The sequence below is a fragment of the Trichosurus vulpecula genome, chromosome 5 (assembly GCF_011100635.1).
Source record: "Trichosurus vulpecula isolate mTriVul1 chromosome 5, mTriVul1.pri, whole genome shotgun sequence".
Classification (NCBI taxonomy): domain Eukaryota; kingdom Metazoa; phylum Chordata; class Mammalia; order Diprotodontia; family Phalangeridae; genus Trichosurus; species Trichosurus vulpecula.
Window position 1 is genome coordinate 300329258 of NC_050577.1, and position 142327 is coordinate 300471584.

The following is a 142327-nucleotide window of genomic DNA, read 5'->3' on the forward strand; positions in this document are numbered from 1 at the left end:
ACGGTCCTTTAGCAGCAGAGCCTGGGTCTTCAGACCTCCTCTGTCATTCTCCCTGGGGCAGCAGGGTTCTTCTCTTCCTCTGGTGCTCCACGATGCAAACCATTAACACAGCCCTGGGAATGCATTAGGTTTTTTGACCATGTCACTGCTGCCGGATTGTCAAGCCACATGGACACCAAGGCTCAACATTCTTGAAAAGTGGCTCCTGGTCCTTCTGGGTCAGAGGTGTCAGATACAGGGCCCGCTCCCAGAACTTAATTAAAATGCAATCAGGTGGGATAGCTAGGTGGCGCAGCGAGTAGAGCAATGGCCCTGGAGTCGGAAGGACCTGAGTTCAAATTCGGCCTCAGACACCTGACACACTTATTAGCTGTGTGACCTTGGGCAAGTCACTTAACCCCAATTGCCCTGCCTTCCTCCCTCCAAAAAAAATATGCAATCGGGAAATATTTAAAACAAAAATATAATAAAACATCGATGAACATTACATTTAAAAACAAAATCGACAGGGATCTATGGCTTAGTGGCCTGTCTCTTGGACTCTGCTGCCACAGCTTCGGGGTGCATCACTCTCACCCTGCTTTGTTAGGGACTCCAGCCTCGGGGAGATATGTGCAGTCAACTGAAATCAATGCTGAGGCTAAGCCCCGAAGCTTCATCTTTCGATATTACACCAAGCTGTCCAATGAACCCAGTCCAATTCAGAGAGGTTTTCATTTGTATACCTGCAATGTGCATCTGAATGTGACCCTTGGCCTGAAACCTGCTAGAAGCACCTTCCCTTCAAAGCCAAGCCAAAAGGAGAAGCTGACGATTTGGTTGCTGTTCCCATTAAAAAAAAAAATTATCTGCCATTTGCAACCTTAAATTGATGGCCAGACAAGGATAACCCATTTATAATTGCTTATTAGCATTGCATAATAGTCCTCCCAGTATTTTTGTTCTCATTAATTTTTAAAAATCCATTAACATTGTGTTATTTTCTTATAACCTCTAAAATTAATGTTGATTGGAAATATGTGCTTGGCCACCTGGAATTTCAATGTGCTGGTGGTGGTGCTCTGCTGAATTTCCTCCCCCCTCACACAGACTCTGCATCCTGTCCTAGCAGATGCACCGAAGCCCCAAAAGAGGCTCGAATTCCCTCTGGGGTCTGACACCCCACAAGGAAGACGGCCCTGCGGATTAATGCACAGTGAGGAGGGCAGCTCTGGAAGGCCAAAGAGAACAGAGATGAAAGCGTGCACTGATTTCAAACAACCCTGGTTAGGCGGTCTAACTAGAGACACTGGGGGAGATGGGACCAGAGACTACCTGGGGAGCCCCTTCCCCAGCTTTATAAGTCTGTACCGTCATGCCCCACCTCTGCCCATGTTACAGCAGAGGAAACCAATTACTCAAGGGAGATGCCTTAGGGCTCCTCTCATGACAGACCCCAGCTGAGACCGGGCCGGATCAGGAGAAGCATCTCTGCTCCCGAGCGGCAGCAGTACCAGCCTGAACCAGGTCAAGGCCCGTTTGTGTGGCAGGGGAATACGGGAGGAGGGGGAGAGACGCACTGTTTTCATGAAACCAAAAGACAGCAAGGTTAAAATGAAGTTTATTAGTTTTTTTGGTGGTTTTTTCTTTTTTTAAATAAAACTGTTTGTGAAACAGCTATTTTAATCCCCATGGCAGAGTGACCCCTGAAAGATGCACTAACCCCTTCTTAAGGCCTTAACAAGAATTTTTTTGTAGGTTTTTTCTTTTTTTAAAACTCATGTTGAAAAATGATACGATTTACAAAACCAAATCAAAACCAACAGAAAGAATCAGAGTACGGGGCCATTACACTGATGCCCCCCACCTCCCTTTATAAAAACCAAAGAAAAGAAAGAAAATACGGGTTAACTGGGTTTTTCCTGGTCAGCTTAACCCCCACTGATTCCACAAGCATGGAACCTCCCTGTCCCAGCAGGCAGAGAAATCAATGCCTTCCACTCTCTTCTGCTCAGCTTCTCGGAATGTCACTGTCTTCGAGGCAGGCAGGGGCTCCCCTTCCCCCTCCTCCTAGGCGGGCCTGCCCCTGTGGAGACCGGACCACCTGCGAGCAGTGGCTCCCTCTGGTCTTACCAATCTGATGAATGACCCAACCTGAGGGGCTGCTGTAGGCTTTGGGGCTTCTACTGTTAACTTGTCCCCCAAAATAAAAAAAAATTAAAAAAATATAAATAAATAGTGTTTCTTGTAATGAAAAAAAATTTATTTTTTCTTGCATGTGTGTGTTTTAACATCATCCCCCACTCTGGAAAACATGAACTTTCCCTGACCTCCCCGTTCCCCCCCAAACCCTCCCACTTGGAGACAAATTCATCACAAAAAGAATGGATTTGGTGTGGTTGGCTTGCTTTTTAATCTTGGGCGTAGTGTTCGTGAGACTGGTGAGACAAGTCTGAGCTTCCCTCCTTGCCCTCCTCCTAAGGACAGAGCTCTTGGTTTGGGGCCTTTATTCAATTTCACATTTAAATTTCACTGTCCTGGTGACAAAATTTGGAATTCTGGATAATTTTAAAATAGAACCAAGTGGATAAAAAGGGATAGCGCACCTTTCATTTAAACAAAGTCTTTCCAGACTAAAAATAGATTTATATATATATATTTTTTTATCCCTCCCTTTTAATTCCCCCCACCCTACTCCCTTCCCCCCCCCTTGCCCACCCCCCCCACCCTCCCCACATTGTCACTATGAAGACTGCGTCCATGGAAACAGCCATTCGGACTCCTTGGGCATTTCCTGTGGCGTCACCAGTCACGTGGGATGTACGAATTGATGAAGGGGGTGCTGGCATTGGCAGGCACATCGGGGGTGGGGGTGGGGGTGGGTCGTGGCTGCACAGTGGGACAGATTCCATTCCGTCACGAGCGTCCACCACCTTCTTATCTCAACAGCCTAACCTGCAAGGCAAGAGAGATGAGGTGTGAGAACGCTCCACGTCTGTTACCCTCCTGTGACTTGGGAGGGAAGATTCTCCTGGACCAGAATCATGAGGAGTGTCACACAGGAGGGACCTTAGAGATAACAAAGCCCAGCCCCCATCTACAGCCCACAGTGCCCTTCACACTGCCACGGTCATGCAGCTACTTGTTCCATCAAAATGATTCCTCTCCTGGAGGCACACCCCAGGATGTGCCCTCCCTGCCATGGCCCGGGCTCCCAATAACCCAACAGCCTGAAGCGTGCTTCAGGATGCCCAAAGGAGCTGACCCAGCCATCTCTTGGGCCTGGGTCTCCAAGGGCTCCCCGGCCAAGCAGACAGGGGAGGCTCTTTCATTTGCACTGACTCGCCCATCCCCAGCCAATGGCTCGAGGGACAGGGACGTGTTCTTCTCACTGGACATCACGCCCTGCACGGGCAGGTAAATTCAGTCTCCATGACTGTGCCTGACACCCCCATCCTTACAGAAAATACTTGACCCTCATCATCAGCGTACATAAGGAAAAGCTTTCTGGGACCTACTGGTTGCATTGGCCATGGGGAAACCTCCACAGAGTTTTACTGTTATGTGCAGTCACCCAGCAAATTCCGCGGCATTCCCCTCACCTTCAGTTTGGGAGCCGGAAACATTGCCCAGGTTCCAGATTTGAAGTGACAAGAGCTGACAATTCTCTGTCCCTGCTGAGAAGTCTGTCTTTCCAACCTCAAACCACTGTGCCACTATGCCCCCCAAAGGCCTGCACCTCAGAGAGAACACCACAAACAGTGGCTGAGCACAGCACAGGGCTCGCCAAGCAGAACCACCTCTCCTGGCTCCCACCTCTGCCGCCCTCCCTCCTGGACAGGGTTGGGGTCCAGCCTGCCCAGCTGGAAGGGGGAGCCCTGGGGCAGGCAGGGTTCTCCTGCAGAGCCTCAAAGTCATTCACAGACAAAGTGCTCAAAGGAGCCGCGGGCACCCCCCCAAACTGGCAAGTTCTTGTTACCGCAGCACCTCCAGACTTCCCAACAGTGGAGGGTAAAAACCAGACCGAACAGCACCCGAAGCCCACGCACGCTCTCATCTCATCCCTTCCCTCACCTGGCCAGGTTCTGGATTGATACTGAGGCCAAGAAAGTTAGGGACCTGCCCAAGGTCACACAGCTAGTCAGTGTCAAGAGGCAGGATTCAAACACAGGACTTCCTGACTCTGGGCCCCTCCTCTGGACACTGGGCCCCCAGTTGCCTACAAAACAGATGAGCTCAGGAAATGGGCCATAAGCCTAGCACAAAATACCAGTGATGGGGATGATGACGAATGGGACTCCTATTCCGATCTAATGCCCGCTCACATGGGACCCGGGTCCAGGAGTCCCTTGGCTAGCCACATTTACAGGCATCCATGTTCAGGCTCCTGTGTGGCCATTCGTGGGCCCACGATTGGAGGCTGGACATTAGTGGCCTCTAGACTGACAAGTTCAGTGGTCCTCATCTGGAAAAGGGGATGGCTGATGTGAATCCAGTCAGGACAATCAACTTCCCGAGGGCAGGGAAGAAAATGCCTTTTTACCTTAAAAGAGCTAAAGAAACCTGGACTATTATCACCTTGACTTTTCTGGGAGCTGGGCTCAGGCACCACAGCCCAGGGAGGCTTCAGGCTTCTGCTGATTCAGGGGGCATTTTGGCATCTTGGGCAGAACAGTGGCAAGCTGGAGCAAAATGTTTGGGAGACCAAAGATGGATGCACAGACCACTAGGTATGGTCTGGGCAGGTCACACCCCAACGAGGGAGGGGATTGGACTGCCTGCCCCACCCTGCCACCGGCCGAGTGTGCCTTGGATACCCCAGCGCTCTCCACTTTCTCTACAGCACTCTGAGGATGTCGTTGCCCACAAAGCCCCCTTGAACTCAAACACCCCTTTGGACAGATGACAAACTCCTCAAGAGTAGGCAATGTTTTCCTTTTCTGCATCTGCACACCAGCACAGAGCCGGGCTCATTGCTGGAGTTTATTAAAAACAACACAAAACCCAAGAAAACTGTCAACCTAAAGAGAGAGGTATATAGCCTAGAGGAGTAAATGAACAAAGGAAAACAGGACATGAGAAAAGCCCAATGCCAGGGCCCTGGGAGCAAGACGCGCTACTCTGCTGGCCGGCCGGGCCCAAGGGGCTCTCGAGATGACCGACGTGAAGACTGCCCGGGGGGCTGTCTCCAACAGAAGCTCCTGCCCGGCCTGAACAGGGCCTGTCCAATGGGACAAGAACGTGACCGACCTTTATGAAGCATCTGCTGTATGTAAAGCGTGACACTGCTGGGGCCTCTGACCAGATGTGAGCTTAGAGCCTGGTCAGAAAATAAGAGGCATCAGCAGATAGCCTCAGAGAACCTGCCTCAGTTTCCTTCTCAAGTGAAGAAACCAAAGTGCACTTTAGCTTGGGTTCCATAATCCTCTGGGCCTTGAGGTACCTGGGTACATGGTACATCTGCAGCAGAGAGCAGCCAAGAGCACCCTGAGAGGCCCCAGGGATACTGGCATATGAACCATGTGCCTGGACAGAGGGCGGCACTTCCCTCCCATCATCTTTGACCTGCTGCTTTAAGACAGAAAACGTAAAAGGACAGCCAGTCATCAGACCGACTCAAAGCCAGTGCCCCAGTGAGTAGCCACCACATGGCCCTGGCCAGACCAGCAGCTTGTGCAGCTCCCCCCATCCCAGCCTCCTCCTGGCGCTTTTCTGGACTAGAAAAGTGAATTCAGTGACATGAAATCATTTCCATCTCTCAAATTCAGGCAAGAACAGGCCCATCACTTCACAGAATTCCAGATCCAGAGCAATCACCAACCCGATGAGGATGAGGACAATGAGCCTTGTAAACACTGACGGTCCTGCTGAGCCAGACTCCCGACTGTTAGGAGCCTCAGAGATGACCCTTTGGAGGCTCGGCGCCGTGAGAGTGAGCGTGGCCTCTCCCCAGCTTTTCTGATGCTGGAGGGCACATCATGGTCACCCTCCTTGACCTGGAGACGCTAGAATCAGCCTAAGAGCCCAAGGTAAAGTGGCAGCTTCTCTCTAGCCCTCACAAAATCCAACTCTGCTCTTCCACTTCAGAAAACACGGTAGGGGAGCACCAGACCAACCCCTCCAGGTCACAGACCGAGAAGCCCTGGGGCCCCTGGCGGGGGGGATCGTTCAGGGTGTCAATAAGTCACCTCCTGCCCCCCGTGGCCTCCAAAACAGGGCTCTTCTTTGCTCCACAGATTCGGGCTCTAAGAGGCTGAGGTGGGAGGGTTCTCCTCCGTTCCCTTCTGTTTGCATTGGCAGGGGCTGTGACCCAGGGACCCCAGGGGCGAGGCAGAGGAAGACGGGTCTTTCTTATGCATCCTCCAAAGCCTCTCTATTGTCTTCCCTCCACTCTCCTTCACTGGGTGGCCAGCTTAACCTTCCTGAGCAGCTCTGACCACTCTCTAAGACCCTGTAGAAGTTCCATCTTTGCCCTAGCATTCAGGGCCCTCCCTCAATCTGACGCTGCTCTCTCCTCATTAACCACACTCTCTAGCAAACCTGGACTGCTCACTGTCCCCCATGCTTTGTCACAGCTGTCCCCGATGCCCTGGGATGCCCCCCCCCACTGCCCCCGACCATGTGAACACTCCTCCTGGGGGCACTTCTCAAACTAGAATGGAGGACTGTTTGTGACGAGTCTTCCTGGTCAGAGCCACAGGCACTGAACATTATTAAAACCCCCTAATTCTTAAGGTTCTGCTGCAGCACAGATGGGCCAGTGAGCAGACAATGCCCCCAAACCAACAGCATCTGACACCAGCAGCATAAGGCTCTCCCTACGGGGATGTGCGAGGGCAGAGATGACCTGTCACCTGGAGGACCATGGGAACTGCTGGCTGCCCCCCTCAGTGGAGCCATGCCTCGGTGTAAACCTCGGGCTGGCCTTTTCTTTTTATCTCCATAAGCTCTTAATGCCTCCCTGAATATTTCTCAAGTCAACTCAGCCCAATGCCATGCCTGTCACAGCACATTGTACTGGTTACTATGTTATTCCTGGCAAGGCTTCTGTTTTAACCCAGAGTCGGCTTATCAGGGTCCCTCAACAATCTGGGGGTGCTGGGGAGAGGAAGCCCAGCAGTAAAGATGGTGCTCCCCGAATCCTGTTTGGAGCAACAGGCAGAGGCAGCGCCAGCCCAGGCCTGGCACGCCCCCATCAGTTGCTGTAGAGTGGGGAAGCCAGAGAAAGTGTGAGCCTCTGCAGGGAGGCTGGGGAGTCAGATGGTCATTGGTGGTGGCCAACCAGGCCTGCTGGGTGTGCCCTGGGATGCCTGCCTTCCCTGGAAGCTGAGTAGCACACCTGTCTGACCTCAGGGGAAGTCCCGGCTCTCCCTGGTTGAGCCTGGCAAGGGCAGCCCATGTGCTCAGACCCATACGGCCTTCACCATTGTTCAGTGACAGAAGCACCAAAGGCCTTCCACTCTACCTCTGCCTGGGAAGGCCCAGTTTGAGAAACAACCAACTCGAATCCCAAATGTTCAAGCAACAATCTTTCCTTACCTACCCTGCAAGGGGATGGGCCAGATGCCCAGGCCTTCCCACCAAGCTGCTGTGAGGGCAGGCTGGGGGAGGGTCTACAGGAAGGGAGCCTGTCAATGTGTCAGCCCCGGGGGTCACGACAGATACATAGAAAGGAAAGGTGGCGTCAGGAGGGCCAGAAGAAGCCCCCCCCACAGGCAGCCCCTTGGTGCCAGGAATAGGGAGCTGGCTGGGGGATAGGACGGTGCCCCCGACTCACCTGTGCTTCTTTAATTTCCATTCCCACGGGCACAGTGCCCCCCTCACCCCCGCTCCGACTGCTCTGTGCTGAGGCTGCCTTTCACCATCTTGTTCTGCAAGGGGGGGAGAGAGCAGGGCAGGGGAGGCTGACGCCGGCAAGCCGAGAGGAGATGGAGAGAGGAGCAGGAGGCAGACAGGAGGAAAGGACACATGAAAGAGGAGAGAAAAAGAGAGTCAGTGCCAGAGGGACCCCCAGGGGCTTCTCACACAGGACAGAGAAGGGTGGCCTGGGCACCCAGGGAGCCCCCCACTCACTCCACCAGGAGTCAGCATCACCACAGAGGGGCAAGGGGCTGGGGGTTCAGCGGCCCCTTCCTCTCCCCATCCCTGACAGGACTGGGCAGCTGGCCACTTGCCCCCAGCATATCCCTATACCAGGGAGAGCAGAGAAGTGCCTTCCTTGGAGAGAGGCCAAGGGGAAGGCTCCGGACCAGGACCAACCTCATTCTGGACACCAGAAAGGAGAACCAGCACTAGAACCTCACAACTCTTTGAGTACCAGCCCCCCAAACCCCAAAGACAGCACAATAAAAACACTCTGGACTTATTTGTCAGCTGACTCCCTTGGGCCAAAGGAACACAAATTCGGCTACAAGGAATGACCTGGGGCAGCCCAGAGCCGCAAAGGAGCACAGAACTAGCCATCTGTGGGCTAGATGAAGGGAGTCAGGTGGTCCCCTCCCCCCGAGGCTACACAGAATGGTCCACAGTCCTTCCTGGAGGTTCCCCCAAGGCAGGCAGCCAAGGACACACCGCAGCCTCAGGAATCCGAGCTCCAGGCAAGGTCCAGGCCCACAGCAGGCTGGTTTGTCAAGAATTTGGGCAGGAATTGGAGGAGGGGGGCAGATCTTACCTTGTGCTTGGGGCACCTCACTGAGAAGTTCTCTTCATTTAGTAAACAATCTGGAATGCAGAAGTGAAATGTCAGACGTGCAAAGCCCCTGCCTGTGCCCTCCCACTGATGGCTGCCAGCCTCGCTGGGGTCAAAGGATGTGTGGAATGGAGCTTGCCGGGAGGCCCTGGGAGCAAGGCAAAGAGGGCCCGTGGGTGGGTGGGCCCGCTGGCCGCCTCCCTGCATGCTCCCACGCCCCATCTCCTTTTCTCCTCTGGAGCACAGAGCATAGGACACTCCCACTTTCCAAGACAGAGGGGAGGGGCCTGGCTGGCCCTGAGTGCCACCACTGGTTGGCTAGCAGGCCAGTGAGAGAAGCTAGATCTGAACCCTGGGGCTCCTGGAACAACACAGTCAGTCCTAGACTGATGTGATGCCAAATGTGCCCAAGCCAGAGTGTAGATCCCTATGTCCTCCTCCTGAGGAACTTGTCCTATGAGAACAGAAAGGCTGTCAGGAAAGAGGGGGAGCCCAGTGCTGCTAGGCCTCAGCATGCCAGCTGGGCATCATGAGCCCCACATCTCAGTACCCAATGCCACCCAGGCTGTGAAGCTAGGGGAAATCCCACTGGGGTCCTTCTTAGAGACAGTCCTTGAAGGGCAAGTGGCAAATGCTTGCCTCTGCCTCCAGCCTGCTGGGGTTCAAGGTTCAGGGGGACTGAGCAAGGCAAGGCCATGAACACAGGCAGGATCTGCTGGGGGTGTGGGTGTGATATTTGCCACCCCCTCCCCAATCTGCCCAATATCCAAGGCTGATGAGGTCACTGCTTCTCCAAAGCCTTCTGGAGGCTCTGCTGATGGGATTAAAGAGGGGCCTATCCTCCCTGCCACAGTTTCTCAGCCCACACTGCCTTCAGAGCCCTTTCCATAACCTCCAGCATCCATGCATTTATGAGGCTGTCTTTGCCCCCAGGCCCCCTACTCTGTCACCAATTACAAGCATCCTTGGCATTCAAGGCTCCCTTCCCAAGGCCATTCTGACTCTTGTGTCCCTCAGCCCACTTGGCATTACGCTTGTCCGTGGAGGTGCCATGCCCACACAGGGACTCCTGGTCTCTGTATCCCAGGAGCCTTGCACTGGTGCCTTGTGTGTGTGTGAACTGAAGGGACAGAACACAGAGGACAAGGCCCTGGCCCTTCCACAGGAGGCAGTCCAGCTCGTGGTCATAGTGGTCCAGGCGATGCTGCCCACGGTCCACGATGTGGGCATGGAACAGGAAGGAGCTCAAGGTGCCGCCCCGGTGCTGACTCAGGGAATGTTGGTGCCAGAGCTCAGAGACTGTCTCTCAAGAGGAGGCAGGTGCAGGTGTGCCCGGGTCAGGAAGACCCAAGTTCAAATGCTGCCTCAGTCACTGCCTGGTGTGTGCAACCCGCTCTGCTTCTATTTGCCTCAGCTTTCTCAGCTCTAAAATGGGAATAACAGCACCTGCTATCTTTGTAAAGCGCCTAGGACAGTGCGAGGAACATCGCAGACTGATGAGTCCTTGTTCTTTCTTCCAGCCTTGGGAACAGAGGCCAGAAGGGTGCACAAGCAGCCCTGGGCATGGGAGGCCAGGGGAGAGAACCCCCAAACAAAGGGGCACGGACTCAGCAGGCGACACCAGCCCACGTCTCTCCTCCTGCCCCGTGGGCCCACGAAGGCAGGGCACTGCTCCCTGGGAGCTCCTCCTCTGCCCCCTCCAGGATCCCAGAAGGCCGGGTCATGCTGGGTGCTGTTAACACTCACGGCTGCCATGGCGCAGCGGGCTGACACTTCTTAAGGCCCATTGTTCTCACCTGTTGAGATATTTTTGGATCCCGTTTCTTCCATCTATTGTATTTGTACCGTCCCCAGCTTCGGGTCATTTAGTCACAGCACGCTAAGACAATGGGGCCAAGGGCAGATTCCAGCAACACCTTGGGCCAGCAGGGAGTGGCCAGTGATCCAGGTCTAGACCTAACTGCCCCACCAGTTCACATCTTGCTTCTGTTCCCAAGAACACCAGAAGTGGCTGGTCTACGGAATTTCATGGGGACTAAAAAACATGACCACTTACAGCTGAAAGGCACTGAGGCAACCATGGGGCATTTCCCAACAACCCTCTCAAAGACAAAGTGGGCTAGCCACACTCACTGAGTGATGGTGGCTCTGGAAAGGATTCCCAGGCCTCTGAGAGACGCTGGCTCAAGCAGGATCTTGGGCCTGGGTGGCTTCACAAGGAGCAGCTGCAGCGGTGACAGAGACGCTCAGTTCTCCCTACTGTGTCTTCTCTCTCCCCCGCTCAGGGCTCTCCCCAGGAGCGCACGGCCAGCCTGTCTTCAGGCTTCAGAACTTAGAGAGTCATTTTGAGTCATTTCTACCTTGCAGCCCCCTCCCCCCACTGGCAAATAGCATGGCAGTAAATAACGTGTTAATTTAAAACCCACAAGCACACAGCGTGACCAAGGTTCCCTGCTGCTCCAATCTGCCAGAAGAGCTTAGAGAACAGCGGGAGACAGACAGCCCGAGCCCAGGGGAAGCCTTCCAGCTCTACCTGGGCCTCGGCGACACTCTTCGGGGGCCAGCTACAGGAGGTGGTCAGAGCCGAGGCAAGACCAAGCTTCTGCCACCGGATGTCTCCTGGACCAGAACCGGAAGGCTGGAGAGGAGACTTAGGGCAGAGGGAGTGCCTCCTCGTTAGAGGGCTATCCCCTCAGCTTCTCTGGGCCTCAGTGTCCATATCTGTAAGAGGTACTGCCTCATCAGGTTGTTGTGAAGCAAGGACTTTGTGTACGCCCTGAGATGCCAGAGAAAAAGGAGGGGCCAGGAGGAGATGGTTGCTGTGGTTCCTTCAGGATCAAATATTCTATGATCCTAAATTAGGAAAATATTCTTATTCAATTAGTCTTCCAACAAATGAGAGAAAGAGGAGGAGGAGGAGGAGGGAGGGAGGGAAGGAGGGAAAAGGGAGGAGCAGGGAGCGAGAGAGGAAGGGTGGAGGAGGGAGACAGAATGTTTTTACCAAACCCTTCCTCTGGCAGTCAGGAATCCGGGGCAGCCAAACTCTCTCCTCCTTATCTGACCGCAGCCACAGGCCTCTTCCTAGAGGGCCCACACAGAGCCTGGGAGTCGGGGAGGGAGATCTCCTCCAGCCCATTCCACTGTTCAGCCCCATCTTCTAAAGCCCTCCCAGCACAGGAAAGGCCAGGCTTCCCCCCACCTCGAGCTCTTCTGTGACCTGTGCTCAGTCACTGCCACGGCTGCCCTGGTGCTCCAGATCTTGCCATATTTGAGGCAAGCATCCTCTGGACTCTCAGGGCCCAGGAGGGACCTTTCTGGCCTTGCTTGCCCTTTTCTTGGCGGTCCCTGCCAAGGCATGCAGCCCTACCACTTCCCTTGGTAAAGAAAGCCTTCGGGGTAGGGACGACACGCTACCTTCTTCTGGTGTGGCTGACTCACCCATAATGGTGTGCCTCAAAAATGTTTCCAAAAAAAAAATTGAGGAAGAGTGGAAAGTAATTCCAGGGAGAAAAGGGAGGGGAAGAGATTGGGTTTAATCCTGCCTGGGTCACATGCTGTCTCTACTCTCAGTGGGAGGGCTCAGTGGTAGGCAAAGGGGACAGGAAGGAGATGAGCAGGGGCCACTGGGAGGAGGGCCCAGCCCCTGGTCAAGCTTCTGAGGCTGGGTCGTGAGATCAAAGGCTGTGGCCAAAAGAGACACTTTCATATCTTCTTGGAAAGGTGGCTGGGCCCCTCCGATGCCTTCCTTCAAGGGGGACAAAGACAAAACTCCTTCAGGCAAGACTCCTCACTCTGGTAGAATGATGAGTAAGTCACCTTCCTTCTGGACTGACTGCTCCCAAGAGCTCATGTTCCAACTTTGATGGGAACTAGCTGGGATGCTGGAGACCCAGGTCCAGCTCCAGGCTGGGGGAAAAGCCTGGGAACCAACACATCTTCCCAACCAAAAGCCGTTTCCATGGAGATGTCGGAGGAATCTAAGTTTTCCCTGAGACATTAACTTCTCTTTACGGGCTGGGGCAGGAGACACCTCAACAGAGATGAAACCTTCCCTATACTTGGTGCTATGGAGAGACTGGTCCCACGTGCAATCTTCCCAATGTGATTCCTATTCTAATAAGACTTCATCCATGGGTGCCTCGTCTGAGTGTAAAATGCCAAAAGGAATGATGCTGAATGTGACCCGAGCAAGCCTCGGAGCCAGTGTCACAAAGAATAACAGCCTGAAGGACCGTCCTCTCCACCAGCTGCTCCCCTGGTGCTGAGCATCTGGGGCTCCATGGAGAGCCAGGCAGCAGCCCCCCTCGGACCAGGACTGGGCCCTGGGAACCACCCTAAGTAACAGCCGCTCTTCCGTGTGCCACCTGGATTGGACACTTTAGGCCCACCTCTTCTTAGGGAATGGAGAAAAGCCCAACAGGATCTCTGCTCAGCTCCCCTCTCTGAAATACAGGGGCAGCCCCCAAGAGCTGAGAGTAGGACCATGACACTAACCCAGGGAACCCCCGTCTCAGAGCTGAAAGGGACTATCCAGGCAGACCACCATGAGCCCATGAAGAATACCCTTGGTGGCAGCTCTTGTCCCTGCTGCTACGGCATAGACTGAATCTGCCTCTCTCACACCTCTAGAACTGGTCTCCAGGGCCAGGCAGGCCAAGTCCCATCACCTTCCACAAAGGCCTGCCTCCTCTCTGGGCTCTTCAGCCCCTTACTCCTTCTGGGCTTGCTCTTGTGGGGGACAGTCCAGAGGGCCCTTCATCTGAGTGGAGACTAGTAACAAGACCCATTTCCCTTTGCTCTGGATGTGACCAGACCTCGGGGCCCAAATCAAGTTGGCTTTTCTGCTACTGTACACGCTGAGGATTATGGGCCACCATGCCTTCCCTGCTTGGGGCCTGGGCTGGTACCAGGTGGACCTCGTATGTGGACAGCATGGCCATACATGGACATGTACAACGTAGATCCAAAACGAAAATGAGTTGCCTTTAGTTTGGAGGAAGAGGTGCCAGCAGCTTGAGTGGGGATCAGGAAAGGCTTCTTAGGCAGGGAGCCTGGAGAGAAGCAGGGGATCCTAAGATGAGGAGGTGAGGTGGGAGCACAGGCCAGGTGTACATGCGCGTGGACACACATGTTTAGGCCCGGCCACAGGTACATGTAGCCAGAACGCCAGTCTGGCCAGCGAAGGTGGAAAGGTGGTCTGAGAGCACCTAGTGAAGGGACAGGCACTTCTGTTGGATCCCAGAGGCCAGAGGAAACTCCTAGTGTTTGAAGGGTGGTGGTGGGGTGGGATGGTTTGTTGGCCTATGGAGGACTGACCAATGACGAGGCCACGAGAAAGGGCCAAGACCAGCCATGATGGGAAGAGGACCTGAATGAGGCAAGAATGGAAAGGTCTGGCTGCTGCTTGGGCAATGCTAGGCCAGGTGCCTGACCCAGGCCCTCTCAGGTATTTCTGCTCACCACACCTTGTCCCGTGTCTTTTCCCTGCACCGTGAGGTCAGGGCAACAGGCCAGATTTCTAAAGTCTGCCCAAAGTGGGCACTCTAAGCCTGCTGATCATGTTCCCTTTGATTTGCCTGAAAAGGAGGAGGTGAGAAGAGCATCTCTTCTCCAATTTCCTGGCTCTGTGGGGGACCCCCCCCCCTTTCCACAGCTCCAAATGGCCATGTTTTCCCCTTTTTGATCTGGGCTTCGTGCCTGGAGCTCCTGCCGGCATCATGTCAGGGGCTTTCCTGTGGGTGCTCTGGCTTCGGCTCATTTTAATCTACGACGGTCTTTTCCTCCTGTCAGAATGTGCGCTCACTTTGGTGACAGCTTTATTTGGAGGGTGACTGGCCGTCTTGTTTCACTGCTGCTTGGCCTGGCCAGCCCTCCCACTCCTTCCAGGACACTTCCTTGCTTTCTCTACATGTAGAACATGAACTGAGTCCTTGTCCACCATGTGGCAGCACAGCACAGTGGGGACCAGGTGGGACCAGGGCTGGAAGCTACCTCCTGCTCCTGGCCCTTCCTCGCAGAGTTGCTCCACTCGGAAAAGGCCTTTCTCCAGAAAGGTCAGCAAATTCAATCAGCAAACACAGACAACACAGAGATAAACAGTGGACTGTCCCTTGAGCCCTGTTTGAGTGGATGCCCTTGCGGCCCCCAGGGAAAAGACAAGGTCATGCTCTGCCTGTAGATGGCTCGGTGAACACGAGGAATTTAGAGGGGCCTCTGCTGGATGCCCCAGGGCTCATCAAAACCTGGCTCTGACACTTTGTGCCTGTGACAGAAGGGCCTTCACTTTGCTGGGTCTGTTCTTCATCTGTAAAATGGGGGTGTTGGGCAGGATGGACCCTCTAGATTTCTGATGCAACGACCTCTGGACATGGGAGGATTTGTATGAAGAAAGCAGAGTCAAGAGACCACAATGACCACGATAACAGCAATCAGAACAAACCTAAGAGACCCAGAGTTCAGATCAAATGCGACAACCAGCTTCGGTACAGGAGCCGCCACTGCCTTCTCTCAGCAGAGAAGCAACTGCCCCGCTGGGGTGCCAACCACTGGGGCCGCACGGCTCAGTATTAACAAGTGACAATAGCACAACAGGACCCGACCCAACGAGGAGGTGAAAGTGGGGTACACATAAGGGGGCACCAGGTTCACATAGAGATCTTTTGGGACCCACATCCATATCCTCCCTCACTGTTTCTGTTCTTTCTACTCCAGGGCGCCACTGGACAAACGGGAAAGAAGAGGAGGTGAGAACAACAGGGCAAGGCAGGAGCTCTCCGGCCCGGACCCCCAAAGCTCTGCATCCCGCCTGCGCTTACCTGCATCGATGGCACACGGATAATGGTACCGGTAGGAGCAGCCTTTGTTGTAGCAGCCTAAGGTGGCGCCTGGCTCCTGGCAGTGGGAACATTTCTGAAAGGAATGAAGAGATGAGAGGGGTCAGTTACCCACATGAATGTGCTCTCATCCACCTCACTTCTCCCCAACATCAGCTTGAATGGCGTTACTGCAGTCACCTCCAGACCATGATGCACTGGGCCACATAGTCCCAAAGGCTGGTAGGCCCCCATTCTAAACCGATCCTTGACAGACCCCAGCCACCAGGCCAAGAGGCTAGGGCAGAGGTTACTGGCTTTGGCCAATGGGGAGAGTCTCCTCGTGGAGGCTGCCGAGGCTCAAATTCCATCAGGACCCTTTTAAGTCCTGTTCACAGAGCTGTCATGAAGACCAAATGAGAGAAAGCCCTTTGCTACAGATATGTTACCTCTTATTAATTACTATTACTACTCCCCCATCCTTCCTCCTCCTTCCAGAATCAGAGAATGGTCCAAATGAGCAAGAACTTGGAGAGCATGGAGGCCAATCCGGACCTCAGCCAAAACCTGCTCTTCGCAGCACCCTGTCATCCACTTGGCCTTCCCAAGAGTTCCCACTATTAACAAGTTCATGTTGAAAGCTTTCTCAGTTATTTCTGATGCACAAGAACCAAAGGGAATGGTCAGTCAAACAATAAGCAGAATTAAGTGCCTATTATGTGCAGGGATACAGAGAGAGGCAAAGCACAGACCATGCTCCCAAGGAGCTCACTGTCTCAAGAGGGAAACAGGCAAATATCTATGCACAAACAAAACACAGGCACGATAAATTGGAAATAATCGATAAAGAGGTGGCACTAAGACCAAGAGCTGGGAAAGGAAGGCAGAAGTAGAGATGAGGGGGGCGCCATACCTGGCATGGAGGCCAGGAGTGACCAGGAAGCTGTTGTCACTGGGGAGAAGGGATTGATTGAGTGGAAAGGTGGGAGGGAGCCAGGTTGGGTAAGGTTCTATTTGACAAATACTGGATTTATTTTTGATCCTAGTGGTAGGTAATGGGGAGGAACTGGTACATTGTGCTTCTTCTTAAAAGTTAAAAATAGAATTTTATTTTTAATTCTATTTTTGATTGGCCAAGTTTGGAAGCTGATTTTTCAGCTACTTATCCCCAGTCTCTAAAATCTCTGCCAGCTCTAAGTCCTAAGAAACCCTGGTGCCTTGGTTTCCACACCTGTAAAATGGAAAAGAACAGCTGCACTCGCTCCCTGCAGGGTTATAGTGAGGATTCAAACTAGATTCATAAGCCATAGAGCACCCAACACACACACACACACACACACACACACACACACACACACACACACACACCAGCTGTCTTCCTAATGGAAGGCTTCTCGGCATCAAACTGGATTTCCATACATATAAACGCACCTGGGAACAAAGGATTGAAAGGAATCTCACCCTCAAAGATGGCATGATGCAAATCCTCCCCCTCCCCCACAGGTTCTGTACATGCAGATTTTCACAGTCAGGTTTTCTTCAAGGGAAGCAAGGAAGCCCCAGAGAGATGGGAAGGCTAGGAACACTGACTATTCCTCCAACGAGAAGAGAATGATATTCAGATACAATTCAGCAGATGATACAATGAACTTATGAAGAAAGTTGAGTTCTAACATTTTAAGGTCTACACAAAAAAGAGAAGCCATCAGCTGTCAACAGCTGGTTTCAAGCCTATGCCTTAGGCATAATCATGAGAATGACAAGAAAAATACGTAATCAAGAGAAGGAAATTAGACCTCAGGAATAAGAGTTCTTTGGATAAAAGTGTAGCAGCTAATTGAATTCCCACTCATCTGACACCAACCCCCTCCACCGCCCTAGTAGAAATCTCAGGCAAGCCCTGGGCTTTGCAAACAGCTTGGTCTTCTGGAGGTCCAGTGGTAAGGAGCCAACCTGGGAACTAGCCCAAGCCCTTCTAGTCTTTCCAGAGGGGAGTCCAGTTGAAAAGCCCCACCTAGAGTAAGGCAGTTTCCTTTCCAGACTCCAAAGCCCTTTTCTAGTATTTACTGGCAGATCAGGTCATAAAGATTTACAGTTTGCCTTCAGAACCATTAGCAGGTTGCCAGCTATGACTCTGAATTTATTGGTCTGCCAAGAAGGAAGGGACTCATGCTCATGAGGTCTTCAGCAGACACTCGTTGTGAAGGCCCTCGTGCAGACATCTCCTCCTCCTCCTCCTCCCCCCTGCCCCAGGAGGGCCTGGGCATGTGGAGGAGACGCTCAGGTTTGCTCAGCCTGGCCCACCTCACAACGTATGTACGTGGGCTCCTCTCAAGGGCACAGTGATTAAAAGGCTTCGCACACTGACGACCGAAGGCAGGCCTAAGTCTGAGAGAGTGGACAAAACCCTAGCTTTAGGGTCTGAAGAACCAAACATGAATCCTGCTTCTGCGCTCTGTGTGGCTCTGGGCCTCCATTCCCTATTCTAAGACGAGGAGGTTGAGCTAAAGGATCTCTAAGCTTCCTTCAAGCTCCAGACCCTGTAATCCTGTGACCAAACTCCCGGGGCTCCCGGAAGCCTAGCCCCAGAAGAGGGAATGGTGACAAAGACTTGACCAAAGCTGCTATCACCGAAGTCACCATGGTTACTACTTCATCAGAGATTTGAGCCACCTCCTCTGGGAAGAACTGGAGCCAGTTTTCAGGGTGAGCATTTCTAGCTTGCGAAGAGGCAAAGGCTAAAAGCTGGGGCTTGATCTCGTTTGGCTGAGTCTACATGATGCAGATGAAACCTAGAGGTGTGCTGTATCTTCATCCACCTGCACACTGAGACGCTCCTGTTCCTAATCTATCACGAGAAGCTTCTCTCCTCCAGAAAATCCTGCCATTTCAGCAAGCACCTACTATGTGCCAGGCGCTGTGCTAAGTGCTGGGGATGTGGTTCCCGTACTCCAGGAGCTCACAGCATGATGAGGGAAACAACATATAAACAACCATGTGCAAATGAGATCTAAACAGGATACACTGAAGGGTGTCTGAGAGGGAGCCCGCCAACAGGAAGGAGGATGGGGAAAGGCATCTGGCAGAAGACAGGACTCTGGCTGAGACAGGAAGGAAGCCAAGAGGTGGAGAGAAGGCATGAGGGGAGGCCAGGGAAAATGCCTGGAGTCCGGAGATGAATTATGTTGTGACAGGCGCAGCCAGGAGGCATCATTTCTGAGTCACTGCTTACACTGTCACAGAATTCCAGAAACTGAGGTCGGACAGGCCCTTGGCAGACATCAAATTGGCCATACATGGAGAGACCACGGCTGGTCATCCAGTTTTTGCTTGAAGACCTCTGAGAGGGGAGCCCATGGTACCTGGGAGCAACTTGACCTCTTTGCTCCTCACGACCTAATCCCCCCTCTGTGTGACAGCCCTTCAAATATATGAACATAACCAACCCACTCCCCAGGCTCATCTTGACTGGCCAAGCCCCTTGACCATTGTGACTACCCGCCTGCCTCTGGAGACCCTCCAGCTCAAAGAGTCACATCCAGAACCAAACACTTTTCCCCTGATGGGGCAGAAGCCACTCCCAGCTGATGCAGCCCAAGATCTTACATACCCTTTTCGGCCTGCTGGCTCACACTGGCCTTGTCAGCCAGACCCTGGGTCCTGGGCCAGGACCGCTGCTGTCTATCCACGCTCCACACAACCCGCCCAATCTTTGTGGAACTGATTTATTTGTACTCAAGTACAAGACTTTACATGTGTCCCTCCCGAACATCATCTAATTGGATTCAGGGCAATTGCTCTCCCTCGCACCTTCAAGCTGCCTGCCAACATGATGGATGAGCCTACCATCTTTGTCTTCACCCAGGTCACTAAGAACCACATCCCAGGGCCAAGCAGAGGTCCCTGGGGTGCTTATTCCCCGCTAGAGACTTGAACCACTTACAAGCCCTCTGGGTCTGGCCATCCATGCCTCTCCCTCCATCTTCACCATGGCTGCTGAGACTCGGGAGCACTTGCATTCCCCTCGACGCCCCTCGTCACCTGGCTTCGTCGTCTGGCATGATCTGCTCTCGATGACGGCAGGCTGTCTTTCCACATGTTTGCCAACCATCTCTTTAACCATCCATTTGGGAATTTCTCCAGGAATCAAAGTCAAGCTTACTGACCTCGCAGGCAGACTCAAACAGGGACATTGGCCTTTCTTGGGGGCTTCTCCATTTCCTATGACCACCCAAATATCACTGGTTCCCGCTCAGCACCCCCATCTGCCAGCTCTGTCAGGATGGGGCCCGAGGATGTGGTCATTCACCTGGGTTCAGCCAGCCCATTCTCTTTGGCAGCCTTGCCTTCCCTCAGTCATTGGCTGTCACTAGGTCCGACCTCCTCTTGCTCCTGGAAGCATTTTTACTCTATGGGGGCCTCTTCCCTGTCTTTTCTGCTTTCCCGAAAAGTCAGGTGCACATCAGATGGTACTGACTTTTCTTTTCCTTTATCATAAGCCATAGGAAGGCGCAGTCATTTGTCTGCAAGGTTTCCAGATTAAGCACCTGCTAGCTGTGGGGCCAACGATGGCTGAGCTGCACCTGATGGGGTGTCTGCACTAGGTCTGGCACCAGTCAGGGAGCCCTATAATGGGAGTGTGGAGCCCCGACTGGAAATGGAGCAGGTCCCAGCTCCGAGCCTAGGATGCTGCACCTCAGCCTGGCCAAGAGAGGAGGACCCAGCCTCAGAAAAGGTCAGGAGCTCCTCAGCTTCTGGTAGAGCGAGAGAGCAGGAGTTCTCCATCACCACAAAATCGTGACTCACTGCTGCTGAGTTCTTCCTTCTGTCCAGGCAGTCCGTAATATATCTAATGGTCAAATGATTTTTCTCCGGTAATTTCATCCTGTAACGCATCAGCCTGCTATTCCTACAACCACAGCTCCCAGGAGGGCCCCTGAAGTAGACCCTCCTCACCCTCCTCACAAAGACTGGACTCAGAGAATCACGACTCAAGTCCTGGGAGAAACACTTAATTAATCAATCAGTAAGTATTTGCTAAATGCCTGCTCTGTGCCAGGCACCGTGCTAAGCGTTGGGGACACAAGAACAAGAGAGAAAAAAGCAATCCCAATTCCCTATGGGGTGGCATGTGTGCTTTCACAAGTAGATGCAGAATAAATCCTAGGTGGTTAGCAGTGTGGGAGGCAGCTGGGTGGCTCAGTAGGTAGCATGCTGAGCCTGGAGTCATGGAGACCTGAGTTCAAATCCAGCCTCAGACACGTCCATTTCACCCTGTTTGCCTCAGCTTCCTCTTCTGTAAAATGAGGTGCCAATATTTTATGAACATACACTGCTCCCACTCACTATCACAAAAGGCCCATGCACCACCACATTCCTGCCACATAAAGGAATTCTCTGAGTTTTCGTGGTCTTTCATCCCTCCCCTCAGCACAGAGGAGAGATGGGCCAGAAGACTGGGCACCTGCCATCTAAGGTCCTGATCACTGGTGCTTCTTTCAGATGGAAAGCTCGGAGAGGGGAGGCCAGCACCAGCCACTTCTGAGCTCGGGTTAAATGGACTTTGATTGAGGTAGATTCCTCAAAAACTGCTGAGTGTTCAACACCACAATTCCCTTTCATTACTGCCCCATATCTAATGACCTTTTTTTCAGGGAGACAGATGAGGGCCTACACTTCTTCTGCTTGATGCTAGGGGCAAGAGCTAGGACCCACAGGGAGATGGACTGTGACCAGTGGGAGAAATGTGCGACCTGTGCCATCGTGGACGATGCCACCTTCTCGGGGAGGTGGAAGGAGGTTGGAGGGCCTCTGGCTGCCCGATGGGATCTGACATTCTTCAGTGACAAAGACCTCATGTCCTCCTGTGATGTTTACCTGAAGCCCTGCATCCGAAGCTGCTGGGATTTTCAAGGTGTGTAAGCAATGGAAAGTGGCCTAGTGTCCACACCAATGGTTTCAACAAAGACTTACTAATTGCCAGGCAGACAGAAGAGAAGGAAAGGTGTTCAGTGATTCAAGACTGGGATAGACAGATTTCCTTTCCCTCTTGGAGTGGATGATAAGGGGGATTTCATAGCCCTCTTCATTCTTGATAAGGCCTTTCCATGAAGCCCCAAAGGGATCTACTTCCTTGCCCATTTCTGCTTTGGTTAAGTCTCCATAAAAGCAAAGGCCTCTATATCCCAAGAACTTCTTAACCTCAATAAATGTTTCATAGAAACTGAGTTGGGCAGGTCCTCAGAGGGCATCCAGTCTAACCTACACTTCAGTAGGAACCCTGTGTCCCAATTCCTCAACTGGTAGTCATCTGGCCTCAACCTGAAGACTCTAGGATGGAGAACTCATAAAGGTGCCAATCTCAAGTCCAGAAGGGCAGACTGAAGACTTTCTACTATTGAGCTTGAATGAGTCCACCCCAACGCCAGGCTGATGAAGGGGCAGGGGTGGGGGCAAGCTATGTGATCACAGCTCTAGCCACTTAAGAGAGCTGATTCTGATGCCAGCACTATCGGCTCTTAAGTGACAAGGGAAACAGGCTGAAGAGTTAGGCTGGGGCCCCACTTAAGGCATTCACTGTCAATTCTGGGCCAGAAGAATGACTTGGAAGAAAGGAGGATTTCTGGCTAAAAGAGCCACAGAGACAGTCCAAAGAGGAGGAGCCTGGAGCAGACCAAGAGAGGGCATGTAACTTGTCTTGGTGGAGGGAGCTGTCTCTGGACACTATGGATGAACTCTGTCACCCTCCAGCTCCCAAGGTTCCTACAACTCAGGTGACCTCCCTTGTTATCAAATGCCCTTTCTCGTTTGGCCTGAGGAAAGAGCTGGCAAGAGCTTCTTTCAGATGGAAATCCCAACCATGGTGACCTATCCCTCTGAGTTCCCCAAAGGCTCCTATAATATGGAACTACCGTGAAAGGACATGAGAGAACAGGATTGAGCTTTACAGCCTGGCCAGCAATCTGCTTTGGAGAGAATCTAAGCAAGATAGATAGGCTTGGCCATGTTGTAGGGCCTTGCTCCCCCAGATTCAGACACTCGGCTTATGTTCCCTCACGAGAACTGGAGATCAGCTGGTGTTTTTTCTGCTTATGGCTTATCTATTATACACCGGGGAGCTGCTTTAGGCAGAGTGCCTCTGGAATTTCCTGAGCAACATGGCCCTGGAGAGCACCAAAAAGCCCAGCTATGTTTTCGAACTGGGTCAATCCAGCCAAGATGAGGCATGTGTGCTAGGGGATGAGACAAGGGGACAGCCAATCATTGTTACACCAACTTAATTAATGCTGCTGGAAATTCTGTGGCTTCTTTGTTTGGTGGTATTTAAAAAAAAAATCAAACTTGTACTCTGGAGATGTTTTGGCAAAAAAGGAACAACTTGGCTACATTAACAAGTAAACATGTTAATACCTGACAGTACCATGAATCTTTTGACGGGGGTGGTGGTGGTGAGGTTTGAATTTATGGTCTTTATGTTCTCTCAAAGCTTTCAATGGGAGGTCCAGTGCTAAGGTCTAGGCTGGATAGTCATGACACCAGTGCAATTCACTGACTAATGCTCGGTTGTGTGCGCGCGCGTGCATGCTAAGTCAGGCACCCATGTTTACGTGACTCACTGAAACATCTACACCGAGACTCAAGGTACCATCGTCCAGCCAATGAGAGACTCCCGGGATCCTACTGCTGTTGTCTATGGCAGGGCCGTCCAACCTTAGGTTTTTATTGGAACAATAGACAATATATTTCGATTTGCCATCTTAGTGAGAGCTCTGCAGTAGCTGGGCTTCGTTTACTAAAGCATTTCTGTAAATTTCCATGCTTGTAGGCGGGCCCGAGGGCCACATTTTGGAGAGCCCTGGTCTATCGGGCACTGGGGTTGTCATCTTAAGATTAACCACAGATCCCATGACAACCAGCTCCTCTGACATTCTTCAGCTGTCTTGAATTTTCTGTGCTAATATTCCTTGAAAAAACTTGGGCAAGGCCCAGAAACCTTGCTCTACAGCTATTTTTGCTGTATTCATTTATTTGAACAGCACCAGACTTCTAAGGGTGCCAGAGGGACCTTCGGGGGTCACCTCGTCCAACACCCTCTTTTGACATGGATGGACACATTTGGCAATGAGCTCGGCTGCTGCCAGCAAGCTTTCTGCAGCAAGGGCTGGATCACTTTGGCATCTGCATCCCTGGGGCCTGCACCCAGCACAATACATGCTGAATTTCTGAAGCTCATGGGTCAGTTCCCAAGCTCAACTCTATTTCTTCTCTCTGTCTTAATCCTTGTCTAGTTGGGCTGCCCCCTCTCCAGCTGGGGAGGAGGGCCGGCAGGGACTCTGTTCAGTCTCCACCCCAGAGCTGGGGACTCAACCAGCCAAAAGCTAAGGGAGGTTTTCTTGCCAAGTAGTCCCATGAGCACAGGACCATGTGGCCCCCACAGGGCCCCTCCCCCTCCTCCAGGCCCTGCTGATCAGCTGCTCATATAAAAGTAAGGAATGGGCTTGGGAGGAGCCTTGGAGTCAAAAGGCCTGGGCTTGATGACAGTTTGGTCAGCTGTCCCCCAATAAGGCTACGTGGGCTCCTGGGGAGCCTGCCTTTGTTAGCCTAGTGCTCAGCACGGCCTGACACTTGGTAGGTGCTTAAAACACGCTGCTGCTTCCCACTCCCAGGACGACTCTGACCTCTACTGTCTCTTCTGGTTCTTAGATACATGATCCTACCATCAAGAGGAAATGACTGGCCCAGGACCACACAGAGCTGGGACCATAGTCTAAGTGCCCGGCTTCTATCTAGTTCTGTACTTTCCCACTAAGCCTTCTCTAGGTAGAAGGCTCAGGCACAGTCTCAGCCACCCTGAGGAGCCCCAACCCCTCCAGGTTCCCTGAGTGCCTCTTCTCCACTTACTCCCCCCCAGAAGGCCTTGTCTCTAGCTGATTCTCACAGGTAACTCCTGTCCTTCCTCCTGAGGGGAGGAACCAGATGGTTCCCCGCTCTCTGCCCCCAGGTCCCCGCACAACCCATGGGTGTCAGACATACAGCAGAAGCTCAATCAATACCTACTGAATTAATTTCCTTTCCGATGAGGCTTTACTTTCCAATCAAGGAAAATGTTAATGTTTGCCCAGAACCTGGACAAAATCCCAAACTAGAGTAATGTCTGAAGAAAATCTTCCTGCTCTCCCCAAGCCAGAGGCAGAAGGTGACAACCTGGTCAAGGCCAGTCCTGAGGGCATCCTCTGCCTGCAGGACACCAGGGGCTGCCAGTCTGGGGACAAGCCCAGAATTGGGTTCCCCCATGAGGAAGCTGCCAAGTCCTTGGAAGCATCTGGAGCTCTTCAGAGGAAAGAGGCTGAATAAGTAGAACCCAAGGCCACAGCCCCATGCAAATGAGAAACTAGCAGGAGTTCGGAAGAGTTCCAAATCCCCCAACAGTCTAAGCAGGATGAAAAAGAATCTGTGCAGGCGCACAGATCGCATCTCGAAGATGTGAGCGGCTTCCCTTGGCCCGACACACAAACGTCTCATTATCGGCGTTCCACCAGGGTCCCCGCTGCACAGCCCCCTCCTGGCCCAGGCCCCCCTAACGCTGCCATCTCACTCGCTCCACTCAGAAATCTTCGGCTGCTGTTGTGGGATCCCCTGCTGCCAAGCGAGTCTGAACCCTGGCAGATGCTGCTGCTTTCCCACCATCACTGAGAGCCTAATGGGCCATCCTCCCTGCCTCCTGGGACATAGTCATCTCTTTCCCATCAGAGGAATAAGAATGCGCACAACCCACCCCCCCCAGGGGCCTCTCCAGCCTCCTTCTCTCTGACCCCCAGATGAGCAGGCCAGGGGGAGAGGCCAACCCCAAGCACTCCCCACGGCGGACCTTGTGGCCAGACCTTTAGCAGCCTTACTTTCTCAGGAAGGCGTTTCAAATCCTGACAGAGAATCCCGTGACGGACGGCAGCTAAATGGCCTTAGCATGCCTGCCTCCAAATGTCCCCAGGGCAGGGAGCCAGCCAGCAGCCCAACTCTTCTTCCTGTCATCTCTCAACAACAGAAAAATGACTCATTCACAGAGGAGTGAAGCTGATCTGGCCCGGCGATGATCCACAAGGAATCTCCTGCCCTCAGTTGCCCTCCTGCAACAGCATTCTGCCAGCAGATGGTAGCAGCCGGCCTGGAGCTTCCAGCAGTTAGGGAGCTCTGAACCCACGTGGCAGGACAGCCGTCCAAACAAGGCCAGGAGGCACTTGGGAGGACTGGGGCGGGGAGGAGAGAGGACTTTTAGAAATGTTGGGAGTCAATCTGGTTTGGATATTTCTTCCATTTCTGAATATGCTCCTCTCCCCTACTACCCCCAGGTATCCCTCCTAATAACAAACAGAGGGGAAAAGTCAAACCACCACCAACAGAACACTAACCCACACACCAACAGAGGGCAGCAGAATATGCAGGGCTCCACACCCACAGCTCCCCACCTTTGTGAGAAGAGAAGGAGCCCCCTTTTCTGCTCTTTTCTTCCAGGACAAGCTTGGTCATTCTAACCCAGAACATTCTGCTTCAGTCCTGGCTCCTTCCCACTTCCACTGTGACTGCCATTGGGGTCAGCTGTTTGCCTGATTTGCTGCCTTCACTTTGCATGCACCTGTCTACATTCCCCCCACATTTCTCTGATTTCGTTTTTGAGAGCACACCAGAGCCTTCTCTGGGCCCCCACTTTATGCCCAGACCTTTGCTACCACAGAAAGTGCTACTGTGAGGATTTGATGTCTATGGGACCTTCTCTTGTCTCGGGTCTCTTTGGAGTATGTGCCAGCAGTGAGACGGCTTGGTCAGATGGCATGGACACTCATTCTTTGGACAAGAAGCTGGGCCATAAGCTGGAACCTGTGAGGACTGGTCACCCCTTGTTTCAGCTGATGGTGAGTCCCAATCCTTAACTAAGTGCCTACAGTGAGTGAGGAGGCCCATGGAGGAAGGAGAGATGAGGAAGCCTCAGGCCTTGCCCTCAAGGGGCATCCAAGTGGAGTGGGGACCAAATGGTGGGTAAAGCAATGCATTTTAATGCCACAAAAGGAAGCTGTTCTCAAGGACACTGCCAGTGAGTACTCACATGCTCACTTCTCTTCTGCCACTCCATCTGTAAAGATGTGATTTGTGGTGTCAGGATCACTGGGTCACAGGATGTCAGCAAAGTTAAAAAGGAGGAGCCCCCAATTAATGCCAACCTTCCCTTCCCCAGGCTTGTCACCTAAGTACAGAGAGTAAGTCCTTCTACTGGAAATGGGTGTAAAGAAAGTGACCCAGCCTCCGTGGGTTTTCTCTCACCATAGTTGGGTACAAGCAGGGTGGCCCTGCCCCTGTGGTTCTAGACAGAAAGGGCAGAAATTCAGAATGTGGCCAGTGCCTGGGGACTTGGTTGGCTTCTTTTTCTGACAAAGCCTCTCTGGGCCTTGGTTTCCTTAATGGTCAAACGGAAGTACTGGCCTTGATAACCTGAAGTCCTTTTCAGCATCATGTGGTGCCAAGGTCCCATAAATGCCCCCCTTCCGTGTCCCTCTTCTCCCAGACCTCCAGTTTCTAGAGATACTAATGTCTGTTTCTTAGCAGGCAGAGCCCCCAGTCCCACCTCGAGTCCCCCTTGGGCCAGGCCAGTCTAAAGACTGCTCAGCTCGTCCCCAGCTATGGCAGGTGACAGCAGTCTGGGCAATCAGGCCTAACACTGGGGCCAGATTTGGTTTCTTGCCTTTTTTCTATTTTGTTTCATTTACTCCCTTGGGCCTGGGGAGAGACCTTGAGTCTTAGGTATTAGGAGGGCTTTGGAACAAGGCAATGGGCAGTGTAGAAACAGGAGTGAGGAAGACCTGGGTTTTAATTTGGCCTCAGTTTTAAAAGGGGCTGTCACGAGGCTCCAATGAGATCATCTATACTATCTGGGCTGATCTGCACTGGACAGCATTAGACTCCTCCTCAGGAAGCAGTGACCCCTTGTTCCCCACTGAGTCCACACAGGAGGGAGGGGAGGCCTGATTCCAAAGCTGTGATTCCTGGGCTACTGCCACCTGTCAAGGCTGGGGGCGAGTGGAGTTGTCTTTACACTGGCCCTGGCCCCAACGGTACATGGAGATGCGACCTGCCAAGAGGCAGAAAACTGTCTTTGAAGAACAAAGAGTACTGGAACCAGAGGAAGGGGGGAGCGGGCAGTGGGAGGCACGGGGAGCCTTCTTGGGACCTTATCTCCACTCAGAGCTCAAAAGACCTCAGGAGACGTAGGCCATCAAGAAAACGGAGCCCCAGAGAGGTGCGGGGCAGGAAGCCTGGCTCCAACATCCTAAAGGCCTGGGCTTCCCAGCCTTGCCCGGCTGTCACTGCCTCTCTCGGGGCATCGGCTTCCTTATTTATAAAATGAGGCAGCCTTCCTTCCAGCTCTGAATCAAGGAGCCTGGGACCCCTCCCCATTGGCTCTCCGTGTCATGGCTGGAACCCCAGGATTAACAGGGGGTCCTCTGCTCGACGTGACGACCTTTGTCTTTCTTCATATCCTCCAGTGCTCAGTCCAGTGCCCGGCATTTAGTAGGTACACACTAACTTGGACAAGAACCCAGACCATATGTAACAATGGAAGCAGCCCCACCAGATCAAAGACTGCCGATGGATGTGCAGAAGAGGAAGGGCCTTTGGGGACCATGCAGGGTTACCCACGGGTGGGCCTCACCAGTGAGGACGGTTTCTTGCTTTGTGTTCCACAGCTTCACAATGCACCCAAACACAATTACCAAGGACAGCCAGCCTGGATCCAGCCCCAGCTCCAAGAACCCCAAGGGGGTCAGTCCATAGCCCCTTTTTGGCTCCAACATTCGAGGCCCCATCAGGTGCCAAGCTGCCAAGTCCAGTGACAGAAGGCTTTCATGCCCACCCTTGGCCCTGGCATACGACATAGCTCCATGTCGCACACCCAATGGCTGGGAGTAAGAGTTCAACTATGGGGGCAAAGCTGGTTTGGATACGGAATCACTGCAAAGCCTCCATCAGCCAGATTCTGCTCTGTGACCCGAGCTACCCTGCACTTAGCTAGGGCTCTCCTCCTCTCCCTCAGTGCTCAAACCCTTGTGGCCTAACATGGCTCCATTCTCTTTCCCTTCTGGGTCCTCCATGGACATCGAGGAGAAGGCCGACCTTGAAGTCAGGAAGCTGCTGACCGTCACTCGGCTCAGCCTCGGACCTTCTGCCCCTCTACAGCCTGTGTCCTGGGGCTGAGGCCCTGCCAAGGTCACAGGCTTCTGCCTGCTCCACACCACCTGTCTTTCCTGATCCACAACCTCCCTGCTCTTTAGAAATCTTTAAAATTATAAACAAATGTTGCTCAGCCCTTTTTCAGCTGTCTGGCTTGTGTCTGGTGGTGGAAGGAAAGCTGAGGGGGTTATGACAACGGATGGTTCTCTTCAACAAATCCCACCCCCCCACCTCCCCACCCCCACCAGAGGTTCTGCTGCTAATCAGAAAGAAACCCAAAGCAAACAAACCCTTTCCATGGAAAGATGAATATGAGGAAATCAGAGGACCCTGGGAAGATGAATGTGAACTGATACAGGATAAAGAGAGTGCAGCAGGCAGACGCTCCAAGGGGAGCACCTAATCCAGGGTCTAGACAACACCAGAATGAAGCTAAATGCCACGAGGCAGAGGAGTCTGGGCACAGGCTGACAGAAGTCGCTGTCCTGCACAGTGCTTGGCATGGCTCTGGGGAAAGTCACTGGGGAGCGGGGGCGCCACACCCGGAGATGATGGTCAAATGAAAGGCATCCAAAACCCCAATGGAGTGCTCCTTTCCATCTGTCACCCTGAGAGAGCCAGGAGACACTTCTGCCACTGGCATTCTAGGCCCCAGGCTGCTCATGGGGATTTGGGCAAAGTAGGCGGGCTCCCTTCTGGGCAGCAAGGCCATTTCCCCAAGGCATTCACCGATCTGAAGGCAGCTCTCCTCGGGGAGGAGCCGAGTGCAGCACCTTCCTGGACTCTAAGCCTTGCCTGGCAGATTCCAGGGGCCACTTTATGAGGTGAGAGCTCACTGAAGTCACTTCTACAGGACAAGAAAGAGGAGGAGGAAAGCCCGTAACTGGGTTCAAGTCATCAGGGAAACCCAAGCAAAGCCGCCCACAACCTCAGCTTATATTTGAATGACTGGTTCAAAGAGGCACTCTGCGTGAATCGGTATTTATACGGGCACATCTCCCTCCCCAAAAAACCGGTGTTCACTTCTGTATTTGCGTCCCCAGCACCACAAGCAAGTACTTAATACATACAGATCACTGGAGATCTTTGAATGAGCTGCATGTCCCTACTCGTGTGTGTGCATTTTGTGTGTGTGTGTGTGTGTGCATGTATGTGTGTGTATATACAGAGAGAGTGACAAATCAAGAGAGAGGGGGAGAGAGCTCGCAGCTGGGTGGTGAAGTGAATAGAGTGTAGGATTTGGAGAAAGGAAGACTCATCTTCCTGACTTCAAATCTGACCTCAGACTATTACTAGCCATGTGGCCCTGGACAAGTCATTGAACCCTTTTTGCCTCAGTTTCCTCTTCTGTAAAATGAGCTAGAGAAGGAAATGACAAACCACTCCAGTGTCTGTGCCAAGAAAGCTCCAACTGAGTAACAATTCAGAACCAGGCGGCCTCCCACAAGGGGCACCCCAACTCTGAGTTCTGTGACCATTCAACCCTCTTGTTGGACACATGAGGAACCTGAGGAAGAGCCCAAGAAGCTTCTAGCTCACGGACTGTTTGTTCCACTGTACCACATAATGGGAGTGTTCCTTCTCATGGACCATCTACCTCTCCTAGCCTGTCAGCGGCAGATGGGCAAGGAAGGGCCATGTCCTCAGCAGTCCTGGCCCGCAGCACCCTGCTCCTCCCCAAATCTCACTCACTCTCCTTTCCAGCCTCTCGGGAATCCTTCCCCTTCTTCCTGGACAGACCCTGCTCACCTCTCTCCTGCCTACAGCGATGGCCCCGTTTGACCGGTCTGGGCAGGTGGGTGGTGCAGCGAGCCTGGAGCCAGGAAGACTGGGGCTGAAATCCAGCCTTTGACCTTTACTAGCTGCGTGACCTTGGACAAGTCATTTAACCGTTTGCCTCAGGCTCCTCCACTGTGAAATGAGGGTGATAATTGCACCTCCCTCTCAGAGCTGCTGTGAGGACCCAATGATGTCATCGTTGTAATAGTTTATTAATAAATTCATATTTCATTGTTGATATTAACCTTGTCAAAGTAATATAAAGTAACACTCTGTGCAGTGCCTGGTGCCAGCCTTCTGCCTCCAGTCTCCAATCCATCTGCATTAAAGCCGACCACCCAGCTGTTATCTCAAAGTGTTTCCCTCAGATCAGAACCGGACAGCAGCTCCTGCAGGCCCAAAGGTGAGCTCTTGTCTGCCCTCCGCCACCCCTTTGTGCAGGCTACCTCCCCATGCCAGGAATGCCCTCCCTCCTCCTCTCTGCGTTTGAGGCTCCTCCGGGCTCCTTCAGCGCTTACTGATGATGCCATGAGTCCCCCAAAGGTGATCCTGCACTGGCCTTACTCTGTATAGATTATACACACCCACACAGCTCCTGACATGCAGTAGACACTTTCTCTACACACAGGCATACAGTAGGCACTTAATGCTTGACTGATGTTTGGTTACACCCCTAAATCCAGGGCTGTTCACTTCACTCAGCTATTGTAAAGCATTACAAGAGGCCTTGTGACCTTAACTAGGAATATTAGTTCCAAGGTCACCCCTGCCCCTGCCAGCTGCTCTTAAGATCTCATGGCTCCTGGGTTTCCGGGAAGCTACCAGCACAATCTGGCCTTGAACAAGGTGTCCAGAATACCCACGTGTTCCGCTCCCTAAGACCCTACTTTCTCTGGACCAGTGTGATCCTACAGACACCAGAGGCTGAGCTGACCGTGGCCCTGGGGTGCTGCTAAATGCTGAAAGAAAGCCTTCTTTCACTGGCTATGGTCTGGGAACTTGGTGCTCCAGTCTCTGAGGGCTGAGAAACACAGTCACTGTATTTGATGAGGTGCCCTTCTCCAAAGCGGGGGCAGGGAGGAGAGTCTGGGGTAATGAGAATCCTTCCCAATGACAGTGATTTCTCTAAGCATCTGCAACCATGGGAAACCTTTCAGGAAGGGGGAATTAAGCAGAGGCTGGAAATCACCAGAGCAGCCATCATGGCTACAATGAAATGGAAAGAACCGAACTGGCACTGACTGCTATACGGCTGGGATGCCCAAACTGTCAAGGCCTGCCTCTGGCATCTGGAGAGGCAGGGGCTGGCCAACGGTTGGCATGTCATGTCCCCCAGGGGAATCAAATTTCCTTAAGAGCAGGCCCTATTTTTACTTTTGTCTTTTGTGTCTCCAGAGCTTGGCTCAGGGCCCCACATTCAGGAAGCACTTAATAAATGCATGTTGCCACATACAGCATCACACTTTCTGAAATGGTTCATTTTGTAGAATCTCTTTTTCCTCTTAAAATTAGTTTTTTTTTTTTTTTAAATAATGGGTGGCTCTCTAGGAAGGAGGTGAGAGATATCAACAGTCTATTTTTTGAAAAGACAAAGCACCTCCAACCACATACACAGCTGTCCCATACCATACACTCTCTCCATATTTGGCCTCTATTATCAGGAAAGATCAGTTGGCTAGCCTGGCACAAGACAGTCCTGGTAAAAACTTTCTCTGATCCAAAGTGAGCGTGTGTGAGTGTGTGCGTATGCACTCATGTGTGCCAGCTGAATCCTACAAATGTTTACAAGGTATCTTGAGGCTCCTGACACCTGGCACATCGGAATGCGCTTCTCTCCTCCATATGGGGGTCAGCTGAGAGAACTCAAGTACTGGAAATCACCTCCTTCTGTTGGGCAAGGAGCACACTAACAGCAGACATCATGGGGAGCAGATGTCTTTGGGGGACACGTGTCAAGAAATGATAAAATCTCTATAGCTGGCACTCTTGCTGACGGGACAACTGGAAAAATCACTGGACTTGGATTCAGGGCCCCTGGGCTCTGATCCCAAGCAGCCCACCCCTTTCTTACCTGGTTGAACACTACGGATACTCTCCATTCCAAAGGAAAAACATTCAGGGGCCCTCAGAAAGCACCACAGGAATACAGCTGTTCACGTAGCTGCAAACCTGCCCTTCTGAAGAAATCCCCAAGATCCCCTTTGCAGGGGGTGGGGCATGAGATCTGCTCCCAACCTGCGGCAGGACAAACCGGTCCTTGTGATCTGGCTACCCAGCGGCTTCTGCCTCCATTTCCAATACTGTGGCAGGGAGAAACACCTGGCTTTACTGTTGCTAACTTTCATTAGAAACATTATTCTTGAGGGGATCCAGCCAGCCCAGAGAAGCCATGACACAGAAAAAGGCCAAGAACCTGAGCCTCAGAATCAGACCAACAGAAGCCACACAGTGGGAGAACAATCTGCTCTCTACCCCTTGTTCACATAGGAAAAAAAATCAGATTATAGGCTATAAAGTTGGGAGGGCATGCCAGTGATCTAGTCCAGATGAGAAAATGGAGGTCCAGGGAAGGAAAGCAACCTGTAAGAAGTCTTCGAGGTAGAGGGGGTAGGGGAACAAGGGATGGGGGAGGGGGAAGCACCTCACAAAGATGAGCTTGTTCGCCTATCACAACAACCCTGATAGTTAGTAGGCCCAGGTCTTCTAAGCACTTTTTCCGACAGTGCCAAGCTGACAAATCTTTTAAAGTCTTCAAATTTCTTTGTTTTCAAAGTCTGTTTTCTCCTTTTTTCTGATGGGAAGACCTGCTCCTTCATACTCTTGGGTTAAGGTGATTAGTTGTGTGAGCTGAGGTGGGGGAGTGCTCCCAGCGGTCGGAGGCCCTAGGCTCACAGGATATCTATCACTGGCCTTCCTGAATGTCTTCTCTACAAGCCAGGATTGCCATCGGGGCAGCACCTGTCCAAACTAAAACTGGCCTCCCTCACTGGCATAGCTCACTCACAGTTCCAGGTGGGGCTGGTGTACCTGTAAAGTTTCCTGGAAGGACCACGCCCAGAAACGTTTCCTTATATTAAGAAACATGGTTTGTGCTTAGCAGAAGATGCTTTGCTGGACAAGGGACACTGATGTATCCCCAGGTAGGGTAATGTGAACACGAGACAATCTCACATCGTACATGTATGTGACTGAGTCATCACTGCCCCCACCCCCCACCCCAGCTGTTTCTCCCCGGGGTGAAAGCCTTTCTCTGACTCATGGTCACTGGGCTCGGTGCTGCCACCATAAAGCTGTTGGTTACGTAGATGCTCAGGGAGAAAGGTCACAGCTTGGGGGTTTCTTCCTTTAAGCTCTGGGCAGCAGAATTCAGATCTGCCCCGACGACTTAGACATCGGGATTTTCAGAGGTGGGACCCTGAACAAGCGAGCTAAACTGTCTGCCAGCTCCTACCCCGGGCACTCTCCATTCCTCATACATCCAAAGCATTTGGCTATGATGGTGTCATTGCTCATTTCTGTGTCAGAGGTGCTGGATGTCAAGGTTATTCAGTGAACAAGTCTGAATCCTCTGGAACCAATCTCTGAGCCCCTTCTAGTGCTAAAATCTGAACTCTTCCCCCGAGCTGCCGGCCTTTCGTTTTTAGGTATGAGAATGACAAGTAGCACCTTTACAGCTTAGCGTCTGGGAGTTAGAAGGGGCTCCAGCTCCTGCTTGCCTCTAGATACCACAAGGAGGCATTCAGGCCACACCTGCAGGCCTCCTGGCCGGCTCAGCTGGAGTCAAAGGCTATCATCATTTCTGCTTTACAGATGAGGAACCCGAGCCTCGGCGACATGCCCAAGGTCACTGAGCTAGGAGACAGAAGAGAGAGTTGGGCCTGAGGCTTTCTGTCTCTGATGCTGGGCCCTTTCCCATCAAATCGATGCTTCGTTCTGGAGATGCTAGCTCCACTCAAAGGCAAAGGGCAGACACACCCAAGGGGACTTTTGTAGATGGAAGGGGGCCTCCACATAAAGACTGGCCTCCTAATAATGAGAGCTGTTGCCAACTCCGGAGATGCAGACAGGCCTCCAGTCGTCCCTTTTGGCAGCTGTGTTCTGAACTGGATGGCCTCGGAGGTCTTGTCCATTTCTGAGATGAAAGATACTTTTACAAATCCACTAGGAAGCGCAGACTCACATCTGGTCTCAGACATTTACTAACTCTGTGACTTCACCTCTGCCTCAGTTTTCAGATCTGTAAAATGGGGCTAATAATAATAGTCTCTACCTCCCAAGGTCACTGTGAGGATGAAATGGGATGTTTATAAAGCACTGGCACACAGAAGGCGCTTAATAAATGCTTATTTATACATCCATCTAAGAGGACTGAGAGTTAGAAAGAACCCTAAATCTGTTCTGCTTAAATGACTTATCTCAGGTCACACGGAGTTAATCAGCTGAGTGGGGGAGAGATGGGGAGGGAAAGGAAGCGGGACATTCGCACCCAAATCCTCTGCCTCCAAATCTGTTCTAAGGTCTTACATGAACAACTCTTCTTCCTGGAGTCATCTGATCTTTGCCAATTTTGGTGAAGAATGAGTCTTTAGGGCTCCTTTCTGTGCTGCTGATGCCACAGACAGGGTGGGCATCAGAGCTGCCTGACAACAGGTTTCCTCAAAGCTGTAGAGTGGCAGCCGCATCACAGAGTTACTGGAGAGGAGCCCCTGGGCCCCGGCGCCAGAGAACAAACAGGGTCAGGTAATTATGGGACGGCACTGGGGGTGGGCCAGGCAATGGATGTATGGAGGTGAGCCAGAAGAGGCCAACCAAGTAGGATGCTGCAGGGCTTCCGACTTTTGACTCATCTTCAGTACTTTAACAAACATTTTTAGAAAAACAAAATACTCCTCAGTTTGAGTGAAGACTGCTGGAGTTGGGGAGTCGAGAGAGGTGGGTTCAAATCCTACCTCGGACACTGACTAGTAGTAAGATTATGGGTAAATCACCATCTCTTAGGGCCAAAATCTCCTCATCTTTAGAACGAGGATCATACTCTGTATTAATCCTACCATCCTCACAGAGTCATCTTGAAAATCAACCTTCAAGTACTACAGATGTGAATATGGGCTAAAGGCTATGGTGGGGAATCCAAGATAAACAAGTGATTCTGGGGTCCCTGGTCTCTGAGGATCTACGATGGGGGAGAAATGGGGACAAATCTGCTCAACTCGACAATCAGCTAAGCTTTCTAAAATGCTCTCCCACTCGAAGTCTATTTACCCAAAGGCTGACGACAAGGGGCCCAAGAAAAGCAAAGGGGTGTATGACAGGTCTAAGGAAGGAGAACTGCTTCTGACTCAGGAAGGAGGAAGAACAGAGAAGATTTCAGGAGGAAACATGTGAGTGCAGTCTGAAAAGGATTTCAACAGGCAGCAGATGGGAAGTGGGGAATATTCTAAAGAAACTGGGAAATCAGATGCTGAGAAGCCCAGGATGGGACAATTCAGAAGAGCGAGTCATTGACCGTGATCGGGAATTGCAGGTATTTATGTTCATTTTCCAACAGGGTGGATAAAAATCAACAGCTTAAAGATCACGTTAGAAAAAAATTAAACAACAGTTTTTGAAGTCAAAGGACTTTGACATAGGCGTTAATCTGAGATACAGTAAAGCTCTCACTAGTGAAGAGGGACTATGACTTTTAATTATTTAATACTGGAGTACTTGAATCACATAATCTCTTTAGAAAAGCTTCACACATGAAGAAGGGGATGGTTTCAGAAAAGCCTGGAAGACAACTATAAACTGATTAAAGGGAAGTGAGCAGAACCAGGAGAATACTGTACACAGTATAGCAACATTGTCATCATTACCAGGATCAATACAATGATCCACCGCAATTCCAAACAACCCATGATGAAACCTGCTATACGCTTCCAGAGAGAGAACTGACGGACTGGGTGCAGCCTGAAGCTTATTTTTATTTTTCACTACCACTACGACTTCTTCTTGCAACACAGCTAATATGGAAATATGTTTTGCATGACTTCATATGTATAGTGGGCATCATATTTTTTTGCCTTCTTAATGGGAGAGGGAAAGAAAGAATTTGGAAAACTAAATTTCAAAGTTCCACCAATAGGTTATAAGAGACTCCTACATTATTTCTGGCTCATTTTATTACACGCTGTGTCTATGCTTGGTAAATGGAAGTAGGCAAATGGCTCTTCTTTCATTGACTCTCAGGGCTGGTGCTGGGCCTCTCCACATGCTCTATCTCTGCTAAATTCTTATAAGTTTCATTTGCAAAAGTTACATGAGAAAATAATACAACTCTACTCTGAAATGAAAATATATTTCTCCTGATTGTGTGTACCCTTCCCCTAGGGGAGCCAAGGGGGGCTACCCAGGTTGAATTAAAGTATCCGAATGAAATTAACTTTGCAAGTTCATAGACATAAGAGCTATAAAGGACCTCAGAGGCCACAGTCCAGCTCCTTCATGTGACAGATGAGTAAACAGAGGCTGGGGAACTGCCCAAAGTCACACAGGTGGTCAGTAAACTCCAACCCGGGTGCTTCAAGTCCAGGGCTCCTTCTATGGCACCAAACTGCCTAGTAAAATGACTAGGTAACTCCAGTTTCTGACAAAATTTCGTTTAGTTTTAAGAACCAAACTATTCTGTAGCAGACCGCTCCTCTGTGCCAATTCCTGTAGGTGACCTTTGCATTCTGGCGGTTGTGAGCAGGAGCCCAGGGGTGGAAGCCCATCTGTCACCTGCAGACAGGACTGGGGAGTGGGTGTATCTGGAGCTGGCCATCAGGAACAGTTTCAAAAGCACAGAGACTGGCAGAGTTAGGGTCTGTGTCAGGAAGGGAAGGCCCACACAAAGGATTTTGGAAGTTTATTTAGCAGATGATTTCTAAAAGGTGATCTATGATCAAGGGAAAAACCTTGATCTATGATCAAGAAAGAAAACCACAGGAGAGGGATTGGTCCAAACATCTTCCTAGACTAAACCTTGCCCATTCATGTGCTACGTTGTTTAAGTCTAACCCGCCCAGCTTTGCTAAGGGTCAGGTTGGGGGTATTGCCTGCTTCTTCTTCCATTCTGTCAAGTAGAAGCTGCTCTAGAAGCCTGGAGCCCCAGCAAGGCCCTCCAGAGACCCACACAAACATTACTAGAAAGGCTCCACTGGGCAAATTATTGTGGCATGCATGCAAGCGAGGAAACATCTCCAAACAGGGAGCAATGTCAGGAGTAGCTCTGGGGCCATAGATTTCAGGATGGGTTTCTATACTCTCTAGCTGAGCCAGAAGCTTGTTCCTGTTGACCCTGCAGTCTACATTGGTTCATGAGGGCCTGGGGAGTTACTTTTCCATCAGACCATGACTTGATGGCAGAGTGCTGCCCAAACAGCACTGATAAGGCAGGACTTTCAGATGGAGGTAGCCAAAAATGCTCTGGTGTTGCTCATTTGGAAACCCCTAAATGTCTTTTAGCTGTGTTCTCTGCCACTCGCTGCTCCTACCACACTCACAAAAGAGGTTAAACTTTGTGATTTCTAAGGTCTCTTCCTACCCTAAAGCCACTGGGCTTTGGGGGTGGCTAGAATTAAGTTAGAAAAGCCCCTAGGAGCCAGCCTATTTTGTGAACTTTCCCTTCCCCTTCTTCCTCTTTTAAAAATTCCTTTATTCTAAGGGATAACTGTTTTTTTGGAGGGAGGGGTGAGCCAGGATTATCAATAAAATTTAAGCAAGCAGGACTTCTCAGCTATTCGCAGGTTGCAAAACAGTGTTAAAGAAGAAGGAACAGTATTTACTACTTAGCATTCCTTTTGGTAGAACAGTGCTCTCAAAGGCTAGAGAAGTACTAGAATGCTGCTGTCCAAGGTCCAGTTTACCTATGTTTGGAGGGAGCCATTACTAGGCTGACCCTTGAAAGAACTGGAGAGGCGATCTGTGTAGCAGTGAAGGGGCCATCCACATTGATGAATCACGAATCCTTGAAGTGCTTCAGTGAGTCGTTCATAATGACAGCTGACATTTAATATGGCATTCAACTGTTTTAGAGTGCTTTAGAGAGTTCCTCGCTTGATAAAAATGGAAAACTTAGCACACAAACTCAAAACCCACCCTGAAATGATGCTCCCAATTGACGCTGCTTAGCTTCAGTGAACTCTTCCCTTAGAGTCAGAAATCTCCCCTTCACTAATGTTTTCAGATTTTAGCTTGTGCGCAATTCTATTGAATTCAGTAATATATTGCACCTCATGCTTATAGTTTACTTTGCATCTTGTAAGGCAACCTACTTTAAGAAAAATGAAGAGATTTGTCACCAATCACCCAACTAGTAAGTACCACCGTGGGAAGTGAACGCGGGCCTGGAGGCCGACACCTTTCCAGGACACCAAGTTGCTTCTAAATGACAGCGTTTTTCCAAAGATGTAAAACATCTTCAATTTTGCCTATTCAAATTAAAAATTTAAGGTGGAAAAAGTATCAGAAGAATCTCATTTGTTATGAAATACTGACATAAAAATATCAATTGAGTGCTCCCACTAGCAGCAATTTAAATAGAGACCGATCCCTGGGGGTTACACACTGACTTAGAAAACCACGACTTCACATTCTCTTTACTGTGTTTTTATTTAGTTTGTTAAATATCTCCCAATGACATTTTAGTTTGGTTGGGGCAGCACTGGCATTCGGGAACAGGCAGCTTGGCCCGCATGCCTTTTCTACTTGTCCACGATTCTTCCTCAGTTCACAGGCAGCACCTGGCCAGTGTGCTGGATGGGGCCAGATGCTGGCTACACTGGGCAACCTGATCCAGAATATTCCTCTTTCCTGCAGGATCCCCACGTGCTGCTGCACTGATAGCGGCAGGATGGTAGAAGAGGGGATGGACTGTGCTGACAATCGAACAGGTTGTTTTTAGATGGTCTGAAAACATTAAGTCTGCTTTCACCAGAAACACAAATAAATGGTAACGTTTGAACATCAGGTCGCCCTCTCTTTTGGAGAAGGATCGGAGACAAGAAATACCTGGGTTCAAATCTCATTCCTGACAGCTACCCTCAAGTAGGAGTGACTTCAGGTGAATCCCCTAACCTCTCTTTGCCTCAGTATTTCATCTATAAAATGGAGATAATACCAGACTGTCATGAGATAATAATGTCTGTAAAGCATATTACAAACTTTAAAATACTCTGTATCAGTTATAATAATCAAGATGAACACCATTTAGTGTCCCAGCACTCAGCACAGTGCCTGGCACATAGCAGGCACTTAATTAATGCTTATTGATTACTGATTCATAGTGCTGAAATACTGAAGCAAGAATATGAAATAAAATATTAGTAAGAATGTATAGATATATTAAAAAAGTAATTCACTATGACCACGCTGAAGTTACACGAGATGTACAAGAATAATTAAACATTAGGAAAATTAAATCACACTAATAACAAAAAGTAAGAATTGTGCAGTTCTGTCAACGGATGTAGAAAAGACCTTTGACAAGGTGCAACACTCTTTTAAACGTTCAAATCATTCTAATAAAAGGGTTTTGGCTCAGTAAGATCAAAAACATCCATCTAAAACTAAGAGTGAGCATTATCTGTGACAGCGGAAGCCTTCCTGGTAAGAACACAGGTAAAGCAAGGATGCCTGTTGGCTTGGGTCTTAGTTCCCATAGTGTCACAAATGCCAGCTCTAACGCAGTAAGAATAAGAAACAGAGAGAATAAGCACAAGCAGACAGGCGAAGTCGTCTATTTGCAGACGATACGATGGTTTACTTAGAGAACCCCAGAGAATCAATGATAATATTTATCAAGATAATTAACAGCTTCTGTAAAGTAGCAGGTTAGTAAATAAATCTACAAAACCCAGCAGCCTTTCTATACAATACTAACAAAACCCAGGAGGAAGAGCCGGGAAGAAAAATTACATGCAGGATCACAACAAAACACCATAACTATCTGAGAGTTAACCCACCAACACACCACAGTACTTATATAAATACAAGTATAAAACAATGTTTACAGATATAAAATACATCTATCTGTAAATATAAAACTATCGAAGAGCTATTCAAGTTCATGCCTGGGCCAGGTCAGTACAGTAAACATGAGAATACTTTCCAAAATAGTTTACGGATTAGTTTCATGCTCTTGTAATACCAAACAAAATAGTAAAATTGATTTAAAGGAACGATAGCCCGTTAAGGGATGTGATGGAGAAAAGTAGGAAAGCTGGGAGGTGGGGGTGGGGGAGGAAGGAGGGTGATGCTACCAGAGCTGAAACCATACCATAAATCAGTAATTATCACAATTTATGGTACAAGATCAAAAAAAAAATCAGCAAACTAGACCAAACAAAAAAGATCTAGAAATAAATACAAACAGGCTAGTATTAAATAAACCTCAAAATATAAAATGACTAAGGAAAGGAACTATTCTTTCAATAAAAACTACTGGTAAAACTAGAAAGTATTTTGGTAAAAATTCAAGGTTACAGCTTTCATAATGAGGGAAATTCCTAACCAGAAAAGGCAAGGCAGCTTATAGAAGACAAATCAGATTTATTATATAAAATTCCAAGATATCAGATGTTATATGGTGCTGACTGATATTAAGAATCAAGAGCTATTCCCCAATAGACAAATGGCCAAAGGATATTTCTCTTCAAAAACAAAACAAAACAAAAAACAAAACAAAACAAAAAACTACAAAAAACCTACCTGAACAAAGTTCAGAGTCACTAACCAGATAAATGCAAATTAAAAGAACCCTGAGGTGACTCTCACCAAACTAGCAAAGATGCTAAAAGAGAAGAAAACATCATTAAAGGTGCTGCAGGGGGACAGAACACGAATTCTCCACCAACACCAACATGAACTTGTTCAACCATTCTGTGAATCTATTTGGAATCACAGAAAAATGCCTAAATTCTTCATATCCTTTGAGCGGAGGACCCCATTCCTGGGGCTCTATATCCCAAGGAGGCTGACTGCAAGAAAAGACCCCAAAGAACCGGAGAGGTCATAGCTGCTTCCTTTGTGAAAACAACAGGCTATGAACCAGCCATGCGCCAGCCCAATCAATGAGGGGAGGCTAGACGATTTACTGGACAGGATTTAACATTTCTTCACTAAAAGGGATCCTGAATAAGAATTCAAATAAACACGTAGAAATTTAAATGAAGTGATAAGAGTAAGGGAGCAGAACCAAAGAAACATTCACACTCACTGCCAAGAAGTCCAATCAAAAAGGGATCGAGCTTGTGCCCACCACATCTGCCCAGGTCCTGCTCCCAAAGGTCAAGGTGATGCTCTTTTCTGTTGGTCATTTCAAGGGGGTCAGAAAGTGTCTTGTGCCAAAACAAGGAACATCCATCAAGTTGCTAACATCAAGAGGACCGAGACCCACACTCCCACATGGGCAAGTCTCTTCTGTCTGGGAGCCTAGACCAGGTGATCATCTCCAAGTCATACCAGATTACTACAGCCCCAACTTATACTGAATAAAACCAAGGTAGTACAAGGCCGTGTGCAAGCAACGGTCACCAAAGACCAAATATTCTCCAGGTATCCTGACCCCAAGTCCAGGCTTCTCATGACTAACAATGCAAAGTGCTACTTAAATGAGAATTGTTAAATATGACTACACTTGTGATCACAACCATGACCTCGCCATGGTGCCATTCAGGGCGCTTCTGTTCCTGGGCCTTACTGTGTTAGACAGATGTTAAATATCAGGTAACAGACAAACCTTTCCAGGACACGCGAACCCACAATAGAAAACTTCTGTGACTGACTCAGACAGAGTTACCCTTAGAAAGTGCTCTGTTGACTGGTCCTCTTCCACACTTTCACGGTTTACGTGATTAGGGTCTAGTGAGAGCCTCAGTGCTTGGCCCTTCAGAGCAGTAACTTACTCCCATTCCCACAGTACCTGAGGCTTGGGGGATGTGCAGCCCCTACCTTCTGGGGACTTCTGATTTCCCTGCTGCAGAAGGAATACAGACACTGGGGTGCAGGAAAATACCCTGTCCTAGATTCTCCAAAGTCACACATGCCAAATTAGGCACCAGCCTTGACAATATTGAAGATATTTGTTTTAAAATGTCCCTAAGTGTAATTGCGGAAAAAATTAAGTATATAAATAAAATAAAATGTCCTTAAATCATCAGATGATAGACATATCCAGGAGGAATGGCAGGTGTACTTTGTTTTATACAAAGTTAGCATAGAAAGCGAATACAATCTTGTGGAGGTGCCCACCCAATTCCACCCGCCTAATTCCTACTCACTCTTCAAGGCCTGGCTCAAATGCTACCTCCTCCATAAACCTTTCCCTGTGATCCCCTTTCTTTTCCAATCCCAAAGCAATCAACCTAATTAGGAAGCTGCTTGTTACAGTGGAAAGAACACCAGCTTTGACTTCAAAGATCAGGCCTTGGCTCCAACCCCATGCTTGCTCCCTGTATGACTCTGGATAAATCTCTGCATCTTTGGGGGCCTTATGGAACAACACTCCATTGTACAGATCATTTCTGAGTTCAGACCCCCACCTCTTCTAGGCCAGATCATGGCAGCCGCCTAAGTGGATTTAGTCCCTCTCCAATCAAGTCCTTCCCACTAATGCCCAGGCCTAATCAGAGTCAGTGCCTACCAAGTAAAGCATGCCCTTTGATGCTGGCCTTTCTGACCATAGCTCTGCAATGTAGGAGAAAACAAACACCGTGGGCCTGTCCCAATGGACCTTTTCCCCTTCCTGTGCTGCCATGCCTCTCTATCCCTCTTTCTTCCCATGCTCGCAGTACCATCTGGACCTTAAAAGGACCTTTTCCTGACCCCAGTCTCAATTCCCTCTCTAATACTCAACTTAGGGCCAATCTTTCCCTGAAACACTCCCCTGACTATCCTATAGGTGAAAACAAGCTTTCTCATCTCAAGTTTCTCGAAGCACTTAATTAAGCTATAAGAGAAAGTAAAGTACAAAGAAAGGGATTAAATAATTTCCCTGTTTCAGACTGTAAGTTTGTGAGCTGAGTGTGTACGGTGCCTCCCTAGCTCGCCTCAAAGACAGCGTCTTGCAAACCTAGCCTGCACACAAGGGGCACTGCATGTTTGCCAGATGAAACAAGACTACTAAAATGCCAATGTCAGATGTCAAATGAAGACGCCTCTTTATTACATGCGCTCCATGAGGGCAGGGGCCCCTGTCCGCCACAATGCCTTTTATGTTGCAGTAGGGATAGAAATGTTCATGAAAGAAACATAAAATGAACTTCTATTCTGAAACGATCCCACCCCAAAGGCCTTTGGGTTTTTTTTTGGTAGCAGAGCCTGACTCCTCCTCGTTTAAGTGACTGCTTCCCTCGGACTGCTTCCCTCGGTTCAGATTTCTCCAGGCCAGGGCTCTGTAAACTGAGAACGGTTATGGAGTCTTCCTAAATCAGTCCTTCTCCAATGCTTGTGGCTTGAGCAAATCAGAAAACACATGAGCTGCTTAGCGTGATGCCTGGCTAAGTCAGGAAAATCAGATTTGATCCAGATGAATTTGCATTCTTTCTTCTCCCTCCTCCATCCCCCCAGCCCTGTTGTGTTATAACTCAACAGGGAAATGGCCAGGCCTGCAGGGGATACAGGAGAAACAATCCCCAGAGGATTTTTGCTGCTGGGGAGGGGCTTGGAGATTATCTAAAGCAAGGAGGGGCTTGGTGAACTTGGGTTAAAAAACAAAACAACAAAACCACAATAACTATTTTAACATAATTGCTTTCCTTTGCAATTCTAGGGTATTTACCTTACTTCTTTAGAAACGCGATTCTGAGGAGAGATACTTCCAAAGGGGCCCAGGCCACATCTCTCCATTCCACTGCCACACATGAAGAAACAAACCCCCAGAGATGACAGGACTTGGCCAGGTCAGTTCACTCCGCCTCTCCTCCTCCTCATAGCACACACAATACAGCAGACACATCAGTTATGAGCTAGGGAATGGGGACCAAATACACAGAATAGCTGAAATATCCCCAACCATACTCAAGAGGCCCAACTTCCATAAGCCCATGCCTGAACTCTGGCTTTGAATTCGTGAAGTGATAGAGGCCCTTTCCCTCAATGCTCTGGCTAGGGATTCTGGGTCCAAGCTTGCTCACCAGAGCCAAGCACAGTCAGGAAGATGGGCCCCAAAGGAGAGAGTACAAGAGAGGTGAGTCAGAGCCCAGGACACCCCTCCACTGAGGGTGGCAATGTGACCATTCTCGGGTTGAGGCTTAGGGGCATACAGAAGGGAGGAAACCTCAGGACCAGGGAAAAGAAGGCCTAGAAGAGAAGAAACGGTGGAGATGAGGCTGTCACAAAAACGTCGGGAAAAGGAACCCCGAAGGATGTGTGAGCTGCGCCCGACAACAACGGACACGTGTTCCCTTAAAGGACAGACAACAACGGACACGTGTTCCCTTAAAGGACAGAGGACGGAGCCTGTCTCTCGTCCCTCAGCAGATACGGCCAATGAGCTGCCTTGTTTTGGCCGACGAGGAAGGGTGAGGGGCGCCAGACTTCACAAAGGAGCTCAAGTCTGGCCTCGGAAAGGCCCTAGCTGGGGGACTCTGAGCAAGGCACTTCACTGCTGCCTGCCTCAGTTTTTCCAACTGTAAAATGAAGATAAGAGCAACTCTCTCCCAGGGTTGTTAATGTGGAGGAAACGAGACAATTTTTGTAAAAACCTCATGAGGGGGAATGACTGGGAAGTAACACGGAAAAAAGAGAAAGGCCCCAATAACGTGTCTTTAAGAAGCATCGGCCTCCCCTCCCCACTTCAAAAATAACATGAAAATTTGATGAAGTCAAAGGTACTTCGTATTCCTAAAGAAAATGACGTCGTAGCCAGAAAGAACGGACCCTGTGTGCTGAGCTCTAGAAACACTTCTTCTTCCCTCCCTTCTTTCCTGCCTCTCACCAAAAGCCTCGGGTTCTAAAAACGGCATGTCACCTCACCACCCAATGCTACTACGTTGTTACTTGGGAAACTCAAACTCTCCATCCCCAAGTGGAAGCCTATAAAGGGCTTCTCTGTATCATCCCGCCCTTGGTGGTGCCCAAAAGGATGAACAGTAACAGCGACAGCTAGGGCGAGAGCTGGCGGCGCCTGGGAAGCCACAGGTGCCCTCTGGAAGAGAAAAGTGGAGGCACCTGACCAAGCGAGGGGACCGCTGCCAGCCTAGCCCTCTGTGATTCACTGCTTGGGAAGTGAATGAACTGGGCTGAAGCAGGCCTGCTAGAGGAGAAGGAAAGCTGCCTCGAAAAGAGGAAGACTTGGGTCTGATTCTGCCTCTGCCATGAACTGGGTGACTTGGGGAGGCACCTCTGCCTCAGCTGCCACCGCCCACAACGACTTCCACTGAGAATTTGGACAGCCAAGGATGGGGTCTCTCCCAGAGTTCCACTGAGGCTGGTACTCTCTTAGGAAGGCAGGAGGATGAAGGGCTGGTCTGGGAGGCAGGGCCCACAATCCCCACCTCTAATCAGTCTTCTCTTTCCAGATACTAAACCAGAGTGGGGAACTTGAGGCCTAGAGGCCTAAGAGTGTGGCCTTCTATGAAGGAGATTTGTTCTATAAAGGTGGGATTCAGTCAAAGGGCCCCACTTGAAGACCTAGAGGCCACAGGGTCCCCAGCCCTGTCCTAGACTCTAGGCATACACTGGCTCACAGTCTCATCACTTCCCCGAAGCTGCCCCCTCCCAAACCATCCATGGCCAAATCCAGTCGGTCCTTTCCCGATTCTCATTCTGCTTGAGCTCTCTGCAGCCTTCCTCTCATCTTTCCAGGTTTGGGGGACACGCCTCTCCTCACTCTTTTTCTAGGTGTCCTTCAAGGCTCCATCCTAGGCCCTCAACTTCCATCCCCACACACTCTCTTCTTGGATGATCTCATCACATCCCGTGGGTTCAGAGACTGACCCCGTGTACATGATTCTCAGATTTAGATATCCAGCCCTGGCTGCTCAGTCAGTCTACCACATCTATAAAGTGCTTACTACATGCCAGGCACTGGGATACAAAGAAAGGCAAGACAGCCCCTGCCCTCAAAGAACTCAGAGTCAAACAAGAGAGACAACAAATAAACATGTGCCCAAAAGCTACATACAGGATAAATAGGAAATAACCATCAGAGGGATCGCTGGAATTAAGAGGGGTTGGGAAAGGCCTCCTGGAAAAGACCTAAAGGAACCCAGGGAGGCCGGGAGGTAGAAAGAGGAAGGGGAACATTCCAGGCACAGGAGACAGCTGAAGAAATGTGCCCAGAACCAAGAATGGAGACATCCAGGCAGCCAGTGTCATTGGATCAGAGAGTACATGCTGGGGGGCAAGGGGCCTGGAAACGTAGTGGGATCAGTTGGCGAAGGGCTTGGAGCACCCAAACAGGGCATTCTGCCTTCGGTCCTGGAAGCGACAGGCGAGACACAGTCAGACCTGGGCTTTAGGAAGTGGGGAGAGACTCGAGGCAGGCAGACCCACCCACAGATGGCCTGTACCAGAGTGGGGGCTGAGAGACACAGTGGAGGGGAAATCACAGACCTAGAGGGATCAACTGTCTATCGGACACCTTGAACTCATCATGTCCGAAAAGAAAATTCATTCTATTTCCTTCCCAAACTGTTCCCTACTCCACAGTTCCCCATCATTGTCCATAGCAGCCTCGGGGCCAACCTGGACTCCTTCCTCTCACTTATCCACACGTGAAATCTGTCACCAAATCTTGTGGCTGCGGCCCTCCCAACATCTCTAACACGTCTCCTCCCTCCTGTGACACTACTAGCTCCCTGCTATGGACCCTCATCACCTGAGGCCTGGACTATTACAAAAGCCTGCTAGGGGTCTCCTGGCCCTCAGTCCACCTCCCACACAGCTACGAGGATGATGTTCCTACTTAACAAAACTCTGGATCTCTAGGATATCTAGGATTAAACAGAAAACCCTCAGCTTGGCTCCTAGAGCCCTTTCCTGCCCATCCAGGCATCTCGCACCCTCTTGGATGGACCCAGTGGCACCATCCTCTATGTCATTTCTCACACATGACCCTCCATCTCTGGACTTTGGGTTTTTCACTAGCTGTCCCCCATGTCTGCCATGTTTAGCTTCCTGGCATCTCTTCGGCTGCAGGCCTTCCCTGGTCTCTCCACCCTCCTGCTTTGCCCCCAGATAATCTTTCCCTTACACGGTCTATGCCTTGTACGTGCACAGTGATTTGTGCGTTGTCTCGCTCATGAGAACGTGAGCTTTTTGAAGGCAGCTTTTTGCCTTCTTTGTATCTCTGGTTCTTGGCAGAGTGGTGGGCACACTGATCACTTGACAAATGCTGGCTGAATGACTGATTTCTGAGTCTCAGTTTTCTTCTCCGTAAAATGGAGACTATATGTTGCCTTCTCCCAGTGTTCACAGGATCCCAGACTAGGAAGTGGGAGGGCTTTAAAGGCTGCCGAGTCCAACGCCTTCATTCCACGGAGAAGGAAACAGGCCCAGACAAGTGAGGAGACGTGCCCAGAGAGATGAAGCTACTCAGTATCTGAAGTGAATCTGCACTCGGGTCTTCCTGACCCCCACTTCGGCACTGAGATTATGGATGGAAAGTGCTCTGTCAGTCAGCATTAAGATCCTAAACTGTCTCGGCTGTGAAGGTAACTCTGGGCCAAAGGCTGAATGAAGCAAGCTCATTTTCCTGAGGCTCTGTCTCTTGCCTCCACAGGAAAGGCAGCCTTTGGAGCAAGGCCAATACACCCCCAGCCCCCCCAGCTCTCCAGCGGCCTGGGCCAGGGCCCAAATCTAACCACACCGCAGAAGGAACTCAAAAAAGCTTCTTCAGATACAAGCCAGATCGTGGGTTCACTGAATCTAACCATGCCTTCCCTCTGGCATAGGGTGGGTAAGGTCTGGAGAGGCCCTCTTCTCTTCAGAGTCCTTAGAAGGCAGGCTTCCTCCCCCAAGCAGTCAGTAAGAGGGCCTCGAGCCCCTGGGCCTGCTGGCTCGGGCCAAGGAGATGCTCACCCCCTCGAAGACGTCATATTGCTTTATGCTTGAACATCATGCTTGTCAAAACACCTGATAAATACACAGGCAGAAATGGATCTCTAATGAAATTTATGTGGCCCTATCCTGGGTGATAGAATTGAGAACAAGTTCATTAAGTAGATGAAAATAAATTGTATGTGCCTGCTAACACCTTGGAAGAAAAAGCGTAATTCAAAGTGACCTTGACAAATGGTGTCTCCCCAACAAGGTGAGGTTGGGCAGAGAAAGGACAGGACAGCGCTTTCATTCAACACACCAGAGATGGGAAGCTGGAAAAGATCTCAGGTCATGGCCACCCAGCCCAGCCCCGTCCTCTGACGCAAGAATAAATAGCCCAACTTCGATAAATTCTCACTGGGTGCATGATGCTTAGAGGGAGACCGAGCCGCAGAGGCCCAAGGGACACCTGCCCCCACAGACAAGAGCAAAAGGCACATTCAGCTCTACTGCTCTTTGGAGAATTAAAGGAGGAGTGAGCTGCAGCCCTTGCCCCATGAACACCCAGATTCATACAGGAATTCTTTTACTGTCTGACTGTGAAGAGTATTCGAAAGGGTTCCTTTTATTTGAGGCTTGAGTTTAGAAGTAAAAAACCAACTGCCACCGCCCCAGCAGACCCCCAAGTGAACCAGGCAGCAGCTCGAAATCTATCATTCCAGGGAGGCCTGCACCTCTCAGGGTGGGCACGCATTCCCCTGTACCTGTGCAGCCTGCAAACACCCTCTTACCTGCAAAGATCGGAGGCCTGGGGAAATGGAGGGAGAAGCGGATTTTTAAGATCACCATTCCTTTCTATCAGTGTTTTTCATGAAACACCCAAGTAAGAGCAGCTTTGCAGTGAGCGTATCCTCACAGGACACGAGAGAGCAGCAGGCACTCAGGGCCACCAGGGGGGTCACTGGGCTTTGGACTCCTAAAGGCTTCAGTGTCAGACTGAAAAGCCTAACAGCTCGGGAGAGGCCTCGTTATGCCCATTCTGTAGATGATGGGCACACAGCATGGAAGCTCATGTGCCTGGGCCACACTCGCCCTGGAGAACACTGCCAGGCCTAACTCTTTCCTGATCCCAAGCTCACTATGCTTTGCACCATATGCCCCAATTCTCCTGCAAATGAATGAAATGGGCTGAGTAATCACTTGGGCCAAACATAAGATCTCCTCTATTATTGAAAGAACATGGAGAAGCCAAGAAATAGAAACGCTCATCCCAACTGTACCCATCTTAATTAAGGCTTAGTTGCACTGTGCCTCAGTTTCTTCCACAGTGAAATCATGTCATTATTATCTTTCCAGACAAAGAGCCATGGCGTGAGCACCGAGAAGACCTTACAGCAGCTACAGAGGTGTGTGGAAGAAGGGGAGCAAGAGCCTGGGAGACAGAGCAGGTCTGGAAGGTCCGGACGAGGCCCGAGTCGAGAGCCTGGGGGTCAGAGCCAGGGTGAGGACCAGGCCCACAGCCTGCCCCACACACACATCGTGAAGGTGTTCCTCTACAGAGGAGCCGCAGGAGAGAACTTACGCCACGTGCACAGTGACCAGAGTGAAGGGTGCCGCACATTCTCAAGCGCAGGACACACGGCAGGGTTGGGTTTGCTCAGTTTGGGAAGACCTTCCCAACTGGGGAAATAGTCTCAGTGGGTCCTCAGAGGCCACCCCCAGAGGAGGGAGCGCAGGCAGGTGGGCTGCCAGCCTGTGAGTGTCTGGGTCAGAGAAGCAGAGACGTCCTCAACGGCACTGAACCCAAAAAGTCTACGCAAGCCTTCTAGGAGAGGTCATTGGAGTAGGAACAGGGAACTCCTACGGAGGGAATAGCTTGGACCGAGGAAGAGCCACACCTTCCTAGAACCTCAGAGGCCTATTGATGAAAAACCAATCAAGCATTTATAAAGTGCCAACTGTGTGCCAAGCACCGCGCCATGCACCAGGAACCCAAAGACCAAGGAGCTCACTTTTGAACTAGAGAAACAACACGCAGACAACACGAGGGTAATTTGAGTGAAGACCTAAAGAGACCGAGACAAGCCTTGGGTCAAAGGTGACCTATGCAGGAGGCGGAGGGGAGGAGGTGAGCATTCAAGGCTCGGGGGGCATGGTGCACAGGGGCTATTTGAGGGACAAGCACAAGAATAAAGAGCCAAGTGACAACTGCGGGGGAAGGGGATGACGTGACTCCGAGGCCGGTCTCGTCCAGGCAGAGCCGGAGGGGTCCACCTGACACCCGGGCTCTCAAGTTAAATCACGAAGACGGTGCCGTGGCACTCAGCTCAGGACAGAGATGCGGGAGGCCGCATCGAGCCGATGAGGTCGCAGAAAAGAAAATCATTAAGGCGGGGGAGGTGACTGTAAATCAAAGATTGTTTTCATGCACAGACATTTTCAGCAAATCTCCGGGAAGGAATCCGCTGCACTATGTGGCAGAGGTGCTGGTGGGGAGGGGGCACCCCTTCACTCAAGCCTGCCAGTGCCCTCCCCGACAGCAAAGGAGGCACCTGGGCAAGGTCCGGAGCCGCGGAGCCCGCTCGGATTCTCCTACTCACCATTTCTCTGGCTATCTCCAAGGCTTCCCGGAGCCCGTAGAGCCTGCCACAGACCAGGTAGATGCCGTTGGCCCAGAGCACGCAGCCCTCGTGGACCCAGAGTTCGTTACTGTCAAGAGGTAGCTCGGGAATGTGCAGCTCCGGCTCGGGGCCTGGGCCTTCCGGCGCGGGCCCCGCGGGCTTCCAGTCCGAAGGAGTCTTTTCACCGCCGCCTCCGCCTCCACCGCCGCTGCCCTCTGTGGTGGCCTTTTTACAAGGGAGCCCCCGGGAAAGGGAGCGAGGGGTGCTGCCGCAGTCCTCAGAGCGGTGTCGCCTTTTAAACCTGGGGTGGGCGGCCAGGCTCCGCTGCTCTTTCTGCTCCTTTGGCTGCTGCTGCTGGGGCTGCTGCTGCTCTTCCTCCTCCTCCTCCTCCTCCTCTTCCTCCTCCGTGTCCGTCTTGGAACAACCATTGGAAGCGCTTTTGTGCCGTACCTTCACTTTGTTCTGCATTTCTGTGGCTCTCTTGGGAGGCGGATTCTTGGGGAGAGTGGCTGCATAATCTTGAGGGTAAAAGGGACCGAAGAGGTCGCCCATATTCCGATAGCTGGCCCACTTGCCACAGAGGCAGCAGACCAGGTGCCCCAAGACCGAGGACTCAGTCACCACGGGGCCCTGAAGAACAAAGGAGGACGAGGGAAGCGCCTTGCTCTCGGTGCTGCTGGGCGGAGGGGTCAGTGACCGCTGGCCCTTCCGCCCTTTCACGAGCTTGCTCTGCTCCTCTTCCTCGGCATTGATGATTGTGCAAACTGCCCCGATCTCACACTTGTTCACTACGTGAATGTAAGGGAAAAAGGATTTATTCTTGGCATCGGTTTTATCCAGTGGCTGGGTGGCATACTTTAACTTAATTTCTGGTTCCTGGGGCTCCACGATGGGAACAGCCTGCTTGGCTTTCCGTTTTCTGGGCTGGGCCCCAGGTTTCCTCCTCTCCCTCCTCTGCCTCTGCTTTTTGGGCTTGGGTTCTCCATCCCCAGAACCCTCTGTAGCCTGCATTGGTGGTGGGGGTGGGGGTGGGGGCTGCTGCTTCTTTTGTTTGTTCACACTTCCAATGGGTCTCCCCTTTTTCTTTCCCGATGGGAAATAGCCTTTTGGAGGGAAACACTCTTGCTTGGGTGAAACAGTTACTGTTTCTGCCTCTTTTTCTTCAGACTTGGTATTTGGTTCAGGAGCTGAGATGCCGGCGGGTGAGACGCTTTGGGAGTCAGGGAAGCTTAAAGGCCCGCTTCCCGCCAGAGACCCATCTGGCCTTCCTTGGCTACCGACGGACTTCTGTGAGGCTGGGGGGGCCATGGCCCCAGGGGCATCTTTCCCAGCAGTTCCAGGTTCTGGAAGGGTCTCCTTCTTCACTTTGTCCTCCCCACTACTACGCCAGTCTTCAGAGGAGCGAGGGAGAGGGGCTTCACTGTTCAAATCCTGGCTCACTGGGCCGCCTGAGTCAGACACTGCCACTTCTCCTTTTCTTTTCTCTGCGTCGGCTTCGTGACCGGTGGTGCTCCCGCCATCTTGCGGGCCGCTCTTCAAGGCCAAGATGTCATCTAGGGTGACTGCGTCTCCTCCAGCTTCTGTGCTGCTGGAGGGGGCACTCCTCCTGATATTGGGGGAGGTGATCTTCTGAACAATAGCTTCCAGTTTCAGCCCCCGTCCCTTTCGGGGTGGAAGTATTTTGGTCTTGGTTGGGCTTGTGAGGCTAACGGCTGGGCAGCTTCTGTTGTCGGGGCTCGGAAGATCCTTGGAGGACTCTCTTTTGGGAAGAGATTTCACATCCTGGTTATGAGACATGTGGGCATAGGAATTGAATGCTTTATCAGTTCCCTCTTTCGATGGCGGAAGCAATCGTCCTTTATCGTCGGTGCTACTGTTCTTCACATCCTGAGACTGCCTTTTACTCGGGATGGGAGAAATGAAGGAGCGAACTCGCCGCCGCATGATTAAAGGGTTTTGGGGTGACTGATCCTCTTGGCCTGGGAGTCTCAGCATCACATTACCCGGTTTGGATGACTGTGCAGACTCAGCTAGCCCGTGTCCGTCTGTCTCATGGGGAGGACCATACCTTTTTTGGTTGGATAGTCCTGGGGGGCCACTACTCTTGGCTGGAGAGGTCTGTCGGGAGAGGTCCCAACAAGATTCCTGCTGAAGTTTCTGGCTGCTGTGTTTCAGATCGATGCCTTTGTTAGAAGGAATGCCATCATTTGCCACGAGGCATCGGCTGGATTCCTGATTCCCGGGATCGTGGTAAGAAGTGGGGGGGCCATACATCATGCCATCTTTGTCATTTTTCAAAGGGCTCCTTACTCTGTCAAGAAACTGCTGCTGCCTTGGGCTCTTCCGTGGTCCCTCTGGTCTGTGCTGAGCTGCAGCAATCACCCCCTGGGTGGAGCTGCCACTCCAATCTTTGTAGTCCTCTTGTTGCTGGTACAGCTGCCTTTTGTAATGGAGCTGAGAGTTCAAGCCTGGGTTAGGGTCCCCATAAGCATGAGGTCTGGTATTGGGGTGATAGCTAGAAGACAGACTTTCAGAGTTTGGGGGAAAGGGAGCATGCAAAGAGCTCCTGTTGGTCCTCTCGAATGCCATATGTGGGTTAATGTGATGGGGATCTCCCCCAGGCCCTCGACTGCGACCAGGAGACATCTTCAGTTTCTCTGCCAGATCATGATACTGAGAAGGCGAGCGGCCCCTCATGCCCTCCCTGCCTCCCATCCTGCCGGGCACTCGCCTCATCTGGGTGGGCCTGCTGTCCTGCTGGGAGCCATACTCCGAGAGAGAGTCATGGCCCACGGCTCCTGGACTAGCATTGCTGCGGTAGGATTCGTGCTTGATGCCAGCAGGATGGCAGTGGTCACCAGATTTCTTGCTGTTGAGGCTGGCTTGGGATTTGGACTGTTCAAAATCTTCCTCTTTTATCTGCCCACTCTGAGATTTCAGTTTAGTTTCCATGGACACCAAACCACCTGGAAGAATGACTGACTGGCTTAAACTTGGATTGAGACGTTCATTCCTCCCCATTCTGGCCTCAGCACCCATGTGTCCCAAGGTGTGAGTCCCTGGGTCCCGGACCAGCTGCCGTAATGGTGATATATCACAGATCACTGACCTCCGTTCTGAAAGGCCTCCCCCGGGCTCATGGGCTGATGACTGGGATTCCATTTCAAACTTTCTGGGGATTGGATAATCGGCCAGATTGATCTGCTTCATATCAGGGGCGGAGCTGCTTGATTTCCTCTCCCAAGGGCCCCAGTGGGGGTTCTCCAGGAGAGACCCTATGCTTTTATTTAGGAGGCCTCTGCTAGCTAATTCATTTGTCTGGCTGATCAAGACATTGGGCCTCATGGCTCCTTCAAGGCCTCCAGCCATTCCCTGATGGTCCTGGGCATTCCTGGAATACCTCCTATCAGGATGGTGGTGGTATCCCTGAAGGACTTCTTGCAGGAGGCTGGGAAATTTCTCATTTCGACCCTTTCGTTCCCCATGTCCAGTGAAATCCCCTTTGTCTTGTCCTGAAGGATACTGAGGAAAGCTGCCAGCATTTCTCTGCATGGCAGACCCTAAGCTGTCTTTGTAACTATACCGCAGGCTTCCAGGAGACTTGCTAGGTTCTGTTCTGTTGGTGAACCCCGAGCCCAAAGAATGGCCCGTCTGGCCATTTCCTTCTCCATTGTGGTTGGTGCTGCCATCTGCGCTCTTGGTGCCTTTGTTCCCTCCTTGGGACTCTGGCTGGGGCAGTGGGCCGTGGCCAGTGTCCTTTGTCCCACTGGTACTTGGCGGTGCTTGGGTAATGGCAGGATCTTCATCCTGGGAGCCTTTCTCCTGGCCACCTGTCTTTTCTCCTCTACCCGACATAGCTTCCCGGGAGACAATCACCCCTATTGCCTTCTCATTTACTTTTGGGTTGGCATCTGTTGATAACAAAGTTTCTTTATCATCTGGTGAGGTGGTGTCATCCCTCACTGTGGGACTGGCACTGAGTTTAGGGGGATCGTTCTGGGAGGCTTGTGGAGGTGAAGGGTTGGCTTTTTCTGAGGGGCCGCCCTTGTAGGTTGTATCTGAGCTTGTGCTCTGACCACTCAGCTGCCTCACCCTCTCCCCAGGATCCTCTGAACTACTGGAGCAGCCTCCGTCCAGCGATTCAGCCATTGGGGACTTCAGCTGCTCCTCAGGCTGAGAAGAGCCTTCTGAGTTGGTGCAGCTGTCGGCTTTCTTGGAAGACGATGAAGACCTCTTTGAGTTCTTCTTCTGAGGGGCCAGGGCATCAGAAAGCAGCATGTGCTGAACCGTATTGGGCAGGTTGGCCACCTGGGTGCTCAGGGCACTCAGACTGCTCAGCCCGGGGTCTGTGAGCCGTTTCTCAGGCATCCCTTCCACCCCAAAGCCTTTGAAGCCTGCAGTGTGAGAGTTAGGACTGGGCATCATGGAGGGAGTGGGGCTAAGCTGAGGCATCATTTGCAGAATTCGGTTTCTGGAGCCCATTGTCATATTGGCCTGCCCGCACTGGAGGTTCTCACCACTCTGCATGAGGGGAGAAGGAGTGGAGCTGCAGCTCGGAGACTGAACCACGGAGGCAGCAGGGGACGGGTTGGAGATAGGGCTGAAATTCTGGTGGAACTGCATGGGTGACCGCACTGGAACTTCGGGCTGGTTGTACTGGCCCACCTGGCTCTGCATGGAGAGTTTGGGGGCCGTGTTTCCGTAGGGCATCGCATGTTGGGGTGCAGGGTGCTGCTGCTGGCCTCCCTGGGGGAGCTTTGACTGCTCAAAGTTTTTCATAGAGGGAGCCTGGTAATTATAGTTCGATTGCGTTCCATAAGCCTGGGCCCCGGAGCCCACGGCATGCCCTTCGTACTGGGAGCCGGCATTCACGCTGTAGCTGCTGTCATAGTTCTGTCCAGACTGGCTAAAGCGCTGAGGGGAGGGGAAAGAGGAGGAGGAGGCAGCTGCAGAGGCCTGGTAGTGCTGGCCAAACTGGCCCACCCGGAGCTGGTAGCCAGCGCCAGAGGAGGGCAGGGCGGATGGCCGCTGCATGGGCTGAAGGTGGGAGGAGCTGGAGGCTGGCTGGCCCGCAGCCTGGGGCAGGGGCTGATGAGACTGGTAGAGCTGCTGCCTGAGCTGCTGTACCTGCTGCTGCTGCTGGCTAGAGGCCTGCTGCTGGTACTGGGTGCTCCCTGGAGAAAAGGGGCCGCTATAGTCCTGCTGATAATGAGACACCCCTCCAAGGGCCGAGTGCTGAGCCTGAAACTGGCTGACGTGGCCCTCGCCCCCGTACTGGCTCCCGAAACTGCTTCCTTGCGGTGGTCCGTAGCTCTGCACTGGCCCCGAGGGCCTGCGCTGTGGGGGCTGCTGGTTGCCTGAGGTCACAGGGTCTTTGTTGGCAGCCATATAGTAAAATTCCCCAGCTTCTTTCCTGAAGCCCTGATAGCTCTGATGGCCAGAGCCCTCACCAGCCATCGCTGCCGCCGCCGCCGCTCCACGTCGCCCGCCGCCTCCGCTGCCACCCCCACTGCTGCCGCCCCCACCTCCTCCTCCTCCCCCTGCAAAGTTCTGGAACATCTGGGCTTGCTGCCGGGGGCTGAACTCTTCTAGCCGGGATGAAGCGTGCACCTCCTGGGGGTAGCTCTGCTGGTTTCCGTGGTAACTGCTTTGCTCCCGAAAGGACTGCATACTGCTCAGCAGTGGAGCGGCAGGCCAAGAGCCCTCCTGGAAGGGAAAGAACAGAAAAAGAAAAGTCAGGGAAAAACTGTACCAATGGCAGCCAAATCTCAACCAAAGGGAATACGGATAACTGAAATTCACAGATCAAAACCCCTTTTAATAAAATGTCTAGTCAGCTGACAAATGCACTGATTTGAGTTTTAGCTCATTTAATTGCCTTGTCCACTATCTTCTGGAAAAGCTAACCAGCAAAGAGGGTGTTTGTGTGTGTGCTCGCGTGTGTGCACAACTCCATCTTCAGGGTGGGAAAAAAGGAAACCCAAGAGGATGAGTTGAGGGTGTGGCACCTGCATCTTCCATGTCCCCTCCTAGACTTGGCTCTTTAACTGACATCACTGAATACTGTTCAGAAAATCAAGACTGTATTCAGAAGCTCCTTGCCCTCCTTCTCCATTCAATTCCCAGCCTCTCTCCTGAAAAAGCTGCTTTCGGGTATCTCTGAAATGAAGAAATCTCCCCGAATGCTCCGCATTCCTGTAAAGCACTTAGGTCAGATTAAGGAATCCCCAAGGCCCAGGCTTTCACCAGCTGGGAGCTCTCCCCACCGAGCCTGAGAGTGTTGCCCGGGCACCTTCCCAAGGTCACAAAGCTAGGCTATCTCAAGAATGGGCGGTATAGGGGTATGAATGTGGGTCCCAGGTCTCTCTGACTCCAAAGATAGCCCTCTCTCCTCAACAGCACACAGCCTCATATTCCCAGCATGGAGAAGTTATATGACTCCAAAGGAGGGCATTTCTGAATGGCTCTTCATCTACAAATGCCCCATCCCCCCAAGTGGCCAAAGTGCTATTTCTCTTATCATGCTCTGTGACTGGAGAAAGTTGGACAATTTTCTGTTATGCTGAAAATAAGTTTGATTTCCCACTTTCAAAAGCTACCCTTAATGATTTGCCAACACAAATCTTTTAAGAAATGGAACCAAGATCTCCTCTTTTGAAACAATTCACCTTTTCTCCTATTTCAAAGGATCTCCACAAGACCTTACTGCCTGAAGATGAAAGCAGTTAGAGCAGGGCACAAAAGTCTACGTTTATTCACTCCCATTATCCTAATCTGAGTTCAGAATTAATTTGGTTTTCCTAACAGCACTTGGCACATGCCTTGGCACAGAGTAGCACTTAATAAGTGTCCAAGTTAAGTAACCACTGACACCCCTTACTCTGGGATGAAAATAGGCTAAAATGTGAGCAAGCAGATAATCAGGTCTTCAGAAGGAATCCAATGCTCTTTTCTTGGTGCACACCTGCGCTAAAGGTTGTCTTCCTCCAAAGTTTGTTGGTTTTTGTTCTTTTTTTTACTGATTCCATTGTAAAAAAAAAAAAAACCAATGGAAATAAAGGTCTTTGGAGAGTCAACAACGGTTTTGAAATGTAATCTCTCTGCAAATAAAGCCAACATCTCGCTCCCTCACCTCCCACTCCAGCCAGGCCCCAGGTGTCAAAGTGATTTGCTTTCAGCCCAAATCTGACCCTGTCATTCCTTCTGCTCAACAGACTCCAGTGACCAGCTACTGCTTCTAGGAGAAAATGCTCAAGGTCTGTCTAGCTTTGAAAGTCCTTCCCATTCTGATCCCAGCCCAGCTTTCCAGTCTCACTGCCAATGACTCTGTGATGTGCTACTATTTCCTACCTTCCCATCTCTGTGGCTCTGCGGGAGGGCCGGCCCTCCTCCGAGGGTCAGTGTCTGAAGCTGCCCAGCGGCTGGTGCCCTCTCCTTCCCCAAATACCTGGTAGGGAACTAGACCTCTTGTATTATGCAGAATGATCTTGGGGTAGACTTATTTGTGTATTCATCTGCCTCGTTAGAATGTGAGCTCCCAGAGAGGAGGGATGATTCTGTTCTCTGCCTGCCTAACGTAGCACCAAGCACTGTTCAGAGCTCATCTGATTTTTCTGGGCTTTACTCCTTTTACAAATGAAACCAAGTTTTCTGTGTATGAGTCTCTCTCTAAGGCACTCTGCTTTCCCAAGAAGGGTCCACAGACAGGCAAACGGCTGATTTAGACCACAGGATCTGGAAGTCTGCGCACATACTGACCCAGTTTACAAGATAAAGTTCACTGGAAAAGAGGGACCTGGTTTTTGCATGTTCCCATTTATGGATTCCAAGACCAGCAAAACTGGCAACTCCGGTTGATAGATCCTTGTTCCCTCCCCCCACCTGCTGAAGACCAGCTCCACTGGGGATGCTGGGTGGTGGTGAAAGTGGAAGACCCTGAGCCCTCCTCAGAAGGTATGAAGGAACGTAGAGAGGAGACACAACATGCTTCCAGTAGAGAGCGAGTTAGAGCTTGCCTTCACCCTTGCTCTGAGGTCATCTCAAGAGGAACATGAGCATTTCTCCTATGAAATCCCAACCAGCAAACATACTTTCAAGTTTAATCCCTATTTTGAATCTAATACTACAATTCCAAGAAACTCATCAGAGACAACTTACTAGGAAGTCAACAGGAACAGTAACTCCTAAGACCCGACTGGTCAAAGCAATGGCTCTCAGTAACTGTAGCAGGCAGACGGGCTGGGTGGCAGAGGGCACCAATGGTCAGACCTGGCCAACGGGGGCAGGTGGGGGGCTTTATTCTGCTTGATCACACTTGCTTGTTACGAGCCAAAGTAGCAGGGAACAGATAGGTAACGACGGTGATGAAGAAAAAAGGGGGAACAAAGCATCCCAAGGCCACAGAAGGAAGCTGAGGAGGCGTCAGAGACAAGCACGGCAGCTGTGCCACTGCTGTGTTAAATTTGACATACGACTGAAAACATGCTGAAATCCGAGAGCACGGTTTCATGTAGAATGCCCTTTTCCTATTCTCTGTATGATGAAATGTTCATATTTGGGGGGTGTTTGTTAAATAAAGAATAAAAAAGAAAATGGACCTTTTTTTTTTTTAAAAAGTGAAGATTCTGAAGAACAGATAACATACCTACTCCCTTAAGGCAGAGAGGGGGAGACCTACTGGACTAAAATGCTATAGACTCTGTCAGATGTTCTTACTAAATTGCTTTTCTTTAGGGTTAGAGTTAACTAACCCTCACCCCAGGAGGGGTTCAACCTGTGGCACCAAGCTGGGAAATAACGAAATTATAAAGACAAAAGGAGTCACCATCATTGTAAAAAGGCCTTCAGAATGAGAGGAAAATGGGATGGCTGAAAAGGGGTTAATAATTACAAGGGATCAGGTGCCCTCTCGAAAAGAAAGTGAAAAGTAATCTGGGTGGTCCAAAGCTGAAGCAATTATGTGACAGAAACAAGTCTGGCCTCACCCAAGCGCCCCTTCCCGACTGCCCTCCGGCTGTCAAAGACTCACTATCCTGGCCAGTAGGCATGAACTCTTCCTCCCCCCCAGTGACAGCCACAGCTGGCTTCCTTCCTCTGAAGCAGGCCTCAGATTCACCCCTCCATTGACACTGCATCCTGACTAGACTATCCAGCTGTTCACCCTAACATTTACCCCCAATAAGAGTTGGAGCTTTTTTCACCAACACTCTGAGACAGGGAGCAAGAAATCTCATTATGAGCCTGAGAATGACCAAGTGCACGTTATCAATGCCCTAGTGCCCGGATTATTGCAAACCCTCCAACCTGTCTCTTCCCACCAATTCTCGCTTCCCTGTCCCCTTTCAATAATCCTATACAAGAACGTTAGATTCATCTTTCCAAACCTGCTTTCATCCTCCTCCTCTTGAGTCCCTTCCAAATTCCCTGGGAAGCCTGTGCCCATTCCAATCGAGGCAGCTTTGGTGGTGCTCTGTCCCCCAGGCTGCCTCAGCCTTGTTCTGTTTGTGTTAATGAGTCATCACCACACAGGTCTAGGCTTATTTATGTGACCTGAAAAATGGTCTGTTGCCTCAGAGAGGTCTAGGCTGTGAATTGTGCTTCTACCTTCAGATTCAGAGGGCCTGGAGACCAGCCTGCCTCAGCACCTCACTTGACAACTAGAAGGAAACCCAGAAGGAATTCCTCACTCTCTCAGAGGGATGGTGGGGCACTCAAGGCCCTTGCAGAAAAGTTCATCGCTTCTCCTCCCAACTAAGCATCCCGCGCCCCCCCATATCAACTACAAAGTGCAGTGTCTATTTTTGTTTCTATATGCAGCCCTTTCTTTAGGAAAGGTCCTTTGCCATTTTTTTTTCAATCCCCAAAAGCACAAATTACCCAAGGTTTGACAGATCACCAGCTAGACATCCAAAAGGGCCTTAAGAGAAGGTGACCAAGGCTCCTTCTCCATTAAAGCCGAAATGTCCTTTAGCACATGGAGGCCAGGCAGGGGTAATGACTCCCCTCTCTTTCAGGAACAGGCAGATGGCCCAGATGACACCCTGCCCCCAAGGCCCTCACCTTCCAAAGTCCCACTTCCACTTCTACCTCTCACAGCCAATCACCCGCTAGAGACAGGCCTTTTATCTCAAATCTCTCATTCATCCTCCTTTCAGTTCTCAGGCCAGCTGGGTCATGCCCTCAATCAGTGTCTTGGGGTGACCTCCCCACCTCCAATCTATTCCCTCCTTTCACCTCCCCCTACAGGCCAGTTTAATTTTTCTCAGTTGGACTCCTTTGCTCAGACCTCTAATGCACCCCCACTGTCTACTGGGCAAGGTCAGTCAATCAACAGGCATTTATGAAGCCACTACAATGTGCCAGAGTCCAAACAAGTCAGCTCAGCAGTTCGTAGCCCTCCACAATCTCCTTTCCAGGGCTAAATCTATGGCTCGATTTTGGCATTTTATCTCATTTTCTGCCAGCAGATCACCTCAACTGAGGCTTCAACTCTATCTATAGCTGGGAGCCAGGGAATGGGAAGGAGAGGTGTGGGAGCTCAGTTTGCCCACCTGTAAAAAGTGTGATAAACCTCCCTCCTGTCCCAAGACTGTCAACATCAACGTGCTAGCTAATAGATCAATTATCTTGGGGCAGCTCTAGTCCCAAAATTCTATGACATCGGATTTCCATGTTCTAGCTGGAGCCTCTTCCAATCCATCCCATGAAAACAATACTCTCCAAAGTATATTAGTGCTTCCTTCTGGGTAGCTTTGAAAGACCTGGCTCAGACAGCCCCAAACCTCCGCCTCCTAACTCCCCCTGAGGACAGCTCTACCTCCCATTCAGAGGGGCTTCCCAGACCTCCAAGGGCAGCAGCTGCTTCATCGTGGGCCTTCTCGCCTTCCCACCTCTGGAGCCACATTCAACCTCTCTGCAAACCCAGCTTGCTGGCCACATCCTGTCTCCCACAGAGTCAACAAACCCTCTCCCAAGTTTGCTTACCTATCACTCGCATTCACTCAATTCAGTATTTACTCCTCCCGATCCCTATTCCCCCAAACATTTATCTTTGACCAAAATCTGTTGTAGAGAAATTGAAAAACTACTACTTTTAGACAAGGTCCATCACATTCCAATACACCCCCCTCTGCTTACCAAAGTGTTCAACTGGGCACATCTATCTCCCGAGGCTTAAACAAATCCGGAAAAAAAAAGGCCCATGTCAGCTGGAGGGCCAAGGCCTGGGCATGACTACTCTAGCCCAGGCCCATTCCTCTACTACCCACCAAAGTGTCCCCTGCACACCAGTTGAGCTTCATGACTAACCTCTACCTAGCTACAGTCAGCATTTCTGTACAAAAGCACCCATGTTGGAAGTGACTTGGAGTCAACCCCGTGAGGACAGAGATAGGGCCTCTCCTTGGCCGCAAGTCAGCCCCACTCTGCTAACGATTCAGGACCTTCAGCAATAAAAAGGCACCAGGGAAAACAGTCTAAGGGCGATGAAGCGAGTCAGGAGGCCTCTGAAGTCAGTGACTGCAATGCCACAGCCTGGCACAGGGCTCTGAACTCTTTTGTGTCATGCACCCACCCCCTTCAGCAGTCTGGAGACGCCTCCGGACTCTCCTCCAAATTTTTCCCTGTGACCTCCTCAGCCTCCATGGACTCAACGATCATCTCTATGCCGATGGTTCTCAGGTCTACACATCCTAACCTGACCTCTCTACTGACCTCCAGACTCTTATCACCAACTGCATACTGGATGTCAAACGGGATGTAACAGACATCTTAAACTCACCCTCTCATGGTCCAGGGCACACCCCCTCTCAGTCCCCCTCAGGCTCTCAAATGAAATGTTACCCTGGACTCCATCATTTCTTACCCCCTCCCCCAATACCCAAGGCCTGTCAAGTTTACCTTCAGACCATCTCTTGCTAAGGTGCCCAACCTGGGGCAGGCCCTCATCCCTTCTCCCCCAGACTAGGGCAACAGCCTGCTTTGGCGGGGCCTGACTCCCACCCAGCTCCCATCTGGCTGGCAAGGTCCATCCTCCTAAAGCGCAGGTCTGATCATGGCCACCCCCACTCTGCCTCGTTCAGCACCAGTGGATCCCTAGCATCTCCAGGATCAAACAGAAAATCTCCTATCTGGCCTTCAAGCCCCCTCATAACCTGCCCTTCCCCCACCCTTTCCAGTCTTCTTATATCTTATCCCCCATCCCCACCCTGAATCTGGTGACCTCCCCTGCTCAATCCCAGGAATTTTTACTGGTTCCAATGCTTGGAATTCTCTCCCTCCCTCCTCATCCCCACTTCTGGCTTCCTTCAAGCCCTGGCTTAGATCCCCCTCCCACAGGAAGCCTTTCCTAAGCCCCTGGATGCTGGTGCCTTCGCTTTGGTGACATGCGTTTGTCTGCCCCAGTACATTGTGAGCTCTTTGAAAGCAGGGGCTGGGGCTGGGCACCACAGCTGACACATAGTAGGTGCTTAACAAATGTTGACCAACTTATTAAATACAGCAGGTACAAAGGATTATGAACTGAATAAAATATGGGACACAGAAATCCTTCCTGAAAACCACAAGGTCCATCCCAATGAAATGAGGTCCGAAGCTTGTGGGCTGGAAGACAAGAGCTCCAGGCCATGCCCACAGCCGGTCACAGCCACCGTCTGATCAGAAGAGGCTGCGCAGCGTTCAGAGAGGTGTGGAGGTTTCATCATTCACTCAGAAGGGCCCTTTTTTAAGATCCTCAGTTTTCCAACAAATCCAACATCCACAAGTGAATGATTCCCAAACCCAGATACCTGCAATGGTGTGTGTGTGCGTGTGTGTGTGTGTGTGTGTGTGTGTGTGTGTGTGAAGAGAGAGACAAACAGTAAGACGGACAGAGAGTCACCCGAGCTACCCTTCTGAAGGCTGCCCCCCTGACAAGAAGACCTTCTCCCAGTGTCCTCCCCTCGAAATGCCCTGCCTTGGGTTTCTTCTCTGTCTCACACTAGCACCTGTGCCCCTCACTCAGAAGACTAGCAGGCTTGAGGGCAAGGAGCCCAGCTTCCCCATCTTTCCAGACCCCCTCTGCCATGGCATACTTCCTGAATAACCTTGGGGTAGGTACCCTTGGGTCTAAGGGGATGAATGTCTGCAGGATCACAGCCTCCCTCTCAGGTACAAAGCACAGCACCTAGCGGGCTGGGTCTCTGCCCCACTGCATTCCCTCACTGAGCCTCAGTAAGATACAGTAACAGCTTTACAAAGGCTTGTTTTCCCACTGTCCACACACATTCGTAATTCATGTTCTATCTGATGAACTTTCCTCACAACCCTGTGACACCAAGAGAAGTAAATGTTAGTCCCATTGTAGAGATGAGGAAATTGGGGTCCAGAGAAGCCCAGAACCAGGATCTGAATCTGAGCCCCCTAAGGCCAAGGCTAACGTCCACACTCCTCTGCCTACCACTCAAGGCCTTTCTCCATCAGATGCCAAACCACTTCTCCGGCTGTCATCACCCCCTTCACATCCAGCATTCCAAACTGGGCTACTGCACACTCTGGCCCTCATCCCGCAAACACTCATGATTCCCAGCCTGGCCTGGGGGCTGGCCCCCAAACACCTTACCTACCAACTACAGCTCACCTCCAACACCAGCCCCGCTCCCCATCCCTGAGCGAACCCCAGCAGCCTCCCAAGCGCTGGGTATCTCCTGAACAACTGGCCTCCCTCCCACCAGACTGTGAGCTCCTTGGCCTGACACTCAGCAAGCAAGCCTGTCCCTTCCATCTCAGGATATCATTTGTGAAGCAGCTTAGACAACCTGGGAGGTCTCATCCAACTCCACAGCTGTATGGTTTTCTAATACTCATTTCAGATACTCTCCTTTAATATGGCTCACCTGCTATAAAACAGGCAGGCTTAAAAAAAAAAACCCACCACTGGCCTTGTAGACAAATAAAAAAGCAATTGTAGTTTAAAAAAAAGTAGCTGGATCAGGAAGTTTGGAACTTCCTGGCTTGGCCTTATGTAAGTCCCTGTCCCTCTCTAGGTCCTCAGCTTCTCCTTCTGTAAAAGAAGGGAGGTGTATTAAATGGGATCCTAGATCCCTTCTGGCTCTGGTGGTTTCATGCTGGGGAACACATGTGCCTCAGGCTGGTTCTGGGAGCAGGGAAGGCCTACTGGAGAGTTAAGATTTGTTGGAGACTCCACATCTGGGTAAAAAATAAACAGCTGTTGGTTGGGCTGGTGACCGATATGTTGGCTTCAGTGTGGTTAAACACTTAAGCGAGTGCCCAACTGGACCCAGACAGACGAGGCTTGTCTCCATCCTCTGGGAGTTCAAATCCAGTTAGAAGGTAAGTTCTAAGACACTGACAGATAAGCCATCACCTAAAAAACCAGCTGTGAGGGCCAGAGAACAAAGGCCAGAACACCATGGAGAGACAAGCTCCCAATCATATGATATGGCTGAAAATTCACCACAAATGTGTCTCTCTCCTCTTCCTGTAAGGCCCAGCCCAGACACAGCCTTCCCTCGCCCTGAAACTTTTCCAGAATGTTCCAGCTGGAGTAATAAAATCATAGCTTGCATTCCTCCGTAGCCACGGGAGGTCAGTGGGGGCAGGGACATCACCTGCACTTTACCAGTGAAGAGACTGCAGGGTTTCTGACCTACTGGAGTCCAGGGTGGGGCAGGGATGTGGAGATGGAAGGTAGGAGGTTTGGCCTTTTGTAGGGCAAGAGCCAGGGCAGCTTGATGTGAGGGGGGCTGGTGAAAAGTGAACGGCTCTTTTTCTTGAACCAGATCCCATGCTAAGTAAGAAGTGGCCCTGGCTTCCCAGAAGCTCCATTTAGCTTGGCTGATGCTCCACCCAAATGACCCAAGAATAATGACTGAAGTCCAAGAAAAGGAGAGTGAGTGGAAGCAGGCTGAACTCCCCATTCTTTACAGCAGCTCATTCAAGACAGCCCTATTCTTCCATTATGATGCAACTGAACTCTCATCTTGAACCCTCTGAAAGGGTCTCTGGCATCTGGTCAAATGAGGCCTGGCGGATGGGCAGGGAATGAGGGACCGGGAGCTCTGGGCAATGAAGCAAGCTGTAAAAGCCAGGCTCTGACTACTGGGGGCTTCTACCTGAGAACCCAGAGCCAGCATCAAGATCCAGAGTAGACCAGGGAGGGGCTTGGGCCATGTGATGCTTATTCTTCCTAAAAACAGTAGCACTGGAAGGGCCTTTGCTTAACCAGCCATTTTGACTTTTGTTTTACTTGCCCCAGCAAGAAGCAGCCCCCGCTCCAGACTTGCCTCTCCCACCCCGCCCCACAGTCCGAGGATGACAGCCATGTATCCATTTCCCTCAGAGGTCCACTACCTGCTGTCCCCCCCTACACTCAGGCCGACCCCGGGGCTCATGTCCACCTCCCCCAATGACATCCCACTGGCCAGTCGAGGCTGACACTTTAACACTCCACCCTTTGGTCAGACTCCTGTCTTCCTCTCAACAGTGATTTTGGCTTCCATTAGGATCAGAGATCTGGATACGGAGGGGATTACAGCAGGGCCAGGGTCTCCCCTTCCCCCCTTTTAAATAAACAAAGAGAAATGCTCCTTTACATAAAACAATATGCATCAACAATTTTCTGGGCTTGTATTTTATTTAAATAAAATTGAAACTGTATTACCACCTTTAACATAGATACGTCTTAAACACAGGTATTTGTGCACAAAAACTTTTACAATTTTCCTGTTTAGAACTTATACAAATACTAACCATGACATTTCTTATGTGATGAGTGGGCTGGTTTGGGGGCAATCATTCTCATTTCTATTCCAACTCCTAAGGCTTTTTCAGCCACTGGTTAAGGTGACGGGGATCCCAGAATCTCCAAGTTGGAAGGACCTCAGGAGCCAACCAGCGAGCCCTCTACCCCACACCAAAGGAACGGCCATTAGAGCATCACTATTCTGTTGTCTCCAAACAGCTCTACAGAAAACTGGGGAAACGGCAGGACTCCCCCCCTCCACCTCCAAAAGCCAAAGCAGGAGCCTTTCACCCCATTCTAGGCCTCACCCTCACATGCCCATTCACCCATCTTGGTCAGAAGGAATGAGAGAAAATGATCACATCGCATATGCTGATGGCACTTGGTTCTCTTACCTACTCATATTTAAGAACATCTAAGTTTCTTTTTTTTTTAAGTGGGGGAATGTCAAAAATTATTTTGTCATTAAAAACAATGCTGACAATTGAAATATTCTGTCACCAATAGGTGTGTGAAGTAAATCCCCACCATCAGTTTCAACAAATCGGACTCATTAGGACTTACATTCAAAAGGGGGAGGGGCGTAGGAGGTGACAACACACAAAAAGACAGGATTAAGTGAACAGAAAGACAAATGGCAAACACAGAATCACTGGGGAGGCTCATGCAGGCAGAAGACAGAGTTTAAGTTAAGTCTTGAAGGAAGAAAGGAAGGGGGGGAGGGGGGGTGCATCCCAGGTGTGTGTGGGGGTGGCGGGGAGACATCAGTTCAAAAAGCAGCTGCTGAGAGGCAGAGCTGTGTGGGAGGAACAGAGAGAAGACAGGGCTGGAGACAAGGCTTGAACAAAACCAGAGGATTTCCCAGATGATCCTGGAGGGATCCTGAAGGGACCGGGAGCCCCTGGAGCTGACCGAAGAGGGAAGTCACATGATTAGACAATGACTTTGGCAGCAGCAAGTGGGACAGCCTGGAGCACGAAGTGAAAGGTCAATCAGAGTCAGCCGGAGCCAACACCTCTCCCCTCCCACTGGGTCAAGCTTGACCCAGACTGGGCTAATTATGTTGGCTCTAGTCTCTAATTTGTCCTCCACAAAGCTGCCAGAGTGAATCTCCAAAGCCTTCTGTGGCTCCTCATTGCTTCTCAGTAATCCCCAGCCTGACTTGTCCAATGCCAACTGACATTAATCCGCATGCTCTAAGCTTCTGACCGACTCCCAATTTCATCAAGGACGCCCAGCACATCCCAGCTGGTTGTGATCGGACTAAAATGTGTTGCCTGGGGCAAAGCAGAGCAAACCCGTGAGCGACTCCCCATAGCCTGGGATGGCCGGTCTCTTATTCATTGTGAGCCCCTCCCCCCCACCCTATCTCTCTCCATGGTCACCATTATCTAACCACAATCCCCTGTGCTATAACTGAAAATAATCTTTTAAGCAATGACAAAAAGGGACGTCGATACCCCGGAGAGCAGAGTCATGGACGAAAATATTCCTAGCGGCTCTTTGTGGTGTTAAAAAGCTGGAAATGAAGGGGGCGCCCATCTCTTGGGGAATGACTAGACAAGCGTGGTGCGCCAATGTCCTAGGCTCCTTCGTCATCCATGACAAAAGGGACACTTGCTGAAAACCCTGAGGAGACTCTGTGAACTGCTGTAGAGTGCAAGCAAGCAGAAAGAACCCAATAGCAATGAATGAGTAAAGAAAAACAAGGGAAAAGTGTGAAACTCTGATTTTTACCAGAGTGCCAGAGGACCGGGGGCGGGGGGGGGGGGGGGACACGGGACATGTTCCCCATGTCCTCACGGATGACGGGCAGACGCTTCGGCTGAGGCCCACGTGGGCATCCCTTTTGCTTGACTGTCTATGTGCAGGGTGCAAGGGCCTCTGTTTATTTACAATTTTTGGGGGGAGGATGGCAAGGAATAGGTGGGCTAGCGAGAGGGTCACAAAAGTTGAGGCAGGGGAGAGAGAGAGTGATCACTGAAGCCTTTTAAAAACTGTATAGGTGAGAAGAGAAAGACAGGCAGTAGGGAGCAGAAGTGTGCCAGCTAAGCCACTAATGCATTCCATCTGTTGGATCCTTGGAGGGAGAAGAAGCTCCAGGCTTGTAGACTTTGTGCACCAACCTCATCTACTCTGTCTCGAATGTGGAAAGTCTCTGTCCAGTTCAGAGTCTTCTTAGAGAAAACCTCAAAAGGCGTCAAACTTCACATTTATCTCCATTCAGTTTCATCTCATTGGACCCACTGGAGATCTTCCAGCCCAGCTGCCCCTCCCAAAGGCCTGACATTTGCAAAAACAAGCACACGCCAGCTACAGTTTCATCCAAGTCACAGATCCAACAGCAGAGCCAGAGATGGGTCCCAGGGCCTTGGCCACCACTCTGCCTCCTCACAGAACACTCCACAACACTCTTCTTCGAGGAAGCCAGCCCATGAAATCGGGGGGTGATGCCACTGTGAGAGGTAAGTAAAATGTGAAGACTTCACAGGGAAGATATGTATAATATATATCTATATCTATACTAATGTTTAAAAATCAAGAAATAGGGAAATGAAAAAAATTCTGAGGCTGTGAGAGTCTGATGGCTCAGCCTCTGGGGAAGTTTACCCTGAAACTTTTTGTTCTTTCTTCTGGTTCTGGTTTAAAGGTTTGCTCAGTAAGAACAGGGTCACTGTGACCTGCTTTCCTTTACTGTAAAAGTACTGTAGAAGAATGGAGAAGGTCTCCCCCTCCCCTTATCCCATTCTCCTTCATATTTATAGATGTCACCTCAGTTGTAATCATTAACTAAGGGAATGGGAATCCGAGTTTCTGTACCTCGATTTCCCAGTTCTTTGTCTAGTTTTTGTGCTCAGATTGTAAGCCCGCCTCCCAGCCAATGGTGAGAAGGGTCAGAGGTGGGCGGGAATTCTCTTGTGTCAGGTATAATTACTGGTGCTTTGCCCATTGTAAAGAGCCTCCTTTGCTGGTTCTGCTCTGTGCTAGCAGAGGACACCCAATTCTCGAGAACTGAATAAAATTTGTTTCTGTTCCCACCCTGAGATGGCTCCTTATTAACTTTTAACTGGTGAGGGTCTTTCATCCCACACACCATGACATGCCAATGAACTGGATTTAAGTGAGGCAGGGCTGTGCAAAGTCACTAGCCTCACTCTCTCCTCCAGAGCTATCTGGGTCCAGATACGGATCAGGACGACCAGAGATGGCCCTGATGCAGTGGGGACCTTGGCCATTTCAAGCTGAGGTCCTTAACAGGTCTCAGTGTTACTGAGGCAAAGCCCATTCAGTGATTAAGGCTAGGTAAGAAATGAGGCAGAGAACAGCCTCTTGCCGGAACTCTTCCCTTGGTTTCTACGTAAGCCCTCTTGGAATCACATCCTGTATAATTTCAAAGAAGGCAAGGGGCTGAGCCTAAACAGGAGAATGAGCAGGGGAGATGAGGACTCTTCTCAGGGATTCAGAGGCGGTCCCTGGCTTAGCCCTTCCAGCCTTAGAGCCAGCAGGGACTCCTCTCTCTCTAACCATCCACATTGAATATGGTGCTAAGACCTGCCCATCTCACCTTTGGGACATCTCTCCTTTGGGCTGCCACCCTCCCTGGTGCAGACTATCAACACGTCACACCAGGATTACTGCAAGAGCCTGCTGGTTGGTCTCTTCCACATGTCCCTCCCTGCTCCAGTCCATTCCACCAGCAAAGTCATTTTCCTAAAGCTCAGGTCTGACCACATCACCTCCTACTCAATCAACTCCAGCAGGTCCCCATCACTTCCAAGATCAAATACAAAATGTATGGCAGTCAGAGTCCTTCATAACCCAGGCCCCTCCTCCTCCCTTTCTCGTCTTCTTCTTACACATATTCCCCCTGCCATGTTCTCTTCAATCTGGTGACACTGGCGTCCCAGCTATGCAATGAACAAGACACTCCACCTCTGGGGCCCAGATATTTTCTGACTGTCCCCCATGCTTGCAACACTCTCCCTCCACCTTTCCACCTGCTGACCTCCCTGGCTTCCATGAAATCCCAACTAAAATCCCACTTTCTGCAGGAAGCCTTTCCAAAGCCCTCTTAATTCTAGTGCCTTCCCTTGACTAATTATCTCATCTCCTCCCCACCCCCTGAGCCCCCAGAGGTCAGAGATGGCGGCCCATTTAGGGTGGTGTGGGTCTAGCAGTGCCCTTAATCACTGCCGGTTGATGATTGGCCCCCAGGTATAGAACAAGGAACAATGGCCAGGGAGTTGTAGAGAGGCAGACTCAGGCTTTGAAGAACTACCCCCCAATGGGAGCTTGTGTCTGCATCAAAGGGAGATGGGGTTGGCTCACTGTCCCAAGCTAAGGTTGGGTGACTGACTGACTACTTGTCAGTTTGTGCTCTGGCAGAGATTCCTGTTTGGGAATGGCTTGGACTGGATGACCCTTGAGGCCTCTTTCTAACTTCAACTATTTCTGAAATGTGGGGGGACCACCCCCCAACCATATGGTTCTGTTCAGAAAGACATTAGCAGCCACAGGAGGCACCCAGGCAGCTTCTCTTCATGCCTGCACTGTCATTAAAAACAGCGTTTTGTTCCAAGGTTCCCACTGCTGTAATATATACAAAAGAAAAAAGTGCAAACCACGTAACTGGCCCAAGCTTGGGGAACAGCTGAAAGGACAATGCCCAGCAAACAAGTGGGTCATCAGCTGCGGGACCCTGGGCTGAATGAATACAGATATGGACAGAACATCCATCATGAGGCTGTTGCTTCCCCTCCTTACCACTGAACTTCAGTAATACTCTACACTCCTTCAGAGGCCTTGAAACACAGCACTCTGTTAGTAACCAACAAGTTGTTGTGATGTTTGTAGCCTCTTACTATGAACCTGATTCCGCTACAAAATTAAAAAAAAACAACTCTTAGAAAACATAGGTCCCAGTAAATCATTTCCTTATCACAATGATGCTTGAAATGATTTTCCCTTTTCAGATAGAAAGAAGTCAAGCATGAGCCATGATGCATTGGGTCCCAAAGCAGACCCAGGCACTCTGTGGCTCAATGGCCATGGATGGTCTCTGGGCCACATGCCTCGTGAGTGGCTGTGAGAGGCCACAAACACTCCCTGCAGCAGAAGGCACACCTGGAGTTCAATTTTAACAGGCCTAGAAGAATAAGCAGCAAAAGGCAAGGGAAGCAGAAGTGGACGAACATGGCCTTTCTAGCTGTGTGACTTAACATTGCTTTAGTCTCAGTTTCCTCACCTGCAAAGTGGGATGGATAGAGGCACCTATCTCCCACGGTTACTGTGAGCACTAAATGAGAGAACATACATCAAGCATCGCCCGTAAAGTGCTTGATAAATGCCAGCTCTTCTTATTAAGACAAAAATAATACAAGTCTACTGGCAGAGGAGAGGCCTACAAATTCCAAGGGCTCCCCGAGGACCTTGCATTTTTAGGAAAACAGTGCCTGTCTCCCCAACAAACAACAAAACCCTGACAAGGGCAACCGCTTGGCTCCTGCTCCTGTGCCTAGCAGCCGGGGAGGTGAGGCATCTGGCAAGGGGCACTCAAGAACACCTCATTTTTCAGCACAGAATCTGGATTTGTGCTGGATGTCTGCACAGAACCTCCATGTACACTCACCAGGAACAAGAGGGTTTTCCAAACAAAACCACTTCCCCCTCCAACCCCCACTTCCTCCCCATCCCTTTCCTGCCACGTCCAGGGCAACAATGGAAGCCAAAGCTCAGTGGATTCACAGGTGGAGGAGCCTTGGAGAGAGCAGGAAGGGGTAAGTAAGCATCCGATCCTCAGCCCCGCCCTCAGGCCACTGAGAAATAATTAGAAATGTTACCCTGGTCATCTTCCCTTCAGCTAGGAAGAAAACATTCCAAGTTTCTTGAAGAAAGAAAATGCCACTGAGAGAAATGAATTCCTAAGGAATGGGAGAGGGACAGGCTCCCTAGGAGGCCTCGGCCTTATCAAGGAACTGTCTCCTGGGCCATCTGGCCAGCCAGCTGTCTGTCCATCCACAGAAGCCCGCTGAGATGCTCTCATCTCTCTGCTGTTTCCTAAAGAGAGGACTCCAAGAAGCTGACAACTCCCCCCAAAGAAAGCGCCCAGCAAGGGCAGGCACCAGGGCACTCCTACTATCTACAGATGCACACCAGAGCCTTCCATTGGGCACACAATGCATGGCCTCTCCTGAGGCCCCCAGCCAAGCTCCCCTTAAGGGGCAAACCTCTCAGCAGGACATTCCCCACAAGAACGATAACCTTCTGACTACTCCAAGATCCACCACTGTGCATGACCTCTGTCTGGGCCTCAGTTTCTACATCTGCAAAATAAAGGGGCTAGAGCAGATGTTTTCCAGGGCCCCCTCCAGCCTAAACTTGTAGGATTCCTTAGCCTGCCAGGCAGCACACAGTCCCCAATGGCCTAAGCCAAAAATGCCTCGCAGCCCTTCACACTCAGTGATCACACAGACTGAGCCCAAACTCCCACTATGTCCTTCTATATGTGTATGATATCCCAGCCAAACTGGACCCCTCACGGTTCCCTGAACAATGGCAGGAAGGGAGTGTGGTGGAAAGAACTCTAGATTGGAGGCAAGAGAAAAGCCTTGGGTTTGAATCATGGCTGAACGATCTACTACTTCCTGTGTGACTTTGGGGAAATCCCTTCTGAGGATTCATCCCTCTGGGCCTCAGTTTACTCATTTGTTCTGGCAAGAAACTCTGAGGGTCCTTCCCTTCCAGAATGATTCTTTTGTGAAGGCAAACTAGGCCATCTTGTGCCTCAATTCTTACCTAGCCTGTTGTCTCACACAGAGACCTGGGAAAGGTCTCCCAGCGAACCCTGATGGCTCTGGAGGCAAGAGTGAGGCTGATTCTGCACAGCTGGCCTCGCTTAAATCCAATTCACTTGTAAATTAAGACACGGTCATTGGTCCTCTTCAAGAATGAAGGTAGAACAACCACCCACTCATCTGTGTTGGACTAGATCATGTGGGGTCACAGTGGGGTACACCTGTGATGTACTCTGCTTCCAAGGCAAACGGTGGTACAGTACACAGAGCACCAGGCCTGCAGTCAGGATGACCCAAGTTCAAATCCAGCCTCACACTTTTTAGTCATGTGACCTTGGCCAAGTCACTTAAACTTGTTTTTGCCTCAGTTTCCTCACTATAAAATGATCCAGAAAGGAAATGGCAAAGCACTCCAGAATCTCTGACAAGAAAGCCCCAAATGGAGCCACAAGGAGCCAGACACCACTAAAAAGCAGCTGAACAACCCACTCCACTTTCACCTTGACTTCAACTGCAGAATCCTTACAGTGAGAGGGGGTGGGGATGGGGAACCTGCGGGCTCAAGGCCACTTGTGGCCTTCTGGGTCCTCGGGTGGGGCCTTTTGACTGAGTCCAAGTTTCACAAATCAAATCCTTTTATGAAGGGTATTTGTTCTGGGAAGTCTGGATTCAGTCAAAGGGCTGCACTTGAGGGCCTAGAGGGCCACATGTGACCTTCAGCCCACAAGTTCCCCACCCCTTCAAGGCTTACTTACTCCTTCCCACAAAGCACAGCTAAAATAGCACCTCCTGGAAACTCTACAGGCTCTTTCTAAAATATGAAAACAAAAATGGCTGTAAAAATCGAAGAGGTCTCCCACTCAAGGCCCACTCTCATGTCTGAGAATGCTAGGCCCTGCCAACCCTGGCCGAGCATGCTCCCAGGCCAGCACCCGCACCGACAATTTTATCTGAAAAAGACCAGGGCATCTCTGTGGCCTGCAAGGTCAGTGAGTCAACAGGGTGATGGGGCCTTCAAAAAGGAGGCAGCCTCAGGCTGCAGTAAGAAAAAGGACCTGCTGCTGCCCTGGGGAGGGGAGACAACATGAGAATGGAGGCTGAGCGTCATGGAGGCGGCAGCACCTGACCAAGACTTCAAAGGAATCCAGGAGAGCTTCCAAGAGGAGAGAACACCTTCCAAGCCTAGGAGCCAGAGGCTGGGCATAAGGAGGAGGAAACCCACCTGGGAAGGTGGGAGCCCTGGCCAGAGGGGCTTCACTGCCCACCTGAGGGGCTGCTATTCTGTCCTAGAGGCAACTTTTTGAGGGGGGAGTACCATGGTCAGGATCTGTGCTCTACTCATCACAACCAGGCAGCTGTGGGAAAAGCAAACATCTCTGGTTTCTAACATCCCCAGGATGTGCCCCCATACCTGCCAGGATTTAAATCCACCTTTAGGCAGCAGGCTGACCCTCCAATGACAGAAACAAAGAAAGGAGCTATTTACAGGTGGCCTGGGGAGGGGAGATTCAGTAGGCTGAGAGTGTAGCAATGAAGGTCTTAATGAGAGCTGGGAGAGATTCCAGACCTGGAGCCTGGTCTGGAGTCACTGGACTGCAGGGTCAGGGGAGTGTGGGGAGGTGGAGGGATAAGGCGGAAGAAGCCTGGGAAGGGTTGATGGGCAGGTCTGCAGGGCTTTGACCATCAAACAAAGGATTTTCTATTTGATCCTGGAGGGCACTGGGGAAACCGAGCCCTGCACGCCAAGAGCAGCTCCATTGTAGACAAGCTGTTTATTGCTAAGGTGAAGGTGACCGCACTTGGCAGCGTGCTGGATGCTGGAGGTAGCAGGGATGAGTGAGGAGCTGGAGGTGACAAGCTACATGCCTCAGTGACTGACTGGAAGGAGGGCGGTTCCCCCTGAATGGCAACAGGGAAGTTTGGGGAAAGTCAGGCTTGGAGGAGACAGTGAGTTCAGCTTTGGAGGAGCCATCCAGTTCAAGGTGTCCGACGGACAGCAGGAGCCATCAGGCGGGAGGTCAGCACAGAGGTCAGGGCTGGAGAAGGAGATGTGAGAATCACTGGCGTAAGCATTTAGTAAAGGCTTGTTGACTTGTCTAGAGGGGAAGCTTACGAGTAGAGTGAGATGTCTGGGGGGGTGGGGGGGTGTTGAAAGGATCAGACTTGGCAGCTCCTAGTACGTGAAGGGACAGTGGTGCTGAGGAAGTGGGAAGAGGCTTGGAGCACTCTAAGGAACCTGGGATGACAGTGGCGGGGCCTTCAATAGGCAACTAGCCAGAGAATTCAGGCTAGAGCCAAGAGCTGCAAATAGAGCTGGGAGGCATCTCTCCAGCTCCCAGTTTTAGGTGGGTGCTTGTCTCACTCCTCTAGGGTCTACCTAGTTCAGGGTCTTCACACAGTAGGCCTTCAACAAGTGTTTGTTGGACAAAAAAATGAGTGAATGGCATTTCCCTCCTCCCCAGTCAAATAACCCAGCCAAGGAATTCAGGTAAAAGCGGCTCTGGAGACCTCATCCAACAGATCGAAACTTGCCCAGCCAGCAAGAGGCAAAGTGCACTGAATGGCATCCGGGTCCCTGCTCCTCCCATTCCACCAAACTGCCCGCTGCTTGGCCCTGCCTCTGAAGATGACCAGGCCATCTTTGCAGTGCTAGGGCAAAAACAGGGAATGATTTGAGGATCCACCTTTAGCTCATGCTCTGAGAAGACAGTGTTTTCTTCACACCACCCTGAGAAGCAGGCAGCACCTGTGGTACCCCTATCTTACCAACCAGGATGCCTGCTCTGAAAGGCAAAGCCCAAAGTCAGCCAGCCCACTATAGAGGCCACCCTCCACCCCTGAGGCTGAGAAGAGAGAGCCACCTTCAAAGGGGCAGATGGACCAAGGGCTTCAGAGGGAGGAAGGCAAGCAGAGTCTGTCTAGGTGCCATGGATTCAGAGCTGAAAGGGAGCCTGGGGGCTGCAGGCTTTAGCTGCCAAGGAGCTTCCTTTCAAACAAGGGCCAGCTGATGACAAAGGCCATCAGTCCTGCCAGCTAGTCCTAACGCACACCTACCTTTGGACAAGATACAGAAGCAGATGAGGCCCACAATCTGCCCCCCCCAGGGCAGGGGGCTTTAGCCTGCAACTCCTGTCTCACTAATGACAACCAATACCAGAGTCCATTTTTGGCCTTTTTCAGATAAGGGACATTCCAAATGACCAATCTTCACTCCTGAGGGAGATCACACTGGTGGACGCCTGACTGAAGAAAAACCAACCAAAGCAGCCCATCCTAACGTTTTAAGAACTCCCCTCTGCTTGGTTATGACTCTGGGGGTGAACAAGAAATCTGGTTCAAGTCAACAAAGCATCTGTCAAGCACCTACTATGTGCGGGCTTGTGCTGGGTGCCCTCAGGGAGCTCACTTACCACTGTAGGGAGGAAGAGGCAGCAGGCACACAGGTAATAAGGAACAGAAAGTAACTTGGGGCAGGGGGCCAGGTGGATTCACAGCCAAGAGGGCCTGGGTTTGAATCCTGACCACTCATGTGACTTCAGGTCACTTGGCCTTTCCTGCCTCAGTTCCCTCCACCACTAAAATGAACAGGGGAGGAGGGAGTGGGCCAAGAGCAGGTCTAGCCCAGATGTTGGCAGATGTTACCTCAGGAGCTCCTTCCCGATCAGTCTCTGCTCATACAACTTCCTTTCTAAAAGGCCAATATTCTTCAAAGCACAAGCCGAGTGAGACACTTAGAAGGATACAAGAATCTTCCGATTCTAAGCATCCCCCAGAGACATAAAGCTATCTGTAACCCCAGCCTATCAGAGAGTGGGAGGATCAATCAGAGTTCAAATCCAACCTCGCTCACCCGCTAGCTGGGTAATCCTGGTCACTCTAACCTCTTTGCCTCTGTGTCCCCTGTGAAGTAGAAGTAGCACCCACCTCCCAGGGCTGCTGTGAGGATTAGTAAGAGTTCTGTAAAAGCGCTTAGCGCCAAGCCAGTCACCCAGCAGCCTCTAAATGCCCACCCCCTTCTCCTTGCCCTCTTGTGCCAACTCCTCTGAAGCCTCCAGGAACCAAAGCCCAAGTCCCAGGTGGTGATGAAGTCCAAACCAACTGCATTTGGTAAAAATATCTGTGGTTACCCTGTCAGCCTCCAGAAAGGAAAGCACTGGGGGCCGCTGTACCTCAGACACACACATTTTTAACCTGTCCTTGGCCCGCCAGGAGAAGGCGATGGGAAATGCAGTCAGCCGAGCCCCTCGGACTCGATTTTATTGGAGCTGCCGACACCATAGGTCAAACTGTCAAAGAAGCAAAAAGCTGAGCTCCAATTCTGCGGGTCTCGTCCGCTCCAGATAAAAGCCAATGGACCTTTTTACAGTTTATGGGGTTCTCTCCGTATGGCTGGCTATGCAGGCACGGGAAGAATATTGTTGGGATGATTAATTTCTAAGAAATGAGAACCCAGCATGGAGGGAGAAGCCATGTGAGCAAACGTCTTGTGGCAAACGAGAGCAACTTTCAAAAAGAAACTCCTCGGGGCAGAATTCATCTGAGGGCTGGGAGATGGCTCACACGAGATGGGCTGGCCTAGCACACCTCCACACGTATGACTGCAGATTCTCCCCAGACCCACCAAGTCAGGACATTAATAAAAAACCTAAAGAGTATGGCAATAGGAGGGCAAGGCCTAACATTACCGACTGGCCATTGGCTGTCTTTCCCAAGAGATTTAAAAGAAGCAATAACCATAAAACCCGCCTCCCTATTCAAGCAGGGCCCAATTCAACTGAATGTATTAGGGAGACTAGCAGGGAAAGACTCCTGCTCCCAGAAGAGTGAGGGCCTCTTCCACTGGCCAACACTGGACTGCCAAAAGAACTAGGCATCTCAAAAAATGGCTTATTTTCTATTTCTGGAGAGCAAATACCTTCCCCCACTCAGCCTTCAGTTCTGCTATTTCCTATAATAAAGCCCGCAAGGCCCCGGAGGTGCCCAGTGGGACCCACTGATCTTGGCCATGCCCGGAAGCCTGATTTCTTCCTTGGCCATGTTCCTTCTCTGGGCTTCAGTGTCCACCTTTACAAATGAAGGGACTGGCCTTTTCTATGTTGGTGGAGACAGGCCATACGTGACTAACTATACCAGAAAACAAAACAAGACAAGTGGTGGAGAGGCGTACCAAGCAGGCGGCTGGAGAGCCAGGGCCCCAAGTCCCCAGATCCCCACCATTCCCCCACCTCCCTCATCTACACTGGAGCCGCCTAATGGCCTAATGGCATCGGAGACACATTTTCAGAGACCAGGTCTCCAAAGTGCAGGGTGGATGAAGCATGCTCATTTCCAGACTCCTGATGCACATATTAAATGCCTGGAAATACCTGCACGTGGGCAGAGACTAGGCAAAATGCAAACCTCTCCCCACTGCCCATTATGATCTAAGCCTCAAAGAGGCTGGAAAGCTCATCTGAGGTGTCACATGGGCTTTGGAAGTTTGGCCTCAGGAGGATTCTGCTCCCCACAATACTTGGCCACAGCACTGCAGGAAGGAAAGGGAAGGATGGGGGTGGGGAGAAGCAGAACAAAAGCTCTTCTAGCCAGAAGAGCGAGCAGATAATGTCCAGAAACAATGTGAAACAGTGACTACAATGACCTTAGTCTCAAAGGTCAGAGAAAGAATTCCCCACAAATCTAAGTCTATCTCCCAGCCCACCACTCCAAGATCTAGGCTGCCCAGTTCCCTCGTGTCCCCCTACTTCCCATATACTGGCCCATTCAACAGTACAAACCTGTGACCTCCCTGACCTTACTCATGCCTACAGAGGTCTGCTTCTGGCTGGCAAAGCAAGAGGACACACAGATCTCCCCAAGAAAGACAAAGGGGCTGCTGCTACTTCGAGGTTTGAAGGTAACAATTCCCAAGAGAAGGGAGAATCTTACCCAGAACAGAAGAAGCAGGGTTCTAATCCCTCAGTACATCCACAGAATAAAAGGCAGTTAAACTGTAACTCATTGGAGTGACAGTGACTCAGGTAACTTCTACATGTTTGCTGAATGAATGAATACAACTACTGGCCATGCCCTCGACTGTGCCCAGCCGGCCAGGACCACTACAAGTGGGAGCCACATTTCTTCCCGCTGTCCTGAAAGCCACAAGGCAGATTCCATCCTGTCACAGAAGCAAACACAGTCAATAAACACTGCCTTCCTCCTCCTCCTCCCTCCGTCAGTAAACAGTAAGTACTAGGAATTGATTAAATCAGTTCAGTTGTGATCCAGCCACAACCTTCTTGAACTGGGCCTCCTGGATCAGGGTAAGAGGAAGAGGACCAACAGCAGGACCAAGGGGTACAGTGAGAGCCATGGGGAAGCACACGGATCTGAGGGAGATCCCCAGGTTCTACGGGAATCAACCTTGTCAACAGTGTGAACGTGTTTGTCTTCTATCACGGTCCAACTGCTCAACCAAGCCAAGCTGGGAGAGCCATGAACAGACCCCTCAAGCCCCCAGCAGCCCAAGGCACTGCAGCAGAGAGTCCTAACCTGGGGTCCCAGGGGGAGACTTTCATGAACCTGGACAATAAAACAATAGCTTTATGTCAATCTATTTGAATCACAATAATTTAAAAACGCAGTGCTGAGGAAAGGGGTCCAGGACACCCAGAAAGGTGAAGAAGCCCTGCCTTACAGGAAGGGGAAGCTTTGTTGAAAGTTCATGACATCGATTCCACATGGGCACACTCAACATTTCCAGGTGTAAAAAAGTAAGCCAGACAAATGCCACAGCCCCCCTCCTCCCCCTCTTCCTATGGCTGGCCTTCCAATAGGACCTCCTGCCTGCCACTCTCTGCTGACCTGTCAGACACCTCCCTTCTAATAATAACCATCACGACAGCAATAACTAGCATTTCTGCATGTGGGGCCCTTTTTGGGCCACAGCAATAAGGCAAGGAGGTTGAATGACCTGCCTTCCAAGGTCCTTTGAGAGGGAGCACACTCAACATCTGGGGCGACCTATGGTACTTTACCATTACCTTCATACTGGTGTTAAGCAGCATCTGATGCGTGGAGAGTGTCCGCCTCGATGCTAGGCCTAGATAAAGGTCAGGCAGAGGCAGGTCTCTTGGAGCGGCCTCCAGACCAACACCTTTGTCGCAAGGCCATTCAATGCTGACCCATGCTGTCTCACCTGCAAAGTATACCTTCCCTTCAGCGTTCTCAACAAAACGTCCAGCACCTTTGGGAAAGCTGTTTAAATGCACAGGAAGCTGGGGGGGGGGGGGAAGGGGAGTGCAGTGATTATCAGAAAGTGATCAGGATCCTGAGGCCCCCTGCCTGGGGCACCTTGGGCCCAGAAGGGCCCTTCGATTCCAAGCTTCGGCGTCTCCCCCTTTAAAATGGAGAGAGAGAGAAGCTGATTTGCCATGAAAGAATTCAAGGCTCCGATTTGCCCAAGGCCCACCAGGGTGGTGTCTGGGATGCCCCTGGCAGCCGGACTTCCTGCCATGGGAGGTCTCCCAGAGGGGTGGGGCAGGCATCTGTTTCTTGCTTTAGAAGCAGCACCGTCTCCATGCCATATGCCGACAAACAACCAGAAATTGTCTTTGTTTAACCCAAACAAGTGTTCCTTAAACCTAAGTGAAAGGCAAGCTTCCCTCCTTTTCTTGCTCCCAAGTGTATTTTGAAGGAAACAAGCTGAGAGAGGTCTCCCTGTGCCTGGAAGGGGGCTGGCTTCTGGGCTCTCAGATGAATCCAGGCCCTCAGGGCTCCAAATGGCCTCCACCCCTACTTCCTTCACTAGCCCAGGTCTCCACAGCTCCCTGTGCCCAGACGATTGGCCTCCCTTCCAAGCTATCCTTCCACCACCTTTCCCTTCACAGTTCCCCGATGCCCCCAAATCTCTAAGCTGTCTCCTCATTGCTTACCCACTGAAGTTTCAACTCTACCTGACTATCAGGTAAAGAAACTAAAAGTCATAAGATACAGAGCTCCCAGCAACGAGGCCTGCCCAAGGCCACAGAGGGGAAATTCAAACCCAGCAAATCCAGCGATGCAGGAACATTAGTCCGAGGTTCCAGGGAACAGAGATCAGCATGCTGCCCTCAAGGGGCTTCCAGAGTCCTGGTGCCTAGCTTCCCCCAGCCCTGCCCACACCTTCCCCACAGGCACCTTCTGGGAGCTGATGCTAAGGGCTTCCCCAACCACAAAGAAAAGCCCACGATGTCATCTTCCCATATAAGCTGCCTGCTACGTAGAACCCTCTTGTGCAGCTGGCTCCCAAAATGCCCAACTGTCCTGGGAAGGTGTTTCTGCTAATCAACACCAGCCCCTTCTATTCCCCAGCTCTCAGCTTCCAGGCCCTCCTGGGGCCCACCGCTGCCTAGGCAGCCACTCCAGAGGCCCCAGCTCTTTACTTGCCAGTACTCCTGCCTCCTCCTATGTCTGACACCTTCCCCCAAGTCCCACCAGAAGGTAAGTACTTAATACTGAAGCTTGAAAAGCCTTGATGATTTTCCCTAGAGGGAGCAGCAGAAAGGGTCTGCAAAGATAGCCAAGGCCTCATGCTGAGGCTGCGCTTTCCAATGGCAAGTCATCTTTAAGTTTCAAGGCAGGACAGCCTCCCTAGCCCCAGAGCATATTTCGACCATTCCCCAGGAATGTGGGCACCTCCTGGAAGGAGAGTTACCACGGAGCACAAAAAGCTTGTTTCTTCTTCTTTGGCCTCAATGAAGTCAGGAAAAAATGTTGGCCATTAAGTCTCTAAAGTGAACACAGTGCTGCTCTAAGGCACCTATGAGAGGCAAATATGGCAAATTCCTTCCAAGGAGGGAGGCCTCTGTCCTCTCCATTAGGGTGATGTCTTGGTGGGTGCCTTGGGGTTTTACAAGAAGGTCACTAGAGCACTGGACAAGAGACAGCCACAATGGAGGGTAGCTGAGTCAACTTCTACGGGCCGGGATACCAAGAAAGACAAATCCACAGCCTCAGCCTACCAACAGCTCTGTTCAAAGTGGAAGGAACAGGCAAACCTGGAGAAAGGGCCATGATGGGCAGAGAAGGCTGCACCAGATGAGGTCACCCACCCTCTCCTTGACCGAGGTCGAAATTCTCTTCTATGCAACCTGACAGGAACTTTCCACAAGGAGTTATTGGCATCAAATGATGCCAATAAATGATGATGGCCACTAACATTTGCTGGGCCTTTAAGGTTTGCATGGCTCTTGACGGGATCTCATTTGAGCCTCCCAACAACCCTGGAAGGGAGGTGTTATACCTTCCTATTTTACAAATGGGGAAACCAAGGCTGAGAGCAGCTAGGAAGGACTCCCCATGGCCACTCAGCTTATAAGGTCACATAAATAGGGCAGGAACAGTTTCATCTCCCTCTGTACCCAAGAAGCCTAGAAAACAATCAGTGCTCAAGAAATGCTCATGGAATTGAAGGCAGCCGGCTGCCCTCCCCTATTGATTCTATCATCAGTCAACATTCTCACAACACAAACCTTGCCTAAGCTTCTACCTTGTGCCAGGTGCCTGTCTGCCAATCAGAGAGAGGGAAGCTTCTAGCACACCAGCTAAAATTAGCTCCTAAACCCAAAAGGCCGGGAGACCAAATCCAGCTTCTTCATTCACCCCTGCCTCAGACTTCTCCAGAAACCTCAGGATGCCTAGAAAGGGAGTAAAAGGGAATGTGAAGGGAGGAGACACCCACCCAGGACTGAAGCTCTGAGCCTCTCCTGGCTCCCGGGCCTCTGAACCAAATCGAGGGGTTGAAGCTTAGCCAAGCATCAGACGCCATTGCTGCCTCAAGGGGGACTTTACTCAACACCAGCCTTATGTCACCAACTCCAGTCCAAAAGGCAATCTGTATAAGAGCAGGGAGCTGTTGCTGCCTCAGAGCCAGACATGCCACCTGCCTGGTGAGAAATCAGTCTCTGCCCTTCAGCAGGAGGTGGCCCGGGCTTCTGGAAGGCTGTCTGTCCTAGGGAGCACAACTTCTAGCTGGTCTTCTGAGGGCCCTAGAAAGGCTTCCAAGTGTGGCCCAAGAACTTTGCCTGCTGTCTGAGGACCGGGAAATAAGCACCTCCTCTGAGGCGCAGCTAGGTGGCTCCAAGAATAGAGTGCCAAGCCTGGAGTCAGGAAGACCCGAGTTCAAATGTGACCTCAGACACACACTAGCAGTGTGACCCTGGGAAAGTCACTTCAGCCTGTTTGCCTCGGTTTCCTCATCTGTCAAATGAGCTGGAGAAGGAAATGGCAAACATCTCCAGTGTCTTTGTCTAGAAAACCCCAAACGGGCTCATGAAGAATTGGACATGATGGAAATGACTCAACAACAAGAATCACCTACTATGTGCCAGGCCTCGGGGACAGTCCTTGCCCTCAAGGGGCCTCAAGTCTTCTCAGGAGAGAAGACATATTTAATAGAGATTATACGTAAAACATATTAGAATAAGGGGATAGAGACTGGCCCTGTGATTTCATTGACCCAGGAATGTGTCGGGGGGGGGGGGGGGGACGACGGATGGATGGCAGACTCCCTCCACCAGTGCAGGTTGGCATCTCCTCTCCTACTCGAACCAGTCAACATTTCTGAAGCAGTCGCCTCAGGCACTGCAAGATTTAATAACTGAGCAGGATCACTCAGCCAGTATGTGCCAGTGGGATAACCTGAACCTGGGTCTTTCTGGCCTCGATTCCTTACTGCTTCTTCCATTCAGACACACAACACTACAATGGCTCTGGAAGCCTTCCAACGTGAATGTTCCTGTCCCATGAACTTGTGCCACAGAGCATCCGCCCAACAGGCTGGAGGCTTCCAGGAAACAGCTTGACTCCTGGGTTGGTCGCCTCTCCTTTCTTCATCCTTGCTGGGTGACCAGACCATTTTCTTTTTCTTCCACACATTCTCTTGACTTCTTTCACAATGGATCATCTTCCAAGTCCTTCTCCATGGGTCACAAGATGCTGCTGCCTTCTCACACCCACCTTGCCTCTCTCCATTACCCTAAATAGATACTCATCTTTGATCCTTCGTAGACCGTGGGGTTCTGTCTTGTAGTCATACACTCCGAGCAGAAATAGTGGTATTAAAAAGATGGGTCTTTGCTTCTTAGAGAAGTTTGGAGTCTACGAAACAGGAAAAACCTATGAGACCATTCACGCCCACATCCCTAGGACATCCCTGATAAAGGGGCAAGCTTTTTAACCTATGCCAAACCCTAAAACTGGTAACATCTGGACCATCAAGCCATGGCCTCAAAGATGTGGTACCTGGAGATCTCACCATGTTTGTCCATTATGGAAAAACATGTGACACAATAGAGCAAAATTCTGCCATCATGACGCTAATAAGGTGTCTCTCTAACCATGCATCAAAATCCTTTAAGCTTCCTTGTAAGAGAGAACACAAATAACAATATGGTTATAAATTCCAGGCCAGGTATTTTCCCTGTGATGGTGGTCATGCAGGGCTGAGTCTGAATGGAAAAAGGATCCCTGGTGAGTGGGCAGGTCCTCCAGATGTTTCTGCCTGTACATGACATTGGGCGGGTGGCATCAAGTCACAGACAACTGCAGTCTCCTGGAAGAGACATGTGATCCACTCTGATGGTCCTTCTCAGAGGAAAGAAAAAAGCAAGCAGGCTAGACTGCCTTCAGGCCCCTTGGATATCCTATACACACACAGAGGAAATTCAAGATAACAGGGGAGGTGAAGATCAGAAGACCTCCTCTAGGAAAGGTAGCTTCTGAGCAGAGCTTCCAAGGAAAGGCAGGGTGGCTCTGCAAGGCAGAGATGAGGAGGGAGGGCCTTGGAGGCACAAAGGCTGTGCAGAAGTCACAGAAGTGGGAGATCAAGGAGAACGTGGGAGCCACAGCAAGAAGGACATTTTCATCATACGGCAAAGTGCATGAAGGGGAGCAATGTTGGGAAAATCAGGTAGAAACAGGCGACCAGAAGCTCTAAATGTCAAACATGAGTTTCCCATTGATGTGGAAGGTGAAAGGAAGCTGATGGTGTCGCTGAACAGAAGGAGCACCACAGGCCTGTGCTTCAGGTCGCTGGGGAGAGATGAGGAACTCAAATGGGAGGCTCCTGTAACACTCAAAGGCTTAGTCCAAGTGAACCCATGAATGCTCCATTTGGAATCCAGGGACCTCACATCCCAATCCCAAGCCTGATAACCCCTTCCCTTCTTATCTGTAAAACAAGGGACTTGGCCTACATCTTTCAAGTACCTTCTCACTATGTTCCTAGGACCAAGGCTCCACAGCTGCAAGGGCCCTCAGAGGCCTCCTAGGTCAGCCCCAGGACCACTCAGGGAGATGAGTCCCAGGGCAGTGCTCTCTCTGCGGAGCCACATATGAGTCCTAACAACTCTGAGCATCTCCTGGCCCAGCCTCTCTTTCCCTTCTACCTCACTGGCACACGAACACTACCCTCCCCGGGTCTCTGCCTTGTTGGACAAGCCATGCAGGTTCACAACTGTCTGTACGATCCAGCCTCTGGCCCTCCTGCTGACCAAGCTGGAGGGTGACAAGAGCAGGACGGCTCTCTGACTGGCACCACCACTCACTCCTGGGCAGCAAAGGACAAATGATTTTGTGTATCACAACCATCATTTCCTTACCTGCAGAAAGGAAGAGAGGGCCCACACTAGAGAGATGGCTCCAGCACATACCTTTGCTTCCAACAGCTTATTTAGCAAATAATAAGTAAAGGAGAAAAAGCCAGACAAAAGGGGGGGGGGGGGGAGAAGAACCTTCAGGGAAGTCTTTCCTTCCCCCTCAAAGGACATAAACAAGCAGTTCCCAAAGAAGAGTTCAAACAATACTGATCATGAGAAAGATACTATGTGAAAGAAAACCGAGATTCTGCGTTCACTCAGAAAATTAGCCAAGTAAACCCAGATGGGAAGAGTCAATGTTGGATGGGTCTGGTCAAGGTGGGTATGTGAAAGCTCTACCGGGGTCGCACCTGCTCTGGCCTCCTGGAAAAGAGCACTGAATTCTGTTAAGAATTCAAACATCCACATCCTCTGAGTCAGAAATCTCACCGCTAGGTGCATGACCCAAGGAATTCAATGAGAGAAAGGTTCCTCACACACCACAATGTTTCAAGCATGACTTCTGGTAGTAGTAGGTAAAATTGGAAGCAAAGATTTCCACTGATTAGGGAATGGGTCATCCAATTGTGAACGTGATGGGATGTCAGCACTCAATAAGAAACGATGGATGTGAAGACAGGGAGGCAGAGAGAAGGGAGCAGAACCAGAAAAACGACGAAGGCCATCCCAGTGACCACGCTGAAGTTCTGTTTGTGGAGAGAACAAAACAAAACCGACTGTAGGTGTGATTCTGCTGCTGCAGCTTGGTCTAGAAGGCCATAAGAGGGCACTCCCACCTCCTCCCCTCAAGGCAGGGGCACACCAGCAGTACAGAGCACTGTCCTCTAGCTGGACTCACCCTCTTGGGGAGTTTGACTGGACCATCGTTTCCCCCTCTTTGTTCTAAGTGATAGGGGGCACGAGGATAGAGGGATATACTGGGAAATGAAGGTGATTGAAAGGTAGAAACAATTTTTTTAAAGGAATGAAGGGGTGTGTGTGTGTGGGGGGTGTCTTCTGACTGTGATGGGCAAAATCCCTTCCCATCTGGATCTTTTCCTTTCCTGCTCCTCTCCTGATGCCTTCCCTCTCTTCCACAAAGCCCCATCCTGAGTTGGAAGGCTACTGATTCCCTACTTTGACTTGGATAGGGCCCTGCATACAGAGAAGCCACTCAATAAAAAAGTGATGGCCTGAAGCAGACCAATTTCATTGGTGGCTGTATTATTATATATTGGCTTCAAACCATCCCAATCCAACGGCTGCAGTTTGGGAGCAGAGAAATCTGTAAAACCTTTCAATATTTATAAATTCTTAAAATAAAAAGATGACAGAGTGGTTGCTTTTGGTTTTGGGGGGGAGAAAAACAAACAAAGTCAAACCTTCTTATTCAACAGAGGAAAAACCTATTAGGGCACCCTATGTTGCAGAGAGCAACCTCAGAAGAGATCTCTCCAATGCCTGGATTAAGGTCAGTATCAGTGGTTCAAATGCTCCATCTCTCCCCAGTGAGAAAAACCACTCCCACAAACAGAATGGACCCAACCACCAGCACCACTGGCTAATTGCTATCCAAACAGCAGAGTCATTCCTTCAGAATCAGACCCGGAGCCCTCTGGCTCAGGCCCTAGGTGACATACCAGCAGCGCCAGAGACTTGGAACCATCCCCTGCTCTTCACCCTTCAGCCAGGTCTCCATTAAGTACAGGAGGGAGGACAAGGTCTAGGTAGTTCAGGGAAACGCAATCTGCGTTTGATTAAATTATTCAGGTAGAAGGAGGCAGACAAGGGGAGAAGCAGATTTTTCTGTCTGGTTCGATTCTCCGTATCTCCTTCATACAGCCAATGCAAGCAATGCAGAGCGGAAAGAGGGCAAAATCTACTTATGAGAGTGAGTTCTGGCATGGCCTTACCTCGCCCCACCCCCCCCAGCCTCAGTTTCTTCATCTATAAGATGAGAATCATCACACCTGCACAATCTGCTGGCTCCGAAGCATGAGTCACTGGTGTGGCGTGGGCCTGTCGGCATTACCTACCCATCTAGATGACAGCATGTGTGCATATCACTCAGCCAAACAGCACAGGAGTGTTTTCAATGGAATTAAAAAAATCATGTACCTCGTCAATCTCCAAGAATTCAAGTGAAGGTCAAATCATAAAGAAAGGGGCGGAGCCAAGATGGCGGCTGGTAAGCACGGACTAGAGTGAGCTCCGTACCCGAGTCCCTCCAAAAACCTATAAAAATGGCTCTGAACCAATTCTAGAACGGCAGAACCCACAGAACAGCAGAGGGAAGCAGGGCTCCAGCCCAGGACAGCCTGGATGGTCTCTGGGTGAGGTCTATTCCACACGGAGCTGGGAGCTGGGAACGGAGTGGAGCAGAGCCCAGCCTGAGCGGCGTGGACCATCCAGACCAGAAGCCGGGCGGAGGGGGCCCTAGCGCCCTGAATATGTGAGCTGCGGCAGTTACCAGACCCCTCGACCCACAAACACCAAAGACTGCGGAGAAGGTTAGTGGGAAAAGCTGCGGGAGTGGAAGGAGTTCGAGGTTCGGCTTCCAGCCCCGGGGGCAGCGGAGGTGGGGCAGCTACAGCTGTTGTTACTTCCGGCTCCAGGCCCACCTGGTGGGAGGAATTAAGTGGCGGATCACAGCAGTGGTGCACAGCCTGCCGAAGATCTGAGCCCAGTCTGGACTGGGGGTCCTTGGGGAAGGAGGAGTGCGGCTCTGACAGAGCTGGCACCTCCCCCCCAAACGTGCAACAGAACTCGTTAGTCTACAAGCAGTCATACCCCACTGAAAAACTCAAGGGTCAAGTTAGTTGGTTGGGAATATGGCCAGGCAGCGAAAACGCGCCCAGATTCAGTCTCAGACTTTGGATTCTTTCTTTGGTGACAAAGAAGACCAAAACATACAGCCTAAAGAAGACAACAAAGTCATAGAGCCTACAACCAAAGCCTCCAAGAAAAACATGAACTGGCCCAGACCATAGAAGAACTCAAAAAGGATTTGGAAAAGCAAGTTAGAGAAGTAGAGGAAAAATTGGGAAGAGAAATAAGAAGGATGCGAGAAAACCATGAAAAACAAGTCAATGACTTGCTAAAGGAGACCCAAAAAATACTGAAAAATACACTGAAGAAAACAACACCTTAAAAAATAGACTAACTCAAATGGCAAAAGAGCTCCAAAAAGCCAATGAGGAGAAGAATGCCTTGAAAGGCAGAATTAGCCAAACTGGAAAAGGAGGTCCAAAAGACCACTGAAGAAAATACTACTTAAAAATTAGATTGGAGCAAGTGGAAGCTAGTGACTTTATGAGAAATCAGGATATTGTAAAACAGAACCAGAGGAATGAAAAAATGGAAGACAATGTGAAATATCTCCTTGGAAAAACCACTGACCTGGAAAATAGATCCAGGAGAGATAATTTAAAAATTACTGGACTACCTGAAAGCCATGATCAAAAAAAGAGTCTAGATACCATCTTTCAGGAAATTATCAAGGAGAACTGCCCTGATATTCTAGAGCCACAGGGCAAAATAGAAATTGAAAGAATCCATCGATCGCCTCCGCAAATAGATCCCAAAAAGAAATCTCCTAGGAATATTGTTCGCCAAATTCCAGAGCTCCCAGATCAAGGAGAAAATACTGCAAGCAGCCAGAAAGAAACAATTTGAGTATTGTGGAAACCCAATCAGAATAATCCCAAGATCTGGCAAGCTTCTACATTAAGAGATCGAAGGGCTTGGAATGCGATATTCCGGAGGTCAATGGAGCTAGGATTAAAACCTAGAATCACCTACCCAGCAAAACTGAGTATCATGTTCCAAGGCAAAATATGGACTTTCAATAAAATAGAGGACTTTCAAGCTTTCTCAGTGAAAAGACCAGAACTGAATAGAAAATTTGACTTTCAAACACAAGAATCAAGAGAAGCATGAAAAGGTAATCAAGAAACGGAAATTGCAAGGGACTTACTAAAGTTGAACTGTTTTGTTTACATTCCTACATGGAAAGATGATGAGTATGATTCATGAGACCTCAGTATTAGGGTAGTTGAAGGGAATATGCATATATATATGCATATATATATATATGTTTATGTATATATATAAGTGAATGTGTATGTATGTATGTATCTATGTGTATGTGCATGTATGTGTATATATATATGTAAAAGAGAGAGAGCAGACACAGGGTGAGTTGAGGATGAAGGGAAGATATCTAAAAGAAATAAAATGAAATTAAGGGATGAGAGAGTAACTTACTGAGAGAGGGAGATAGGGAGAGATAGAATGGGGTGGATTATCTCGCATAAAGGTGGCAAGAGGAAGCAGTTCTATGGGAGGAGGGGAGAGGGCAGGTGAGGGGGGAATGAGTGAACCTTGCTCTCATCAGATTTGGCCTGAGGGGGAATACCATACATACTCAGTTGGGTATCTTACCCCACAGGAAAGAAGAGGGAGGAAGATAAAAAAAAAAAAAATAAAAGGCGGGGGGGGGGGGGGGGGGATGATGGAGTGGAGGGCAGATGGGGGTGAAGGTAATCAAAAACAAACACTTTGGAAAAGGGACAGGGTCAAGGGAGAAAATTCAATAAAGCGGGATGGGTTGGGAAGGAGCAAAATGTAGTTAGCCTTTCACAACATGAGTATTGTGGAAGGGTTATACATAATAATACATGTGTGGCCTAGGTTGAATTGCTCAACTTCTTAGGGAGGGTGGGTGGGAAGGGAAGAGGGAAGGGAATTTGGAACTCAAAGTTTTAAAATCAGATGTTCAAAAACAAAAAAACTTTTTGTATGCAACTAAAAAATAAGATACACAGGCAATGGGGCGTAGAAATTTATCTTGCCCTACAAGAAAGGAAGGGAAAAGGGGATGAGAGGGGAGGGGGGTGATAGAGGGGAGGGCTGACTGGGGAACAGGGCAACCAGAATATATGCCATCTTGGAGTGGGGGGGGAGGGCAGAAATGGGGAGAAAATTTGTAATTCAAACTGTTGTGAAAATCAATGCTGAAAACCAAATATGTTAAATAAATAAATTGCATTTAAAAAAATAAATAAATAAACAAATCATAAAGAAAATTATAAGAGGATCAGATTAGGCATCTTTCTTACCTATGGCTAGGGGGATAAATCCTAAGCACACAAGGGACACAGATCACAAAAGATAAAATACATCATTTCAATTCATGAAATCGAAAGGCTCTAGCATAGACAAAAGCAGTCTAAGTAGGATAAGGGAAACTTGATGGGAGAAAAAAAGCTTTGCGTCAAATATCTCTAAGGGTTCTATACCCAAGATACAGAGGGAACGAACACAAATATTTCATTCAGTAAGCATATGTTAAGCACCTATACGCTAAGCACCATGCCAAATTCGGGGGGACAGAGAAGGAAGCAAAGCAGCCCATGCTCTCAGGGAGCTCACAATCACAAAGCGTAAAGGCCATTCCCCAATGGGGATGGGGTACAAGGACACCACCCTGAAATGACAAATTGGTCCCTCCCCTCTGGAGAGCATTTTGGAAGTGTGTTAAAACTAAGATTGTCATGCCCTTTGACTCGGAGATCCCTTGGCTGGGTATATGAACCCAGGAGATCTGAGAGAATGGTCCACATACAGCACTTTCGGTGGTAGCAAAGAAATGGAAATATAGGAGAGTCACTCTCTGAGGAATGGTTAAACAAACAGTGGTTCCTGAATATAAGGAAATATTACAGCAAAACACAATATTCTAAGTATCACCTCTTCCACTCCTTTGAAGGGTGGAGCGATGTCAGAGCGGTGAAACTGCCGACTGCTGGATCTGACTGATGTGTTGGGTGGTTTTGCCAAACTCTGGGTGTGGCTGGGGCAGGGGTAGGCTTTTCAATAAACCCAAAGATTCCAGCTACAGGGATCTCACCAAAATGATTGGAAAAACCAAAAGCAGTCTGACAGAAATTTAGACTACATCACATACCAAGCTGTGTTCCAAATGGACACATGCCTTAGATAGAAAAGGTCACATCAAATAAATGAGGATTTTGGGGTCGGCTCAAGAGTCCATGGCCAAACAAGGGCTAGAGAGGATTGGAAAATAAAATGGGTAATTGCGATTACACAAAATGAACAAATATTTGCACAAACAAAACCGATGCAGCTAAAATTTGGAAAGAAATAGTTAAGTGAGAAAAAAAAATCTCAGCACAAAGTTGCTTTGATAAAAAGTCTCATTTTCCAAGTTCTAAAGGAAATTGATTTAAATGTATAAAAGCCATTCGTGATTACTAAATGGTCCAAGGATAAGAACAGGTGGTTTTCAAAGGAAGAAATCCAAACTACCCACAGTTATCAAGAGAAACACAAATGAAAGAAACCTAAGGTTCTAGATGGATGGATGGATAGGTAGATGGAGAGAAGGAAGGAAAAGGACAAATGCTGGCACATTAAAACATGTTGATGAAGCTGTGAATTGATTCAGCCAGTCTGTGCACCAAACTGTGCACACCCTGTGACCCAATGATAACACTGTTAGGTCCACACCCCAAAGAGATGATCAAAACAACAGGGAAAGGATCCCTACGTACAGAAATAGCTACAGCCGTTCTTTGTGTAGTGGTAAAGAGTAGGAAACTGAAGTGATGACCACCAAATGGGGAAATGCTGAACACATTATGGCATGTGAACATAATGGAATGCTACTGTGGCACCAGAATTTATTGAAAAGGAGGATTTTGGAGAAACCTGAAAGATCTGTATGAATTGATGTAGAGTGAAGAGACCAGAACCAGCCGAACAATTTATACAGTGCCAGTATATTATAAAGACAAACAACTGTGAAAGTCTCAAGCCCTCTGATAATGCCGTGACCCACCACATTTCCAGGAGTTCAGACAGAGGGCTGATAGATTCAATACTCATGAGAAGATATGGCTCATGTGGGCACTGGTGCTGCTTGAACATGCAGATCTGCTACAAAGGTCTTTTTTTCCTCCCTCAGGAATCTTGGGTTCAACTCCTAGCTCTTCTACTGACATGTCATCTTGGACGAATCACTTCACGGCTATGGCCTTGCACGGCCTCATCTATAGAATGAGGGGTCTTGGACTAGACCCCCTCAGAGGTTCCACATCCAAAGTCAGGATCCCATGGTCCTCTGAACTAGAAAAACACTGGAAGACTTATATAAAATGACGACAAGGAAGGGTAGCAGAACCAAGAAGACAATACCCATAATGACTTGAGTCCTGCAGAAGGGAAAAAGAAACCCCAAAGGAACACTACACAGTGACAATGACTCGATCCCTTTCCTGCCCAGCGCCACAGGGCATGGGTGATGGACTGGACTGCTCCCAATCCTCTTCCACACCCCAACTCATAAAGTAGGGGAAGAGAGAGCTGGAAATGAATGCGATATAAGAACAAAAGGCAGAATTTACAATAGCATAACATTAAAAAAAACTTTTTAATGGAAAAAGCCAAAAGAAATTTTTGGGGCAAAAAGGAAACATTCCAAATACTTATTAGTTCCTACCATGGGCAAGGCATTCTGTTCCACCTAGGGAAAAAGGAAGATTAAAAACAAACAAACAAAAATAGTAGCTGGGTTAGGAGAGTTAGCTCCTCAAGATCAAACAAGGTAAGGTGTGACAAGGATGGAAGCCTAAGAGGGGGGAAGTGTTTCTGCCATCTCTCCCACTCCACGAAGGAGCTGTGATTTCCTGGGGCCTCCTGGAGGTTATTTACTTGCTCAGGAACACTCCAGCTAACTGTGCCTCAGTCAGACGTAGGTCTTGAACTCAATTCAGCAGACCCCAAGGGCAGCTATCTCTCTGAAATAAAGACATTTTCTCCCAACCATCTCCAAAAATGAAGACCACCATGGTGTCATGTTATGGTTTGGCTTCAAGCAAACCTACTTGCATCCTCTCTAAAGCAAACACAGGTCTAACTCCAAAAGGTAGTCAGTTCATACCCTACTCAGTCCTTGCAAGAATCAGGTTTCTTCCATAAAGGGTACAGCAAAAAACCCTACCAATTCAATCAAATGTTTCAAAATCATTCCTTTGTTTTGGTGCTTAAAGCTAATTTTAATTTTTAAATTTAGGAACTCTAGAAAGTGAGCGTTGCTATGAGAACTTTCTCTCGCCCACACTGCACATACTGTATATCCTGAAGGGCTTTAAACAGCCTCACTCGTAATCAAAAATACTACCTACTCCATGGGCAAAATGGGCAAGTCAAACGTTGCCATGAGAACCTTCTCTTCTGCAGCTCCCATTTTAAATGTACAACTTGAATATATTCTTCTCCCAAATGTTTAAAAAACCCACAACATTTTGGGAGGAGAAGAGGAAAATGAGATTTACTAATGCCATCCTGTTCCCAGAAATGCCAAGCACATGCAAAGCATGCAATTCACTAGTGACACAGGTGCTTAGAGCCTGACGCCCTTGGAGGTCGGCAGCCCAGCGGCCTCATCCTGGGGGTACAGAGAAGCCAAGAAGCCCTAACAGGTCCAGGCATCTGGGATCCACTGACCCCTCCTAGGACTAGGGTTCGGCACACAGGACGTGCTGAGGGAATGCTAGCAGCAAGCTCCTTTCTCTACACACGAGGAAAATGGGATCAAGAGAGGTGACTTTTCCAAAGTTGCACAGAAGTAAAAAGTAGAAGAATCAGAAACTCAAAGCCAGGGATCTTTGCTACGCCACTCAGTGGCACAGCACATAGAACTCTGGACTCAGAAAGACCTGAGTTCAAGTCTTGGCTCAGACATGTCAAGTCACTTACCCTCAGTGTCTGCCTCAGTTCCTCATCTGTAAAATGAAGATAATATCCTCTGTCTCCTGAGGTGTCATGTGGATCTGATGAGAGACTTGCCCTGGGTCCTAATGCTAGGCTGAAGGCAGGTCCTGATCTCCCCGTCTCTGCCCTACGTACAAACATCTCTGAAGCCAACACAGTCAGGAGAGGATCAATGTCCAGAAAGCGGATCTCCGCAGATGGGTGGTTATCACTCTTGGGTAGCCTCAACCCAACAAGGAGAATAAAACTAACGAAATGAGAGGGACTGTTAACCCTTCGGGCCTATCGGTCTGAGACAGACCCACAGAGCTGTGTGTGAGGGAAAGAAAAGGGAATCGGAGAGGTTAAGATTAAGGAATGCTGGCAAACCGCCAGCTCAGGTCCCTCTAAGCCAGTCTCTGGGCCAGCCCTGGCCTAGGCCTTTGCTCTAGGGGCTGGGCAATACAGCAAATTTACTTGACCTGGACAAGTCACAGCTGGGGGGTAGGGGGAGGTGCTTGGCGTCAAGTGAGCCAGAGTTTGGACAAGATCAGCTCTAAGCTTCCTTCTAACTCAGAGAATGTAGCTGAATCAATCAAAGGCTATCACAGCTATCAATGATCTTGAAAGGCCATCTAAGAGAGGCAAGGGCAGGAAGAAGATGGGAAAGACTGTCCAGTTCTAGGGTTCTCAGTCTTGTTTGTAACCTAGTTTCCTTGGGGCAGTCAGTCTGGCAAACCTGTGTAAGCCCAAAGGGATCACAAAGAGAAACCAGTCACACGATAAAGATGTACTCCCCTGCCGCCATCCAAGTTCACAAACATGACCCTCTCAAGTCTATTCAGGGCCCAGGTTAAGAATGTCTGGCCTGGTTCAATCCCTCACTTTCAGGATACAACCTGCCTAAGCAATGTGTCCTGGGCTGAAAGAGTCAGTGGTAGAGCTGAGGCTAGAACTCTGGGGCCTGGTTCTTGTGTCTCTTGAAAGCCCCAAGCCGTGCCCTCTCCCCCACCCACTTAGGCATCCTGAAGGCAGCAGTATGTTCCTCCTCTAAAGAGTAGGCAAAGGACTATGAAAATTAGAAAAAGTTATTCAAATTGGATGTAAAAATTATTTAAAACTAAGCTCTAATTAGAAAGAAGGTTAACAATGCTTTATCAAGAGCCTGCATCAGTCAAAGGGGGTCACCTTCCTGCATGGAGCCCCCCACATACCAGCAGGGCTGGACTGACCCCTGACAGTGCGCCCTGCTTTCCGATGGCCTATATTTGGTTTTCAAATCTCCCCATTCGATAACCTCACAAGATAGAACGTTTCCCTACAAATTTAAGAATCAAAGCTTTAGCCCCTAAGAAGTGTCTAGAGCACTTAACTTGAAAAAATAACCTGTTGTTTGTAAGAAAAGCCACCATGGCTGGCAGGTGGATGTGGGATCCCCAAACCAAAGCTGGTAGCAGCCTTAACTGGGTCACCAAAGACTAGCCAGGCTCCTGATAAAGTGCCCCTACTCCCAGAGGCCTTCAGGTCAGAAGAAAGGGACCGAGGCAGGAATCATCTCACTGGAGATTTCTTGGCTTCTAGGGCAGCAGCTATTCTGAAAAAAAAAAAAAAGGAAACTGTCCAACCTCCTAGAACAACACAGCTGGAAGAGCCTCTGGGGGATCGCCCAGTCCAAGCCTTCACTGTGGAGATGAGGGAACAGAAGGAGGTTAAGTGACTCGCCCCCAAGTGACAGCACTAGTCAGTAACAGTTAGGGGACAAAGGCACCTCCCACCCCCATCAATCTGGCACCCTTCCCACAGATACAAATGTACTTAAACTAATTACCTTAGAAGAGTTTTTAAAACACGCACACACACACACACACATGGTTTCTGGAAACTCTGCAATCTTTTACACCCAGCCATAAAAGTGTTGGCCCAATTGTAAATATCTCTCCAGGACTGCCGATACAGCCAAGCACAGACGGCTTTGACAACCAGAAATAACCCAGAAAAACCACCACGGACACCGTTTCATAATTCAGATGCGGAGCCAGGGAAGGCAACTGCAAAGGAGAATGAGCAACAAGAGCCAATGGGTTCCTCCCAAGAAAAGCCTCTGCTCTCGTCCAAGTGTCCGGAGGAGTGACCCAACTGGCAAGGCTGGCCAAGTGCTGTACCTGATGTTGCTGGATCCTCCCAGCAAGTTCGAGAAGCAGGTGCTACAGTAGGTAATTACCATTCAACCCAACCAACCAACACAAGGAGCCTTCATTAAAGGCCTACTATGTAGCAGGCCCCAAACCCAAGAAAAAGGAGCCAGAGCCTCCTGGAGAGACAAAGACAAAGCGATGGGTGGGGGTGCGGGGGGGTGAGGAGTTGGCAAGGTCTCTCCAAGGCTCCCAAAGCCTTTCAAATGGCACCAGAGGGAGAATGCTGCAGCATGCTGGGGGGAGGGGCAGCCCATGGGCCTGAGTGAGTCATCAGCCCAGGAGGATTGGCATCTAAAGCCCCTTACAATCCGGCTCCAGTTGAGCAGAGGAGAGAGTCTGTGTCTTATCCTACACACAAGCTGGAGCTTCTCAAGGAGTCAAGAGACACGCCAGACCTGTGCTTTGGGATCATCGGGACTAAAGAGGCAAAAACACCAATTAGAGGACTGTGACAACAGTCCAAGCAAGGGGTGACCAGAGTCTGAACTAGGGCAGCCGTGGTGGCAGAGGACTGGGAGGTTGCCACTTCATGCATGCCTTGATGGTCTCCTCAGATTCTAAGCTCCCTGACGGCAGGGGCACTCTTTTGCCTCTTTTTGTCTTTCCAGCTCTCAGCAGTGCCTGGCACATAGCAGGCACTGAACTGAACCTGGCACTGGCCAGGTGATGGAGCAGACTGGCATCACGCTTACAATCTGACCTGTGTAGCTTCCTAAGCAGGGTCCTCCCCCACATCCAACCCCTAGACATCCTTTTTCCTTCTTTCTCTTCACGGAGGACAGTTCCTGTCCTACAACTCCAGTTGCCTTGTGGGGGCACCTCAAACTCAGCTTCTCTAAAACAGCACTCTTAAGGACTCGGGCCTTCCCTGAGGCTGCTGCCGAGCTGGGTCCCCCTTCTTCTTTCAGTTGGAAGGGCACTGCCATCCCTCCGGTTCTCAGATCTTCACTGTTGTCCTGACCCCGCCAGTCATCCGCCAAGGTCTGTCCAATTCCACCTTCTCACCCCTCATTGCAGCCACCTGCCTCAGGGCTCATTACCGCAGGTCTGAGCGGCCTCAATGCCTCAAGATCCTACCCCTCGCCAATCCATTCTCCACACGGTGGCCACCCAGTAGGTCTTCATGGTCTGATTGCATCTCTCATGTTCAAAAAGCCAATGGTGGCCCCCAACTACCTTTAGGATCAAATGCAAACTTGTGGGGGCATCTACAGCCCTTCCCAGTCTGCTTCCAGGCAGATTCTATCACTTTCCCAGTAGACAAACTAGTCTACTCAAGGTTGGCACCCCCAAATTCCAGCCTCATCTCTCCAGACCCCAAGTGTCACCTCCTGTTAAAGACCTTTCCGGTGACTTTGTACACCTTCTGTCCTTGGGTGGCACACGGAACGGAAACTCCCTGAAGGTGGAAAGCCTCAGTGCCTGATTGGGAAAAGGAACTGCAGGAAGACTGGCTGGTTGCTGGACGGAGGTGCCCTCACAAAAATACAGAACTGTGGAGGAGAGGGTGCTTAGGATGTCTACCTGAGCTCTGCAGCGGAGCTGATGGAGGGGGGAGGAAACAGTATTGCCTTTTACAGATGGGGATCACACAGCCAGAATGTGCCCAGAGGCAGATCCGGAGCCCCAGCCTTCTTGCGCCCTGCACAGTACAATGATCACCCCACTATATAGCCTTCTCACATCAGACAAACCCTAGAACCGGCGGTCGTACATCAGCGTTTTCAATCCCAAACATCAGATGCATCAAACTCCATGTGTGCTTCAGTAACGGAAGCCTATCCAGAGCTGCCCGAGCTGTTTTGTTTTGAATAAAGGCGACCCTGGCTCCGAGACATTAGCTGCACATCCAATATGTGCCCAACACTTAATTCTGAGGTTGGTCTGAAAGCCTGTGTCCCCAATCTCCCCCCACCCTAAAAGCAAAGCCTCAGGTGCTTATAAGCTTTCAAAAATAAAACAGTGAAACTAATTGGTTTCCTTCAGGTACCTCCCAGAGTATACCTCAGGCCCCCACAAAATCAGTGTACTGATCGCTAAAGCACCCTTAGGTGAGTAATCCCACCAACCTAACACTCCATAAGAGAAGCTATAGAGGAGATAACCAAGCCTCTGCGGGACCATCTCTCTCCCAGAAGACTGTCCCCCTCTTCTTTCCAGGGGCAGGGATGGACGCATCACACTGCAGACATTGCCCATGTGGTGATGGCTCCCCCAAGTCCTTTTTATTCTTTGTTGTAAGGGTTGGCTTCTGAGGGGTGAGCAAAAGAAGAGGCTGGAATGGGAAATGACGACCTAGTTTTAAAAAAAAATCAACACCCCAAATTTCTCTCACCCCAGTCTCTGAGACAGAGAGAGGGCGAGGGCCTTCAACACCTCAGCTGGCTCCAATTCCCAAGCAGGCCAAGCACAATCCCTCAAATCTCATCTCCAATTCACCTCCCAAAAGTCAGGGCAGAAGGTACACGTGGAAAGCAGAAGGCCCTTCCTACTGGGACTGGCCTAAAACCACCAAACCCTCAGACCGTTAATCGCAAGAATCCGGGATGGAAAAGGACCCCTTTCCTCAGGGCTGAGACACTAGCAAACAGAGTTTTTCCAACCCCGGTAAGGTAATCCTGATTTCTCGCCCAAGCTGCCTAGTGTTGAAGCTGATACGCAGATAAAACCACAAAGAATTCAAGTTGGGGAGAGAACCCTAGGTAGTTTCAGCGCAAAGGGTCTTTACAGGTAGGGAGAAGGAGCAGAGACTGATTTACTCAAGACACTTTTACCTGCCTCAGACATTAACTGGAGTCACTTCACTTCCATCTGCCTCGATTTCCTGGGCTGTAAAATGGGGTAATAAAAACAGAACCTTACTACCTTTGTTGAAAAAAATCAAAAGACCCATAAATAGTTTAGCACAGTGCCTGGCACACAGTAGGTGGTACAGAAATGCCAGCTGCTATTAGTACCAGAGACAGTATGAAACAGTATGGCCACTACACAAATGAGGGAAAGCTTGGCCTCCATAGGCTCCTGATACGAAGCTCCAAAGGCCCACGGTCACTCAAGAACGTACACATAGTCCCCCTTGGTGGAATAGAAGCTTCCTGGGAACTGAGGCCACCCTCAGCAGCCTTGTTTCAGAAAAGCCAGCTGGGCAGCGATCCACGGAATCTGGGGCCAGTCTTGCCCCTTGCCGCTATTAATTTGGGGTTTCGACAAGATGAGCTCAGAGGTCGGCTTCCCTTTGTGCCCTCCGCCAGCCGGTCCTTCCAAGTTCCCCACAGGCCTTCCTCAATGACATAGTGACATTCATCCCAGCTCTTTGACTTGACCCCCACAGAAAGCCCAAACTCCCCAGGGCGCTCCCCACTCGCTCTTCCAGAGCTTGGAGTGTTAACTGTCACTGTCCTCCCTGGAGGGAAAAGCCGGAGGCAAAAAGGAGTGAAAGTGCCCCGTGGCCTCCTCTGATCCTTGCCCTGTGACCTTGGCAAAGTCATTCCGATTCTCTGATCCTCAGCTCTTCCATGGAAAGGGGGCTTAGGAAGACCCTGCTAGGGAGGTGCTGAATGAGAATCAGGTAGGATCATGTGAACACGCCATCCAACGCGCACACGTGTTGTACACACCGGGGATCTTCTGTCTAGGCCTACCCTTCCATTTCCCAGGCCAGGAAGGTGAGGCCCAGAATGAGGACATCAACCCCCACGCCAGGGCGGGCACAGCGAGGGGTCTGACCTGGGGGCACTCCCATGAAGCTGCACCCCGGGAACAGAGCTCCCCCGTTTCTCACGTCTGACCCCGGCTCCGGCCTCAGGGGTCTCTCCAAACAAACTCCTGCCTGGTTCTTAAAGCCGGGTCTTCTTACCCTCCCTTCCCCCCCCTCGTGGTCCAGGACCCTCCCTGGGAGGTTCTCCCTCCTAAATGCAGACAGCCACCCCCCCCTCTCCCCCCCCCCCCCCCCCCCCGTCGTCTATGCACGGGCTTCCGTCCTTCCTGGACCTCAAGCTCGCTGAGGGCCGGTACACAGTAGGCGCTCGTGGACAGGGCCACTTGTCCCCAGGGCCCAAGGGGTGGAAAGCGCTTCGCCGACGTGACCTTGAAGCGCTACCTGGAGCGTGGCGGGGAGGAGGATAAACAAGCGCTCGGGGTCCCAAAGATCCGGAAACAAACGGGCGGGAGCCGGGCCCTCCCTCCCCCCTCCCCGGAGCCCGAGCACCCCCAGCCCCGCGGCGCGGGCCCCCGGTCCCCCACACGCCCCTCCGGCCCGTGTAAACACGGCCCCGGGGCCCGAGGCAGCCACGTGCTCCGCGAGTACACACGGCCCCCTCCCCCGGGGGAGGGGCTCGGAGCGGCCCAACCCAGGAAGTGAGCGCCCGACCGCGGGGGAGGGCCCGGCCCGGTCCACATGGGTCGGGGCCGTCCCGCCGGCCTCCCCCCGGCCCAGAAGCCGGGGGGCGAAGCAGCCCGGGCCGCCGAGCGGCCCCCGCCCCAACCCGGCGCTGCGGGGGCCGCGAGCGGGCGGGGGGGCAGGGGCAGCGCGCGGGGCCCGGCCGGGCGGGGCGGGGCCGCGGTTACCTGGGCGCTCGCTCGGGGCTCGAGGCCGCGCCTCCCGGGGCCGGCCCCCTCCCCCTCCCCCGTCCGTCAGTCCGTCCGGCCCCGGCCCCCTCCCCCGGCGGGCGCTCGCTTGCTCACTCACTCGCTCGCTCCCTCACGGGCTCGCTCCTCGCTCGCAGGCTGGCGGGCTCGGGCCGGGGCTCAGCGCGGGGCCCCCCGGCCGCAGGGGCAGGGGCTGAGGCCGCCGCGCTCCTCGGCCCCGGCGCGGCTCCGCTCGGGGCTGCTTCTCTCCATTCTCCCAAACACACAGGAAATAACAGAGGGTCACGTGACACCGCCCCGCCAATCAGGGGCCGCCCGGGCAGCGGCGCGCGGGCGCGCGGGAGGCGGGGGGGGGGGGGCGCGAGGGGAGAGAAATGGGAGGGGAGGGGGGAGGAGGGAGATGGGGGAGGGGAGGTGGGGAGCTGGGAGATAGGACGAAGGGCAAGACCCCCAGGAAGGAGAAGGCCCCTCCCCCAAGGCCACCTGGGGGGCACCTGAGCAGACCAGGAGGGAGGCGGCCCCCCTCCAAGGCCTTGCCAACCTGGGGGCCCTGGGGGCTTCCCTTCCCCAAGACCCCCTGCCCCTCCCGGGGCTGCCCATGGGTGCCAGGCCAGCTTGAAGAAGCGCAGAGGGTCCAGGGCTGGGAGAAAGCCAAGGCCCGGAGAGGGGAGGGGGGCTTCCCCAAAGCATAACCCAGCCTCTCCAGCTCCCTCAATAAAGCCAGAAACATTCCCAGAAACTCTGCTCTGACAAAGGTGTGGAAAGGCGACGATCCGGGCTTTAAAAAGCCTGCCTCGGGTCTAGGCACCGTTCCAGCGGCTGGCCTGGCAGAGCCCAGGGCTGGGAAGCCCCCTGCCCCCCACTCCCTCTCTAGGTCTCAGTTTCCTCCCCTGTAAAGTGAGATGATTCATGACAAGGAGACAAGCACGTGGAAAGGATCCGATGAATCTGTGACCATAGGCTGACGACAAACCTGGGCTGGCCCGGGGTTTGCATCCCAGCAATGGAGGCTTGAGCCTGAAAGGGCCTGGGACATCCTCAAGTCAAGTTGTGGGGTTTTTAAAAAACGATTATTTTACCCTACGCATTTAAAAACCAGTTCTGAGAAGCGTCCTGGGCTTCACCAGGCCAGCTGCCCAAGGGGTCCAGGAATAAAGGAGGAGCCCTGCCAAGGAAGACGGGAGGCTCCATCTCAGCCACTGTGTTAGCTGTGTGCCCCTGGGCAGTGGCCTCTGGAGGCCCTGGGGCCTCAATTTCCCCATCAGTAAAATACAAACCAAGGGGGTTCACCTTGCTGGCCCCTTTGCTCCCTTCTAGCGCTGTACCTCAGATGACAGGACATATCAGAAGAATAACATTCCTCCTTTTCTGATGATTTTTTAAAAAATGAAAATTTCATGAAATGACTGTTGAAATGAAAATATTAAAATTCTCTCTTGTTGCAAGGCGGGGGAGGGGGCTGATCAGGGAAGGGAGGGGAGAAGGCTAGAGGAGACTGGACTCCCCCCTCCCTTCCTCAGTCCTCTACCAAAGAGACCAACATGCTCCAGATGCCTCAGGGCTTCCAAGGAGAGCTGGCCATCCCTCCCCACCCCCAGGCCTCTGCCGGAGGGGATCTGGGAGGCAGGTTAGGCCTTGGAGGAGTGGGACTCTGAGCCTGGGGGAATTAGAGATCAGATCCACCTAGTGAATTCCCCCAGAATGCTGGGCCGGCTTGGCCATGTAGGGAATCCTATCCCAGGCTCCTCTCCCTCTCCCCAAAGCAAACCACAGGGGACTTGGCTGAGGCACCAGCTGGGCAGGGCATTTCATTTGCAGATTCCCAAGCATCCAAGCCAGCCCCAGGAAAAGTGAAGCCCTTTGAGATTTTCAGAGCCAGCCAAAGGGCCTGGAAGGGGAGGACCTCATTAGCTGTGTGCAAGCCCCGGCATTTCCTCTCTCTCTGGGCCTCAGTTTCCCAAGCTGTCAAGTGGGGATAATCTTACAGGACCCACCTCAATGAGAGATTTCAAAATGAAGGCTCAGGAAAAGGAGGTGACTTGCCCATATCCCTGGAAGCTAGGAAGTTTTAAGGATCTAGAGTTTGGACCTGGGTCTCCTGACTTCAGGTCCAACACTCTGCATGTGTCAGACGTGGGGTGGCCACTGTGACATACATTAGGGCTGCAGGTGGAGCTTTTGATCAGATATAGATCATGGGATTATAAGGAAACGTAAGCTCCTGGTAGGCAAAGACTTTCACCTATAATTCTATGCTCTTTGTCTCTGTTCTGAAAACCCCAACAACACAAAACCCCACCATGGCCAGTGCAGTGTCCTGAACAGGCCCTCTCAGGCTCTCCAAGGAGAATGGTCTCTTTTAGCCCCTCCCCACTTGAGCTTTCTAGCTCCCCTTTGCAAAGAGAGTCTGGTTTTCCTCCATCTGCACCCCCAGTATGCTCAGCACCGTGCTGGGCACATAGGACACATTCCAATGCTTCATGCATCTCCTTTGGGCTATTCCTCATTGGAGGACACCCCCTCCAAGGGTGCTGAGAACACCCCAGACAGGCCTCCCCATGCCGGGCAGCTCTAGTCTCCTGATACACATGCCACCGAGGGTTCCTTCGCTGGTCCATCTCAAGGATGCCAACAGAAGGCGTCACTGACATCCTCAACCTGTCCTTAAGGAAGCAATGCAGAAGCATTCCTTAACTGCTCAGTATGCCCTGAGGTGAGCAGCTAGGGGGCGCCACAGTGCAGAGTGTGCCAGGCCTCATCTTCCTGAGTTCAAATCCAACCTCAGACACTCACTAGCAGTGTGACCTTAGGCAAGTCACTTTACCTTGTTTGCCTCGGTTTCCTCTTTTGTAAAATGAGCTGGATAAGGAAATGACAAATCGCTGCAGTATCTCTGCCAAGAAAACCCCAAACGGGGTGCGGACATAACTGAAAAACACCGTGTACCGCAGCCTGGTTTAGAACAGAAAAGCAGAAGGCCCAACCCCCTCCTTTTGATGAGGCAAGTGACTCACCCAGGGTCACGCAGCTAGTACTGTCCGAGCCAGGCACGGCTCCTTCTGTTCCCTACACCCAGCCCAAAGAGCAGGTGACACACGGCTTCTCTATGCTAAGTTACAAGGAATGTTTGCTAAACTGCACCGGACCAGGGCTGCCCTCCCTTTCTGAACCCAGAGCATTTCATCGGAGAGTGAAAGCTCACATAGAGGTCCTTAGTGCTTTTAGTGCTTGGAGGAGGCAACGAGGAGGAAGAGGAGGCAGAGGCAAAGACCCTGGCTGGCCAGGCAGTGTCCAAAAACCAGGGCCGGGGTTTTCCTGGACTGCGAAGTCAGCGTGAGTCAGTCGGCCTTGAGATCATGCCAGAGAAGGGTCAGGCGAGGAAGGGGAGACTTGACCCGGGAGCCCCGAGAGCTGCCCTGCCGTCGGGTCAGGACGGGTCAGCCTTGCTCTGCTGGACCGCAGAGGCCAGAACCAGGAGAGATGGCGAGGTGAACTTCCTGAGCACGGGAGGGAGTCCAAGAGGAGCAGCTGCTCTGCAGGAGCAACCTCCCAGGCCCTGAAGGGTCTCCTGTGGAGGGCATTGTGGAAGGGCCAGCTTGGCCCAGTGGCGCTCAGAGGAGCCTCAGCCTTTCCAGGGCCCATGGACCCTGCCAAGCCCATCCCTTCTTCCACTACAAATGCCTCTGCTCTCTTCTGGGAGCCCAGGCAAATTGGGGATTAGACATGGAGATCTTTTTTACCTTCAGGTCACTGCCTATACTTCCAGCTGTCACACTGATGGATGGCCCACCCTGGCCTTGCCTGGGAGATTGGCTGTGGGTGAGGGGGCCATTGTCCCCCCACCTCCTTTTCTCTCTCCTCTCTGCCTCTCTCTGTCTCTCTATCCTTCTCCTCTCTCCCTCCCTCCTTCTCTGTCTCTCCTCTCTCCTTCTCTGTCTCTCCCCCCCACTTTTTGCTCTCTCTCTGTCTCTCTCCCTCCCTCTCTCCCTGTCTCTCTCTCACACCTACCCCTCGCACTGCTCCCCCCACTTCCATCCTCACCTCTCTCATTGTGGGTGGTCAGGACCACATGGGCCGATCACACCTGTCAGTGTTCTCTCAGTCTGCCCTCTGCTCCAGGAGCCTCCCCTTCCCCAGACTGCCCATGAGGCCTCTAGGACAAGGGCTTCTTAATTTTTGTGTGTCATGAACACCTTCCCCCACCCCGATCTCTGCCCTCTGGTAAATCCCTTCTCAGAATCATGGTTTCAAATGTGAAAATTAAAATACCAAGAATTTCGAAGGAGACAAATTGTGGCCCTTTCAAAGTTACCAGGGACCTCCAGGAGCCCCCCAGATGCCAGCCACTCAGAGCTGGCAGCCCCTCAGACTGAAGGCTAAAAGGCAGACAGTTCATCCAAACCCCTCACTTTACAGATGAGGAAACTGAAGCCCATGGAGGTAAGTGATCCAACCAAGGTTGACAGTGGCCCAGGTAACGCCGACAAAGCCCAACTGAGGCATTACCACTGTTTGGTATGGAAGGAAAAACTAAGCCCCAGGAGGCACGGGTTCTAATCTTAAGGATTACTAAACAGGATGCTAATCAGAGCCTTGGTTTCCCACATTGTCAGTCCTAGGCAGTGAACTGTGCACAGCTGGCTCCTCAGGGCTGTGGCGGGAGCCAGTCTTAGGTGTGTGAGTCTCAGAGCAGCAGGGAAGCAGGGCTTCCTGCTCTGGTCACTACAGGGGCCCTGGGGCACCTAAGGGGAGGGGCCAGGTGGTGGGGAGTGCTGGCCCTAGGGCCCCTGCACAGCTGCCCTCTCCCCATCTCTGTCAGTGCAAATATCGCCCAAGTGTTGCTGGCCCTCCCTGGGGGAAGGGGAGTCTGACCGAGGACCAAGCGGGCACTGGAAGAACCCGGAATCTTGGCCTTGGCCCCTGGTGGAGAGGGAGAGAACCAGAGCCATGGGGACAAAAGCCTGATGGGGAGGGAGGCTGGGCCTGCCCAGCTGCTGACACTGACCTCATTCCAAGGCCCAAGAGAAGAAGGGCAGCAAAGCCTTCCCCAGGGTGGAGACGAGGGATGTGTCTGCCTAAAGGGAGCGTTGGGCAATGGGAAAGTTGGGAGGGCCCTTGGAACATGGAATGACAGAGCTGGGAGGGGCCTCAGAGCAGGGAATGGCAGGGATGGGAGGGAGCTTAGAAAAGAGTTAGGAGAGGCCTTGGAACAGGGAAGGTCAGAGCTGGGAGGGAGCCTAGAACAGCGAACGGCAGAGCTGGGAGGGAGCCTAGAACAGCGAACGGCAGAGCTGGGAGGGAGCCTAGAACAGCGAACGGCAGAGCTGGGAGGGAGCCTAGAACAGCGAATGGCAGAGCTGGGAGGGAGCCTAGAACAGCGAATGGCAGAGCTAGGAAGGGTAACAATAACGCTGCTCTAGTAAACCCAAGCTAGACACGCGACCGCCTGTTTACCGACGGGTCAGAGCTAACACCGGCCCGGACCGCAAACACGACTAGGAGAGATGCAGCAGCTTTTCCAAGGGCACACACCTAGCAAGTGTCAGGGCGGGCTGCAGAGCTCAGACCCCGGCATGGGAGAGCCAGGTGGGTGGCAGGGCTAGGCCTAGCCTCCCCCCCCATGCCACGTTGCCTTTCCTCGAAGCCTGAGAGCCTCAGAACCAGCCTTGCCCCTGTGCGGCCCCGTGCCATCTTTACAAAGCATCCTGACAGCTGCCCGGAGCCCCGCACCATTAGAAGGGCAAGGGCCGGGAGTGGGCACCAGGAGGCCAAGACTCAAGCCTCACTAGCCTGGGGCCTTGTGAGAGCCATTTCCCCTCTCTTTGCCTCGGTTTCCCCTCTGTAAAATGAATGGGCCAGGCGGTCCCAGAGGCCTCTTCTCGCTCTGCTTCTCCTGGAAGCAGCCCCACTTTACAGATGGTAAACTCAGGCCCAAAGGTGAAAGGCCGTGGCTTTGCTCTGCCGTCCATCGCTGGCCGTGCTCACCCCTGAAACAGGATGTGCTGACATCAAGGAAGGAAGGAAGGAAGGAGGGGCAAGCCTCTGGAACTTCCTGAATGGGGGTGGCGTGGGGGGAGGGGTTCTTAGACTAAGGAGTCTGAATTCTGTTTCTTGGGTTCTCCCAATGCAGGGCCAGAGCTGGCACACAATCACATCTACCCATCCTGCCCACTGTACAGGAAGAAACAAGGTGACTTTCAGACAACACATGGGATCATTGGGCTAGAGCAGGAGAGAACTTCAGAGGTCCTCCGGTCTACCCCCTTCACTTTACAGATGGGTCAAGGGATTTTTCCAAGGTCACCCAGGTAGGAAGTTTTTCCTCCCATTGAGCTGAAATCTGCATCTTGGACCCCTCCCCCGCAACCTACTGCTTCTGGCTGGGTCCCCTGGGGCCAGGCACAAAGAAGGGTCTCCCTCTCCCCATGCCAGCTCCTCATTCATCGAGGGATCCTGGATCCTTCCCCCAGGCTTTGCACGGCCTGGTCACCAGCCTGGTGGTGACCCTAAGGGGACCCCAAGACAGCCTCGTCCAAACGTCCAAACCCATACAGAGAAGGAAAGGAGAGCCCGGGTGATGGAGCTAGGGAGTCCTCACGCCCAGAGTCAGGCTGGCTCCTGTATTTAGTCAGTCCCCTCCCACACTGAACACCGACTCTCCATACCTGAGAAGCGACCTGACAAAACCCAAGTGGTAAATAAAAGCCTGGCCTGAGCTGCCCCAAGAGCTGGGTCCAGTGGGCTCCGAAGGGTTGAGCCAATTGTTTTGGGCCTGCCCACTGGTCCAGGCCCCTTGACTCTGAATCCCCCGAGTCCTAGCCCCCTGGCCTCCGTCCGGGATGGCCAGACCTCAGCCCGGGCCAGTGGAGTGAGTGACCACACAGAAGAAGCCTGCACTGCCCTTCCCTAGTGTGGGGCTTCCTTCCTTCCCGGGGCCTGCTTCCTTCTGCCTAATGTCACAGAATTTGAGAACTGGGAAAAGTCCCAAGAGGTTAAGACTCAGTGCCAAACCAACAATAACCCAAACCAGGCGGCCCAGCCCAGAACTGACTGAGACAAGTTCTGACCGAGTGGGCCAGACGGATATGGGGCCAATGGAGAGAGCCGAGGATGATGGCCAATAAGCTTGTATTAATCGCTAACAACATACCAGACCTCTGTCTGCTAGGTGCTAGTAGGAATATAAGCAAAACTGCCCTCAAGGGGCTTACATTCTGACAGAGAGGAGGACCTGGGTTCAAATCTTGGAGCATGACCTTGGGCAAATCACCCCACCCCACCCCACCCCCCCAGGGACAAGAGGAAGCTGGATTTGATGCTTCCAGATCTCAAGGTCTGTGAGACCCGAGGCAAGATCCTGGGCCTTTGTGGGCCTTGGTTTCCTCATCTGTACAATGAGGACATGGGGGTGGGTTCAATGACCTTTAAGGTTCCTTTGGCAACTAAATCTATTATCCCTGAGGTGAGTCCCAGCCCACCTTTCATGGGGTAACTGAATCTGGGGGGAAGGACAAAAAGGCGCCCCCCCCCCCCCAATCAATCTCACCTCAGCTGAGCAGGCTCCGCCTGGGGTGGGCCAGCTCAGCTGGGTCCCTTCCCTGCTCTGGGCCTCAGTCTCTCCCTCTGAAAATCAGAAACCCCATGGTGGTCGGCTCCATCTGCTGCCCACCATGGTTTGGAGCAAGCCTCTTCAGCAACATTAAATCACAGGGAAACTGGTGTGCATGGGGCCTGCCTCAATGATCCCAGCTGCCCAGGACGGAGAGGGGTGTGTGTGTGTGTGTGTGTGTGTGTGTGTGTACGTGGGATGTGCATGTGTGCAATGTGTATGTGTTAATGTGTGCAAGTGTGTGGTATGTGAATCTGTGTTGTGTGGATGTGGGTTCATATGTGTGGGTGTGTGAATATGTCTTATGTGTTAATATGTGTGTTGTGTATGTATGTTGTACGCAATATGTGTGTGAATGTGTGCATCTATATACGCTGTGTGTGTATTATGTGTGTCTGTATAGTGTGTATATGTAATATGTGTGTGCTATGTGTAATGTATATATACATGTGTGTTGTATGTCTGCAGTGTGTGTAAATGTGTGTTGTGTGGATGTGGGTTAATATGTATGGGTGTGTGAGAAAGTCTTATGTGCTGTGTGTTGTGTATGGATGTGTTGTGTGTAATATGGGTGTGAATGTGTGCTAATGTGAGTGTTAATGTGTATGTGTTAATGTGTGTATATATATGTTGTGTGTGAGTGTTGATGTACGTGTATTGTGTGTGTCTGTATAGTGTGTGTGAGAGAGACAGAGAGAGACAGAGACAGAGAGAGAGAGAGAGAGAGAGAGAGAGAGAGAGAGAGAGAGAGAGAGAGAGAGAGAGAGAGAGAGAGAGAGAGAGAGAGAGAGAGAGAGCTGGCTCCCAGACCTGCCTCCTTTCCCCTTCAAGGCACCAAAGATGAACCAGGCCCAGGGAGAGCAGAGGCTGAGCCCAAGGGATCTTCCTGGTCTCTGTCAGAAGAGGAAAGGAGAGCCTTTCCTCCAGGACCCAGAGGGCATGTCCCCGGCTCTTGGTGCTGGCTCTAATCACCACTCTGCTCTCCAGGGTAGCCGGAGCCAGGGGCTGGGGAGAGATGGTGGCAGCCTCCGGAGCCAATGAGCAGCCATCCCCAGCCTGGCTGCCACCACCTCACTGGCAGTCATCAACCCCGCTCCCGCCGAGCTCTGGGGGCAGGAGTCCCACCCCAGCGGTCGCAAGCCACACTCCAGGAAGGTGTCACATGCGAGGGAATCCAGAAAGGAGCCAGGCGGATGAGTAAGAAGCAGGGTTTCCTGAGCTTGGCACCTCTCCGAGAAGGGGTCGGCCAGATGGGGATTCCGGGGTGAGGGAAGAAGGCAGAGGAGCCGCCTGAGGATGTAAACACTCAGAGAGGGAGGCGCTTTCTCTGGGAAGGGGGGAGGTGTGCTGGGGAGACCCGAGAGGAAGCCTGGCGTAAGGGGGGGCCTCCCCTCCGGCCACACCGGACAAGTTCGAGGTGCCCAGCATTGTTTTCCACAGAGACTTTGGCTGAGCACCAGGAATTCTAACCCTGACTCCCAGAGACGAAGATGAGTTGGGGCTGGGGGTGGGGGGGGTGGGGGATCTGTCTTTGTTACAACCAGGCATCATCCACCATGACGGAATCCCAGAATCAGAATTAGGAGGGCTATGTGAGCATAGAGGGTGACCCAGAGGAGGGGCTGGGGGCGGGGAGCAGCTGGGGCCCCCCAGGGCCAGACCCACAAAGGGCTCTGTGGATCAGCCCTGGAATAGGACTCCCACTGAGGTGCAGGCTTGGGCCGGCCGCCCCCCAGATCTCCTTGGGTCCTGATTCAGTGACAGGTGAGCTGCCTGGGCCAGGAGGCCAGGGGAATGGGCAGGTCAGGGCTGAGTAGGGGGAGGAGGAATCAGCCCCCCCCTCCCCCAAGCCCTACTGCCTGTCTCCAGCATTTCACTGTAAAAATAAATGATAAAAGCCCGAACCAAACAGAGAAGGGAGGGGAGCCCCAGTGCCTTCTCCAACCCCCCCTACCGCCGCCTCCCCGGGGCGTTTTGTCCCAGGTCCCCCGACTGCTCCGTGCCCTGGCTCCCCCCTCCCCAATTTGCACCGAGCGCAAACAGAGACAACACAATGTCATCCATCCTTCCTTGTCATTCTCGCTCTCCTTCCCTCCTCCCACCTACAGACACACACAGTCTAATGCAAAATGAAGGCTCCCTCGACAGCCTGAATGAACACAGCCTTCGGTCTGCGCCTTAATTGCTGGCGGCTTTCCCTTGCTCACTCCGTTTGGATCACAGATCAGAAAACTCACGGCATCCCACCCACCAGCCCCTTCTTTGTCCCAAATCTCCGCTAATAAACACCCCCAACAATATGGGGCTGGGAAAAGCCGCTGGGAGGGGGAGAGCCGGAGAGAAAGATGCAGACCCTCCTTCCCCTCCCTCCATCCAGTTAGCAATTTTGTATCTGCCTGAAACCACACTGTATTGTACTGTCTTCTGATGGAAGGAATCGAAAGGAGAGCCTGGCTGCCGCCGCTGCCGCCACAACCACCACCACCGCTGCCACAGCTTGAGAACCTGACCCCAGGCCCTGCCCTTGGTGCTCTTGACGCACGGGAGGAACGGCGGTCTGCCTCTCCTCCTCTCCCAGGCACCGTGCCCGCCTCCCCGGCACTGCCCCCCTTTACATCAACGAGTGAGGCGGCAGCTGGGGCCTTTGAAACGGGATGAGAAAGACAGGGACAGGGCAAAGGGAGAGAGGAGCCGGCACCAACCCAGCCCAGGGCCAGCTGCGCCCCGGACCCTGCCCCCGACCCAGCCCAGGGGGGCTGCCTGGTGGCAGCAGCCCAGGGGGCCATCTGTGCCCGCCCGCCTGCAGCTACCAAGAGGATTGTGTTTTTCACACAAGAGAAAACTTTGGGCAAAGGCAACATCCATAAACCAGCCCGTTTACCTTGGCGGCATCCTGCCCAGCCCCTCTGGCCCGGGCCCCTTCAGATCTGGATCCAGCCGTGGGGGAGGGGGGCCTCCTTCTCAGCCTCCTCTCTGCTCCTCCTGCCCGAGTCTGCAAGTGAAGTCACAAGGCCCCGTCCGTGACATCACACCTGGCTGCCGAGTAGGGACCGGCCGCAGGCTGGAGGGGCCAAGGGACTGGCCAAGAGGCGAGGCAGGCTTGGGTCCGGGCCCCTGTCTGCCTGCGAGCACACGCTGGGAAGCGGAACACGGGGAATGGCAGGCTTAGAAGCTGCTGGGGAGGAAGAGGAACGCGTGCGTGTGTGTATGTGTGTGTGCGCGTGTGTGCGCGCTCGTGTGGACGCGTGTGAGCCCCGAGTGAACATGCTAGGGGGGGAGAACAGAGAACAAGTGGTTGGCATCTCACAGGGCCGGGCCCCTGCCTGCAGAGCCTCTCAGGCAGCCCTCGGGCAGGGGGCAGCCCCAATTTCTGGAGGGCTGGAGGGGGGTGAGGGGCTGGAGGCCTCAGGTGGGCCCATCCTCTGGCCCCAGGCTCAAAGCCACACCTGGAATGAACTATGACTCCAACCCCTCTTTACTGAGTGACTTCGGCCAGTGGATTGCAGCCCCCACCCCACCCCCTCCTCAGGTTAACCCTCTGTAAAAGAGGCCCGGAAGGTTCTCTGCTGCTGTCTAAGGAGCACAGCCAGGGTGGCCAGCTCACCTGACCGCTGCATCAGAGGAAGACTCTGAGGCCTAGAAGGCCGGAGGGGCTGAGCCAGGCCCACATCCATCTGGGAAGGGGCAGAGCTGGGAGTCAGAGCCAGAGCTTGCCCACTGGGCCTCACTACCCCACCTCTGCCCACAGTAGGAGGGCTGGTGGTACTATGGGGTTGAGAGATCCCCGGGTTCAAATCTGGCCTCAGATACTTCCTGGCTGTGTGACCCTAGCCAAGTCACTGAACCTCTGCCTGTCTCAGCTTCCTCAGCTGTGCAATAGGGGTGATGCCTCAACCCACAAGGCTGTTCTGAGGATGGCTACAGAAGGTGTCAGAGAAACACGGGTGTGATCGTTAGGTCACAGCCACTCGTGGGGCCTCCCCTCTGGACTGAGTGACCGTTCAAGGTCCTTTCAAATCAGCTGCGCGCCGGGGTGAGATGGACATTTGGGTGAGAGAAGCAAGGGGAGCCCAGGGAAGAGCCGGGAGGACAGAGGTGACCCGGGGGCTCCTGGGGCCACAGGCCGGGCCTGTCTTTGTCTCTAGAGCTTGTGGAGGGGCAGGAAAATCTGGCCACACACCCTCCCTCCCTCCCTTGCTATCCTAAGCAAGACCCCTGCCAGCTCAGGGCTAAGGAAATACAAAACTTCATAAGATGTGGTGGTCCCTGCCCTCCAGGAGCTTAAAAACTGAGAGGGAGAAGAAAGGCATTCATCAAGTCAATGTCAGGGCTGGGAGGGGCCTGAGAACAGGGGATGGCAGGGCTGGGAGGGGCCTGAGAACAGGAGATGGCAGGGCTGGGAGGGGCCTGAGAACAGGGGATGGCAGGGCTGGGAGGGGCCTGAGAACAGGGGATGGCAGGGCTGGGAGGGGCCTGAGAACAGGGGATGGCAGGGCTGGGAGGGGCCTGAGAACAGGGGATGGCAGGGCTGGGAGGGGCCTGAGAACAGGGGATGGCAGGGCTGGGAGGGAGCTCAGAACAGGGGATGTCAGGGCTGGGAGGGGCCTGAGAACAGGGGATGGCAGGGCTGGGAGGGGCCTGAGAACAGGGGATGGCAGGGCTGGGAGGGGCCTGAGAACAGGGGATGGCAGGGCTGGGAGGGGCCTGAGAACAGGGGATGTCAGGGCTGGGAGGGGCCTGAGAACAGGGGATGTCAGGGCTGGGAGGGGCCTGAGAACAGGGGATGTCAGGGCTGGGAGGGGTCTTAGAACAGGGGATGTCAGGGCTGGGAGGGGCCTGAGAACAGGGGATGTCAGGGCTGGGAGGGGCCTGAGAACAGGGGATGTCAGGGCTGGGAGGGAGCTTAGAACAGGGGATGTCAGGGCTGGGAGGGGCCTCCCATCTTCCAGCCTCTCACACAAACGTTCCAACTGGCTTAAAGACAAGCCCTGATCCCTCTCACCATGTGAGCACTTTAAGGCTGACAAAGCCTTTTCCTCCCAGCCATGATATGAGGTCAAGTGTATAAAGATTATTGTCCCCCCTTTGCCCATAAGAAAGCAGAGGCTGGGAGATGGAGTGCTGGTCAGCGGGTGGGGCCCAGAGCCAGCCTTCTGTCCTCCCCCTCCAGAGTGCCAGGGTCCAATGGAGGCCAGCACCCAGCCCTTCAAGCTGTGTGTGCCAGGACCCCAGGAGTGTGTGGGAGGAAGCACAGCAGAGACGCTGAGAAAGGGGAGCGAGGAGGGGGCAGGACCCCTGCCCCAGAGCTCCCCAGGGCCTGTGGAAAGCCTCGCCAACTTCCCCGAGCCATCCTGGGAGACCTGGGGGGCCTCCTCAGATGGGGTCCCTGTGCAATGGCAGAGAGCCCCCACCCCTGGCTGCACCCGAAGTAGATGGAAAATGGGGCCCAGGGTGGGAACCACAGCTTCCGGGTCTGCAGAGGCCTGCACAAATCTCCTTCAATCCTCAGTGACCCCCAGGAGGGAACAGCTCTTAATTTACACATGAGGAAACTGAGGCTGAGGAAAGTACAATGACTTGACCAAAGTCACACAGCCAGTAAGTGTCTGAGACAGGATTTGAATTCAGACAACCCTTCTGTCCACTGCCCCAAACACCAGCAGATCCTGAGAACCTCATGAGGAAAGCCTCTGTTCCCCAAGGTTTTATGTGCGCTCTCTCATCTGATCCCCATAAGAAGTCTCTGAGGCAGGCACTATGATCGCTCCAGTCCACAGATGAGCAAACTAAGGCTCAGAGAGAAGGAATTTTTTGCCCAGGGTCACACAGCTAGTGAGGGTCAGAGGTGGGATTCGAATCCAGGTCTTTTGGACTCCAGCCCTCCATGACGCCATCTGTTGCCACACACCGCCTGCTTCTATGTCTCCTTGGGTTGGAGAAATGACCCAGGTCCTCAAGCCTGGCCTGACCAGCCTCCTCCAGGAAGCTGCCCCTATCTCCCCTTCCTGGACACCAACTGCACCCAGAGTCTCATCATTCAGGGCTCTCAGACTAGACTGGAAGCCTCCTGAGGACAAGGACAGTGCTCACTGCTTCCTGGCAACCCCCAGGGTGCTGAGCATCCACACTGTGACTCACAGTAGCATTGGCAGCACCAAGGATCTCAGGTCAGGGCACGGACAGCCTTTATATGTTACCTGGTGCACAGGCACGCCCGCACACAGACAGACACCCCTCTCTCTCTCTCCCTCTCTCTCTCTCTCTCCCTCTCTCTCTCCCCCCTCTCCTTTTCCTCTCTCCTCCCTTCCTTCCCCCCTCTCTCCCTCCCTCCCTCCCAAGGTTCCTCATACTTATAATGCCCATCACCCCATCATTCCACCTCCTGATTCTCCCCTTCCTTCAAGGCCCCCACTCCAGTGCCACCTTCTGCAAGGTGCCTTTTCTGACTGTCCCCAATCAGAAATGACCATTCTCTCCCCTCCTTGATTTCTATGCAGCTTTATTTTACTTTTTCAGTCAACTAAAGTCACCTTCCTCCCTCTCACTTCCTCCCCCTTTCCTGCCTAAACTGTGCCCTAGGCCTTTAACAAGGTCACTGACCGGCCCCTCGATGGACTTTCAGAAGCACTGCCCTGTCCCACTTCTCCACAGAATTCTGACACACCCTCTAAGGCCACCTCTTCCAGGAAGCCCTCCCTGATGCCCAAAGTCCATAATGGAAGGGGAGGAGGTGGCCGGGGCCTGCAGGATGGAAAGGCCAAATCCCATTTCACAGGAGAATTTGCAGGATTCCAAAGAATCCCTTCGGAACCACCTGCAAGAACCCCTCAGAAGAGCTTCAGAACCCAGGACTAGGCCCCAGAACAAATGGCTTGGGGGAAACTGAGGCCCAGAGAGCCCAAGGTCAAGGGCTGGCCTCTCTCTATCACAGAAAGGTTCCAAATGAACGTCAGGAACCTGGGTACGGCCATGGTGCCACCCTCTTCAGAACCCAAAGACCTTTGCTACTGTGTCCCCAGAGGCCGGGACATAGTCGGCACACAGGAAAAGCTGGCCACCTGTCACTGCTAACCTCACATAGCCTCGCCCCAGTTCTGGACTCCACAGGCCCTCTTGGCCCTGCATCTTCTGAGCCCGCGGCAACTTGGAACTGGCTGCCCTGGGACTTCTGCTGAGCCGGAGCCTGGGCTCTGAGAGGCTCACTCTGTGTGGCAGCAGAGGGGAAGGGGCTCCTGGGGGAGGCGCATCGGCCTGAGGACCACAAAGATCAGTCTAGAAAGGGGTCTCTCTCCTGGCTGGCGCATCCGGCGGCATCCTTAGCCCCATGCTGGAACCGCTGCCTCCAAGGTTGCCAATGATCTCCCCAGGGGGGAATCAAAGGCTTTCTTCTCAGGCTTCATCCTCCGAGCCCAAGCTGCTGGTCCCCTCCCCTCTGCCCTCTCCTGATACCCCTGGCTGCTCCTCCTTGGCTCCTTTACTGGCCCATCAAGCCCGGGCTGCGGCTGGGGGCCTCTCCTGAACCCCTGTCCTGAGCCTGCCCACCCTCTCTCCCCCTCCCCACATCCTTCTCTCTCCTCTCCCCCTTTATCTGTGTCTCTCTCCTTGCTCCCCCTCCCTATATCTTTCTCCCTCCTGTTTGTCTCTCTGTCTCCCTAGCTCTCTCTCTCCCTCTCTCTCTCTCTCTCTCTCTCTCTCTCTCCCCGTCTCTCTCTCCATCTCTCTGTCCTTCTCTCCCCCTTTCTCTCTGTTTCTCTGTCTCTCTCCCCCCAGAAGAACATCAGCACCCATGGGTTTAATGCTATCCATAAAGATGACTCCCAGCCAGGATCTAACCCCCTCCCACTGCAGCCTCATTTCACCCTGTCCTAGTGGCCCTGACCCAAACAGTCGTCACCACCATGATGTCCCACCTCCCCCCTCCATGCCTTTGAATAAGGATCTTCTCCCTCATGCCTGGGATGCGGCACCCCCTCCTCTCTTTGCCCCTCCCCAAGCACTCTGTCCCTCCTTCTGGGGCCTGCACCTGCTCAATCTGCCTGACAGACTAGAAGCTCCCTGAGAGCACCATCTGGTGGTTTTTTGCCTCTATATCCTCAGTACCTAGCACAGGGCAGCCTGGCACATAGTAGGTCTAAATAAAAGCTTGCGGAATTGAAGTTAGTGGCACTCCCTTTGTGAAGGACTCAATGGCTACTGTTTCAAGTGTTTGAGGGGGAGGAGGAGAGGAAGGGGAAAAGAGGGAGGAGGCGGAGAGGAGGAGGAGGGGGAGGAGGAGGAGGAGGAAGAAGAGGGGGAGGAGGAGAGGAAGGGGAGAAGGGGGAGGAGGAAGGAGAGGAGGTGGAGGGGGGAGGAGCAGGAGGAGGAGGAGGGAGAGGAGCAAGAGGGAGGAGGAAGAGGAGGGAGGAGGAGGAAGAAGGGGAGGAGAAGGGACAGGAGGAGGGGAGGAAAGGGAGGAGCAGGAGGGAGGAAGAGGAAGGGGAGAAGGAGAAGGGGGAGGAGGAGCAGGAGGGAGGGAGGGGAGGAGGGAGAGGAGGAGGGGGAGAGGGGAGGAGTAGGAGGGGGAGGAGGAAGAGGGGAGGAGGAGGAGGGAGAGGAGAGGGAGAGGAGGAGAAGAGGGAGAGGGGAGGAAGAGGAGGAAAGGGAGGAACAGGAGCAGGAGCGGCAGCAGGGCAGTGGCCAGGCCAGGCCAGACCAGACTCTATGCACAGCCCTCCCGGCTAGCTTGGGAGCCAGGCTTGAAAGGGAACTCACTCATTTCCATTTCTAAGTGTGGGGAATGGGCCCAGAGTAAATCAGAGGCATTGGGGGCCTGCAAAGACTCCTGAGCACAAGGCTTTTAAACAGTCTTTCCAGCTTAAAAGAAAAAAAAATCAAGGGGAGTAAAGACCACAAAGGGAAAGACTTAAAACCCCGCTGCTGCCAGCAGTAAAAGGCTTACATCAGCCGGGGCCGGCCTTCCCTGAAAGGCCCCACCAGCCTCTGACCTTGGGCAAGTGCCATTGGCACCAGGCCTCAGTTTCTTCCTGCGTCCAAGGAGGGGGCTGGACACAACAGCCCTTTGGGGTTCCTCAGGGCTCCAGATCCAGGGCCCTACTTGGGACCTGGGCCGAGGCCTGAGTTTATAAAATGACCGGAATGGCCTACAGGGGCTCCAAGAGCCCCCCAGGTCTAAGCCTAGGACCCCCACACTCCCCACACTCTCCCAGCCCCCGGCCTCTCTTTGTTCTCCCTTCCCCCATATGGCCCACAGGCACTTCCTGGGCGCCAGGCACTGCTCACCCGGGGATAGACACAAGGCTGGAGGAGGCCTGGGAGGTTATTGTTCCCACCCGTCTCTTCACAGAGGAAGAAACAGGACCCCAAGATGGTAAGGGACTGGGCCAAGGTCCTACAATGGCTCGGGTCTTCGGCCTCCATCCTGGTCTTTGTGGTTCCCGGGGTCTCCCGGGTCACTGCTCAGTCTTCCTGCCGGACACTCGGGGGCTCGGGACACTAGTGCCAGCCTGTCTCTGCAGCCTGAGCGCAGGTGAGGAACCTGACCTAGGGCCCATGTGGGGCCCCCAGCCCAACACCATCTCTGCCCTAGGAATTCCTGCCCATCCTGGAAGGAAGAGAATTCACTTCAAGTCGAGTCAATAAGCATTTTTACTCTGCGCCTAACACAGTGCTATGAGGCCCCAGGAACCAGGAACATCCCTGCCCCCAAGGGGCTGCCATTCTCCAGGAGCACCGCCTCTTCCAGGAAGCCTTCCTCGCTTCCCATCCAGACCTCACACAGCTCTGGCTCAGCCCCTCTCTGGGCACTTGGGTAACGCTGTGTAACAGTATCCCCTGTAGGGGTGATTCAGCCAGGGCCCGGACCAGGCATCTCCCTCAGTGCCCTCTGCAAACAGCAAGCACTCAATCAATGTCTGATGCCGCACACAGCAAGCACTCTAGCAATGAAGGACAGAGGCACCAAGGTTTGGTGGAAATAGTATTTGAAGTCACTGGTCCAGGCTCTGCCCACAGACTGACTGAGCGATCCTGGGCTCATCCAGAAAATGAGGGGGTTGGATAGATGGTCTCTGAGGGCCTCCCTGCCAGCTGGAGAGTTCACTACCTGTCTGACTCATCTGTGCAATGAGGGGGCAGGGCTGAGGGCCTCTGGGTTAGGACCCTGTGACCCCTAAGGATTTGGCGCCTGGAGCCCGGTGGGACAAGAGCCAGAAAGGCCAGGGCCTCCCAGCCCACGCTCCGGCTTGGGCCCGGGTCTGCCCCAAGCATCCCTCCATTCCCCAAGCCTTTCTCCCATTCCACACATGCCACAGAACCGCGGACCCCGGAGGCTGCTACTTAGAGGCAGATTAATCACAGTGAATTCTCCATCCAGATACTGCACGCCGGCCGAGCTCCCACGGCTAATAGCTGTAATATTCTCCTCAGCGTGTGCAGGATGCTGGGGCCATGCGCCAGGAATGCTAATGCTCTATGCTGGCTCACGCATGCGCCAGCCCCGGGCCTGGGGAGGAGCAGGAGACACCTGAGGGAGAGGGAGGCCCGGGTGTGCCTGCAGAGGTCGGCTGGGCCCGGGAGACGGAGGCACCTGAGCATCTTCTTGGGGGCTGGCAGCCCGCGGGCAGGGCCAGGCAGGCCAGAGAGGATACAGGCTCAAGCAGGAGGGGCCCCGATCCCCCTGCCCGGCCTCTGACCCCCGCCCCAGCCTGGTCCCCCAGCAGCCGGCTTCCTCAAGGACGGGCGGACAGGCACGCAGGCCAGAAGGACGTCCGCGCTGCTCTTTGAAGTGATCCAAATAAGACAGGCATTAATTCCTTTCAACACAAGTGATCTTTGAAGAAACGGCCAATTAGGGACCAACTAAACCTCACCAAAAAAAAAAAAATGTCTTTCATCTCTTCCAAACAGAAAATGGTCCACAGGGAGGCAGATGAGGCTGAGAAAAGCAGCATCCGCGTCTGGGCCCTGGTCCTCAGACCAGCCCTCCCTTCCTCTGCACTCCCCTGGATACCCCCCTAAGTGGGCCCCTCATCACCACACACCTGCAGCCTTCTGAGGAGGCCTCCCACAGCCCAGCACACAGGAGCAGAGCTCTAGAGCTGGAGGGGCCCCCAGAGCCTCCCATTCTGAGGCGCCCGATCAAGGGGACTGTCAGTCGAGTGCACGTTGTGCCCCCACCCCAAAAATGAGCTCCCTGAGCTGAGAACCAGGTTTTATTTTTACCATTCTTTGTATCTTTGATACTTAAGTTCACTGCCTGGCATACAGCAGGCACTTAATAAATGCTTGTCAACTCCACAGTCACCCAGCTTAGACTTGAACCCAGCTCATAGGAACAGAGATAAAGATCTGAAGAGGCCTCCAGGGCCACCCAATCCAAGCCCCTCAGTTGCCCAAAGACTCCACATCCAAGGTTTGTTCCTCTGGTCCAAATCTCAGACATCAGAAGGCTGCCAAATCTGCCTCAGGCCCTCCTCAGGTTCCCACATTTTCTGTGGCTCCTTACTGCTGACCAAACAAATCAAGTCTGAACTCTCTTGCCCAGCATTCAAGGCCCCTGACCCCCTCTCCCTGTCTCCTCTCATGTGCCTTCCCTCTGTGAATTTTATACCTCAAACTGAACAGTTCTGTCTAGAAAGAGCTGGATCTGGCCTCAAAGGATCTGGGTTCAAATCTTGGCTTTTTTCCTTACTACCTCATGGCCTTGCACATGTCAATTCCTTTGTACCCCAGTTCCTCTCCTATAATATGAAGGGGATGGATTTAATAACGAGGGGGTCGGATTCAATGGCCTCTGGGTTTTCTTCCAGCTCAAAAGTGATGATCCTATGATCTGGAACAGGAATTGTGCTTTCCCACCGCCACACCTTTGTTCAGGCTGTTCCCTCTACCTGGACCACCTTTCCTCCTTCTTTTGCCCATCCTCAAATGCCACCTGCTCCAGGAAACGTCCTTGACCTACTGTGGCAATAGCAACAACTAGCCCCAACAGTAACAATACTAAGTAGCCCTTATAACAACCTCCCCCTGCAGACCTCAACAACATTTACAATACCCCCCCTGCAGACCTCGACGACAGGATTTATAAGAACCCTCTCTTCAGACCTCGACAACACCACCACCACCACCTACAACAACTTCCCTTTGGATGCCTCAGGATCCAGGGTTTTGCTGGCTCCTCCCAGAAACACTAGGTGTTGGGGTGCTGGGGTGGGCACCCTATTCTCCAGACTATAAGCTTTCTGAGGGCAGGCACGATGTCCTCGCCCCAGAGGACTGGCCCTAAGGCTGTGCACAGGAACAGTCTGAATTGACAGCCGGCTCTCTAGCAGAGCCAAACCCTCCCCGGGCATCTCCTCCAAACTTGAGCCGCTCGGCGATTCGGGAGGTCATCGCATTAATTCTCCTGACAAACTCAGGTGGCATTTTGCCAACATCACAAGATAAAAGGCCGGAGAGGGCCTGGCCAGAGTCCCTTTAGTCCTGCTCTGGTCTCTGGAAGGACCAGTGATCGGTGACCAGCGACATACCAGCTCCTTCACAGGCACGGGGGAGGGCGGACCGGGTGGGGAAAGGATTGGAGACTGAAAGCCGGGCCTCTGATTCAGAGTCACTGAGTGACCTCAAGGCAACAAGTCCCTCCTGCTGTCCCTTCCCAGGTCCCAGCCTCAGTCTGCTCTCCTGTAAAATGGATAACAAGGCTGGTGTGCCCATCTCCCAGGGCTGCTGGGAGCCTTAAGAGAGGGCGTAGGTCAGTTACCTAAGGAGGGTCAGACACCTGGAGCTGGAGGCACCCCAGGGGTGGGAGGGTCAACACTCTCATTTCACATGGGAGGAAACAGGAGGGACCCTGCCTAGAGGTCATACAGCTGGCAAATACCAGTGGTTATAAGGACATCCCAACTGGGGAAGTTAATCTTCTGATGAAAGAGACAGGTCTGTCCCTACCATTGCTCTCATCTCAGGACTGGGGCCCTGTTGGGCTCTTAGCACCAGGACGGGAGGAGAGCAGGGAAGAGGCTGAAGGCCATGCCCAAGGACTGACTGCTGGAGGCCTTCTCCCTCCTTTAGAGGATAAGCTCCCTGAGGGCAGGGGAAGCTGCCCTTTCTAGTTCAGTTGCCAGACTTAGCAGGGTGCCTGGCACTAGGAAGTTTGGAATAAATGCCTCCCTCCCTCCCTTCCTTCCTCCCTCCCTCCCTTCTTCCCTCCCTTCCTCTCTTCCTCCCTCCCTCCCTCCCTTCCTCTCTTCCTCCCTTCCTTCTTTCCTTTCTTCCTCCCTCCCTTCCTCTCTTCCTCCCTTTCTTCCTTCCTTCCTCCCTCCCTCCCTTCCTCTCTTCCTCCCTTTCTTCCTTCCTTCCTTCCTCCCTCCCTCCCTTCCTCTCTTCCTTCTTTCCTTTCTTCCTTCCTCCCTTCCTCCCTCTCTTCCTCCCTTCCTCTCTTCCTTCTTTCCTTTCTTCCTCCCTCCCTTCCTCTCTTCCTCCCTTTCTTCCTCCCTTCCCTCCTCCCTCCCCCTTTCCTCCCTTCCTCCCTCCTTTCCTTCCTCTCTTCCTTCTTTCCTCCCTTCCTTCTTTCCTCCCTCCCACTACCTGGCTAACAGGGCTGCTGTAGGTGAAATCTTAATACACACTGGCTGTTTCCAGAATGCCTCGAGGCCTGTAAATAGATAATCTCATTTGATTTTCATGACAGCCCTGAGAGAGAGGTGTGATTCCAGTTCTCATTTTACAGATGAGGAAACTGAGGCAAGACACCAAATGACAAGCCAAGGGTCCCCTGGCTGGGGAGGAGGAGAGGGGGGATCCCTGACAGAGCCAGGAGACTTTCACATTGCCTACTAGGGATGCTCAGCTGTGGGGATAACGGGGATCACTCGGGGAAACAGAAGGGAGCACTGAGGACTGGGGGAAATCAGAGAAGGCGGCGCCGAGGCTGGGCACGGGGCGGAGTGCCTGCTCCTGAGGATCACCAAAGGCAGCCGCTCCTTTTACAGCAGGGGAAACTGAGACAGAGGGATCCCACAGCTAGGAAGTGGCAGGCTTCGGGTCTTCCCATCCTTACAGCCTGCTTCCCTGGTCCTTGTTCTTAAACTCCTAGACTGCCCGCCCCGAGGTCTGGCCTTCCTTGTCCCTGTGGCATTGCCCAGACCGGACCTCAGACCCAACAGAATTATATAACATTACACCGGCCAGGCACTTCACCGCCCCCCCCTCCAGTCCCAAGCATCACAAATGACCAGGAGGTTTCCATGGCCCCAAGCCAAGGAGGAACTCAATGAATGACCCTTGGCTGAAGCCCAGCCCAGCATCCACTGCCCAGCAGAGGGCAGGCCACGACATGGTGCCAAGAAGGCAGGCTTCAAACAACCCCAGGGACTCTCAACGAACCGGCCTGCTGGGTGACCTGGAGCGGGCCCCCCCCGCCCCCCACCCCAGGGGCCTCAGTTTTCCCATCTGCACAACGAAAAGCACCACCATTTTGGCAGAACCCTGGTGTGTGACGGAAAACCCACCGGATCTGGGCCCCAGGGACGCCGTGCTGCCCCCACCTGGGCGATTCTCAGCTTCAACTGCCAAAGGTGCAGGTGGGATGAGATGAACCCTAAGGCCCCTCCCAGCCCTGAAATCTCAGCACTCCTCTCATGAGTTTATTAACAGAATCGGCCACGTGTGTCCAACAACTGATGAGTGAGCTGGAAAACTGGGGAGTCTAGGGAGTAACCACGCAGGATGGTGAGAGTCAGGGCTGGGAGAGGCCTGAGAACAGGGGATGGCAGGGCTGGGAGGGGCCTGAGAACAGGGGATGGCAGGGCTAGGAGGGGCCTGAGAACAGGGAAGGTCAGAGCTGGGAGGGGCCTGAGAACAGGGGATGTCAAGGCTGGGAGGGGCCTGAGAACAGGGGATGGCAGAGCTGGGAGGGGCCTGAGAACAGGGGATGGCAGAGCTGGGAGGGGCCTGAGAACGGGGGATGGCAGAGCTGGGAGGGGCCTGAGAACGGGGGATGGCAGGGCTGGGAGGGGCCTGAGAACAGGGGATGGCAGAGCTGGGAGGGGCCTGAGAACAGGGGATGGCAGAGCTGGGAGGGGCCTGAGAACAGGGGATGTCAAGGCTGGGAGGGGCCTGAGAACAGGGGATGGCAGAGCTGGGAGGGGCCTGAGAACGGGATGGCAGAGCTGGGAGGGGCCTGAGAACAGGGGATGTCAAGGCTGGGAGGGGCCTGAGAACAGGGGATGGCAGAGCTGGGAGGGGCCTGAGAACGGGATGGCAGAGCTGGGAGGGGCCTGAGAACAGGGGATGTCAGGGCTGGGAGGGGCCTGAGAACAGGGGATGTCAGGGCTGGGAGGGGCCTGAGAACGGGATGGCAGAGCTGGGAGAAGCCTTGAGACCAGCCCGAATCCCTTATTTCAAAGAGCAATAAACTCAGGCTCAGAGCCACCTTTGTTCTGCTCCACTGTTTCCCTAAATACAACTGGGAAGGTCAGATGGTGATAGATTTGGGTGAGGGTCCTAAGTGTCAGGCAAAACCCACTGAAGTCAGGAAACAATCAGGAGCCAATGGAGATCACTGCGCAGGGGAAGATGTGATCAGATCTCGGCATAAGAGAGCTGATCCTGGCAGCTTGTGCAGGACGGGTGGGAACCGGGGACATTAGGAGGCTGATGGCAATAGTCCGGGGGAGAGGTGATGAGCGATGTGGGTTAGGGTGGTGACCCCAGGAGAGAGAGGTGACCTGAGGTTGGGGGATTTCCCAGACTAGAGTTTCCTACTTGAAGAGGGCAGAGACCAGGGGGCCCCCTGTGCGTTTGAGTGGGGGAACCCAGGTGGGATGGCCACCATTGATGGTGACAGAGGAGTCCGCAGACTGAAGGGGTGCTAGGTTAAAGAGCTTGGTTTGAGAAATACCAAGTCCACCCAACCCCATGTAACTTTTTCTTGGTGACTAAGACTGGGAACACGCTTTTACTCTATGATCTGTTCTAGGACTGGGGCTATAGATCAACACTTCCATATCACACGCACAATCCACCCTTGCAGTGACTGATACAACAGATCAAGGCTGAATTCGTCTCTGCTTTTTGAGTGATCTCTGAGGGTCTCTTAGATGCTGGATTTGAATCCCAGCTTTGTTGCTTAGTACCCATGTGACCCTGAGCACATCCCTTAAGGTCTCTGGGCCTCAGTTCCCCAATGTGTAAAATGAGATGGTCAGACTAGCTGACCTCTAAGGTTCCTTTCAGTGTATAATCCCAGTTTTTCTGCCTCTCCCCTCAGGGCCCAAGGCTCCTTCTCACTGCTAACCGAGGGGCTGCCCCCAAGGACTCTGGATGCTGCCTTCTAATGAGGAATGGGAACTGGAGCTCCCTCCTCTGGGGACGAGAGTTGGGGGTCACCAGGTCCTAGAGAATGCTGCTATGTGGGGGAGGGCTCGCTGACAAAGAACTGAGGTATACAAAAATCTGAGCTCATCAACAAAATGCCTTTTTAAAAGTGATTTTAAAACACGAATGAATGAAAAACCACTCGCTTTGCGCCAAGCCCTGTGCTAGGTCACGTCCTGGGGAGACAACCCCTGTTCTCAAGGCTCTCACGCACTAAATGTGGGAGATAACCCGTCAAGGCCAGCTCAGCAGCAGGGCTGACAGCAAGGTCCTACAGCCCCTCTGGGCCCCTGGTGGCCAGCCTGGAGGAGGTGCTTCATAATGTTCACGAATGAATGAATCCAGCAACAGGCTCCACTGTAACGAAGCTTAGGCTGCTCGTCTCTCTCTCTCTCTCTCTCTCTCTCTCTCACACACACACACACACACACACACACACACGATGCTACCGGTTCTCCATACGCATTCTGGATAAGTGAGGTTGCCAGCTCACTGACCTTCCCGATGGTGCCACCAGGAAAGAGTGTATTTCAATTGGGCCTAGGGGACCCATGTCCCTGCAGGGCCAAGCCACATCTCCCTTTGCCTTTGCCTGGGGATCAGGAAGACTTTAAAATGAAAAGGCAGGGGAGGGGAGGGAAAAAATTACCCATTTACATTGGAGAAGCTGGAAAGGCAACCTGGAGTTCTGCAAAGAGAGCAGGAAAGATCTGGGTTCCTGTCCTGCCTCCAACCCAGAGGAGCCTCGGAGCAGGCCACTTTGCACCTTGGTCCCCCCAGACAATTCTGTAAGACAGAAGGGTTACTGATCTGCCCTGGAGGAGAGCGTTTCCTTCTCTGCCTACACCAGTGAAATCTCACAGGTCTAGACAAGCAACAACAATCCCCTGAACTAGGGCCAAGTCCTCCCCGAAGGGGCAGCTACAACACAGGAAGGATGGCGGAGGCGGGGGTGGGATGGAGCAGGGAAGGCCCAGGACACAATCTCTCCAGAAAGATGGCGTAAGAACACACAAGGTCCCGACTGTCTCTGCCCTGATGCGGAGGCTGAAGACCACAAGCCCCTTTCAAAGAGACCATTAAAAGGATGGTTCACCGTCACTCAGAAAAGGAAACAGCGACAAACACTAGGCCGCCCGGGGCCTCCACGTACAGGCCGCGGGGCTGAAGTTCATGGTCTTTTCCAACAAAGTTAATGAGACAGATGGATGAAGAAGATGATGTGGGGTCGGTGCCACTCAAGAAACTTGCTCCTAAGTGCCCACTACAGGCCAGGCACTGCGCCAGGCAGCAGGGATACAGAGACAAAAACCTAAACCACCCTCATCCCTGCCCTCAAGTGTGGAGCAGAAGACTGTGACCCACGGTAGGCAGATACAGGCGATGCCAGGCTGTGGATTCACACCATCCGTGTCCACAGCTCCCTGCCTCACTAGACCATGAGCTCCATGAGGGCAGGGCCCATGTCCTACCTGAGCTACGAATGCTTCTTAGCTGGAGCCTGGCGCAACGGCCTTTAGAACACGTACTAAAGAAGGTTCTCAGACTCCAAATCCGTTGCTTATCCCAGACACCAACAGTCTCTAGGAATGCCTTAGTGCTTCCCAGGGCCCCTGCTAATGGCAAGTGGCTGGCAATCCTGGGCCAGGGGCTCTGCTCCCTCACCTTCCTGGTGTAGGGCAGCTCGGTGAACGCTAGAGGAATGAAAACTGCCCACTGTGCAGATGGAGAAACCGAGTCCCACAGCTATGATCATCCAAGCTGCGTTCAACTGAACTACCACTCCACGGGCCACTCAACACCAGGCCCTATATAGACACACAAAGAAAACCACCCCTGCCTTCAAGCAGCTTCCATTCTAGTTGTAAAAATAATCATTTTAAAATAATGGGGGGATCAGGAAAAGCCTGCTGGACCAGGGGACACCAAGGCAGAGGGGAGGAGCCTGAACCTTTTCAGAGTGGGGCTGCAGCCCGAGGTCTCAGGACTCTCGGAAGGGAAGGGGTCATAGGGACAAGGGAACCACCTAGGAGAGAAGACTCCAACTGCTCCCAGCTCCTGCCCAAGACATTTTACAGATGAAGAGACAGCAGAGAGAAGGGCAGCAGGCTTGCCCCGGATCTTTGCAGGACTAGAACCCAGGACCTAGGACCTGACATATTTCCTGTTCTTTCTCCACTCTTCATTTAATTCTGCTTGAATACCTCTGGTGATCAGGAACTCACCACCTCACAAGGCCGGCCATTAAGAGTTGATTTCTTCCCCTCTTCACCCTCCAAAACCTACCCATCAAAATAAAGTCACACAACCCTGCCATTTACAACTTCAAGCAATTTGGGGGATAGAAAGGAAGCCCCTCCCCCCCCAAACTCCCACACTCAGTAAAGTCCAATGGAAGCCGACTGTTCAGAATTGGATTCCCTCCTCCCCCCCTCCTCCCCCATTAACCTGGCCCCTGCAGTGCAGGCTGAGATGAGGGGAGCAGGGGGAGAGGGCAGGCACCTGCCAATCTGGGCCCACCCCCATGCACGCGCAGCAGACCCCTCCCCGAGGACAGATCATCCCCTCCTGCTCCCCGCCCGACAAGATCAGGAATGCTGACTCAACAAAAGCCCCCTTCAAGGTTTGTAATTACCAGACTGTGTGCAAGGCTTAAGGCCTGGAGCAGGAGGGCGGGAGACAGACAGGGAGAGAGAAACCGAGGCAAGGGGGGAGGAGAGAGAAGGACAGAGGAGGGCTGGGACGGGGCCTGGCAATGACCTCCTCGGGGGAAGACAACGATCATTTATGAAGCACTTACTATGTGCCAGCCTCAAATCTTAGCTACTACTATCTCTGTTTCACAGCAAAGGAAACTGAGGCAAAGAGCAGTCAAGTGACTTGCCCAAGGTCACACAGCTAAGTGTCTGAGGCTAGATTTGAATTCGGGCCTTCCTGACTTGAGTCAAGCACTGCATCCCCATGACCCCCAGCTGCCTCTCAGCAAGGGGGTACACCCGTCCTGGGCCTCTGTCCTCTGGGCTTAGGCCCCCAGGCAGGGCTGGGGCCTCCTCCAGGCACAGACCCCTCCTGCTCTGAAATGTCCGGGCCCATTCTACAGAGGGGGAGGTGAAGGCTGGGGGTGGGGAGCGCTGGGAGGCATCAGTATCCTCCCTTTCCCAGGTGGGGGGCACAGGCCTCTTCCTAACTTCTATAAGGAAGCCTTGGGCTGTGCTCAGCTGCTCTGACTATGGCAGGGGTGGGGGGAATAGGGAAAAAGGCCAGGAACATGGTGGGGGGGTGCTGCGGACAGACATCCAATAACCAGACCTGGCAGGGGGAGATGGGCCCAAGGAGCAGGGACCTGCCCGAGGTCACCCGGCCAGACCAAGGGGCCAACACGGGCTCAGACCAAGTGCCTCTGCCTCATCCCGAGGCTCAGCCCAGCAGCCCCACGCCAGCCTTAATGCCCAAACCACAGAGCCCACAGAGATCCCCAAACCCGCTGCCAAGTTCACTAAACAACCATTAGGTGCCTGCTGTATGCAGACAGAGCCCTGGAGAGGCAAGCTGAAGTGGAAGATCCGGCTTCGGTCCCAAGCTGTCCCAACCCTTACAATCAAGCAGTACACAGGGAGAAACAGAGGCCTGGGCTGTCCCATATGATCCGAAGCACCTCCCAGGGGCCAACAAGCCCATCCAGAGGTCCACAGATTTAGAAAAGGGGGCAGTTGATGTGGCAGCGGTGGCCAGCGGCAGAAGACCCAGGTTTGAATCTGGCCTCTAGCACTTCTGAGCCCAGAGACCCCCAGTATGGCACTCACTCCCCAGGCCTCTGGAGGTGATCTTCTGTTAAGCCATCAGCAGCCTGGCACCAATGGTGCCCAGGGAGGGCTGGATGGGGGAGGGTTTGGGGAGGACGGTGAGACAGCTCCCAAGAATTCACTGCCTGGGGGGACCCAAGCTGGAGACTGTCCAAAGGCAGAGAACACTCCTCAAGAAGAGAAAGGGAGCCCCCCAAACCCTTTTCTAAGTCTCCCCACCCCTTGGTGACTCCTCCTCAGAATTATTTCACAGGCAACTTTTTGGCACCGTCTCCACCCTCCACCCTGCTAAAATGAGCCCTCCTGAGGGCAAGGCCTGCTTCACGGGTGTCTGTACACAGTAGGAGCTTGTTCAATGAATGAATGAATGAATGAATGAGGGAAGGAGGTGGTCTGGGTCAGACCAGTGGCCCCTTCCCGTCACCCAATTCTACCAACATTGCTGCTCTAGAACCTCCAGAACCGGGCCAGGCAGGGCCATGCTGCTTTAGAGTCAGAAGGAACCTTAGTAGTCTAGTTCCATTTCCCTGGAGATTTACTGACAGAGAAGAAAACAGAGAGCATGAGGCAAAGATCTGTCTGCCCACGGGCATGATGCCAGGCTCTTCGGTTTCTGACCCCATAATTAGCCCCATTTCACAGAGGGGAAACTGAGGCCTCAAAAGAGCTGTCACAGAGCTAGTCAAAGTCCAGGTGGGGTGTGAGGCCAGGACTCCTCCCCCAGAGGAGAGGGGTCCCTGGACACATGCCGGGCTGAGAATTTAGATGGAAGAAGGAAGAAAAGCTTGATGTCAACTCAGAATAGGTTTCCTTTATTCAAGTTGGTCGATATTCAGTCAGGTTGTGGAGGGTGTGGGGGCAGGTATGCAGGACCCCAAGAAGGCAAAGCCCTCCCCATTTCACAGAGGAGGAAAGGAAGGCAGCAGGAGGGGGCAGAGCTCTCCTCTGGTCCCTGGGGCCCCCCAGGTCACTGGCTTCTCTGACCCTGGGGCCTCAAGGACCCCAGAGGGCAGGTTTAGCGAGGGATGATGCTCAGGGGGGAGGGGGATCCGAAGGCAGGGACCCCCAGGGCATTCTCCCATTGGAACCAAGGTGGCCTGAAGGCCACAAAGTTCACGTGTCTCGTTTGACAGATGGGGAGACTGAGGCTCAGAGGAAGACAGCGGCATTCAAGGACCCCTGCCGGGGGCCGGGATCAGGCACGGCATCCGTGTGGCTGCCTGTCGGGGACAGAAGGGGGAGGAGCGGAGGAGAGAAAGAAGGGAGGGGGCGGGAGGCCTGTTGCAGGCTCCCCAGGGCGTAATTAATAAGAGATCGCAGAGAATGCTTAAAATATTGGCAGATCAAACCCGGCTCTTTGAAGGGCTGGGGGCAGAGGTGGGGGGCTGCTGGGGAGGAGGGGGGAGGGGTGCCCAGGCACCCCACCCCCTCCCTGGGGAGCGCCGAGCTTCTGGGGCTGAGAAGGAGCTGTAATTAGGTGGGGGATGGGATGGAAGCGGGAGGAAGGAGGGAGGAGGAGGATTAAAAGGGAGGAGGGGGAGGGGGAGCAGGAGATGGAAGAATGGGGGTGCAGAGGGAGGAGAGGGAGGATGGGGGGGGAGGTTTCTGGGCCACTGCACCCACACTTTGGGAAAGGGAAAGTGACCAGGCCGCGGTAACACAGGTTTGGAGGGCAAAGCCACCGAGCTGCGGGGAGAAGGGAAGGGAAGGGGAGGAAGGGGAAAAGGGGAGGCAAGGCCTGGGTTCCAATCCCTGATGCTGTGTGATCTTGGGCATGTTCCTGACTGTCTCTGGGCCCCCCGCCCAGTCCAGGCTGGCGTGGGCCTCAGGGGCAGGCCCCATTGTCCCACCCCATCTTTGCTTCCTAGTGCCCAGCACGGTGCCCGGCACATGTTCCCAGGAGGTGGTCCAGAGAGTGAAAGGACCCCACTCAGGGTCACACAGCACACTGGGGTACACAGTAAGCACCTAAGAAATGTTTATGGAATGACAAATGGACTGGGGTGACCTGGGTCTGACTCCTTCCTCTGACAGGTAGTGTGAGCTTGACTCAGTTTCCCCACTCTGTACAAGGACAAGGTCAGGCCCTGTGGACCCCAAAGTTCCTTCTGGCTTGGCCCCTGAAGATTCGAGGCTCTTTCCAGAGATCTGGCGCAGGCCAAAGAACTATCTATGCAGCCCACCAGACTGGCAGGGGACCCTGGCTCAGTCCTCACTTGTGTGACTGTGGGTTCTCGTGGACAGAATGCTGGGTCTGGGGTCAGAAGATCTGAGTTCAAATCCTGCCTCAGACATCTGCTAGTGTGCCTCTGTTTCCTAATGTGTAAAATGGGGGGTTTGGGCTAGGTAGCCTCTCAGGGCCCCTTCTGCCCACAATCCCTCAAACTCTCTGGGCCTCAGGGGACTCTATGGTGTCCTCAGGGCACCTGAAGCCCCTTCCAACTCTGGGTCTCTAAGACTAGGAAACAGGTCTCGACCTTGGGGGAAGCCCACCCGAGCCAGCCAGGCCTGGCCTTGCCTTCCCCTCCTCATGACTAAGACACGTGTGGTATGTTGCCCAACCTCGGGCATGTGCCAGGCCCAGGGTGAACTGCCGGCCTCCGAAGGGAGGCCTTAACAGCCCCGGGCAGCTCCCTGGGGGCTCCAATTACTCTCCCTTTCCCTCCCCAGGCACCTCCGCCCATCCCAAGAGCTCCCAGCCGGCTCCCTGCCCAGCTGGACCCCGGCAAGCAAGAAGAATGGGGGAGGGGGCTCCTTTCTGTCTGCTCTCTGCCAGGCTCAGGGCCCCTGGGCTGAAGGAGATAAACACCACCAGAGCTGGGAAGCAATTAGGAAGGATTGGAGAAGGAGGGGAGGAGGAGGGAGGAGGGGGGAGATGGGAGGGAGGAAGGAGTGGGGTGGAGGGAGGGGGGAGGAGGGGGAGGTATGCTTCAGTGCAGATCGCAGGCCCACAAAGCCTCTTGCAGCTTGTTTTGATGGCAGACACTGGAGGAAAAGCGTGTGTTGCAAAGCAAAGACGGAAGAAGGGAAGAAGCCCAGGCTTGGGAGGCAGGGAAATGTTCTGATTCCAGATCTGAGTCTGTCTGGAGGGAGGAGGGGGAGGGGGGAGGGAGGAGGGGGAAGAAGGTAGGGGAGTGGGAAGGAGGGGAAGGGAGGAGGGGGCCCCCTGCTCTGGATGCACTGCTGTCTTCACAGGGAAGGCCAAAGGGCCAGGGGTGAGCAGGGCTGCCCAGTGACCGGAGCACTGGACTGGGGTCAGGGGGACCTGACTGTGAATCCTGCCAGACATTTAAGTGGTCAGTTCCCTTCTTAGCGTCCTCTGTGTAAAAATGAGGGGTGGGCCAAGAGGGGCTTGGGAGCCCCCCCACCCGGGCTCCAGGCAGGGCTTTGAGGACAGCTCATGGCTTCCACGCTCACTCCCACCAAGCCCCGGACCTACAGGACCCCCATCTTGAGTCCCACAACAGGCACAGAAGATGCCACCGTCCCCATTTCACAGAGATGCAAGCTGAGGCTCAGAGGGGATTTCCTGTCGTTGGCTTTCCCTGTCCCTGCCATCCCACAACTCACCAACACTCCCTCCTCTGAATCCCAGCAAGAGGGGGCTTCGGCCGTGGCCCCAGCCTGCCCTCCTTTCCATCTGTCCTGGTCCTGGGCCAGCTGCCCGGCCCCCTCTGTTCCAGTCTGTGCCAGGGTCCCGTCTCTCAAGAGGGGTGAGACGATGGGGAGAGCATGGGCAGGTCGGGGCAACGGTCCCGGGGCTGCGCCCAGTGGCCAGTCACTCAATTCAACCTCCCATGAACCTGCCTCCCAGATCTGGAGTCAGAGGCCAGCCGGTCCAACCCCCTTGTTTTACAGGGCAGAAAACAGGCCCACGGGGCCAATGTGACCCACCTACTATCTGGGGCAGGGTATGATGCCAGGCCTGCTGACACCACCCCTGGGCTCCTCACTGTGCTACATTGCCCAGACCCCAGAGCTCATGTGGCCGGGACTTCGCTGCCGGGGACGACCCTTTCCAGGCCAGGCCCTCCACACCTGCTCCTCCTTCTGACACATCCTCTTTAGCCCAGGGCCCGGCCTCCTGGCTGTCTCATTGACAAGACCCTCATCTCCCACCGCCCAGCTTTTTCTCTGGCCTTCCCACTGCCCTCCCCGGCTTCCTCCAAGTCCTACTAAAGCCCACGTTCTGTGGGAAGCCTCCCCCAAGGCCTCTTCACTCCACGACTTTCTCTGCTTTTCCTCTGAATCCTCTTTGTTTGCTTGTGGGCTCTCCCCTTACACTGGAAGCTCCTTGAGGGCAGGGACTATCTTTGGCCTCTTTGTGCATCCCCAGGGCTTAGCACATGGTAGGAGCTTAATAAATGCTTACTGACAGACCAGGCAGGTGGCCACCCAAATTCTGTGACCTCGACCGGAGTGGAGCTTGGAGGGAACCCGGTCCAACCCTGTTATTCTGTGTAGATCACAGGCACTAAGTCCCAGGGACCAGGTAGGCAGTGACTTGCCCAAGGTGACATGATCAAAAAAGGGAGCCTTCGGGGCAGCCAGGTGGCCCAGTGAGTAGAGCACCCACCGGCCCTGGAGTCAGGAGGACCTGAGTTCAAATCTGACCTCAGACGTGCAACACATGTACTAGCTGTGTGACCTTGGGCAAGTCATTTAACCCCAAATGCCCTGCCAAAACCAAACAACAAAAAAAAAAGGGAGGCTTGGGATCTAAGTCCTTAAATACAGAATTGTCTCCCCAGAAGCGCCAGGCGGGCACGAAGGACAAGAGCAATCCCTGGCATGGTTGCCACGGTTCTGTGGGGCAGGGGTCTTTCTCACCCCAAAGGAGGGAGCTGTCAGCCAGAGCCGTCATCCCCCCACCTTCACTGAGATGAGAATCAAGCTCTCCTTAATCCCCCATTGGCATGCAGGCCGCCACTGTCCCCTCTCTGCGAAAGATCAAAGCCACCTTCGTATTCACTTCTGGAAATCTCACAAGTATCCAATGTCTGGGGGAGGGGGCAGGCAGGAGATGGGACAGCCCCAGGACAGGATGATCGGCTGTTCCAAAACACCTGGCCCTGGTCCCATCTAGGCCTGCAGGCCCCTAGAGGAATGGCCAGGGGCTGGTAGCCTCTGGATCACGCGGCCCCAAAGACCCATATCTGAACAAGCGCCCCCTCTACAGCATGCCAGCCGTGGGGGGAGAAGCCCTTCAGGGAGGGGGGCCTGGCCCACACGAGGCAGTCCCTCCCATGGTGGGACAGCTTGAGGCACTAGCCACTGGGCATACTTGTAACCCTCCCGCCACAACGCTCAGATACTGAGCAGGCCATCACTGTGGAGTCTATCCTGCCTACACACGCCCAGTACTATCAACTGTATCACACACCCAGACCACAGCGCTGTTCTGATGGCCCGTCCCTTCATAGGCTCTGGCCACTTCATCCTTCCTAAAAGGTGTCCAGAGGTGAACACAATGACTCCAGATGGGGTTGGAGCAGGGCAGCAAAGGGTGGGAACATGGCCCAGCACATTGCCATTCAAGAACTTGCCTCTGTGTGGCCTAACAGCATGGGCTTCCTAGCTGCCATGATACTCTGGGCCCTCCCAGCCTCAACATCCCCTGTTCTGAGGACCCTCCCAGCCCTGACATCCCCTGTTCTAAGGCCCCTTCCAGCTCTGCCATTCCCTGTTGTAGGGCCCCTCCTAGCTCTGTTCTAAGCTCCCTCCCAGCCCTGACATTCTCTGTTCTAAGCTCCCTCCCAACCCTGACATCCTCTGTTCCAAGGGCCCCCCCCAGCTGACATTCTATGTTCTAAGAGCCCTCCCAGCTCTGACATCCCCTGTTCTAAGCCCTCCCCTATCTCTGTTCTGAGGTCCCTCTCAGCCCTGACATCCCCTGTTCTAAGCTCCCTCCCAGCCCTGACATTCTCTGTTCTAAGCTCCCTCCCAGCCCTGACATCCCCTGTTCTAAGCTCCCTCCCAGCTCTGACATTCTCTGTTCTAAGCTCCCTCTCAGCCCTGACATTCCCTGTTCTAAGCTCCCTCCCAGCTCTGACATTCCCTGTTCTAAGCTCCCTCCCAGCTCTGACATTCTCTGTTCTAAGCTCCCTCCCAGCCCTGACATCCCCTGTTCTAAGGCCCCTTCCAGCTCTGCCATTCCCTGTTGTGGGGCCCCTCCTAGCTCTGTTCTAAGCTCCCTCTCAGCCCTGACATCCCCTGTTCTAAGCTCCCTCCCAGCCCTGACATTTTCTGTTCTAATGCTTCTCCTATCTCTGTTCTGAGGCCCCTCTTAGCCCTGACATTCCCTGTTCTAAGCTCCCTCCCAGCCCTGACATTCTCTGTTCTAAGCTCCCTCCCAGCTCTGACATTCCCTGTTCTAAGCTCCCTCCCAGCTCTGACATCCCCTGTTCTAAGCTCCCTCCCAGCTCTGACATCCCCTGTTCTAAGAGCCCTCCCAGCTTGAACATTTTATGTGATTATCTTGAACTTAAAGGTTTTTATTAATCTTTTGTTTCTATATTACTCTCTCTTCACAATCTCTCCTTCCTGCCTCACCCACGGGGCCACCCTTTAAGACAGAACAAAAAGGTGGTAAAAGGAGGTTCTCCAAACTAGCCAAGGTCCTCACCAGGCCCGTGTTATCTGCACGGGTCACACCCACACTTCCCCACCTTGGCACATGAGCATCCTGGGACTCCCAGTCCTGAAGCTGGATGCCCATTTCAGGAGGGCTCTAACTGGGGGCTAGCTAACCCATCCACACAAAAGCGGGAGTGTCAAAAGCGAGATGTGGATTCCAGTCCTGGCCTGCCCCTCACCAACTGTGTGACTTAGGGCCAACCCCATCTCCTCTCTGGGCCCCCCTCTTCTGGTCAAGCGAGGCAGCTGGCCTGTGATCTCTAAGCTGTCTCACAAGCCTCTGGTCGCTATGAAGCCCTTGATATGGAGGGATCCCAGGGTCTGTGTTGGAGGGACAGACTCCAAGAGCGCACCCCCTTCCTCTGGACACGGCACCGGCTTAGTAAATGTTCCATACCTTCAACTAAAGCCTGCATCAGATTCAAAGCCTGGTGTCCAGGTGATGCTGGACAACAGAGCGACGGACCCGGAGCTGGAAGGATCTGAGTTCAAATCCAGCCTCGACATGTACTGGCTGTGTGACCCTGGACAAGTCACTTTACCCTGCCTGCCTCAGTTTCCTCATCTGTCAAATGACCTGGAGAAGGAAATGGCAAATCCCTGCAGCATCTCTGCGGAGAAGATCCCAAACGGGCACCGGACAGCCACATAAAAGTTGGCTATTATTAACACTGCCGTTATTTCTAATATTAATTAACTGAAATAGGGCCCCGGGCTAGGAGCCGCTATGGTGACTTCATCAGGCTACTAGGAAGAAAGTTCTGGCAGGACAGGACCAGTGTGGACAGACTGGAACCCGGGATCAGAGGATGCTGCCCACATCTGCAGAGGGCCTTTCCTGCCCTGTGAGTTCACTCAGAGGTCTGACCCTCCGAGATGGGAGACAGAATCCAAAGCCCTTCATCAGTCAGCCCCTCGTCCCTACCCAGGCTTCTGACCCCTCACCCCGGACCCTGCTCTCTGACCCGGTGACCCCGGCCTCCCGGCTGGCCTGTGAACAAGACCCTCCATCGTTCACCACCTCCCCCGCATTTTCAGCTTGTCCCCCAGGCCTGGAATGACTCCCCTCCTCATGGCCCCCTCCCCACTTCCAGACCCAGTTAAGGCCCCCCCTTCATGCCTCCCCCAATCATCGCCGGGTATCTAGCTTGCACACAGGAGCCTGCGGAGGGTCTCCCCGTCACACAGGGAGCTCCCTGAGGGCAGGCGCTGCCTTTGGCTCGGCCCAGGCTGGCAGCCCTGACTTGACCCTAGCCCCGTCTCCATCCCTGTATGCCAGGCTCTGCACTAAAGACAAAATGACGATGCCTGCCCTCGAGAAGCTTATGTTACAAAGGGAAAACCAGACACAGGCCAGTGAGGAAGTATGCAGAAATGGGGGGGGAGGGGAGGAACTGGAAAGGCCCCCCCCAAAGGAGCTCAGGCTTCTAAGAAGAGGGATTCTAGGAGAGCGGGGAAGAGGGAGGGCCGTCCTGGCACAGGGAAGTCTGGACAAAAGCGTGGAGGTGAGAGATGGAGGGGCAAGGCCCAGCAAGAAGGCTGATTTGTTCAGACTTTGGACTGGGTGAGGGCCTGGGAAGAAAACGTGATGGGGACAAGACCTCAGGCTAGCCATGGGAATAAGCATTTCTATGGCCCCTACCACGTGCCAGGCACCAACGCAAAGAGCTTTATGATATTCTCACATTTGAGTTTGTACCGAGGGCAGGACTTGGAAACCCAAGGCCTGGGTGTGAATCCAGCTCTGGCCCTCAACAGAAGAGGTTCCATGAGCAGGGTCCCCTCCCCCCAAGACCTCAGTTTTCTCATCTATAATGTGGGGATAATGGTCCTAACATTCCTGGCCTCCCAGGGCTGCTACTGGGGTAGGTACTCAGACTCCAGAAGGAGATGCCAGGACCCTCACCACAGGGTCCAATATCTCCCTGCGGGTGCTGACCCAAGCAGCATGAAGCCGGGGCCTCAGGAGGCCAAGGCTACCACCTACTGCCGGCCCTGTCCTCTGCCTTCTCGCTCCCTTCCTTGCCGGGGCAGCGTGGCACTAATCCCAGCTCACGGGATGCCTGGCATTCCAAGGAGGCCTCAGTTTGCAAGGAAAAAGAAAGGAGCTCAAGAAACCCAAATGCCCCCCTGCCACCTCTTCTCATAACAGGCGTGCCAGCCTATTACCAGATTGAGGCAGTGGGCAGCCCTGCCAAGCTGGCCAGCTCTGGGCGGTTGGGACCCTTCCTTGCCAGCCCTCCGGAGAGCCAGAGGGAGAGGGAACCAGGGGTGCAGCAGGGCCCTCACCAGGCATCGGGCCCAATATTGCCTTAAAAACAAGCTATAATGACAAGAAACAAAGATTTATTAAAAGAAAAAAGCCCCAAAGGTTTATTAATGCCTTCACCATCACGGTCATTTCTGCAAATTCCCTGCCCCCTCATAACTGAGGAAAACCCACCTACATGTCTACATGTCACATGCACCATGCTGCCCCCACAGTTCCCCACCTCTCCAGGGAAAGGAGAGAGCTTTAATTGGTCAGTACCTTGGGGGCCAAGACTGGTCATTACAAGCACAACAAGCCTGTTGCCCACACACACACCCTCTTCATCAATCTGTTTGCCAGGCAGGTCCTTCCATCTTTCACCCTGGACTTGGCAAAAGCTGCTCCCCTTCTCTCCTCGGAGAGAACACCCAGCTTCCCTCCGAGCTTGGCACTGGCTGCTCCAGGAGATGGTCCTGGATTCCCCTCCCCCTCGGTCCTGCTCTCACCTGCTTTTAAGGTATTCTCTGCGTCCCTGGTCTATCCTCCATCCCAAGGACAGGGAGGGCCTGCCCAGCGTCTCATGAACCTTAAGGAGCTATTAGAGGCTCGCCACCATCGCCAGCACCCAGCACCAGACAGGCGTTAAAGGAGCCACGGAACTGGACAGAACCAGACACGGCAGTGGGGAGGGAGAGGCAGACCTCAGCTTGATGGACAGAGGATTGACCAGCCCTCAGGGACGCTCCGGCTCGGGCCGTAACCCGCTAGAGAAGGGATACCCCACGCAGGAATAATGCCAGCAGCAGACATCTGCACGCGACACCGGAAGCTTTGCAAAATATTTCACCAACACGACCTCAGGCGACCCTCACTGTGAGGTGGGTGTCACGTTCCCCTTCTTATAGAGAAGGGAACAGAGATTTGGGGTCAAATGAGGTCCCAAGCCCAGCCCCCAGCCACCAGACGGCACTGCCCCCTTAATGAGCTGCGGCTGGGCTCAGTGAGACCCTCTCCTCCAAGTCAGGGGATCTAATCCCTTCCAAAGCCCGAGGCAGGCCTGGCAGGCTGACGAGCCCTGGCTGCAATCTGTCTTGACTTCCACCAGGCACTCCGTCTCCCACAGCCCAAGCTCATCAATAAACGCGAAAATATGGCCCAGAGGGTCTAACGATTAGGTGGATGAGCAACTGTCTTGAGGTCTGTGCCCAGGGAGTGTTTGTCGATGGATCACTGTCAACCTCGGGAGACATTACAAGAGGGGAGAGGCAGGGTCAGGGCCGACTCCACCGCGGCCGGCCGACTGATGTCCAAGGCTCGGGAGCGGTGACGTCTGGTCCTCCCGGCCGAGGATGATGCTGAGAGTGTGTGCGGCTGGGCCGGGGGGAGAGAGAGGCCCAAGGGAGCAGGACGGGCCCTCAGAGAGACACACGAGAAACCAACAGCAAGAAATTCTGCCCTTCGAGCAGAAGCCGCTGTAGCAGAGGGAGACATCAACCCTGGTAGTCATCACCCAGGGGCTGTGCTCTGAGACAGGACCCCGCAGGGATGGGTAGCTCTCAGCCATCCACAAGTGGTCCCCAGTGTCTCTGGATCGTGTGTGTGTGTGTGTGTGTGTGTGTGTGTGTGTGTATGTGTATGCACACCCACATGCTCGGAATCCATGAGAGGGAGGGAGAATTCAAAGAGGAAGGCATGATCAAGACTGACCAGGGGAGGACGCCCCGCTAGAAGCCAGGACCCAGGTTCAAATCCCAGCTCCAGCCCCTGCACCCTCCCTGTGTGACCTTGCCAAAGTCATTCAACCTGCTAGTGGAATCTCTCCTCAGCCTTTCAGACCCACGACCAGAGGCTCTGCTTGCATACTGGCTTCACTAAGGAACTCACTCCTTAAGGAGGCAGTCAATCCTGCGGCCGGAGCCAGGTCTAGGCGAGAAGACGCCTGCTCTTCCTTCATAGTCTCCACCCCCACCTGTCACCATATGCCCTTCACCCACTGGTCCTAGTGCCCCCTTGGGAGGAGGAGGGAACCAATCAATCAATCAAATCCTTTCTCCCACACAACAGGCACTCAGATAACTCAGGGAGAGCCCGTGTAGCTGAAGGCGATGGTCCCACTGGCCCCAAAGTCTTCACCGGGTCTAACACCCCCTGACTGCCTCCAAAACTCCTGGTCTGAGGCAGCTTCAAGACCTCCCCTGAGGACATCACAATCTGTTCATTAGTGCAGTCCTGGCAGAGCCGCTCAAGCGGCTCGGAATTCACCTAACCAGAGCCATTGCCTACACTGCTAAAATACTGTCCTAGTTCAAGTTACAACATCCCCGACGTTTCCCTGCTGTGTTCACAATACCACGAGAAACTGTCAAGAGCACGATTCCCCACTTACCAGGGTAACAGCCTCATCCAAAAAGGAAAACGGGTATTACAGACCACCTTAAGATTCTGTTACGTGGTGGATCCTTACAAAGACCCTGGAAGGCAGGTGCTATTATTAACATCTCCATTTTACAAATATGGAAACTGAGGCTGACAGCAGTGAAGTGAATTATGCAGGATTATCTAGTTAGTAAGCATCTGAGGCAGGATTCAAACACAGATCTTCCTACTACCCCAGACATGTGGCCTGGCCTAGTAGTGAACCCACACTGACTTCTGGTGATCACCACTTTTTTTTTCCTGAGTCTTACAAGCCAGACAGCTCACTGCTTCTCACAGAACTTGAACTGAACTGTTCTTCCCAAAAGCTAACATGTCCCCCACTTTAAAAGCCAGGTTTGTTTCCTTTCTCTCCTGACATTTTTCTTGTTCTTTAGGATTTCTGAAAGACCCCCACTTGTGGTTCCTCAGTGCGGGCCCTACATCCTTTTAGGCCCCTGGGAGCTTAGGGCAGTGTCTGGAACACAGCAAGGATTTAAGTGCCGCTCGTTGGCCGATGGAACTCCTCTCAGGGGCCTGGGGCCCTCCTACTGACTCCATGCTTACACTGAGCTTCCATTCCTCCCTAAGGGTGTGGGCCCCCCACCCTCCATCAGGTCATAGATGCACCCCAGTACAAAGGACAGAGGAGGTCCAAGAGGCCTGCTGGCCCACACTAGCTCTCCCAAGCAGCAGGGCCTTCCAGACAGGGGCATTTCCTGGTCTGGAGAGAAAGGGAGGAAGAGGAGGAGGAAGAAAAGGGAAGAGAAAGAGAAAGAAGAGGAGGAAGGAGAGAAACAGAGAGAGAGAGAATCTGCATTTATTAAACACCTACTGTACATCATGCACTGTTCTAGGCACAGGGAATAGATGGATAAACAAAGAAGACAGTGCCCATTCTCAAGGGGCTCACATTCTAAATGGGGAAGACAGTACACACGCAGGTGCCAGATGGGGAAAGAGGAGATGTAAGGAGGCGAGGACAGGGCGTGGTAGGCTCTGGTCAGAGAGCCTGGCTGGGAGAAGGGGCAACATTGGAATCCTGGGTCTGCCACTTCTTAGGCGAATGGCCTCAAGCAAATCTCTCCTCTCTGGGCCTCAGTCTCCTCACCTGTAAAACAGGGATAACCATGCTGCCTCCCAGAGTTGTGATAAAGGAAGGAATGGTTAATTAACCCCCGGGCAGGGCAGCTGCTTTTCCTTGTCCTCCTTTCCCCAGCCACCAGACGCAGGGACAGGGATGGCCTTGCCAGACATCCCTGTCCTAGCAACCATCCATCCTCAAGAGCTCCAAGCTGTTCCCTGATGCTGTTGGCGCTTCCTCTTTCCAGATCTAGGGAGGTTCATTCCCCACTCTGCAAAGATGGAAGGGCGAGAATGCGTTCCATCTGATGGATGAAGGCAGCATCTGACACCTGATGGATGAAGGTGGTATTTGATGGTGGCTGTGCCTGC

General features: G+C 52.4%; 1 protein-coding gene across 2 annotated transcripts; it reads right to left on the bottom strand.

Moving 5' to 3' along the window:
- Positions 1–2716: 2716 nt before the first annotated feature.
- Positions 2717–101916, bottom strand: TCF20 (transcription factor 20). Of its 2 annotated transcripts, XM_036759945.1 has the most exons (6): positions 101885–101916; positions 51081–56807; positions 15484–15577; positions 8651–8700; positions 7757–7883; positions 2717–2934 (listed from the first exon to the last, which is right to left on the bottom strand). In XM_036759945.1, exons 2-5 carry the CDS (start codon positions 56769–56771, stop codon positions 7800–7802), a joined length of 5919 nt encoding a protein of 1972 aa, XP_036615840.1. In that variant the 5' UTR covers positions 56772–56807; positions 101885–101916; the 3' UTR covers positions 2717–2934; positions 7757–7799. The 2 variants fall into 2 exon arrangements, with proteins under 2 accessions (XP_036615840.1, XP_036615841.1); XM_036759946.1 differs by lacking the exon at positions 7757–7883.
- Between the last annotated feature and the right edge of the window lie 40411 nt (positions 101917–142327).

Bases quoted from the DNA above. Each gene is read 5' to 3' on its own strand.
- TCF20 (XM_036759945.1), bottom strand. From the start codon at position 56,771: ATGCAGTCCTTTCGGGAGCAAAGCAGTTACCACGGAAACCAGCAGAGC. The intron at 15,578-51,080 runs GTGAGTAGGAGA...CATTCCTTTCAG, and splicing joins TGGAGATAGCCAGAGAAATG to AAATGTTCCCACTGCCAGGA. The intron at 7,884-8,650 runs GTAAGATCTGCC...TGCCGGCGTCAG, and splicing joins TGAGGTGCCCCAAGCACAAG to CCTCCCCTGCCCTGCTCTCT.